This window comes from Daucus carota, chromosome 3, assembly GCF_001625215.2.
Source record: "Daucus carota subsp. sativus chromosome 3, DH1 v3.0, whole genome shotgun sequence".
NCBI lineage: Eukaryota > Viridiplantae > Streptophyta > Magnoliopsida > Apiales > Apiaceae > Daucus > Daucus carota.
Window position 1 is genome coordinate 63,947,513 of NC_030383.2, and position 115,119 is coordinate 64,062,631.

The 115,119-nt window shown below is 33.8% G+C and overlaps 19 protein-coding genes and 2 long non-coding RNA genes across 49 annotated transcripts; 10 read left to right on the forward strand and 11 right to left on the reverse strand.

The window, feature by feature from the left end:
• The first annotated feature begins 2,690 nt into the window (after window positions 1-2,690).
• LOC108215178 (GPI transamidase component GPI16) lies at window positions 2,691-8,290 on the forward strand. Its single transcript, XM_017387560.2, has 5 exons — window positions 2,691-3,034; window positions 4,309-5,559; window positions 7,146-7,295; window positions 7,394-7,574; window positions 7,933-8,290. Exons 1-5 carry the CDS (start codon window positions 2,825-2,827, stop codon window positions 8,112-8,114), a joined length of 1,974 nt encoding a protein of 657 aa, XP_017243049.1. The 5' UTR covers window positions 2,691-2,824; the 3' UTR covers window positions 8,115-8,290.
• Window positions 8,291-8,982: 692 nt separating this feature from the next.
• LOC108211821 (uncharacterized) lies at window positions 8,983-12,942 on the forward strand. Of its 4 annotated transcripts, none has more exons than XM_017383517.2 (8): window positions 8,983-9,134; window positions 9,669-9,788; window positions 11,405-11,469; window positions 11,595-11,842; window positions 12,271-12,342; window positions 12,424-12,486; window positions 12,622-12,683; window positions 12,763-12,942. In XM_017383517.2, exons 2-8 carry the CDS (start codon window positions 9,694-9,696, stop codon window positions 12,797-12,799), a joined length of 642 nt encoding a protein of 213 aa, XP_017239006.1. In that variant the 5' UTR covers window positions 8,983-9,134; window positions 9,669-9,693; the 3' UTR covers window positions 12,800-12,942. The 4 variants fall into 4 exon arrangements, with proteins under 4 accessions (XP_017239006.1, XP_017239005.1, XP_017239007.1 ...); XM_017383516.2 differs by having other exon boundaries at window positions 12,622-12,675; XM_064090287.1 differs by having other exon boundaries at window positions 9,012-9,135; window positions 9,672-9,788; window positions 12,622-12,675.
• A 2,067-nt stretch (window positions 12,943-15,009) lies between these two features.
• Window positions 15,010-18,198, reverse strand: LOC108213327 (chorismate synthase 1, chloroplastic). Its single transcript, XM_017385109.2, has 13 exons — window positions 17,789-18,198; window positions 17,520-17,670; window positions 17,218-17,294; window positions 17,082-17,140; window positions 16,899-16,982; window positions 16,712-16,804; window positions 16,501-16,581; window positions 16,159-16,290; window positions 15,950-16,052; window positions 15,763-15,857; window positions 15,603-15,668; window positions 15,416-15,500; window positions 15,010-15,297 (listed from the first exon to the last, which is right to left on the reverse strand). Exons 1-13 carry the CDS (start codon window positions 17,862-17,864, stop codon window positions 15,155-15,157), a joined length of 1,245 nt encoding a protein of 414 aa, XP_017240598.1. The 5' UTR covers window positions 17,865-18,198; the 3' UTR covers window positions 15,010-15,154.
• A 1,492-nt stretch (window positions 18,199-19,690) lies between these two features.
• LOC108211868 (putative pentatricopeptide repeat-containing protein At3g25060, mitochondrial) lies at window positions 19,691-22,413 on the forward strand. The gene is made up of 2 exons (XM_017383579.2): window positions 19,691-21,980; window positions 22,057-22,413. The coding sequence occupies exon 1, from the start codon at window positions 19,998-20,000 to the stop codon at window positions 21,816-21,818; it is 1,821 nt and encodes a 606-aa protein (XP_017239068.1). The 5' UTR covers window positions 19,691-19,997; the 3' UTR covers window positions 21,819-21,980; window positions 22,057-22,413.
• Window positions 22,414-22,638: 225 nt separating this feature from the next.
• LOC108211275 (uncharacterized) lies at window positions 22,639-25,207 on the reverse strand. Its single transcript, XM_017382830.2, has 2 exons — window positions 24,304-25,207; window positions 22,639-23,324 (listed from the first exon to the last, which is right to left on the reverse strand). The coding sequence occupies exons 1-2, from the start codon at window positions 24,581-24,583 to the stop codon at window positions 22,960-22,962; spliced, it is 645 nt and encodes a 214-aa protein (XP_017238319.1). The 5' UTR covers window positions 24,584-25,207; the 3' UTR covers window positions 22,639-22,959.
• Window positions 25,208-26,154: 947 nt separating this feature from the next.
• Window positions 26,155-28,010, forward strand: LOC108213422 (RPM1-interacting protein 4). The gene is made up of 4 exons (XM_017385212.2): window positions 26,155-26,331; window positions 26,685-27,248; window positions 27,401-27,592; window positions 27,689-28,010. Exons 1-4 carry the CDS (start codon window positions 26,326-26,328, stop codon window positions 27,722-27,724), a joined length of 798 nt encoding a protein of 265 aa, XP_017240701.1. The 5' UTR covers window positions 26,155-26,325; the 3' UTR covers window positions 27,725-28,010.
• A 113-nt stretch (window positions 28,011-28,123) lies between these two features.
• On the reverse strand, window positions 28,124-31,415 carry LOC108212983 (uncharacterized). Its single transcript, XM_064090288.1, has 5 exons — window positions 31,052-31,415; window positions 30,165-30,644; window positions 29,650-29,793; window positions 28,966-29,396; window positions 28,124-28,851 (listed from the first exon to the last, which is right to left on the reverse strand). Exons 1-5 carry the CDS (start codon window positions 31,221-31,223, stop codon window positions 28,240-28,242), a joined length of 1,839 nt encoding a protein of 612 aa, XP_063946358.1. The 5' UTR covers window positions 31,224-31,415; the 3' UTR covers window positions 28,124-28,239.
• Window positions 31,416-33,501: 2,086 nt separating this feature from the next.
• On the reverse strand, window positions 33,502-36,916 carry LOC108212984 (ankyrin repeat-containing protein ITN1). The gene is given in 6 exon segments (XM_064090206.1): window positions 33,502-34,071; window positions 34,184-34,280; window positions 34,366-34,906; window positions 35,002-35,164; window positions 35,611-35,837; window positions 35,840-36,916. Coding segments are annotated over 6 exon segments (1,743 nt in total). The 5' UTR covers window positions 36,084-36,916; the 3' UTR covers window positions 33,502-33,600.
• A 2,959-nt stretch (window positions 36,917-39,875) lies between these two features.
• LOC108211185 (citrate synthase 3, peroxisomal) lies at window positions 39,876-47,901 on the forward strand. Of its 20 annotated transcripts, none has more exons than XM_064090298.1 (14): window positions 39,877-40,301; window positions 40,449-40,524; window positions 40,713-40,832; window positions 41,008-41,438; window positions 41,700-41,771; window positions 41,885-42,012; window positions 42,521-42,614; window positions 42,709-42,812; window positions 43,483-43,600; window positions 43,732-43,798; window positions 44,362-44,533; window positions 45,056-45,130; window positions 45,897-46,038; window positions 47,264-47,895. In XM_064090298.1, exons 6-11 carry the CDS (start codon window positions 41,902-41,904, stop codon window positions 44,450-44,452), a joined length of 585 nt encoding a protein of 194 aa, XP_063946368.1. In that variant the 5' UTR covers window positions 39,877-40,301; window positions 40,449-40,524; window positions 40,713-40,832; window positions 41,008-41,438; window positions 41,700-41,771; window positions 41,885-41,901; the 3' UTR covers window positions 44,453-44,533; window positions 45,056-45,130; window positions 45,897-46,038; window positions 47,264-47,895. The 20 variants fall into 20 exon arrangements, with proteins under 20 accessions (XP_063946362.1, XP_063946363.1, XP_063946376.1 ...); XM_064090303.1 differs by having other exon boundaries at window positions 40,761-40,832; XM_064090292.1 differs by lacking the exon at window positions 41,008-41,438 and having other exon boundaries at window positions 39,876-40,301; window positions 44,362-44,455; window positions 47,264-47,894.
• A 1,714-nt stretch (window positions 47,902-49,615) lies between these two features.
• Window positions 49,616-52,948, reverse strand: LOC108211859 (ankyrin repeat-containing protein NPR4-like). Of its 2 annotated transcripts, none has more exons than XM_017383569.2 (5): window positions 52,308-52,948; window positions 51,364-51,842; window positions 51,145-51,288; window positions 50,568-51,001; window positions 49,616-50,363 (listed from the first exon to the last, which is right to left on the reverse strand). In XM_017383569.2, exons 2-5 carry the CDS (start codon window positions 51,644-51,646, stop codon window positions 49,752-49,754), a joined length of 1,473 nt encoding a protein of 490 aa, XP_017239058.1. In that variant the 5' UTR covers window positions 51,647-51,842; window positions 52,308-52,948; the 3' UTR covers window positions 49,616-49,751. The 2 variants fall into 2 exon arrangements, with proteins under 2 accessions (XP_017239058.1, XP_017239057.1); XM_017383568.2 differs by having other exon boundaries at window positions 50,568-51,010.
• Window positions 52,949-57,880: 4,932 nt separating this feature from the next.
• Window positions 57,881-62,907, forward strand: LOC108211183 (uncharacterized RING finger protein C548.05c). Of its 3 annotated transcripts, none has more exons than XM_017382711.2 (7): window positions 57,881-57,940; window positions 58,056-58,088; window positions 59,423-59,699; window positions 59,794-59,857; window positions 60,411-60,487; window positions 61,258-61,507; window positions 62,564-62,907. In XM_017382711.2, the coding sequence occupies exons 3-6, from the start codon at window positions 59,448-59,450 to the stop codon at window positions 61,498-61,500; spliced, it is 636 nt and encodes a 211-aa protein (XP_017238200.1). In that variant the 5' UTR covers window positions 57,881-57,940; window positions 58,056-58,088; window positions 59,423-59,447; the 3' UTR covers window positions 61,501-61,507; window positions 62,564-62,907. The 3 variants fall into 3 exon arrangements, with proteins under 3 accessions (XP_017238200.1, XP_017238201.1, XP_017238199.1); XM_017382712.2 differs by having other exon boundaries at window positions 57,919-57,948; XM_017382710.2 differs by lacking the exon at window positions 57,881-57,940 and having other exon boundaries at window positions 57,948-58,088.
• A 375-nt stretch (window positions 62,908-63,282) lies between these two features.
• On the reverse strand, window positions 63,283-66,767 carry LOC108211816 (oleoyl-acyl carrier protein thioesterase, chloroplastic). Its single transcript, XM_017383510.2, has 7 exons — window positions 66,371-66,767; window positions 64,544-64,677; window positions 64,346-64,459; window positions 64,158-64,253; window positions 63,938-64,025; window positions 63,799-63,867; window positions 63,283-63,694 (listed from the first exon to the last, which is right to left on the reverse strand). Exons 1-7 carry the CDS (start codon window positions 66,689-66,691, stop codon window positions 63,389-63,391), a joined length of 1,128 nt encoding a protein of 375 aa, XP_017238999.1. The 5' UTR covers window positions 66,692-66,767; the 3' UTR covers window positions 63,283-63,388.
• A 1,680-nt stretch (window positions 66,768-68,447) lies between these two features.
• On the forward strand, window positions 68,448-69,619 carry LOC108213537 (uncharacterized). Its single transcript, XR_001805306.2, has 4 exons — window positions 68,448-68,677; window positions 68,931-69,052; window positions 69,264-69,331; window positions 69,415-69,619. It is a non-coding gene; the product is annotated as an uncharacterized LOC108213537 (long non-coding RNA).
• Window positions 69,620-70,608: 989 nt separating this feature from the next.
• Window positions 70,609-72,128, forward strand: LOC135151138 (uncharacterized). Its single transcript, XR_010289679.1, has 3 exons — window positions 70,609-71,034; window positions 71,482-71,610; window positions 71,795-72,128. It is a non-coding gene; the product is annotated as an uncharacterized LOC135151138 (long non-coding RNA).
• A 1,664-nt stretch (window positions 72,129-73,792) lies between these two features.
• Window positions 73,793-77,058, reverse strand: LOC108211139 (uncharacterized). Its single transcript, XM_017382658.2, has 2 exons — window positions 76,490-77,058; window positions 73,793-75,366 (listed from the first exon to the last, which is right to left on the reverse strand). Exons 1-2 carry the CDS (start codon window positions 76,741-76,743, stop codon window positions 73,971-73,973), a joined length of 1,650 nt encoding a protein of 549 aa, XP_017238147.1. The 5' UTR covers window positions 76,744-77,058; the 3' UTR covers window positions 73,793-73,970.
• Window positions 77,059-78,279: 1,221 nt separating this feature from the next.
• On the reverse strand, window positions 78,280-81,179 carry LOC108211612 (uncharacterized). Its single transcript, XM_017383254.2, has 4 exons — window positions 81,022-81,179; window positions 80,813-80,926; window positions 79,267-79,371; window positions 78,280-78,773 (listed from the first exon to the last, which is right to left on the reverse strand). The coding sequence occupies exons 1-4, from the start codon at window positions 81,110-81,112 to the stop codon at window positions 78,529-78,531; spliced, it is 555 nt and encodes a 184-aa protein (XP_017238743.1). The 5' UTR covers window positions 81,113-81,179; the 3' UTR covers window positions 78,280-78,528.
• A 322-nt stretch (window positions 81,180-81,501) lies between these two features.
• LOC108211141 (ethylene-responsive transcription factor-like protein At4g13040) lies at window positions 81,502-86,022 on the reverse strand. The gene is made up of 7 exons (XM_017382663.2): window positions 85,751-86,022; window positions 84,923-84,982; window positions 84,581-84,711; window positions 83,555-83,639; window positions 82,275-82,455; window positions 81,927-82,048; window positions 81,502-81,837 (listed from the first exon to the last, which is right to left on the reverse strand). Exons 2-7 carry the CDS (start codon window positions 84,963-84,965, stop codon window positions 81,731-81,733), a joined length of 669 nt encoding a protein of 222 aa, XP_017238152.1. The 5' UTR covers window positions 84,966-84,982; window positions 85,751-86,022; the 3' UTR covers window positions 81,502-81,730.
• A 4,464-nt stretch (window positions 86,023-90,486) lies between these two features.
• Window positions 90,487-91,893, forward strand: LOC108211660 (wound-induced basic protein-like). The gene is made up of 2 exons (XM_017383316.2): window positions 90,487-90,633; window positions 91,624-91,893. Exons 1-2 carry the CDS (start codon window positions 90,560-90,562, stop codon window positions 91,694-91,696), a joined length of 147 nt encoding a protein of 48 aa, XP_017238805.1. The 5' UTR covers window positions 90,487-90,559; the 3' UTR covers window positions 91,697-91,893.
• Window positions 91,894-92,973: 1,080 nt separating this feature from the next.
• Window positions 92,974-94,430, forward strand: LOC108213095 (uncharacterized). The gene has a single exon (XM_017384837.2). The coding sequence runs from the start codon at window positions 93,111-93,113 to the stop codon at window positions 94,314-94,316; it is 1,206 nt and encodes a 401-aa protein (XP_017240326.1). The 5' UTR covers window positions 92,974-93,110; the 3' UTR covers window positions 94,317-94,430.
• A 418-nt stretch (window positions 94,431-94,848) lies between these two features.
• LOC108214654 (nuclear transport factor 2) lies at window positions 94,849-100,481 on the reverse strand. Of its 4 annotated transcripts, none has more exons than XM_017386781.2 (10): window positions 100,293-100,481; window positions 100,121-100,191; window positions 98,846-98,983; window positions 98,231-98,531; window positions 97,912-98,153; window positions 97,553-97,721; window positions 97,335-97,453; window positions 97,191-97,253; window positions 96,052-96,118; window positions 94,849-95,577 (listed from the first exon to the last, which is right to left on the reverse strand). In XM_017386781.2, exons 2-10 carry the CDS (start codon window positions 100,178-100,180, stop codon window positions 95,264-95,266), a joined length of 1,473 nt encoding a protein of 490 aa, XP_017242270.1. In that variant the 5' UTR covers window positions 100,181-100,191; window positions 100,293-100,481; the 3' UTR covers window positions 94,849-95,263. The 4 variants fall into 4 exon arrangements, with proteins under 4 accessions (XP_017242270.1, XP_063946381.1, XP_063946383.1 ...); XM_064090311.1 differs by having other exon boundaries at window positions 100,302-100,450; XM_064090313.1 differs by having other exon boundaries at window positions 100,121-100,182; window positions 100,293-100,450.
• Window positions 100,482-102,105: 1,624 nt separating this feature from the next.
• LOC108213801 (uncharacterized) lies at window positions 102,106-103,991 on the reverse strand. The gene is made up of 5 exons (XM_017385590.2): window positions 103,298-103,991; window positions 102,839-102,979; window positions 102,664-102,744; window positions 102,441-102,568; window positions 102,106-102,352 (listed from the first exon to the last, which is right to left on the reverse strand). The coding sequence occupies exons 1-5, from the start codon at window positions 103,724-103,726 to the stop codon at window positions 102,304-102,306; spliced, it is 828 nt and encodes a 275-aa protein (XP_017241079.1). The 5' UTR covers window positions 103,727-103,991; the 3' UTR covers window positions 102,106-102,303.
• Between the last annotated feature and the right edge of the window lie 11,128 nt (window positions 103,992-115,119).

Genomic DNA, 115,119 nt, shown 5'->3' on the forward strand with positions numbered 1-115,119 from the left:
ATGTATGTATGTATAATTTGCACCTACATGCACGTCAAAGCAAATTTTTTAGCAAAAAATTGAAGTTGCTTTTGATTGCATTGGATGTTGGTTTTGGTTGTACGTGGTTGCATTTGATTGCAAACTGTAAATTGACAACAAAAAATCGAAACATAAATATGATTTTTGCAAATTATCCTTAAAAATACATGTTTTTTTGCAAGAACTTAAAAATATTTTTGTTACAACTCTTTTAATTATAATTTACAAAGAAAGTGGGTTTTTTCGAAAAGTGCCCAAGGTACAAAAGAATTTCAAAAATACTACTTGAAAAATATATTTTCAAAAATTACAGCTTTTAAAAAGTATTTTCAAAAATACGGTTTGCAACACATCAATCAAAATTTAACTATAAATGTAATTTTAAAAATTAAATACTTGAAATATATTTGGTTACATGTATTGCAAAACAAGTTGCGATACGCGCTCTTAAATACCAAAACAACAAAAGCATGTCAAAATAATGTAATCATAAGGATGATCTGTTTGTTTAATTACATAGAAGTTCGTATGAATATTTGGGAGATTGAAGCCATTATTCACCATCGATGTACGACAAGTCCATGTAATTGACTGCTTCAAATTGCTTCATTTGCTTTCCATATATACGACACCCGTGTTACTGAATTCGCTCATGGTCATACTCCCAAACATAAAAGAAAAGAAAAGAGAGTAGGAGCCAAAGAAAACATTGCTTCATTTGCTTTCCATATATACGACACTCTGTTACTGAATTTGCTCATTGTCATACTCCCAAACATAAAAGAAAGGAAAAGAGAGTAGGAGCCAAAGAAGAGATGGCGTCGTTGTTGAGATGTTTCGCCTGATCACAATGAAAATCCGCTCACTAAGGTACTGTTGTAGACGGCAACCACAACTTTTTGCTGAAAAGCAGGTGAAAAATTGTTTGGTAAATTTAAAAGCAGCTTTTCTAAACAGCTGCTTTTAGAAAAAGCAGGTTCTCCCATACTTTTGGAGAAAGCTGTTTTGAGTTTTTGCAGGAAGATGTTACAAATTTCACTATCAAACCTCACCCGAAAATTATTTTTTTATATTATAACTCAAAATAAGCAAATATAAAAAAATTGCCAAACAGTTATCTAATTTCTACAACAGCACTTTTTTTATCAGCACTTTTTCTGACAACACAGTGATTTTTAACAACACTCTCAAACAAACCCTAAATGGTATAAGAAAGCTTTTGATCAAAGCCTCCTCAGATACGGCCTCTCTCAATAGATTAGACTTAATTTAATTCACTTTTGCAAACTTGAGATTTGTACTAGTTGATGCTAATGTATCAATTGTTCAACGTATGTATACGCATTGAAACAAAGGTTTGTTTGATTGGTAATTTAATTCACTTTTGCAAACCTGAGATTTGTACTTGTTGATGCTAATGTATCGATTGTTCAACGTATGTATACGCATTGAAACAAAGGTTTTTTTTGATTGGTAGAGGGTTTATATCTTTTGTTTTTGAAGTGAAATCGACCTATAAATCTTTTTTCCAAAATTAAATTAAAGTTATAAATATAATTGCAAAAGTAGCAAACCATATTTTTGAAAATAAAATTTAAAAAATAGTATGAAAATAAATTTGACAAAATTTTTGATAATATTTTTAAGAATATAATATTTTAGGTAATTTCCATATATCAATAACATTTGGGAAAATAGATTTTTTTGTCACCGAACTTATTATGTTTTTAGAAACTTGTCACTCAACTAATTTTTTTTTCCTTTTAGTCACTGATGTTAGGTTTGGATTTGTTTTTAGTCACTAACTTAGGTTCGGATATGATTATTAGCATTGTGATAATTTTTTGTAGCATCATTAATACATAATGATAGTATATAATTTTTTGATAATATGATGTATGTTTATATCTTTGTATATAGCAATAATAACATAAAATGAGGTGATATAATATTAAAATCAGGAAAAATCGTAATTAGAATTTTAGAAATTCATTAAATCATCAGTATGGAATCAATGACTTCAAATAATTTATGCTCTCCATGATAAAATAAAGTCTAATTGAGTGATATGATGCATCATCTTTCACTATTAAAGTTTCAATCACCTAGTTCAGTCTAAGATCTTTCTTAAATTTATCCTCATAATTTTTAATAACTTTATCTTATTATAATTTTCAATATAAAGATAAATAAATAGAGAGGAAAACTTAATCTTCGATGATTTATGAGATTTTCTTTTTGCGTATAAAAATTCAAACACTAAATTTTTATTCGGAAGAAAAAATAAAATAATTTATGAGAGTACACTTTTAGAAACCGTAAAATGGGTGTTTAACTTTTATCACTAAAGATAAACGATCTTGGGTACATAAAAGTACTATGTATAAAGATAGACATATATCAAATCATCAAAATATTACATTACAGGTGATCACTATATTTTAATAATACTACAAAGAATTAATATAATGGTAATAATCAAATCCGAACCTAATTTTAGTGGCAAAAAAAATTCCGAACCTAACATCAGTGACTAAAAGAAAAAAAAATTAATTGAGTGGTAAGTTTCTAAAAACATAATAAGTTCGATGACAAAAAAATCTATTTTCCCATAACATTTTTGAAATTGATAACCCATCTTTCATTCTTCGTCCCTGTTCTTCGAGGAAGTTAAATATAACACACGTCCAAACGCGGTCTTATTCTTATATCTCACCGAGTCAAAACCCTCGATCCAAACTCAACTCAGCCGAGTCCAATTTTTCCAATTATATGGCTTTTAACACTTAAAACACCTTAATCAATGGCTTTAATTCTGCGATTTGTGCTAGTATTGATAGCACTCTGTTTGGCTACAAGTGAAGAAGTGAATAACAAAGAAGAGTTCACTGAAGAGCTGCTGCTGAAGCCGCTCTCTGATCGGAAAGTGCTCTCGCAGTTTCACTTCCGCCACATGCTTCCCGATGAACTCGGCTCTCATCATAGCCTCTTCCCCAAAGCCATCTTTCAGTTGGTATATTCGTCTTTTCGGTTTCGGTTCGGTTTTTCGGTTTCGGTTTTTATTTCCGGAAACCGCATTTTATAATAATGATTATTATCGATTAATAATAATAATTGTATGATTATTAATAGTTATTAATAGGAGTTTAAATATTTATATCGTTTAGTATTTAGAAAATTATGGAAGTGTTTATATATGTTGACTTATGTGATAAATGTCTGATTCGCGATTGATTTTGGTGAATGTAGTTCGAGTAGCTCCTAGATTTAGAGAATTATGGCAATGTGTGTTGGTAGTGGTTAAGTTAACGAGGAATTGTTTTGTTTGAAGTTGCTACGAGAAGATGTGGAAGTAATGTGGTTTACGGTTTTGATTGAGTGGAGGTATGTGTGTATTGAAGAAGGTGTGAGCAGCTCTAGTGAAGGATTTTGTCCTTTTAGTTTATATTGCTTCAGCTTTATGATGTGGACCTTTATTTTTCAGATCCAATTTGATGACCTTGTGTTGTGGTCTGTGGCATATTAGTATCTATGTTTGAGAGTAGTAGCTCTGTCATGCTGCACACAATGAAAATCTTCTTTAAGGATATATTGACATGTAGTCTCGTTGTACTCATATTATCGAATGAGTTGAGTTTTAATTAATAGAAGAAATATGTCCGTGCAGCATTATCAAGTGAATATGTTATGAGTATTTTGGAACTTCTGTTATGCTGTATCTTCTTGATTGAATTCCTTGATTTGTGTACTATATAAAGACTGAAAATGTATCAGTTGTATCTTACATAATATTTGGAAAATTGGATGATTATTGGCATTTTTACACATTTTATTCCATGAAAATGAGAAAGCTGGGTAGCACTAAGGCTGAAACTTGCTTCTGAGTTTTGGTTTATTGGTGATCTTTCAGTTTCTCCTTCTTTATTGATGACTGTTGACCCCTTCTATCGGTCTTGTAGAATGGACGACACAAGTCCTATGTAGCATCATCGATCTTTTATAACGAATGACAGCCATCCTATGTAGCACATTACTGGCATTTTTGTGTTTTGTATGAGTTCTACTACTAATATTATTTCTATCATTTTTGTGTTTTGTTGTTTGTATATTGTTTTTTAAACTCAAATTTATATGTTTTAAATTTCTTATTGTTTATATTTTACCATCCATGACTTCAACCAAACAATGACTTAAATGCTTGTTTAACATGTGTTATATATATATGGAATTTCTTTTTATTCCAGAATGTTCAATTGTTCACTCAACATAGTGTTGTGCCTCGGCCAGGTTCAAAAATTCAGATTGCGGGAATTGGAATTGTCTTTCACACAAGGTCGCTGGAATTACGAACGATGGGGTGGATATGACCCATTATCTAGCAGCAATGCAAAGCCTCCGGGAGTTGAGTTATGGGCTGTATTTGATGTCCCACAACACGAGGTTGATGCTTCCTGGAAAAATCTAACTCACACTCTTTCGGGTCTCTTTTGTGCTTCAATCAACTTCCTCGAGTCTTCTACAGCATATTCTGCTCCTGAATGGGGCTCACAGCAATCATCAGGGAAATTGCGTTATGGTGCTCTGCCTCGTGAAGCTGTTTGTACTGAAAATCTCACACCCTGGTTAAAATTGCTTCCTTGTCGAGACAAAGCCGGGCTTGCTGCATTAATGGATCGACCATCAATTTACAGAGGATATTACCATTCTCAACGTTTGCATTTGACCTCAAGTAAATTTGGTGCCTTAGGATCAACTAGAGGAATAGTTCTTGACCAAACCCTTTCACTTGTTCTTCAACCAAATAAAGAAACTGGGACCACATTTTCTAGTAGTTCAGTATACCAACCCGATTGGTCTATGAGCACATTATATGGGAGGGAAGTAGGTGGTAAATGTGTTCTTGCAGAGTCGAGTACTGTGTATGTTTTACTAGAAGGAGGCTTAGTATCTACACTGAAAGGTTCATGGAGGAAGGAGGTAGATGAGGTTGACAATCTTGTGATAGAAAATTCTTGGAGTAACCCAAACTTTGAACTATCAATCCCCCCTAACAAGGTCATTGAAGAAGAAACTACTCTGCACAAAAACCCATCCATCTTATATGTATATTCAGTTGAGGATAGTGAAGCCTTTAGGCCGTTTGATCTGGAGTTTAGGTGGAAAATTCCTGTTGTTTGGTCATCACCAAAGGCACCATTAACTTCTAGCAGGTTTCTAACAGGAAGTGGGAATGAGAGGGGAGCTATAGCTATATCCTTGCAATCTAGTAAACGAAAAGGTTTTGTTCCAACTGTTGATGTAAATGAAGAAAGATGTGGGTTGCGGGTTGATATATTTCAAGTTGTCCCCTGGTATGTGAAGGTCTATTATCATACTACACAACTATATGTAGATGAACAACCCCAGTCTCTTGGAGATTTTGTCGAAAAGATGCGTGTTTCACCTTCTGAAGACAAGGTGTCTCCTGGTGTCATGGAGATGATCCTAAGGTTACCTTGTGCTGTAAAGTCGGCTGCATTAACCATAGATTTTGACAAGGTATCTATGCAATTTCTCAGTAGTTCTCCGAGTTCATATAAAAGAATTGGTAAATTTTTGTGTGAAAGATGATTTAAAAAAGAAAAACCACTTCAGTATCTAGTTAAAATGAATGCACATATGTAGTTCTAAACCCGCTTTAATTTTGTTTTATCATCTCTTTCACTACTTAGTTTAGATCCATATGGATTCTATAGACGAAAGTAAGAGTTAATCGAGTTTGTTGAATATTGCTAATGTGTAGGCTTTAAGCTTATACAAGTTTATGTTATAGAATCAGCTCAGCAACAGGAAACTAAGAGAAATACTGAAAGTTCTTCTGAATAGATATATAGATCAAGTTGTATCGAAGATGCACAAAGAACCTCCCTGACATAACACTTTTTGGAAATATCCTCCTCCATTCGTATCATCCCGACTAACTTCATGGTTTTCTGGTTAGTTAAATGTAGGAAAATGTCAGGGGTGATGGTTTCTTGTTGCTCTGCTCCGTTGATTCCATATGCTTCTGGATCTAATTCGGTGTCCTCTTATCCTTGTTTAAGTAGTAGACTCAATTTGCGTCGTCAGGAATGAACCCAGCTGTCCACTTCTCATCGAACACAAATTCTTCTCTCTTTTCCTGCAGTTCTCTCATGGTCAATCTCTGGAACTCTCCCAAGTGTTGTTTGTATTAGTGACATTGCTTCGCGTGTTGTAACCTGTATATGGGCTGGTTGCAAGTTTCTGGCCCCTTTGCGACCCCTTTTTCCCTTTCAACCCACCAAGTCAACTTCTCCACTATCATATTTTACTTTAGGTGGTGGTGAGTTTTGCACTGATGCTGGTTGACAAAGCGACCACATACTCCTGTAATGATTAAAAAATATTCTCTGAGGCCTTCCTCATCCCCTCCATTTGTTCCATCAGGTTTGTGTATAACATATCCATTATCTAAGAAATCTCTTTAGTTAATTCACCTCACAAGTCTGCTATATGTTGCTCTATTGATGCAACTCTTTGAGTTACTTTGCTACTTGCTAGGTGCCTGCAGGAAATTAACAGAAAATACAAAAGTTCTTATAAATTGATAGATCAACTTGTATGGAACAAAATTACCTCCATGACATACCACTAGACCTTTAGAGTGGGTGGACCCGAAAAGGTAAATAAAAGAAAAGATAACAATTATACTCACCTTTCGTGACCCCCAGTCCCACTATTTAACAATCTATATGATAACTAACTTTTCTCCCACAAGTTTTGTAATTCACTACTCTTTTAGACTCATTATTTAGTTTGTCTTTGCCGCCTTGTTTTACTGCATTTCCACGCCTAGCATAGGTGATCCTAAAAGGGATGACAGTTTAGTGCAAAAATATAAGAAAGATTAGTTGAGATTCTTTCACAGTGTGCTTGTTTACAATTATTTGGGGGTGGATTGGGGGTTGGACTGAAGAGATTGTAGGATGATGAGGCAGGGAACGGATCTCTTTTACTATATGCAGCCTTACTTTCATCCTCTACTTCTATTTTCAAATTATTTTGGATACCCCATTCAAGATTTTGTTAATGTATTTACCTTAAACTGTGTTATGCCTCTGCAGGGATTTTTGCACATTGATGAATATCCTCCTGATGCTAATCAGGGATTTGACATCCCATCAGCTATAGTGAGCTTCCCTGATTTCCAAACAAGACTAGACTTTCTAGTAGGTAACTCTTCAAAGAAGTCACCGATGCTTTCTAAGTTGCAGGTAACAAAGAACGATAATGTCTACAATTTTTTCTTTGCTATAGTGAAGCGTTAATTGTCATAAATTAAAACTGTTTCATTGTGTGGACTTGTATATAGGAGTCACGGCACATACAGTCATACACAGAAGTACTACTTGTGCCTTTGACGACCCCAGATTTTAGCATGCCTTACAATGTCATCACAATTACATGCACGGTGTTTGCTTTGTATTTTGGATCACTACTTAATGCATTGCGACGACGTGTAGCAGAGGAAGAAAGACGCCAAAGAGAGATAGGTACACACAAATTAAAATCTATTACTCAAACAATGAGTATCGTTCCTCTACCCTTTCTTTTAGTACTCGGGGCCTTCCTGATCTATTGTTTTATACTATATTATGGTATACTCTTATTCTAAAGAAGATCTCTTGCAACAAGGACAAAGGTTCCATCTAATTCACAAGTATACACCTTTGGTGTTCGTTGTATCTGTTTAAGTTAGAGCAACTTGATCGAAGTCAGAAATACCTAAAATCTATACACAAAATTTTTATTTGACAGTTCAGTATTCTCCCTATATGGCTGTGTTCGTAGTTGTAGAAAGATACAGTTTGATAGTTACCATTTTCTGAACCTCTATTCATGTACTTGCAGCTGCCAAGAAGACGGGCAGTTTTCCACTGTTGTCAAAGTTTAAGGCCAAGTTACGAGGACAGTCATGGGAACCCCCACCAACAGAATCCTCCACTTCATCATCGATTATGAACAAAAAGCTAATTATGAAAGTTATTCTAGTGGCCGCCATTGCTGCTGGTTGGCAATATTACTACGGGTGACACTTGAACCGAAGCTGGAAACGCAAACACAAACACAAACATAGGTGCCCCGACATATCTAAACCAGAGCTGGAATTTTAGTCAATAGGCAAGCTATACCACTCACTGTTGTATCATTTGGGATTTGCATCCCAATTTTGTATCCTTAGAGTTAAAAAATATATTTTTTTAATGAATTTCATTGTTAGTTTAGACGTTACAAGTGGTGTCCACAGGGTTGTTCATTGTTTAAGCTGGAATTATGGAATTAGCTTATGGCAATTGATTAGGCTTCACTTCTGAAAATAAAATATATGTGATCGTGCAAATTTTCAAGCTACAAAAGGTAGAAAACTATCAAAATAAATATTTTCTTCGAATCATATATTATATTATTTTTAAAGAATAATTTAAGACCATTAGAGATGCTTCAAGAGTCTCCAACAATCTCTTAAACCATATATTAAATATAATATAAAAAATTGCCTCTTAGCAATTTAATGTACGTTCATTTTTTTTATATTTATTTTTTAATAATATTTTAATATTAAATTATTTTTATTAAATAAGAGTATGATACCAAGTGGATAGAGAAAGTAAGTGTTTTTATTATTTTATAATAAAATATAACTGAAGAGCAAGTGATAGGCTCTTGAAAGAAAGGAAAGAAAAGAAGATTCTTAAAATTTTAAAATTTTAATTTTGTTAATATTGTTCTCTTTCAACTTAAAGAACTCTTTCAGAAGTTTGTTGGAAATGACCTTGTAGATTATAAATGTTAGAGCATTTTCGATAACGTTGATTATAATTATTTGTTAAATTAGATTGATAAGATATTGTGTAAAAAACATTATAACTAAAATTATTGATTAGAGTGTGATATTTTATAAAAATTGAATATACTTTTTAAGGGTCTTCGCTTGTTCTTGCTACAATAATATAGTTCTTCTAAACCAATTAGGGGTTAGGGTTTGCGATTGTTGTTTTCATTTCTTCGATTCAACTTGTTCAAATCTATACATACAACTGCCGGTACATATACATACATAGGGGCTTATTCCACTACAAACCACACTCTCATACAAACCTAAAAACCACTATTTCCACTCCCATTTTTGCTATGAGCACTCCAATCTTTTTATTTTTTATTTTTTTTATTTTTCCGGTGGGGTCCACTGCTGACATCATATGCCACGTCAGCACCTGCTGACGTGGCACTGCCACTTCAGCTGCCACGTCAGCACTGGGTCAGCCCACTGCTGACGTGGCAGATGACGTGGCAGTGCCACGTCAGCAGGTGCTGACGTGGCAGATGACGTGGCAGTGCCACGTCAGCAGTGGGTGTGACCCAGTGCTGACGTGGCACGTCAGTGCCACGTCAGCAGTGGGGGACCCCCTGCGCTGACGTGGCGTGGTGACGTGGCGGGGTGGAAAGTGTAAGTTTGGGGAAGTTGATGGCAAAGCTAGGGGGGTGATATTGTTAGTTTTTAAGAGTTTGGGGGGATATTTGTTTAGTTTTGAAATTGGTTTTTAGGTTTTTATGATAAAGTTGGTTTGTATTTGAACAAACCCCTGCATATATATATACGTTGTAGCGACGATGTACGCCGATCGTGAGTCCAGCGCCGGTAAGCTCTCCGTCAAAGACCGTCTCCAGCTCGCTGGTTCAGGTAGCCGTCGTCAAAATCACAAGCGGTTAGCTCCTCTCTGTCCCTCTCTCTCTCTATCTCTCTCTCTCCCTCTCTCCCTCTCTTCGCTCTCTGTATAAGTGTTATGTGTAGTAAAATCTGCTTATTCGAGTTGATATTATGTGTAATTATGTTTTATTTGATTGTGTGGTTTAGAAGCTTTGTTGATAGTTGAATATGTTAGGTGTTGTGGAGCTGATTCGGCTATGAATTTTGTGATGATAAGCGAATATAGTGGTGTTAAGAGCTAATTTAAGAATTAAATTATTTCGTTAGTTGGACTTGAAATGAAATGTAAGGAGCTTAGTAGTTTACTGCTTGTATTTTATAAGTTCGTGTTTTAGATGTTTGATAAATATGGTATAAAATGAAACTCCGGGAGTGGTATGAAGTTAGGATAGAGTCAGTTGCACACAATTTGCCTAAACTATTCTCCTGGATCTGTTTTGGGATGTGGGCAGAAAGTGCTTTTGTTCGTATGGTATCTATTAGTATTCTTTTTGTTTTGTTTTGCTTTTGTGGGTTACTTGTGAATAAACAAAGGGATTTTGATATAGTTAGAGCATCTCCAACGGTACTCCTAAATCATTTCTTAAAAAATAATATAAAATGTGGCTCTTAGTAAGTTAATACATTGGAAAACGTGAGAACTCCAATGCTACTCTTTATAGTTAGCTCCTAACTCACATTTTATATTTATTTTATATAAATGGGAGAAAAAAGTTAACTAAAAGAGAGAGAAGATTGGAATGAAAATAATATTATATTGACTTAAGAGCTACTAGATGCTCTTTAAAAGAAAAGAGAGAGAGTAGGCTCCTAAATTTTAAAGAGTATCTAGGAGCCCATTGGAGCACTATATTTTGATTTGCTCCTAAAATTTGGACTTAGGAGTTTGTTTAGAGAGTCCATTGGAGTTGCTCTTACAGGAGAGCTAGTATCTTGTAACTCAGGTCATATCTAATTTATTTTTTTAAGTGCAATTTAATTTTTTCGAGTTTATATACATGTTACAAAAGTAAAACACATTTTTTTGTATGATAGTTAAGATAGATTGTGCTTTTGTACATTTTTGCAAAGTTACTTCAGAGTCTGTGTAGGCAATGTGGGCGGAGAGTTCATTGTGTATCTGGTCGACCAATGTTGTATCTGAGTGGTATTTTTGTGGTATTTTTTTGTTTAGTTGGTTTCTATATATTTTTTATCTTTGGGCACGGGCTTGCATTTCTACCTCAATGTTGTTTCTGAGTGGTTTTTAGGATAATTGAAATTGTACTTATTCTTGGGTAGTTGTTTTGGGCTTTAGTTCAGAGACTAATGTATTATGTCAATTTGAGTTGGTTGTTCATCATGTATTATGCATGTTCTGTTTTAGACTTGACTTGAGACCTCGCCTTGATTGTATGATTTCTGGAAGAGGTAGTGTGTTCTATAAAGAGAGAGATTAATGTAACAGGTTTAAGTTTTGCACATTTGTTCGATGCATGAAGTTGTATGTTTTTAAGTGAGATGTGTTAATGTCAAGCTGCAATTTGATGAAAAATAAACAGATTTCATTGATGCTTGCATTTTTATGTACCTAATTTTTTTTTATTGTAAAAATGGAACCAAATTTTTCTGCAGGCAGAGGCAAGAGGATGACAAATGGGTGCATAATCTCTATGATAACAAAGGGACTCAAGTTTTAAGTATGGTTTGTCTGTGATACGTTTTTTTGCAAGTTATTATGCATCTGATCAACGGATTTCAAACGTAAACAAGTCACCTGTTATGTGTTATATCTGTTTAATTGTAAGTTGATGTCACGAAAAAGATCGCAGAGATCTTCGTCTAAAGCTCCAGAACAAGAGTACTCAAAGTCAACTCGAGATTGAAGGTATAAGAGATCTGCGTGAAAAGCTGTCTGGTTCAAATAATTCACTAAAGGTGACCACTGCTGCGCCAAAGCGAAGAAAAGTTGCTGTGGACAGTAGACTTGCTAGGAAAGTCATAGTTCAAGTCCCTGTACAAGAGGCCAAAAAAGTCATGAGGACCATGTCCAAGAAAAAGACTGTACATGAGGTTTTATATCTAAATATGCCTTTCATCTTTAGTGATATTGTCTATCAATTCAGATTCATGTCTGTGTCTAGGAGATTACTCTTTCTTACATCCTCTAGTTGCCATATTATTATTTGAAGTTTGGACTGACTACAAAGTATACAAGCTATGAAGCTAATATCAGTATCTTTTGTTATAATGACAAGTTTATCTCTTTCTTTGTGTGTGTCTGTGTGTTTGTTTGTGCTCTTATGATAATGAGTTTAAAGATTTTAGTCTTTTATCCCTTGCAACATTTGCACATCACTATTAAGGGTAGGTCTACTTTGTGTAGATGGGAAAGAAGAAAGAATCATGATTATATTATAATAATGAAAACTTATGGTCATCTATACCATTATTGCTTACACTTAATAGGTCCCACTTACAATTACATATCCTTGTTGCAGGCTGAAACTGTGGATAGCTTCCTACAATCCCTGGGTCTAGAAAAATATTCATTAACATTTCAAGTTGAGGAAGTAAGAATGATCCTTACATGTTGTCTATATCTTTGTTCTCCCTCTGGGTCTAACCACCTTATATGTGCTTTTGCTCTGTAGATTGATATGGCTGCCTTTTTACATATGAATGATGCAGACCTGAAAGATTTGGGCATACCCATGGTAAACTGTCTATTCACTTCCTGTTTACTGCTATATTCTATGTTGGGGTCAAGGATCAGTAGAATTTAAAACATTGGAAAGTAACTGTTTTTTTTTGTTATATTTTATGTTAAAATTTTATAATTGGTTTGGCAGAGGTGGAGACTTGGTTTGGTACTTCCAGTTCCGGAGCTATATCTACTTCTGAATGTAGGATTGTGAGTTTGCAATAGTTAATTCATCTATGTCCTCTGGGTCAATAATTATAAGATGTTTGGCTCACTTGTGATGTTTCAGGGTCCAAGAAAGAAGATACTACTGGCATTGGATTTGATACTCTGACACTGGGTAGTGCATACTCTTTTGTAAAGCCAATGGGCTAGCATGTAATGTCTTGTACAACTAACTAATAGGCAGCCATTTGCTTTTTAACCGCTACTCCTCCGGTAAATAAATACCATTGTTCAAGTTATTGTCTCTTGCAATTCCTTTCGAGTATGCAATTCTGTGCAACCTTCATATATTACCAGTTCTATTCTTGATTCTCATTTCCATCATCTCTTGCATAAAATGTTGTATAGAGCATGTAAAATTAAATCGTGTAACAATTTCGTTGAGTTGCGAATATGCTTGAGTTCTGCAAACATTTTGATGAACTCTATTAAATACAAATGAATTCTGTCTGGTTCAATCTATGAACGATACATCAAAGCATCATGCTTGAATGCTGTCTGGTTCATTTGATTCTGTGAATGCTAATCAAAGCATCATGCTTGGGTTGGATCTCAATCCCCTGAATTGAGTAGCCACCCTTGTCATTTCCACTCGCCACTTCCATATTCTCCTTCTGAAATTTCTCCCCCACTTCTTTCAGTATTTCTCTCTGCATATGCATCCGCTTGGTAAGAGTTGCAGTGGAAGTTAACACTCCTTTAACAATTGATTGTATTTAAGTTCTGCACTCCTTGAAGCAGTTCTTAGTTGCATCGCTTGGGTAGGAGCTCCATCCTATGGAAATGTACGACACATTTCTGATTTTCCACTTTTTACTTCCTTGGCAGTCATCTCCGGAACCCTGTTCTCTATTGATGCTTTGTTTCTCAGTGATATGAACAGAAGTCCTCTGATAAACGAAAGACAATCAAGGTGTGTAGGTTGTCTTAGCTGACCTTAGAAGTGCTTGTCTTCCTCATAATTTCAAGCTACGCCCGAAAGAATTTAAACAAGCAGATGACTAACCAGTGGCTTACTATTTTATAAGAAACAAGCTTAGAGAACCTTTGGCAGATAATGAAAATGCGAAGTTCATCGTCACGGGCCCCAGCTTTGGAGGGGCACTAGCCATTCTTTTTACGGCCATTTTAGCCTTTCATGAGGAGGAGTTGTTGCTTGAGAGATTACAAGGAGTCTATACATTTGGTCAGCCGCGTGTTGGAGATGCAAGATTTGGGGAGTACATGGAAGAGCAATTGAAGAATAAAAACATCTGGTATTTACGATATGTTTACTGTAACGATATGGTTCCTAGGCTTCCTTGTGATGACAACAATTTTATGTTCAAGCACTTCGGAAAATGCGTCTACTTCAATTGTTCCTACGAAGGACAGGGAAACTGCTTATTATTTCCTCTCTTACTTTTAACTGAAGCGGAATTAGGGATTGCTAACTCAGGCTGCAACCGGGTGTTAGGTGCCACAAATTTGATGAAAATGACCCCAAATATTAGTATCGGACAAGATGGCCCCGACCTATCACTTTGTAATCCAAAACGCGGTGTTTATCCTCTTTTCCTTCTTAACGCTACACGATTTAATATTTTGAAACCCTAAATGTTATATCATGTAGTGTCTTATTGTCAAAATGTGAGATCGTTTTGTAGGGTTTTTCAGACCACAACTGCAAAACATAACATGATCTAGCGTTTTCTTCCAAAAATCAAAACGCTAGATTATCCGGCATTAATAAATGGTATTTTGTGACATCTGGGACCTTTTCTCGCCGGGATCCTGGCTGAGGCGTGATTTTCTTAAAATTTGAGTCATGTTTTGTCTTTAAAAATCTGTAGATTTTCTGATTTGAGCTCTGTCATCAAATAATCAGTAAAAAAATTATTATTTTAAATTTCAACCCCGGGTTGTCACAATTAATGCTGGTACTGCCACTGCATACCTTCGTAGTTGTATACTATTCAACAGAGTTTAATCACGTTTATGCTTTTTATGAAGATTGTTGTAGAGGAACCGAACAAGAACTACTTTTCGCCTTTGCATGCGATTCCAAAGATGGCGAATGCAGTCTGGGAGCTTGCAAGAAGCTTTGTCATTCCATACACAAGGGGGGCTGATTACGTGGAAGAGTGGAAGAGGGGACGTTATTACTGCAATTAACATCATATTTATTACTATGTTGCTTGCATTACTGTATTACTAGAGTTTTTTTCCTTCAATTTCCAAACTACAACTGTGAATCTCGAATGCTCTGTATGCAGAAGAAAAAATTGTCTGCAGAATCTGCAGACTGCAGTATTTGCATGCATGGCCCATATAATAAATCTTGTCGATATGTTATTGAATCCTCTGCACCACAGTGCAGGTCCAAATTTCAATCATAGAACAATAGGAAAAGAAGATACTAGAACTGAAGCCTTGCTAATGCTACGGACAAAATTTCGAAATCAAAGTGCACCCTTTCAGAGAAGTAGGCTAGCTAGCTCGTGATTTGCAGTTGATTCTTGAAGATCTGTATTGATAGGGAATAACTCATTCTGGGAAAACTGTGACATCAATTGATCGACAAGCACGAGAGCCACCATAGATTCGACAACAGGAACAGCTATGCAAACAAAGCCATGCAGTTATTGTTAGGGATAAGAATACGAGATTCAACTTCTGATGCAAAGCAGACTCACAAAAATATATGATGCGGAAAAGTTGTATTGTTTCATACGAACCTCTTATGACAACACAAGGCTCCTGGCGACCACGGAAAGTGAGCTCTGTCTCTTGCTTATCTCTGGTAACTGTGTTTTGCTTCCTCTGTGCCACCATGATCATGACAATGGTGTAAATTTACATCTCGCGGATATATACTTCTGATTAAGCAATCAAAATCATAGAGCAAATAAGGATGACACTTACTCCAATTGTAGGTGTTGGCTTAAAGGCTATTCTCATACTGATAACTTCTCCATTGCTTATGCCACCCTGCAGATCATCATAATATATACTCCAATTACCAATAAATTCGAAGGACTATAGTACTCCAAATACGAAAAAATTTAAGACCTTGAGCTAGTACCTGTATCCCGCCAGACCGGTTTGTTCTTGTCCTGATTCGGCCATGTTCATCTCTGAAGAATTCATCATTGTGCTCACTGCCAGTCAAAAATGTACCTAGGATAAAAATGTCTCTGGTTCAGAAGATTTGAAAAATTATACTCCGAATAATCTTATGTCTTGATACATGAAGTTCGGATATTACTGACCTGAGAAACCACTGCCAATCTCAAACCCCTTAGAAGCTGGCAAAGACATAGCAGCTTTAGCTAGCTCAGCTTCAAGTTTATCAAATACAGGCGTGCCAAGACCCTAAACTCGAGCATATTTCAGAAAATGTTTATAAAATATTTGTTGCAAGCCTTTCTTGACACACACACAGATGAGGGGACGGAGCTTAGAGAAGATTGCCACTTACACGTGGAACATTTCTCACGATGCACGTGACAACACCACCAACAGAATCATTTTGTGCTCGAGCTGCATCAATGGCAGCAATTATCTGCTCGGCATACTCAGGATTCGGACACCTTGCAATGTTACTCTCAATCTAATGCAGAAGATTGGTGATACCATATAATTATATCAACAAGAAGAGCGTGTCTTTTTAGGTAAGGGAAGGAACTAGCAGAATCGATACATTAATAGATTATATGAATTAGTACACTATCATGGCTATGGAGAATTGAGTTACCATACTGGTTTTCAACATTATTACTAAAAATAAGTCGATGATTTAAATTACAAAGGGCTAAACTACCTGATCCAGTGTCAGAGCCTCGTGATCAACCAAATCCTCTGGCAGTACGATCTTATGGGCTTGAGAGACATAAGCAAGAATCTAATAAGATTTTTGAAATGAAGTCAATAATGTGAAATATTGAAGAACACTTGAACAGTACATTGCCTTTCGGTGATTTCAGCAGGCTTAAGAGTAGAATTCTTAGGACTATACTGGAAGTCAGGCCTACCTCGGTTCCTGAAAACAGCTTAAGAATTTTCTTAGCAACAGCTCCAGCTGCAACTCTCGCTACTGTTTCTCTACCTGATGATCTTCCACCACCCTAAATTGGATTAAAACACGAAAGTAAAATGGATCTATTATGTGTAGCCAGATTCCAGGTAAATCACGATTACAAGACTCTGCAAAGAAGCTACCTGTACTGATCTCATCCCATATTTGAAATCGTACGTTGCATCAGCATGAGACGGCCTATAAGCTACTGACAATTCATTATAAACCTTAAAGACCAACAACAACACAGACATGATCAGTATTCCTCAAAGAAAGCTTTAAACATAATTAAAATCTTAATAACCTAAGCGCCTTATTGTACTCACATCTCCTTGCTGATTTGTATTCGGAATTTTAACCATAATAGGAGTGCCAGTAGTCAATCCTGCAAAAATGCACTGTCAATCAGACCATCTCGACAGAAGTATCAAGTAAAAATTTAAAGCAGAACAACGGTATAACCTTCAGAAACACCGGAATATATAGTGCATGTATCAGTCTCTTTTCTAAGCGTAGTAATTCGGCTCTGACCTGGTCTCCTGGATTCAAGAACTTAAACGTAACCATCAAATTATTTATACGAGATCATGAATGTTAAAAAATAGCATAAGATCCATCTGGGCATTTCTTAAAGACCTTAAGGTTATGGACTAGTTCTCAACATGGTATCAGAGCTCAGATTTCACGGAAGTCTCAGACCTTAACCATATCTAACACTTTAAGATTTTAGATGGACTGGTTCTCAATAATGAAAGACGATATACCTTCTGTCGAGCTCTATCTGCATATCAGCTTCGGAGAGAGGCAAGCGAGGTGGACAACCATCAATCACACAACCAACACCTCCACCATGGGATTCTCCAAATGTGGTCACCCTAAAATTTGTTCCATATGTGCTCCCAGCTGCTCTTATCTCTTTCAACATGCACCATTAAAGTCAAAACAAATGATAAATATTTTAAGTCCATTAGCTAGATGCATGCATCAACTGCTACAGAAATGGAAGCAGAAATTTATGATCTGAAGAACTAACCGAGATTTTTCCTGACCATTTTGCGCGTAGAAGAAGAAGGTATCGGAGATCCAACGAGGGAGGAAACGAACGACATTATTGAATTGAATCCTCTGAACAAGGAGTCGGAAAGTATAATGTGTTTGGTTGGGGAGAATGGAATGGAATGGAATTGAATGAGTAAAATTACTTGGAACTAATAGAGATAGGTGGGAAGTTTTGGAATAAATGTAAGTGAGGGCAAATTGCTATGATAAGATTTGAGAAGAAATGGGGGTAGGAGAGAATGGAGTATTCCATCTCAAATTGAAAGTATGATCTCTAGCACATAATGTAAGGAATGGAATGGAGGAAGGAATGAAATTTGTTAACAATTGTCCATAATATAGTTCATTTTTCATTCCATTCCTTCCGGAATCATTCATCCCAACCAAACACAACATAACAGCACTAAGGATGGAATGGAACAGAACCCTTAAAATGAAATGGATAATTACAAAGAAGTTTAGCGTAGAAATAAAAAATTTTGAGAAAATATTGAATAAATGAAAGTAATTATAAATTTTTTCTTCTTCACGAATAAATAAGAAATTATGAGACAATATTGACTAAATATAAATAAGTATAAATTTTTTACTAAATTTTTTGTGATGAAAATATATAAAAAAACACGATGTATAAAGTTGAATGAGCATTTTTTTCGAAACATGTGAATTAAATTTTTAATTTAAATAATTTGAAAAGGAATGAATCAACTATTTATGAAATTTTTAGTCATTTCATATAATCATCTCAAATTTACAAAGTTTATTTCATTCTCCACTATAATGCATTACAATGGCAGCAAAACTACAAGGGACCTCAACTTTGGTACCATGTACTTCAGTCATTTTAAACTAAAAGTTTTGTACTTGAGGTAGCTAGATAATAATGTTTGTGATTTTTCATCCATATCTGACAAATAATTTAAACGAGGTCAGGGTAGGAGTTGGGACCATGTACTTCGGAGTTCGGTCCTCTCAAATTTAAGATTTGTCCATTGCAATAATTATTTTTTTATATAAACACGCACACGAACCCTCGATATCCCGCAATAAAAAAGAAAGAAATACTATTAAATCAATAGTTTGTTGGTATGATAGAACGGTTAGTGGTGAAAACAAATTTATGATTTATACTTTTGTTTAGAAATTTATATAAAAAATAATAATCATATATATACTTTTTATGTGCGTATAAAAATTAAAAAATTATGTAAATGAGACGGATTGTTATCATATTTGACAAGTTGCGTATTCTCAATATCTATTTATCTCCATAAATTTTGAATCATGGACATCCCATAAAAAAAAAAAAAATGAGAAGAAGAAGCCATTAATAATTTGCAGCCTACACTGATAAATACAAAGTGATGAGCTCTTTTCATGGGGTCCAATTGTGTCTTTGGTTTTAAGCATGGATACGGGCCACGTGTTATTTCCATAAAAGGGACCAGGACCACATGTTCTTTCTTGTTCCGACCGAAATACATTGTATCCCGATATGTTCATGAAAAATGTTTTACTATATTTTGGTTTTAAAATTTATAAAAATTCATAAAATTTTTATACTGAGAAAGTAAGTGAATGCAAGTGAACAAATATGCTTTCACTTTCATCCAATTTTTGGAGCGAAACTCTTGGAGTGAAAATATGCTATATTTGTATCCACTTTTACTTACTTTCCTCTTTTTAAAAAACTCGAAACACAAATAGAAGTGAAAATTATAAAATTTTATTTCTTTTTCACTTATTTTCCTCTCTAATTATAACTCGGGAGTAGAGTGTAAGTGAGAATGAGAATAAAACATACGCACCTGAAATTATGTGAACAAATATAATCAAATGTGAAAATAATATTTGTCTGCAAGAAAGGCGTGCGAAGTCATGTGAACAAATATAATCAAATGTGAAAAGAATGATTTATGTGCAAGTTCATAAAACAAAATTTTTAATTCAAATTTCAGTACATGAACACGAAGTTAATTTCTGTTAACTAGATTCGTTAATCATGAACCGGATTCATTAACAAATTTCATCTCAATTTTTAATTTGTGGTTACCTTCGTGCATTCATAAGATGTACTATCTTGGAAAATGATTTTGTTTGGTCAAATCTTCTTAGTGTATTTTCGAACTTTTGACAGATTCATTGGACAAAAAAGCCGTTAGACAAATAAAATTTATGTTGATATGTTGTTTGCATGCTTTAATGACCTAAAGTCTGCTTTTTCATTGTGTAAAGACAGCAAATCTGTTGCAAAGATCCATGCTTTATTAGTACTATCTGGGTTTTTTGGTCATGGAACTTGTGGTAGTCAACTCATTGCGGCATATTCAAGAATTGATGACATAAAATCTGCTGTTAAGGTGTTTGATGAATTGCCTCATAGAGGCATTGATAGCTGGAATGCGATAATTGTTGCGTTTTCGAGGAGGGGTTGTCCTGATGAGGTGATGAATTTGTATGGCAAGATGGGTTTGGAAGGGGTTAGGGGTGATAGTTCTACGTTTACAGTGGCGCTTAAGGCGTGCGCGAGTTTATTGGATTTTGAAATGGGGGAAAATGTACGTAGACGGGCTGTTGAATGTGGGTATGAATGTGATGTTTTTGTGGGGTCTTCTGTTTTGAATTTGTATGCTAAGTGTGGGAAGATGGATGATGCGATGGTGGTGTTTGAGGGGATGCGGAGGAGGGATGTTGTTTGTTGGACTACTATGATCACGGGGTTTGCACAATGTGGACGGATGGGGGAGGCTATTGGTGTGTATAGGCGAATGAGGGACGACAGGTTGGAGGGAGATAAGGTTGTGATGTTGGGGTTGATTCAGGCGTGTGCAAATATTGGAGACACGAGGTTAGGGTTTTCTGTTCATGGGTATATCATTAGGAGATGTTTTTTTATGGATGTTGTTGTGGAAACAAGCCTGGTGGACATGTATGCTAAAAAGGGAAGATTGGAGCTTGCTTCTCGTATGTTTAGGAGAATGCGGTCTAGAAATGCTGTTACGTGGAGTGCTATGGTCTCTGGGTATGCTCAAAACGGTTTTTCTGTAAATGCCCTTGAAATGTTGACAGGAATGCAGAGTTTTGGATTCAGGCCGGATGTTGTTTCGATTGTGAGTGCACTTTTAGCATGTTCACAAGTTGGTTTTCTAAGATTGGGTAAATCTATACATGGTTATATATTGAGAATACTTGACATTGATCAAGTTTTGAGTACTGCGTTGATTGATATGTACTCAAAATGTGGATTGCTTTCTCGTGCTCGTACTTTATTTGATGTCATTAATTTAAGGGACTTAATATTGTGGAATACTATGATTGCTAATTATGGGATGCATGGACGTGGACATGAAGCTCTCTCACTCTTTCTAGAGATGATAGAGACCGGATTAAAACCTGATGATACAACTTTTGCTTCTCTCCTTTCAGCTTTAAGTCACTCGGGCTTAGTAGATGAAGGACAATACTGGTTCAATATCATGGCTAGTAAATATAACATTCAACCTAGTGCAAAACATTACGCTGTTATGGTTGATCTTTTAGCTCGTGCAGGACATGTAAAAGAAGCATATGATCTGATCAATTCCATGCCAGATGAATCCGGGATTGCTATATGGGTGTCTCTGTTGTCTGGTTGCCTTAATTATAGGAAGATGTCAATAGGAGAATTGGCAGCAAAAAAGATTCTTGAATTATATCCAGATAACCCTGGAAGCTATGCTCTTGTTTCAAACTTCTTTGCTGCTTCAAGGAGGTGGAACGACGTTGCTGGGGTGAGGGCAGTTATGAAACAGACCGGAACAAGAAAAGTACCAGGTTGCAGTGTTGTGGAAATGGATGGGATACTTCACACTTTTGTTATGGAAGATAAAAGCCACCCCCAACTTAAACAGATTATTGAGATTCTAGGTAAACTAGAGCTTGAGATGCTAGCTACAGAAAGTATCCCAGAGTCTGAAATCTGTTTATATTATTTCGAGGAAGAAAATGCCAGTGTTTTGACTTAGTAAACTATTAATCTCGAACGAGACTTTGAAGACTGTGACTAGACTAAGATCACAGAGAAACTCAGGGCTGGGACGGTCCAGGCCTATTGAGATTATCCATGTCATATATATCAAATACAAAGGAATAGGCGATTCCTGCCAAAGCATCGTCAGCCATGCACGGTTGGTTTTTGTTTTAAGTTTTTTTTTCTCCAACTGGTGTGTTCTTGATCTAATGGTTCTCTCCTGATGATCACAGTAATAACAAAAAAGGATTCTGCTGAACGCCTGAAAAAGCCACCATTATGATCACAGTTAAGAGAGTTCTGCTTGAAGTTTCGGGGGCTGTAGTCCTGAACAGCTCAATGCTCAAGCCTCAAGTATTGACTGTGGAAACGCGAGGAGTAGAGGCCAAAAGCATTACATGATCCTTCCATTAATGGTAATGCTGATTATTCAACCTCGTTATTGGCGGGGATAAAAGATGCATAGACAGATTGCAAGGCCCTTGACAACAAGAATGTAGAAAAAGAAGGCTAGATCTGAGGAACATTCTTTGTATATTCAATTTGAAAACAAAGATATATAGGGTCCAGTAGTAGTTTATACTGTTTAATCATGGGTCTCCCAGCTTTTAGCATTAAATTATCCTGCTGCTTGCTCTTAAATGTTGGAACAGACTATAAAAGCCATGAAACATTGGAATCAAGGAACATGACCCCTAATCTTGACAATGATGTTTATACTATTTCAAATGGTTAAACTGGAAACAAACTACAAGTCAGGATCACAACATGCATGTCAATCTAACAAGTAAACGTTGTTCCACAAACTAAGGAAAGAACCCAAAATCCGTAAATTCTGTTATAAATTTAAATCACCCTTTAAGTAAGAAAAATAAATGAGACAAAGGTGGAAAGCAGGCTGAGATACTAAAATGAAATATAGATACTCCCAACATTTGAACAACAAATAATAACAAAATTTCAACAACACTAGCTGATGAGTCAACCCTTTTTCCATCTCAACTCTGGCTGAAGACCTTACCTCTTTCTCGTCCTATTTTATAAAAATGGTTGAGCAACACCTAAAGGAGTCTATAGCACATTTGACCAGTACATGATCCAAAACTTGAATTGTTGTACTGCCAAAGAGTCTGCTTCTATTTCCCGGCAGCATGGGCTTGAAGATTTTGGTTATCTTCTAACAGTCTGTCATATTCAAGGAGTAGATCGGCCATTTGTTTCTGGAGAGCAGCTACATGACCTTCTGCTGTCTCGACCCGAGTGTCCTTCTCTTTTGATTCCAACTTAACCTTATCTAGCTTCCTCATTGCTTCGGAAACCTCTTTTTGCATTAGCTTTGTTGCTTCTTTTGCTTTCTGTTCATTTTCTTCAAGTTGCAGCTGCTCTTTCTCTAGTTTTTCAACGTTCTGTCTAGAATCTTGAACCGTAGTGCGCAAATCAATGAATTTCCGGAGATGATAGTGCATACGCTCAATTAAGAAGCCAAGAAACAATACGAACCCTGCAGGATCATTTTTAGCCATTCAAAAGAAAATACTGATGGAGCAATCTGAAGCAGTGTCCAATATAATAATATAGAAGTCTCAATCATCATACACTTGTTTTAATCTTCAGTTGAATATATTTTATATTAATATTTCTACTTCTAATTTAAATTAAATGAATTCTTCTAATTTTATAAGGATTGCTGAGGGATTTAATTTGCGACATATAACCATACTCTCTGGATTAACATAGAGCAGTCTCACCTAAATATGAAGTTCAGAACTCTAATCAGTGTAACCAGTGAGATATAAAAGAACGAAAGAGGTGCCCTGAGTAGTGTACCTGGTGCATATAACTGCACATTAACCATGTCAAAAATTTGCTGTAAAAGATAGCATTACCCGGTACCTTACAACCACAAAATCACTAGACAGAAATTACGATCTTTTCTTCAAAAACTTGCCTTTATTATAGATATCTTATCACATACACAAAAGAGGTAAGTTATATCATGCTTTAAGCTGATATGTCCTATAAGATTTTCTTGTGATTGCTAAATATCATACTCGTCAAAACCTTAACTTACACTTGTCCACATCCAAGAAACGACTATAGATGCTAGTTAACAATAATATCTAAGAAAGAATGATGGTCTGTTCCCTACCAGAAGTCCAGAATGTCGAAAGAGTATATGCTTACATCATACTAGAACTCTAGAAGTCGATATAACATATTATTTATGAAACACATATTTCATCAAATGCAGCTTATATAACCATAAGTAATAATAGTTAGTGTTATAGCCGCAAAAGGATATAATGAAATCAAAAAGGGAATACTCTGCTAATGACACAAAATCAAAATTCCTACAAACATTACAGTCACATTGAATTCAATTATATCTTACCAAAAATTTGGCACCGCTTTAGACATTTTTCATCACACTTAAATATCTTAAAATGAACACAAATGTGAAAAAGCAAGAGGCGCCATACCCAAAAGAGAAGCCTCTAGCAAGTGAGTTCTCCAAAGTACCTGATCCATTGGTGTCATCGTACCAACCTTGGCACCTTTATTCTGAATCTTGACAATGCTGATAGAATTCGAGAATAAAATCACAAGCATTGTACCAGCAATAGTCAAGACAGTTCCCCTTCTCATCTTTACTTGATCCAATCCATTCATAACTAGCTCCCTCAAGGGACTAATCTCAACCATTAAAAGCAATGCCACAAACCCCTCAGCAAAAAGGATCAAATATAACAACTGAATCATCTTTACCAAAATCAACCAACCACTTGATAAACTAATGCAATTTACAACAAAAAATCACAACTGGGCACTCAAATCTTTCCCTAAATAGCACAAGCCCAAGCAAAATATCCCAAGATAGAATCAAGAAACATAGATTTACTGAAAAAGATACAAACTCTTTCAAAAAAATCACAACTGGGTACTCAAATCTTCCCCAAAATAGCACAATCACAACCAATATATCCCAAGATACAAACTTTTTCAAGAAACTAATGTTATCTAATTATAAATTCAAATTTGGAAAACCCACTTGACAAAATGTGAGAATCAACTTTCTTGAAAGATAGCTGCAGCAACCCAAGTGTTGAATTCAGTGGATTTGAAGCTGCAGCTACACAAGAGTTGTTTTGTTGAGAAAAGTGTCAAATTAGGTCTACTGCTAACAGTAAACAGTGAAAGCTAAATTGCAAAGTTGGTAATTTTTTGCAAGAATAAAGGGTTTAATAACTATTTAATATAGTGCTGTGGATCTGTGAAAATTGGGTTAAAAGTGAATGATTGATAAAACCCAGATGCCTTTTCTTTTTCTTTATGCTTTCTTCATGCTAAAATTAGCTAGAAATACAGTAAGTGGGTTTGGGGTTTTGATTTTTGCAGCTGAGTTTTCAGTTGAACAAGTAAAAAGCGGAAGAATTGATTAATTAATTTACAGCAGATAATACAAGTGCAAAATCTCAATTTAAAAATGAATAAAAATAAACTAATTTACCTCATGATATTTATAGTTTATAATTATTCATAATTAAATATAAATACTGAATCTAAGAATATGAAATCCGCTAACCGAACTCATTAACAATTAACAATTAAATAAACGTCTCGAAAGTAAGTAAATACAATCGTGATAAATGTACATGTTAAAGTAACTGTAAGGTAGAATAATTTTGTGTCACAAATCTCAAGTTATTAAAGATATAAGAATAAAAATAAATTGATAAATCATTAATTCAAATGATAAAAATGATTTTTATTAAAACTTAAAAATAAAAAAATATTTTAAACCAGTCAAACAGGCTGACAACATACAACTTACTTGTCTAAAAGCCCAAAAACATGCAAGTGACAACATATACTATGTTTGAGGTGTTAGAAAACCCAAGTCAAAGCCTTTTAAAAGCCCAACTGACTACTTGAGTAGCATTGTTTATTCATCAAGAGTGAAGACCATTTCTTGTTACTAGATTCAATGGACCAGGTTTGACTTTTCCAGTAATCAAATTTTCTTACCAATTCGTTTTGACTATTTCATGCAATATACAATCACACCTCTGCTAAATGTAACCGAGATTTCCTCTTTATATTTTAACTCATATTTAATTTTTTAATACAATACTAAAACTAGTAAATATTTAATATGATCTTTCATTTTTATCTGCTTCTTCCAATAACTCGTTTCTTTTACGGTGTCAAATTTGAATCGGTAAAAATAGCTAGTAAAGTTGTTGTTGACATTCAAGAATCAACAAGTTGTGAGACACGCAAGCTGAGAAAAGTCAAGCTAGAAGGCACATATAAAAACACATGCATTGCTGCTAGAGCCAAATCACCATACTTCACCTGTTTCTCATAGCTTTTCTCCTTGTGTGTCTCTCTGTTCTCTCTGTTCGTGAATAAACTCGAGCTTTTGGTGATTTGACCACATAATTTACAGGTTTTTGAAGAAATCTTGTTTTCGAGGCTCGGATTCTGTTCATTGTCAGGAAATGGCAGTAAGTTTATTCTGAACTTGAAGTTTTATTGCAATTACAGTATGTATCAGAAGAATGTAATGTTTTGCATCTGTTTTAGATGAAAATTACTGAAATTTAGATTCATCGCTACTCATTTGGTCCAAATATATCAAATTAGTTACAGTTGAGAAAAGTGCCTCTATTTCGTCACTTATTTGAAATTTTGTACGAAGGAAACCATCTGTCAATGACTGAATTGACTCGTCTGAACTATAATTCCTCTGACAGAGCGTACTTTTCATTTAATTTTTAGTTTTTTTTTTTCATTTTTGTATGTCTCTCAGATTTTGAGTATCGAGTAATCAGGACAATTTATCTTCTTGTTGTTGCAGCAACGGCCAGTGGTACCACAGTTCGGCAACTGGGATACAGAGAATAATACTCCTTACACGATTTACTTTGCTGAGGCTCGCAATGCTAAAAATGGAGGGAAGATGATAAATCCAAATGACCCGATGGAGTATCCGGGCATGTTTCCTAATTTAGCTCAAGAGTCGCCTTCTAGAGCTAGAAATGTGCCCGAGGAACCAAAAGGTAGGACAGCAGTTAGACCAACAATAAATGTGCCCGCGGAACCAAAAGGTAGGACAACAGTTAGACCAACAATAATTCGCAATCAATCAAGGGAAAATGGTAATAACAATGTTGGTCGTCAGAGAGGTACGGGGTCTGGTCAGAACCGCGGAGGCAGTGGATTAGGCTCTGGTCAGCCTGGAAGGCAAAATGGTGAATCGGTGCATAGCATTGATCGGTCACCACTCCATCCACAGTACCAGGCAAAATGGAATGAGAAGAGTAGCGGTTCTCCTGCTTGGGAAAATAAGTATTCGAATGAAAGTAGCACTGCCACACCTGGAAGATCCAGAATGAGGCCAGTTTCTCCGCGAGTTCAATATGTGAGTTTATGCCTTTTAAAGAAGCTAATCATTGATTCTGCCTTCAAAATAATTGCTGTAGAATGTAGAGTAGACAATTACCTTAGTATAAAACTAACTTAAATTTTTTATGAAATTTATGATTAATTCTTTTTCCTCATTTGTGGTTTCAGCCTGATAAAGTTGCTGCAGTGCCGATATTTGGTGGCTGGGATGAGAATGATCCTGCAGCAGGCGAAAATTATACCTTCGCATTCAATAATGTACGCCATGAAAAGAACTCAGGCTCACCGATGGTATCAAACATGACTGCAGAACAAGCTTATGCGAATAAGCAAAAGCAAAATGATCGCAACAAAAATAAGGTCTATCCTACATCTTCTCTAAAAGAAAAATCTCTTTCCTCTATAATTCTGCATTGACTAACTCATTCTTCTTTCTTTTAAAACATCAATTTGCAGTCCATGAGCAGGTGGTTTCCATGCTTCGGGAAGTAAGCACCAGCAACTTCCATATATGCTACTACAAGTACAAGTTGTTTGTTACCTGTTCCTAGCGGTGAAGCCTTTCTAGAGGAAAGCAGAGCTTATATGAAGAATATTAGCGCGTTCTCTGATATCTAGTCGTGTTCTTCTACAGGCGATGAATGAGTTTTCATTTTGTGTACCGATATCAAAGATCTTCTTTTCTTTGGACCTTCACCTTGTATACTTGCAGGTCTTTTTTTATGGTTTGTGTATAATGATGTAATAGTTCAATTAAATCTTTCTATGATTGCTTCTCTGCACTGGTTTGTTACAGAAATTTCTGCCTGTGTAAATATTTTAAGATTTTTCGATACTTAATTATACTGGAAAGTGAAAAGAAACACAACTTAAGTACATTCTTGAGGAACATAAACTGATACAGGAAATCATAACTCTTGCCTTTGCTTCTAGATCACACATTTGCTTGTAAATCACAAGTTTCTTTAGATCATACACTGATAACAAATCATTCATACGATTTGCCTTTAGATCATACGTTTGTTGGACCTGAACAGATGCCTAGACATGAGTGCTGATTTAATCACGTCAAGAAGTAGACGATACTGCAGCATCGCAAATGATATAACAGGCGCAGCAGCGAAGGTAGCTACTAATATAGGAATCCATTTCAAACTTTCTGCATAAAGGATGAAGAAGCTCGCGCTGAAAGCAACCATCATAGTAGCAATTGAGATAAAAAGTGTTGAGAATCCAGCCATCAATTTCCAAGGTAAAGACACCAAGAAATCGTTTTCTGTATAACGTGCAGTGAGAATGGCTAAGAACATAAGTATAGAAGCTGAAGAGGCACATAAAGATGTGGCATCTGCTACCACAAATATGATAAATATAGTCTTTTTTCTGAATATTGGATGCCCATTGTCGCCGTTGTTACCACCAGGTAAAGTAAAGGCTGCTGCAAACATGATTGTGGCTATTAGCGTCGCGACAACCATGCACTGAGCTGCTGTATGCTTCATCCAAATCTCTCCTTTCTCTACCATATCCGCGTGCTGCTCAGTGAACAATACCTGGGGTGTTTTCCCTTCCTTGTTCAACTGTCGACGATCAATCACGTGCACCCTGGTACTTACTTCCTATTAAAATAAAAATCGCGACAATATGAGAATGTGCAATTGCCTACCAGAATTTGTTACAGAGCACTTTTAACCCGATCCTCATGTTTATTATGAGAATGAAGGAAAATGTACCTTAAACCACAGTAGTTCTCTTTGCATCTGAAGAGCAGCTCCTGACACATTGTTTAGTCGACTCTGCGGGGGCTTGATTGCAGCTAAATGCAGGATATTATTTCCATCTTTGTCTAGTGTCCGCATCTTCTTTGCACCAAGCTCATACAATAACTTGTACACGTTCTCTTGACGATTTATAACAGCAACATGAAATATTGTGTAGTTGTTGTCACCGGCTGTGTGCCATGCAATTTCAGGAAACAATCTAAGGAGCTCAATTATGAATTTATAGTTGCCCAATCTAGCAGCTATAAACAAAAAACCTTCAGCTTTTTTCTTCTTTGAACCACCAGCAGTTATAATTTTCAGTATGTCGTCGTGCTTCTGTTTGACAATCTCCCCCCATATATACCTGACTATCTCAACTCCTGTAGAGTTATCAAAGGTTCCTAGTCTTGGTCCAGGGAGTACGAAGAGTTTCTTTGATGTTTATTTCAAGCAAATACTAATAAGGGTTAAATATCAAGTAGGTTACTGACGGGGTCCAAAAAATTCAAGTAGGTCACTCATTGCAAATCTGGCTATTCAGACTTGCAATGAGTGACCTACTTGAATTTTTTTGGACCCAATCAGTCACCTACTTGATATTTAACCCATACTTAATAATGCTATAGAGAACAAAAGAACCAGCCGAAAACTCACTTGTATTGACAAGTTTTCTGATAAAGGGTGGTATATTTTGATCCAGTGCAGCAGGTTTACAAGCCAAATACCTCAGTACCTCTGCACCTATTACCATCAGTGTCCCATCTTTCTTGCATATGTTTATAATATTGAAAGCAATATCTACACATTAGAGATGTTATAGTTTGTCAGTTAGTTGTTGTTCAAAGTCACCTAAGACACTTTTGATATTATTACATCGCATCTGGTATAGCTTGACGTTAATCACAGTAACAAGTAAAACATAAAGAAAGATAAGTAATTAATGTGAAATCTCCATAGGAAGGGTAAAACCACAAATCTAATCCTCCCCTCATTATATATCATTCTTAACTTATTTTGATATTCGAGTGCAGATCCCGTCAAAACTCAAAAGGATTCATAAAAATGATAACAACTTCTACAGCAGTGTGCTCCTAGCAAAAGAGAGATCAATAGATGGTAACAACTTCTGGATCAGTGTGCTACTAGAAAAACAGAGTTTCAAATCTTACCAAACAGTCCGACCGCAATGCAATAATCCAGCATTCTTTCTTTATCCCTCAACCCCCAGTTTTCACCTGCAATATCAGTCTTCGAGTACACATATTCCACAACGTCCTTGTTTCCAGACCAAACAGCGCGCATGAGTGGCAAGCTACCACCTCTACGTATCTTTAGAAGCTCTTTATTCCTTTTTAGCAAAACATCAACCATTTTATCGGTTGAAGATACTGCTATCAGAAGTGCTGTTAACCCTTCTTTGTTCAGAAGCTTCAAGTCCTCAACTTGCATCTTGTTCACCAGTTTTTTCGCGAAGTGCGTGTGCTTTGTTGATGATACAATGTGCAGGATGGTATCTTCCCTATGTGTAATGCTCATATTCACCACCTCTGGATATTTTCTTAAAATTCTTTCAGCAGCATGCCAGTCCCCTCTAAGTGCAGCAATTTGCAGAGGAACACAAATCTTCATGTAGTCTTCTTTTCGCTCATCTGCAGTTATATATACAAAGAGAACCTTATCACAAATCTGTAGGAAAACAAATTTTTGACATTAGCCAAATCAAATATTAATAAGCTAGCTAAATTGTTTACGAATCACGTCTCTTCCTTTTTTCTTTTATGGCCAGTTTGGGAACTTAAATTTCATATGAAATTCTGGATTCAATCAAATGACATATCATACACATGCAAAAAATGGATTTGTATAATGCTTGAAATCCAGCACATTCAAATGTCAATATAGAGCTGTGAATTTGAAATATACCTCAAACCATGTCATTTGAAATCCAAAATTTGAAATGAAATACATGGTCAGACGCAATCTTACATTAAGACAAATAAGAAAAGTTAATCATGCGCGGTGCATATAAAAATTGGCTCCATAGAGTTCAACCAACCCGAGAGGTAGAACGAAGAAGGCCTATTCAAAGCAGCTCGCTGGTTCTTAGCGTGTGCCCTTGGCGGATGAGTTGGTTGGGTGATTTGAATCGAATGATGCAGCGGAGGAGGTGCATTCTTAGTTGCAGGAGATTTCTTTGCAGGCTTCGATCTGCGTAGTGTAGCAGTCATTGTAGTAGTGGTATTGAAGCCTGTTGATTTCTTTGCAGCCTGTCAACAGCTCGACCTGCGCAGCAGCTCTTTTGTCAGGAATGCTGATTCAGGATTCATCTGCTGACAGAATTTTATCGAGAATCACTTCTGCCATAAACTCTTTTACTATGAGAAGTCGGAACTGAATTATTAGTATGAGATTAGCTGACAAATTTGTTCTCCCTCCTTTTTCTTTGTCCTATTGAAAAATTTAAGCTTCTCATAATTGCAATGATTTTGTATTCTAAAAGTCGTTGATTAACCGCGATTGATCATCGATCAATTTTGTTACGTAATTCGTCGAACTGATTAATACGTGCTTATTTAATTAACCATCCATCTTATAATCTCCCGTCAATCTAACTAATATTCAATTAGTCTTTGTTCCGTGTCTTGCCGATTATATCCAAATCCAATTGCCGTTTTTTACAACACTGGTGGTGACAAACAATAATTTTTAAAAAAATATTCAAATTTTTTTTAAAAGCAAAAAAAATCAATCATGCATTTTGAGATAATTTTTTTTTTGAAAGACATTATTAAGAACTATCCCTGCCGTATAAAATCCTTACATCAAAAATAATTAGAACATACATTAGACTTCAGACATATATGTTGTCGATAATTTTAGTCAAATTTCTGATATTAAATATCTTTGTTGAACCTACCAAAACATAAGATTCAACTTCGTCTATATATTTTATCTATAACAATTTAAAATAATAATGACATACTATTTCAAACCAACTTTATAGATTTAATATAAAAGTTTGTTATTTTAGTTTTATAATTTTAACCCGCCAACGATGCTACGAAGAATCCATAAGTTTGTTATTAAAACTTTATAGATTTAATATGAAATGCGGGATGTCTTCGTTTACAGAACATGTTCCTACCAGCTTTTCATATGAGTTCCAGCTAAATTAATTAATTAATCTCAGACTAAATATAAGTAATATTTTCCGAGCAGTTCTAAAGTAATAATTTCTGAGCAGTTCCAAGGTCGATCTCAATCAGCACGACTGTGGAATACTGGAATCACAAAGTCGTACCTCGCACTATTGAATTTGTCCGAGCTTATGAAGAACCTACTTACCTTATTATTACTAGTAAACTTCGTTGTAAAAAATAGAATTCCGATTTTATGGATGAAATTATGGAACAAGAATTAATCAGAGAGATACTTCAAAAAAAAGAATGAATCGGAGATTAATTAGATTGATAGAGAATTAATTGGATAAGGATTAATCAGATGATTAACTGAATAATCAGATATTTAATCAGATCGACGAACGACAGAATAAGGATTAATCGGTAATTAATTATGATCAATCATTACTACATGTTATTCATTATTCAAAAACATTTATGTTGGTGGCAATATTTTTTTTTTACAGAATGTTGGTGGCAATATTTTAAGGAAAATGCTAGAGACCCCAAATATTTATCCCAAAATTTTTTCCCAAATGATGTGGCGAAATTTCATTGGTTGCATTCATTCCCATAATAATGAGGCCCCCCTGCAGATTCATCAATCACCCAATCAAATTTCGCCACTTGTTATCCACGTCATTTGGTAACAAATTTTGGGGAAAAAATTTGGGGTCTCTAGCATTGCTCATATTTTAATTTGAAGGAATCATTGACAATTTTTTTAAGGAATCATTTCTGTTTTATATATTCATGTGATTTATCTTTGTTGAGTATTTAAACTGCGTACCTTCTCTCCACCTACTCTTTGTTCTCTCTCGGCTCGGACAACCTACTTATTTAATCCATATATGAATTAATAAGAAACAAAAAGTAACTATATAATTTTACGTTCTATATTCGATGGTGACCGATAAAAATAAAGACATTTTATCTATTCATTCCCCTTGAAACATTAATTTCGAGAGCTGGTAGTTTTCATGTTTTGAAAAATAATTTACAAGTCCAAAAATATAAGTAACATTTCAGTCCGACTCACATTGAATATCGGACTCACATTGAATATAGTTGAGACCCCGGTTCAGCTTATAAGTAAAAATAAAATTATTGAGTGCATCAACAAATTTCAATCATTTGTTGAGATATGCGATGGACTTGTATCCTACCAAGTTGTTGAATTTGTACTAGTGTACTTGTTCTGTAATTTAACTCAAGTTTGTAAAAAGATTAGGAATTTGATCCGGGATGTCACACACGTTGTTTGGAGATTCTAAAAGAAAACATCGACGCATATGATAGCAAGAATATGAGAAAATGTAATATGAACATCGCCAGCAAGTTCTCAGATAAAGTGATCAGGTGTAGTACATTACAACATTTTCAGAAAATTATTTCTGTTACTGACGAATCAACAGCGAATTCGTTTCTAAATCATACGGTTCTGGGGCCTGAACAGATGCCTGGAATTGAATGTTGAATTAATCACATCAAAAAGTAAACGAAATTGCAGCAGAGCAAATAAAACAACAGGCACACCAGCTAATGCAGCAATTGATGCAGGAATCCATTTCATACTTTCTGCATAAAGGAGAAAGAAGCTCGCGCTGAAAGCAATCATCATTGTGACGATTGAGAAGAATACTGTTATGAGTCCAACCATCAATTTCACTGGTAAAGACACCAAGAAATCCTTTTCTGCATACCGCGAAGTGAGAATGGCCAAAAACATTAGTATGGAAGCTGAGGAGGTGCACAATGATACCGCGTCTGCTACCACAAACACGATAAAGGCACTCTTCTTCAGGAATATTGGATGCCCGGTGTCACCATTGTTACCACCAGGCAAAGTAAAAGCTGCTGCAAACATAATTGTTGGATCCCTGTCCCTTAATGTATACTATCCAGGGGGAAGGAGGGAGTATTATTATTGTTGGATGAGCTTCATATAATCTTTTATTTAATTATAATAATAATAATCATTATACTTTTAATGAAGCTAATCTAAGTACATCCTGAGCAGGTCTGGATAAAAGAGAAGCAGAAAAATACAGATTGAACACAACAACTCTAAGTACATCCTGAAGAGAAGACCTTTTGGAGTACACTCTGAATGGAAAATAAACTGGTACAGTAAATCATTCCATCAGACATTTGCCTCTAGATCATACGTTTCTTGAGCCGAAACAGATGCCTGGAATTGAATGTTGAATTTACGACGTCAAAAAGTAGACTGTATTGTAGCAGAGCAAATATGATAACAGGCAGACCAGCTAACGTACAGACTAAAACAGGAATCCATCTCATTTTTTCCGCATAAACCAGAAAGAAACTCGCGCTTTTTAGTCGACTTTTCGCTGGCTTCATAGCAGCTAAATGTAGAATATTATTTTTATCCTTGTCTAGTGTCCCCAACTTTTTTGAACCAAGCTCATACAACAAATTGTACACATTCTCCTGACGATGTATAACTGCAACATGAAATATTGTGTATTTGTTGTCATCTCTGCTCCATGCTATTTCTGGATACAATCTAAGGAGCTCAATTATGAATTTATAGTTGCCCAATCTAGCAGCTACAAATAGAAGACCTTCAACTTCTTTCTTCTTATAATCACCAACAACTGTTTTCAATATGTCCTCATGCTTCTGTTTAACAATCTCTTCCCATATATTCCTGACTATTTCAACTCCTACAGAATTATCAACGCTTCCTAGTCCTGGCCCGGGGAGTACTGAAACAGAAAAATTTCAACTTTTTCAAGATAATTATGTGTGAGAAGTAGAACGCCGCACTTTTTCAGAACACATTTACCAGTTTATAACTCACCTTTATTGACAAGTCTTCTAAGAAAAGGTCGTATTTTTCCATCGAAGGCAGCAGGTTTAGAAGCCAAATACCTCAGTACCTCTGTACCTATTATCATGAGTGTCCCTTCTTTCTTGCAGTCATTCATAATTTTTAAGGCGATATCTACAAATTTAAAAATGCTCTGCTATATCAGTTGATATATGTGCTCAATCACTCAAGATGCTAATCATCAAGAATAATAAAGTAAGAAACACACAGAAACTTTAAATGGTTAGACCTGGCAGTCTTAGGGGGTGTTTGGCCGGGGCTTAAAAGTCCGGCTTATGGGTTTATAAGTTAGAAGCATTTATTCATACTGTTTGTGTAAAAGGTCAAGAAATACTTATAAAAAACTAAGAATACTAGCTTTTGTTTCATGACTATACTTTTTTCTCAAACACTTTAATCACTTATAAGTCTTAATTTGCTTCTAACTTCTACTTCATTTTTTTACTTTAAGCAAAAAGCACTTATTACAGATTAAAAAAAAAACTTGGAATTGAGAAATATATTTAAAGCATAGAAGATTTATAAGAACCATAACTTCTTAATCAGAGAGTTTCAAAACTTACCAAATAGTCCTTCCACAATGCATGAATTCAGCAAACTTTTTTTATCCGATACTTTCCATTTTTCATCTACAATATCGGTCATGGAGTACATATATTCCACAATGTCCTTGTGTCCAGACCAAATCGCACACATGAGTGGTAACCTACCCCTCGTACGTATCTTTAAGAGACCTTTGTTCCTTTTCAGCAATATATCAACCATTTTCTCGGTTGAAGCTACAGCTAACCAAAGAGCTGTACCCCCTCTTTGTTTTGAAGTTTCAAGTCCTGAATTTACATCTTGGTCACCAGTTTTTCCGCAAAGTAAGTGTGCTTTGTTGAAGCTGCAATGTGTAGAACAGTATCTTCTCTATGTGTGATGCTCATGTTTATCACCTTTGGATATTTTCTCAGAATTATGTCTGCAGCATGCCAGTCACCTCTTAGCGCAGCACTGTGCAGAGGAACACATATCTTCATGTAATCTGTTTGTTGTTCCTCTGCATACATACACAAAGAGGAACACTAAATACATAACATCATCCAAACCAAGTGAAGCATCCACTTCCAAAGGATTATATGGCCCAAGCTTTTTATATGATGCTCATTTTGGCCCAGCAGAAACCAAGCTGTCCTTGAAGTATTGTTGTCCGCGTGCCAGCATATAGTCTCATATTTTTACTCATCATCATAAGTGTCTCCATGATCTTACGATTGAAGTGTTAGATGCTCGTAAGTCATCCTCCTAACATCATGTGGTTCTACAAGAATTGGTCAATCTGATATAATATCAGTTTTAGGAGAATTTCTTAATACAGTTACTCTTGTGGAAAATTTCATGTTAAGCTCTTTAAAAATTTAAGAGTTTGGTTATTTTTCTTATGATTATCTAGGTGCTCTGAATTTATTACTTTTATGACTTCCTTATAGTTATATTCAATTCAAATACAAACAAAAATAATTAAATAGAGAGCAAGAATAAAAAATTTGTTGAATTTTCACGTTATTAAATTTATTACCTTACTAGGTTCATATATATTATTTTTAAAGAATAATTTGAAAGTAGTCTTATGTTATTATTGTTAGAAAATGGAGTTTTAAGTTCATAATTTTATTATGTTCTTGTTGTTAATTCCATAATCTAATGATTGGAAGTTGTTTCTAGATATCGGGACTTAAACTTTCATGTATGGGTTTAAGAATTTTCTTAATGAAATCCATAAGAGAAATGAAGTTGAAGTTAGTAGCTTGAAAGAGCTTGTTTTGAGAATGTATTGTTTGTCCCACATAGAAAGAAATAAAGGGGGTGTTGGCTTTATATAGTATAACACACATGGGTAGTGCATAACTATTAAGGTGTGCTATGGTGCGTGGTGTTCTCACGAGCCCACGCGCGCCGCCGCCGCCGCCCCGCCACGCCTCGGCACGACTCGGGTCGGGTCGAAGGGCGAATGTCTCGGCGTCTCGCGTACGCGAGGCGACCTGGGCGGAGGATTTTATTTCGGTTTTGATTTAATTTAATTAAATTATTTAATCAGTTGGGCTGGGTTAGTACCTCTGTTGGGCTCTCTTGGACTGGGTTCAATTCTTATGAGCCAAGTCAGATACACTGAATCTGGACATGTAACTGATATAAATTAATTATATATATATCAAAACGGCTGTTTTAATGTATAAAAACCGTTATTATTTTATTTAAATACAAATCATACGTTTTGATTTATTTATTTAAATTGGACGGTTTTTATTCTATATTAATGGAGGTGTATCAGTTACACTTAGCCTCTCCTATAAATAGAGGCCTAAGTTGCTGATTGTAAACACACAACACTACACACCTTACATTCTCTCTTCTTCACTGCCTCTCTGCTCTCTCCCTCTCTCATACACTAGTCAGTTCGTGGTTTCCCGGCGAGTGAGGAGCAAGTCGCTGTTGAGCTTTGGAGGTGCTGCTTAACCAAAGTTCTGTGCTGTTTTATCCTGGAGGAGGTGTTGCGAGCATCCCCAGTGCAGCAGGTGGGGGCAATATTCTCTTCAAGAGCAGTCAGGTCTTCGTATAAGGCCTGACGACTCAGCTGTTCTTGTGTTTTCTTGTTGTACATGTTGTTGGCTCAAGCTATGGCTACTGGTACAACTTCTTTCCTTTCTCTGTTCTTACAGTCACTGATATGCATGTGTTTTACCTTCACGTTTTGTTTCAACTTGCTTGGCCTTGGCTTGTATAATATGATATATAACTGCCTCTATGTTGCTATAATAATCAGTATTTCCAACAATTATGTTATGTTCACGTGATTGGAATGGAATGGAATGTTTTGTTTGGTTGTCGTGAATAGAATGAAATGATTTGAAAAAAAAGAGTGTAGATGCAAATTTGGTATGATGAGTTTTGGTTAGAAAATAGATATGACAAATAATGGAGCATTGCTTCACAAAGTGGAGGATTTAAACTCTAATTAAAATTGATAGGAATGGAATGGTGTAAGTAGTGAAATTATTAAACAATAAACGTGTAAGTAGTGAAATTATTAAACAATAAACTAAATTATAATTCAAAATTCCGTTTCATTCCTTTCATTTTCATTTACCCCAGCTAATCACAACATTATATGTATAATTCTTGATTTTGGCCCAGATAAGTATTTATACTTTTTTATGTGAGTTTTACAATCTTAATTTTATAATCACTAGCATTTAAACTAAAAAAGCCTATCAATTCAAGAATAAGATTTTTCCAAAGAATGTAAAAAATATTTATCTGGGATGTATTTTAGTGAACTTCCAAAAAAGTATACACATTTCTATATTTTCTAAAAATAGATAATTTTTATCCGAAAAATCAAGTAAGACAATATGACCATAAAAATATATAAATAGAACAACGTTAACGGCGATTTTAAAGAAAACGAGTGGGGTCATAAAATGGGAGGAATATTTACGAAGCTACACAATCATAGGGCCTGTTTGGATGGTGGAAACAGAAGCTGCTTTCGGCTTCTACTTTTCTTGACCTGTTTGTGTAAATAAGTAGAAGCATTTTTAAGAAACTGAGAATGCTAGCTTTTTTCTCTCAGAGCTTCTACTTCTTTTCCAAACACTTTATTCATTTATTTACTTTTCACTTCTATTCCACTTCTTTAACTTAAACAAGAAATCACTTCTTTTAAGTTAATCCAAACCGTCCCATACACACATCGTACAAGTCCCCGGTAATAATCAGAAATCCTGATTATTGAGTTGCAAATTCAGAACACATTTGAGCTAAAAACATTAGTAAACCATTAATGAAGTTAGAATATTATTAATGAGTTTTGAGTTCAGGTCGCTGAACCCAGCTACGATATCACGTTGAGAATCAACCCGAAAGCCCAAAATAAATTTTATACTATATTTCAACAAGAAACTGCAGCTAACCTGAAAGGTAAAACGAAGAAGGCCTATTCGAAGCAGCCCGCTGGTTGTAAGCGTAAGCTTCTGGCAGCTGAGCTGGTTCAATTATCTGAATCGAACGATGTGGTGGTTCACTTATAACCGTAATATTATCGTTTCCCAGAGGAGTTGCATTTGATCCTGATTCCTTAGCAGCCTCTTGACTCGACCTGTGCAGCTGAGTAGTATTGCTCATAATTGCACTAGTTCCTGAATTTGTTTCACTCATACCTTGTTTGATGGTTTATGGAATTCATTTCCACATCTGAAACTCGACATTTACAGAGAATTGAATGCATGAATCCAAAGATATTGTACAGAATGTGCGCCGTAATGGCTGAAACTTCGGCCAAAGCGCGCATTGACCATTCAAATTAATCTCTCTTGCCTCATCTATTATCTATACTATACTATAATAAGCCAACATAGGTATAATTTGTAGTCGTACAAAATTTTGGTTTGGTCATCTCTTTTGTAACTACAAGTCTGTCACATGTAAACTTCTCTTACTCTTACAATATTAAAGAGTTTTATACCATTTAAATTACAAACACTTGAGATATAGTACAAGATAAAAACTCCACCATTATTCTTTTAAATATAATTTATATACTATATCATAATAAATCGATATTGGTATAATTTGTAGTTGTCCAAAAAATATAAACAGTTGGTAAATATATTCAGGTTAAAATCCTCTTCATCAATTCTAAAATACTAATATGATGACGTTAAAATTTAAATTACAATTAATAAATTACGAATTCTATACCCGCCCGTGCTTCGCACAAGTTAAAGGCTAGAAAAATTTAAATTACAATTAATAAATTACGAATTCTATACCCGCCCACTTTGGTGAGCCAATAAAATCAGTGTGAAAGTACAATCTTACCCCTCATATAATGAATTAGATCACTTCTTAACCCCTTTAACCCCCCTGTAAGCTGAGCAACTATTCAGTTTTTGCTGAGAAAGTATTCAGTTTTTTAACTCTTGACGTCGCTCTACGGCTTCAGTGCTGATAACTTATATCAAAAATCATTTTCCCGTGAGAAGAATGAAACAGATGATGATTAGCAGCTTTTTACGATACCACTAACATGGATCATGCTATACCATAGGCACAGTGGCACCTATCAAACGGTTCCACCCTACATGTTTGATGAATTGTGCAAGTGAATTGGATCTGCTTTACATGGATTCAATTTAGAATGTTTGTGCGAATCCTCCTCCCTTAAATTAAAGGGTGATTTTATGCCGAAGCACTTGACCATAGTCACTCATTAGTCATCAGGTCAGGTAAATATGTGATCTATTATAAAATATTCAGTCTCAAGATCTTGTTTAGAATTCCAAACATTCTTGTCACTTCTTAGTATGACTTAATAAAAAAGGCCAAGTTCATGCACTCTAAAACCAATCTCTTCTCTCTAACACCTTTTACAGGTGAGTGAGAAAGATATGCACTAGAAATAATCTCATTTATCTTGCCATGGAGTATGAGAGAATTCACAAACTTCAGGTACGCTCCCACGATTGTTCGATTTTTTTTTTGTTTTGTTTTGTTACTCAATTGTTTCATGGTATCATCTTTATTTAGAAAAAGAAAGGGGTTTTTTGGGGACTACGTCGGATTTGTGGCAATAATCTTATCGAGAATATTTAGATTTTAATGTATTAAGATTAGCATATTTAATACAAGCACTGTAGGTCTACAGTGACACAGCTGAAGTCACATTCTGTCTACGATGTTACCAGCCAACTGATGAAAGGCTTGACAGTTTTTTGTCGTTTCTCAAGGACAAAGGACTGAAACTCGATGAAGTTGAAGTAAGTATGCACCTTTGTTTTTCAAATCTGATATGAATTGCTTTTAAGTTATGGAAACAACAATTTCATGTTGTCGTATAAGGAATTTTAGTAATATTGACCTGGGACTACTCTGGTCTTAATTCAATCTATTGTCTTACTCGAGGGCTTGTGTATTGCAATATATTGTCATCAGATACGCAAAGCAAATGAAGATGCTGAAAATAAGGGTGACGGGAAATCAAGTGGAGATGACAGCGTTGAAGATACAACCTCAGAGTCCCTCCAACCCGATAATATCCCCAATATGGAGAATACAATTTTAGTACATGAAGAAACTGAAGTGTCTGAGGCAAACAATAATAACATAAAACTATCTTAGGTGGTCTTCAGAGTCCAAGAACTGACATGCCAAAGAAATCAATACTGTACTAGAAAGAATTAGTTCCAAGAAGGCTGTAAAGGCATATCAATTAGGACAGCAAACCATACTCTAATGGTCGATAGGTTCTGGCCTAAGAATTGGCTATATTGCTAGCTGTCCTGCAAAACTAAGGTTACACGCCTAGGATTTCTTTAGCCTATCTCTGAAGTCCACACTCAGACCACAAGTCTGTAGGCATAAAGGTTCCCTTACTTCACCATTGGCCTCTATAATAGATTGTAATTCATGCTTCTGTGTTGTTTGTATAGTATTTTTAATGAGTTTAGTTTTGACATCTGCCTCTATGTGCTTCTATTCTAGCTTTCGTGTGTAACACTTGTGTACAGGGCTTTTTTTCCTGGCTTACTTTTTGTGTATTTTAAACCACATTATTTGTCCACATTATTTTAAACCACATTATTTTTGTATATTGGCTCTTTATATATTTGTTTTGGCTAATGCAGATTGTGCTAAAACTGCAATGAATTTGGAACTTTAGACAAAATTCCAGAGTTCATTGAGGGTGTGAAAAACAGGTAAAGTAACATAAGTTCGTTCCTTTGTGATCGTTAAATGGTCTTCTGTGCATGCATTGGAAGATCATCTGGTCATCTTCTTAAAATGTTCCACTTCAACCTTGTTTCTACAGGAAACAAAAAATGTAAAATGTCTGGTTTTAGTCACCGTATGTACAAAAAATATGATCCAGGAGCAAAACTGATAAAAAAGTTGGCGGAGGAAGTTTTTTCAATTGTTGGCCGGGTTCCTCTCATTGAGGTAGGTTGTTAATGTGGAGATGATTTAATACAAAGATTATAACGTTTTGTTTGGTTTAAATGAGTAGGGAGGGGATGGGGGGATATAATCTGTACTATCAGACAAACATTTTTATGATTTTCATTCTTCCTCCGTTCTATTAATAATACATTGAACTACAACTTAAACCCCCATTGAAAGAGAATGCTCCATTATACTACACATTTGTTTTACAAATCTCATCATAGAAAATTTGCACCTTCACAGCCCTCGTATGTTCATTTGTCCCTCCTACCTCATTTCTCACACAGTAAAAGGTTGTAAAGTGATAGCATCTTATGATTTTAATATTTGTTTATACTGCTTAGTATATTAAAATTTTGAGATCTTATTGATTTCCTGCTTGTTTTAATGTAATTTATTGCGGATTACACAGAATTACTTCTAAGCTCATTCATTTTGAGTTAACTTTGCCGATACAGCTAACTTGTCCAACACAACAAATAATGTGAAATGCTACTGTTACCAGGTGGCTCTAGCTTTGGAGAAAGCGGCACTATCAGATGAGTATTTTGTCAAGTGGAAATTGTATCCAAATGTTGATCTCTACTCGGGCTGTATAGGTATGCACCGGCCTGTTTAAATTTCTTCTATACTCCATAATTGTTAATATAATGCCTAACATTAATTTAATCAGGGCAATGGCTTTCCCAACAGAGTTCTTTCCTGTTTTGTTTGCAATTCCTCGAATGGCTGGTTACTTATCACATTGGAAAGAATCCTTAAATGATCCTTGCACAACGATAATGAGACATGCTCAGGTTTGTTATATACTATCCTCTCCTGTTTTTTGTCAACAACTTTAGAGCTGATCTATGTAACATCATCCTCTCCGTGCCAAAAATTTCAAATCATTGTACATTAGATATAATTATATAATTGAAGACTCTTCTGGTTGATGGCTCAATCAGCCATCTTACAGGATCTTAACATCAATTTCTGTTTAGAAATAAAAATTAAGGGTTCAACCAAAATGGAAGTGTGGCTTTCTTACTTGGTGGAAAGTCATTTCATCAACCCAATCAGCTTTATGACATCTGATTTTCTTCATTCAATTCTTAAAGATGTCTTCTGTATTGATTAAGAACATTGTTTATCATATTTGTAGTTACTGTTGATTAGTATGACAATCCAGGGGTGTCTGGGTGACCTGTTCTGCTTGTAATTTACTTAGCTGGGAATTCAGTATAACGACCTCACAGGGTATTCTTTCCGTGGTGTATTGTCAACATTACAATTATGCTAGGCACAAGGCCGAACCAAACTGCGTTTGTGTTGTGATGGGGTAGAATTTTTTATTTTTTTCCTTAGGGGGTTGTGTTATGCCTGTTTAGTGAACAGTTTGTTCAAGATGATTACTTTGCATCCAGGTGGTGATTAATTTATTTATAATCTCCAGCCCACAATCTTCATAAATATCTGACTATTCAGGTTTACACTGGTGTGTGGCTTCGTCCATACATTCCACAGCGTGAAAGAATGGTAGCAACTGAGACGGATAAACTTAGTCAGATTTCTGTATCGAATGCAACCAGGCGACGCCTAGCGGGTAATGGGGCTTTGACATTTTATTTGTTTCCCATAACACAATTTATACGGGCAACAATAATCAGACCTTTCTTAATGGTCATCTTTCTTTATGTATGCAGCTAATTCTTTATGCCGTTTTTGGTTATTCAGCACCAGAGATGTATCTACCTACTATCCTATCTATGAAGATGGTTTTTAGGTGTTCTATGTATTTCAGGTATTTAAATTCATCTCAGTTCTGCACTACAATTGGTATAACTAAAGATTTTATATGCACGCGGTCTACTATGAGGTAGATTTAGTTAGGCCATTCATACTTAATGCATAAGTCAACTTAAACTTATAGAGGAGTCGATAAGACATTACTCGTTTCTATATCTTGGTGCATCTTTTCTTGTATATGTTTGTAGTATGTTTTCACTCCTCCAATTATAAGAAGAAAATTGTGAGGATGTCGACCTAACTACTCTTATTATACAAGTGAATATAAATGAATGTGCAGAATTATGCCTTGAGGACCTACAAAGAGTTTGCACGCGTAACATTAGTTATTGTATTAAAATTTGTGGTGAATATGGTTAAATAAAAACAAATAAATAATAATAAATAATTAAATAATTGATATAACTAAATTTTGGCATTGCGGTGCGTTTGTATGATGTTACACTGAAAAAGGCTAAGTATAAATAATTTACTTATCTACATTTGAGTAGTGATTGAGCCTGATTTGGGTCTGCTCTTTCTATATGTAATAGTTTATTGAAGCTTAATTTTTTGCAGAAGTGTGTGCCACTTATGTTGTATCATTTTTCGGCGGTGGTTTGAGCGCAAGGGATATAATCACTTAATCAAGTCATGGAGGCAATTGTAATCTGTATGATTTGTTGAGCTTGTCATATATTCGGCACTTTCATTCAACCAACCACTATAATAACATTTGTCATCTTAGCAGGTTCAATCCGTCATATTCATTACAATCAAGTTTTGTGTTGTATTTTAGAAAATGATCAAACTGTTATAAAATTGTAAGAAATATTAGGTACATGTGTAATTTATATATCTACATCGCATTCCTCATAAATCCTAGAAATTCTTTTTTGAAGTACATGTTTATTTTTTATTTATTATTTTAGATCTATTCTAGCCAGTGACATAGATACTTTCAGAATGCCACTGAATGACCTCTTCTGCTTCATAGTAGAAGACCTTTCCAAAAATTACATTAATCATGGATGTGTATCCTTAGATATTACAAAATTTCTAATCTTAGCACTCCAACATGGTTAATATATTTTCTCACCCGATATACAAATTTATAATATGTCAATTTAGAACTTGCCCGTGCCTCGCACGGGCTATAAACTTGTGTACAACAAGAACTATTTAACTATTATATTACTGGCCACTGATTTTTTAAAAAAAATTATAATGTGCATCAGCACTTTAGTTGAACATGATTTGAACATTTTTGCAGGGTGAGCTATCTTGCTATTATACTAATCAAAAGTCCCTCTATCATTCTAAAGCCGGCGACAACAACTCAAAAAATGTAAGACTCATTTATACTTTTCACTAACCATTTGGGCTAGGTTGCTATTTGAGGTTTTATCTGAAACAAAATACTTAATTAAGGCGATTAAACACCTTTTTCTTCTTGTAATTAGAACAATTACTAATGTGAACTGCTTTGGGTAGTAACTACATTATATCTTGTATCTAAAGATGTCATGACAAGTAAAAAGGTTATGATTTTCCTAAATTTGTAATGTAATTTATCTTTTCTGATTCTTCTAGAATATTATTATTGTTTGGCCTAGAAAATCAGGTATTTACTTTATAACTCTAAGAAACAAGTTTTCCAAATCAGTTTATTTTGTGATCAAGTCTTTTTTAATGCAAAGATCATTTGCAAATTTTGACATTAAATTAAGGCCTTTATTTGAGGAAGTTCTAAGTTTATAACTAACCTACCTCGTAAAATCTTGCTAATAAGATATGGCATGTTTCAGCTCTCGGGAAGCTAAGTTGCATGTTGGTCTAAGCTAGGAAGGAATCCTAGATAATTGTGACTGTCGATATCCGTGTTCCAATTTCTATTACATTAGGCATACTGGGTGTGTCAAACTTAGTATGGCATGTTTCTATTACTATCCATATATTTTAGTAATTTAGATCGCAGAGAAAACTAAGATTGTTTTTGTGAGTAGGGGAATATGCTGACATTGGCCAAATTGAGTTTATTTTTTTTTTACTTTCGAGTTATGACTCGTCTGCATATATGTCATCAGCCTTAGTTTTATTTCTTGATAAAACAGCAGTTAACCGCTCGCCTGCAGAGGCCTAGACCTAAGCCTTGACGGTCGCTGGATCCTATGCCTGATCACATTTAGAGGATGATGAAGTTTGTTATTTGAACAGGTTGCCTTTGGATAAAAACAGTGCTCGCTATTGGACCTGGTATGTTTTTCATGGTACTCTACTCCTCTTAGCATATATTGTTCCTCTTTTTTTTTTTTTGCGTTGCTTGATGAATTACTTTTACCTTCTAATTCCTGATCTTTATTTTGGCTAAGTCCACGAGTATTGATTAAAAATTGGTTTTGGGAACTTATTGATGTCACTGGAAATAAAATCACGCATATTAAGTAACTCACTAGACCAAGAGTGTACTTTTTTCCCCCTTCTTTATATTGTATCTCATTTGCTGGAAATGGAGTCTATATTTTTAAATTATATTACAGATGAGTGGTCACATGCACTTGCAAGAATTCTGGATATTGTTAATAAATTTTTTGAATCTTTTTGTGCATTAGTGTTAGGAGGGATGAGGTATTTCGCAGTCGTGAGAAATACACGACATGTGAGCTAAGCACTGTGACAACAAAACCTGTGGTGAATAAAAAGTATGTGAAGAACAAGAGAGTAATAATGTGAGGAAAATAAGATCAGTGTTTCAAGTCAAAAAACGTTAGGCAAAAACAAAATTCTTAAAATCATGTCGACGGCCACAGTTATTTCTTTCCGGGTAAACATAATAATGTCACTCTTAAGAAGCAGAACTCATATAATTGAAAAGTGTTTAGGATATATATATATATATATATATATATATATATATATATATATATATATATATATATATATATATATATATTGGATGACTGCGATCTGTAGAAGAATTAGGCAAAGATAATCTCTGGAAGACGTGATGAATGATGGATAAGTTTTATAAAAAAAATGTAAAATATTAACTAGAGAATACAGTGGTTATTGAGTACAGAATATGAACATAGCTATGTCGATGCTTTGTGTGTGTGTGTGTATGCGTATAGAAAGACAGTGAAGACATTGTTCACCTAAAACTTTGTTTCTTTGAAATATATACGATGTGTGAGTTTCTGATAAACACCAAAATTAGGCATGTCCTATGTGTTGTATGCTTCTGCTTTCTATAGTAGTGATATGAGAATGAAACCAAGTGATATATATCCCAAAAAGGAACCTGATGGTATCATTTATTAAATTCACAAATTTACAGAAGATATTATATAACTGTTCTTGTAATTTCACCCCTGCAAGTCTACAACAAGCTGTCAAGAAATTTTACAGTGTAGATTTAAAATACCATAATTTTTTGTCGTAGCCTTTTGTTTTAGTTGCATGACACTTGTGAGTTTTTCAGAATATAGCATGGGGAGTGCGGTAACTACTGAAGGAGATGTATATAGCTTCGAAATTCTCTTGTTAGAAATGTTGACAAGTAAATGACCGACTGATGAACTATTTAGAGATGGAATGAATCTGCACAGTTTTCTGAATAAGGCATTGGGAGATCAAGTTATGGAGATCGTGGATGAATCAGCCTGGTATAGAGAGGAAAGTGTTTCCAAGGAAAAGGATGATATTGGCAGTAAATGGACACATGAACAGACCGAAAGCTTGACTTCAATCTTTTGAATTGGGATTACATGTTCAGAGGAAGCCCCTGCACAGAGAATGAATATGAAACAAGTTGCAGTACATCTGAAATCCTTAAAAAGTGTTATAAACTTCAGTTTTGAATGTACTGAAGTTCATATGCTAAAGGTTGTAATTTCTTCCTGGGTAGATGGTATAGCCACATTGATTGCCACTTGGTGATCAATTTGGCTACCGCAACGTGTGACTTACCATACCGTCCAAACTATGCTGCATCTTTAAATAGATAGAATCAGGTTATATAATTTTTTACAATTCAAAGAATGACAAGTATGATTTTTTATTATTTACCACCATATTATATAAAAACAATGTCTAGATAAAAATATAATAGAAACATAGAGTTTTATTTTATTATTTATATACATATTAATATATTATATAAAAATGATATCAAGAGAAATAACACAACTAAATCATAGCTAAAACATGCCCGTGCCTCGCACGGGCTATAAAGCTAGTATTAAGAATTGAGAATCAACGTGTTTCATGTGTTTCAATCGATATTCAATTTTGATTTCTCATGATCGATAGATGTAACTAAATTTTGCATGTATATTACATAATTTCAAAAATTAAAAAAAAGTATTAAAATATATGCTTTCAAATGTAAATTTTCGTGTAATAGCATATTAATATAGTTGAAACAGGAATTTTAGTAAATTTTTTGAGTAGGATGGGTTAAATTTCAGAAGGGGTTTATATATAGAAGATTTTAAATTGTACTTAAAAAAGAAATTATAAGAGTCGGAGTACTGGCCTTGAACACCTCTTCCAGATCCGCCGCTGCCTCCCTCGTCTTCTGTACAGCTGTATAGCTTTGCCATACCGCGGAAGCTGTTGGGAAATTCGTTTGTATCCCAAACTAATTCATTTATGTCAACGTTCTAGACTTGCGTTTTTTTTCATTTGCTCTGTTTACAATAATGTAATAGTGCAATGGTTTGTCACATGACAAGGACTATCTGTGCTCTGATGGAAATTTCTCATGCTGTTAATTTCTCATTCTGCAGTTTTCTACTTGTTATAATTAGCAACATATATTTTATGGGTTAATTATCAAACTCATCACTGAAGTCGACAAATGGTATCAACTTCATCACTGATCTCCACGGGGTCTCAAGTGGCTCATTAAACTCGCTTAATGGTATCAAACTCATCACCATCGTTAAAAAAAGTAACGGAAGTATAAACGGAATGACATATTGGCTGTTGACGTGGCACATTAATAAAAAAGACCGAAGAAAAATAAATGAAAGAAAATAAATAAAGAAAGAAAAAGTAGAAAATAGAAAGAAAGAAAGTAACCACAAGAGTAAAAATATACGTTAACAGTAGCTACATACAAAGACACACACTGCTCCTTCATACTAGAGAAGAGACGAAACGTCAAGAACATTCGGAGCGAATAGCATATAAACCCTAATCTATCTCTAGATTTTTCTTAAAATTTAAAAAAAGTTGGTGATATTAAAAAAAATTGACTTTTTTTTTCTAACTAAACATAGTGTAATTTTTATCTCAAGTGGACCACTGTAATATTTTACTAGTTCGAAGTGATTGGGATTGTAAAAATTTAAAAATATTTTTTCCAACAATAATATTCACATAAATAAAATTTATTAAAAGAGAAAACATTTTAATATTATTCAAAATAATTATAATCTAATAAAAAAACATAAAAGTTAATCTTGGATGTTTAGTTAATTATATCTTAAAATTTAGTTCCATACATTTATTTAGATAATTATATTCTAAAATTAATTTAATAAAAAGATTGCATACTTTATTTCTTTAAAACCCTACGGCAATCTGTCATTCCGTCTGTACTTTCGTTACTTTTTTAATGGTAGTGATGAGTTTGATACCATTAAGCGAGTTTAGTGAGTCATTTGAGACCTGGTGAAGATCAGTGATGAAGTTGATACCATTTGTCGACTTGAGTGATGCGGTTGATAATTAACCCTATATTTTATCCTTGTCAATGTCTTATAATTTCCAATATTAATTTTAAGGTGAAAAGAAAATATCGGTGTATATAATAGCTAAGAACATAAAGAAAAGTAATATGAACATCGCTAGTAAGTTCTCAGATAAAGTGATCAGGTGTAGTACATCACAACATTTGCAGTGAACATAAACTAATACAGCAGATTATTTCTGATACTGACAAAGAAACAGCTAATTTGATTTTAAATCATACGGTTCTTGGGCCTAAACAGATGCCTGGAATTAAATGTTGAATTAATCACATCAAAAAGTAGACGAGATTGCAGCAGAGCAAATAAAACAACAGGCACACCAGCTAATGCAGCAATGGATACAGGAATCCATTTCATACTCTCTGCATAAAGGAGAAAGAAGCTCGCGCTGAAAGCAATCATCATTGTGACGATTGACAAGAATAGTGTCACGAGTCCAACCATCAATTTCACAGGCAAAGACACCAAGAAATCCTTTTCTGCATACCGCGAAGTTAGAATGGCCAAAAACATGAGAATGGAAGCTGAGGAGGTGCACAATGATACCGCGTCTGCTACCACAAAAACGACAAAGGCACTCTTCTTCAAGAGTATTGGATGCCCGGTGTCGCCATTGTTACCACCAGGCAAAGTAAAGGCTGCTGCAAACATAATTGTGGCTATAAGCGCAGCAACAACCATGCAGTGATTTGCTGTGTTCTTCATCCATTTTTCGCCTTTCTCCATCAAATCAGCATGCTGCTCAGAGAATAATGCTTGCGGACTTTTCTTTTCTTCGTTCCATTTTCTTCTATCAGTCGAATTCACCCTTGTTTTCACTTCCTATTACATATTATCAAATCATACTAAGGAGGTATTTAATATTCATTATTTAGCCAAAAAATAAGGGCTTATTTCAGAAAAAAGTATAGTTCTATGTACTTCTTCGCAAAAATAAGCCCTTATATCTGAACAATAAGGTAGCCAAACAGCCACATAATATGGTAATTTAAAAAAAATTATATTTGAATGCACTCAAATATGTACCTCGAACCACAGTAGCTCTCTTTGCATCTGAAGTGCTGCTCCTGACACAACATTTAGTCGACTTTGTGCAGGCTTCTTGGCAGCTAAATGTAGAATATTATCTTTATTTTTGTCTAGTGTTCCCAGCTTCCTTAATCCAAGCTCGTATAATAGATTATACACATTCTCATGACGATGTATAACTGCAACGTGAAATATTGTGTAGTTGTTGTGATCTCTTTCCCATGCAATTTCAGGATACAATTTTAGGAGCTCGGCTATGAATTTATAGTTTCCCAATCTAGCAGCTGTAAAAAGAAGCCCTTCTTTCTCCTCTGAATCACCAGCAATTGTCTTCAATATGTCTTCGTGCTTCTGTAAGTTCTGTTTAACTGTCTCACTCCATATACATCTGACTATCTTAACTCCTGTTGAATTCTCAAAGTTTCCTGGTCCTGGGAGTACTAAAACAGGACAGTGTCAATTATTTGATAGATTATTTCTCCCGGAGCCTATATGATGATACATTCTCGTGTAATTTTTTCAAATAAACATAAATAACATTATGGAAAAACACATTTACCAGTTGAAAACTTACTTCTAAGAACAAGTCGTCTGAAAAAAGATCGTACTTTTTCATCAAATGCAGCAGGTTTATAAGCCAGATACCTCAGTACCTCTGTGCCTATTGTCATCAGTGTCCCTTTTGTTTTGCAGTGATTAATAATTTCCAATGCAATGTCTACAAAATTTAATCCATTAGTTAATTGCTGTTCACAGTCACTCAAATTACTATAATCAAGAATAATTTTTTTACCAAAGAGTCCAGCTGCAATGCAAGAATTCAGAATACTTTTTTTATCCGAATCTTTCCATTCTTCGTCTGCAATATTAGTCATGGAGTAAATACATTCCACGACGTCATTGTGTCCAGACCAAAGCGCACACAAGAATGGTAAGCTACCCTTTGTTCGTATCTTCAAAAGGTCTTTATTCCTTTTGAGCAGAACATCAACCATTTTATCAGTTGAAGCTATTGCTAGCCAAAGAGCTGTTTCCCCCTCATTGTTTTGAAGTTTCAAGTCCTCAACTTTCATCATGTTCACTAATTTTTTCGCGAAGTGGACGTGCTTTGTTGCTGAGACAATGTGAAGAAGAGTATCTTCTTTATGTGTAATGCTCGCGTTTAGCACCTTCAGATGTTTTTTCAGAATCCCTTCAGCAGCATGCCAGTCACCCTAAGTGCCGCGCTCTGTAGAGGAACACAAATCTCCATGTAGTCCTTATTTTGTTCCTCTGCATACAAAGAGAAACTCATCACACCACACCAAACAAGGGGCAAAACCGAGGGGGTTCAACCTAGGCGGCTCAACCTCGACAATCAGTCACAAATTTTTCTACAAGTCATGATTTTTAGTTAAAAGATAGTAAATATTTGATTTCGGTGCCACAAGACCTCCAAAATTTAGCCATCTTCTATTTTAGTCCCGACTATTCTGAAATCCGGCTCAACCTCGACAATCAATCACAAATTTTTCTACAAGTCATGATTTTTAGTTAAAAAATAGTAAATATTTGGTTTCGGTGTCAAAAGACCTCCAAAATTTAGCCATCTTGTATTTTAGTCCCGACTATTTTGAAATCTTGATTCCACCATTATCCCTCATAGCAAGGTAAATAACAGTTTGCTATAACTTCCTTTTAAAATAATCATCATATATTTATTGAAAAATTTTGGTCCGAAACAGAGAAAACGCTAACCCGAAAGGTAGAATGAAGAAGGCTTATTTAAAGGAACTCGCGGATTCTTCTTGTGCGGCTGAGGCAGTGGAGCTGGTTCATTAATTTGAACCGAATGATGCATTGGTTCCATTTCAACATCAAGACTCGTCGAATTTGGACCAGCCTGCGGATCCTTCTTGCTCCCCTCTGGCTGATCAAGCTGAGTTCCTTGCGTGGAATCACTACTGACATCTGAAGGAGTTGCGTTTGAGCCTGGTTTCTTTGCGGCCAGTCGACTCGACCTCCGCGGCTGAGTAGTTCGTTGCGTGGAATCACTACTGACATCTGAAGGAGTTGCATTTGAGCCTGGTTTCTTTGCGGCCAGTCGACTCGACCTCCGCACCTGAGTAGTATTAGTAGTAGTAGTAGCAGTAGTCGTCGTTAAGTGGAGCGGGGAAGATTCAGGATTCATTTCGACATCTGAAGTAGCTGCATCGAAATTTATTTCCGCCATTCTTTGGCCATAAAAACCCAAATAAACTGAGAACTTATCAGCTTCTGCTTAATTCCGTCACTGCATAGAGTTAAAATCTTGGCAGTGGGATTACGAAGTCGTCGGCTAAAGTCTTACCTAACGCTAGTAAATTTGTCTGTGCTTGATAGTATTGACATATTTACGTACCACTGCATGTTCATTTCAGTTAGAAATTTAAGAGCATTTATGTCAGTGTCAGTATCTTCACGAATCATTTCAGAATTCAATTTCATAGCAGGAATCCTTCCGTCCCTTTTTAATTGTCAGACATGATTGAAATTTATTAATATTTTATCTAAGTGAAAAAATAAAAAAAATATGTTACTGGAAATAATTTTTAATATATTTTAAGATGTAATTTTCAGTTTTTCAAAATAATAAAAAAATAACTTATAATTTTTGGTCAAAAATTAGTCAATTTAACCAACAAAAATAAAAATGCGACAACTAAAAAGGACGACTCATCAGATTCATCTTCGTCGGGTTTTTTTTCAAATTTCATTAAAATAACGAGTGATGCAGAAGAGTCATCAAAATGTTTATCAAATTTATTTTTTTAATGTAAATTACCGTCACGCTCCCTACATTTCATATTATTAGTTCAATCTGAATTTTATTGGACAGATTAATCAAATTCATATGAAAAATATTTTAATGTCCCATTTGTGTTTATATACGTGATTATCAGCGGTTACAGATACGGTTGCAAATGCAACATCTGTGATTTTGTAAAAGAGATTCAGAAAGTGATATTTTCACAATTTTATATAAATAATTATATTCTTGTAAAAAAAATTTAAAACTACGTATTTTCGTAAAAAACTTTTTACACTTGGATATTTGTTAAAAACTCTAAAAATATAACCATTCTCCAATATTAGTTCAACCTAATAGTTTAGAGATATCAAACAAATATAGGAAAGTTGAAAATTCTGATTATTTATATGATTCTGAAAAATAACATATTTCTTAGAGGAAAAATACTCCTTTAAAAAATGATACTATGATTTTAAGGAAAAGACTTCCCCTTTCAGAAAAGATTTTTTTTCCAATTAATTAATTCTCCACCACTAATTAATAGAACATATAATTAAGTAGTGAAAATTAATTTTCAGAAAATATTTTCTTATAATTTGCTTTCTGAAAATATAATTAATTTTTTTTTTATCAAAAACAAGTTACTTCTCGGAAAGAAAAGGATTATATCCACAGGACCACAGTCCACTGATTTTTAGGGCCTTGAAGTTCATCAAACAGTTTATAACTTTTGAACGTGATTATTGGAAGCGCCAAAATCCAACACTATATCAGCCCTAGATAAGGTCAAACATAGATCAGGCCCAAATCTACAACTACTACAGTCTATTGGGCCACGATTCTGTCAAAGTTGGGCTAGGAAACCATACAACTAAAAGGCCCAAAATAAAGTACGTATGCGGTAGTTTTTTATATTTTTAAAGAGCATTCATGTCTGACAAGTTTAAATTTATATAATTTACTTTTACAATTTATTTTTAAAATTAATATTATATACATATATAAATTTTAAAAAGAAATAATCAATAAACATGAAGCTCTGGAGCTCTGGAGTTTGGATCAGCTAAGTGAATCGCTAGAAAATTAGGATTTCAACTCCTCAGACTTATAAATCAGAAATCTACTTATCTACTTATATATATAATAGCCCAACACGTTCGTGTCAAGCCTCCTTCCTGAGCAAATAAATTACCTAGCTCCGAACCCGAGGCTAACTCCGAACCTACCTCCTCATTTATATAAAAAAAATGTTTTTGATAAGAATTGAACCCGTGACCTCTCTAATTCATGTGCACCACTTACACCACTTGAGCTACACAAGCGGTCAATAAATTACTCAAAATCATTAACCACATACATTAAAACTATTGTATTTATATTTTTTCAATATCTTATTTATTAAAGATAAGTTATTATTTCAGCTAAGTCTCATATATTGAAAAAGAATCTGAATAATAGGTTCCACTTTCTAAAAATGGATATAATTCATATCCGAATAAAAATGAACAAATTCAAATCTAACTTAATAGTTTAAACGAGTATCAATAAGATATTATAGAATTTTAAGAAATGAATGTGAGAAATAAGCTAAACGCTAAGATTTCAGTAAGCATATCTGAAACAAAACGTTGATGGGCTTTCAACATGGACTATGTCATATTAAAATTTTTTGTATTCTAATCTAACTTAATAGTTTAAATGAGTACAATACAATATTATAGAAATTATAGAAATTCTAAGTCATAGATGTGATAAGTAACAAAAACTGAGGTTTCAGTGAGCATCTTTGAAAGGAAAATTTGATGGACTTTCAACATTGATTATGTCATATTGATTTATTTTAATTATAAAAGGTGATTTATAAAGAGATTACATGGAGAACATGAAATAAGATGACTGAAAGAATATTCTTATTTAGATTACTTTTAATATTAAAGTTAAGAATTCGGAATTCAACGTGTAACTAAATTTTTTTAAAAGAGAATTATAGATATAAGAATAGTGGAAAAGACATCAAATTTGATGTTAGAAAATATATCTAAATGATGTAATTTTGATGATACATGAATTTGAAATATTATAACCTGTGATTTGAAGGTGAACTTAGGGAAATTCTATAATGTCAATCAAAAGTCAACCTTATAATAATACAACATGTTTACGAGACCTACTAAAAAGAATAGAGTGATAATTATTACTTGGTTAAAATAAAATAGCAGAGAGAAGTAAGTTATATATATTAAAGTCTTAAAACTATAATTTTAATATGTCATCCAACAATATATAACATACCAGTTAAATAAAATGATTCAAATCACAATTAGATTAATTAATTAATTACATATTAAACTAATAAAGTATAATTAATTCTGAACCGGATAATCCGACGCGATACGGTGAAAACTTATATCTGATTAAACGGGACTAGAACAAGAATGTTTTTCCATAATCCAGAATATCGAAGACATGATTTGATTTTTAACAATTGAACATGATATGCTACATTGGTCACCCCTAAGAAATACGAGTATCAAGATATTTAAAAATGTGAGTTTGCACGGAGCTAAAAAGGTAACTACACGACTAATTAAACTAAATATTTCATGTTTTTATATACTTCACGGGGACTCTCTTTTTGCTATTTGAAATTCCAGATGATCATTTTGAGATTTGGTTTATAACAATTACATGACAAATCATTAAAAGTCTTAATCAACAAGCTCAGAAAACTAATGATAAAACGGTTTTTCTATGATGTGCCCATGGGCAAACACTAAACACCAAAATTTATGAATTTAGATGGTTTCTATTGGCTTACCTTCTTTAATAATGGTGGAGCCTCCTGCAATTACAACAACCACACCAATCAAAACCCTCCAATTTTATAAAAGTTTGTGCTTAGCATGTGCCCATGGGCACCCACTAGACAAACCTATGTTAAAAAATTAAAATTTTATAACGAGACAATATTATAAGATATTGTATTAAAGTAATAATCATCTAATATTTTAAATTAACAATAGAAATCTAATACATTGAAGTACTATATAATTGATATGAAAATTAAAAAGGTGAGTCACATCAAATGTGTCGGAATTTTTTGGGTACAATTATAAGGTTGGTAGTTCAATTGATGCTTTTTTTAATAAAATAAGGTATGAGTCTTTTTATATACAACAAATGTTTCAATTTCTATTTATACAAAGTGTGTGCAACATATGCTAAAAAAGAATGTGTTCATGATCTGCCCATCATGTATCACTTAAATATAACAAAATGTACGTTCAAAAAAGAAGAAATAAATAGAAAACAATGCGGACTACATATGACATCTTCATCTAATCATGATTTAGGATATTCTAATTCACATATCAAGAACAAGTTTTCATCAAAATTATGGTTACATTAGATGAAATATTTTAATAATTTTCAACAATAAATTACGCATACTTTTCAATGAGGCATATTATATTTAAAATCTAAAAGTTTCTGTATTAATTTCGAATATAATTTTGAACATGTAGATAATATAGTAGTGCCTCTATATCCTAACAAATTTGAATATAGAAAAATCAGGCCAAATGTCGTTATTGATCCATAAATATTACATTTCATATTTATATATTTTGGGAAAGAAAAAAACATAATAATTAGGCTCGAAATAATATGATAACACATGAATATTATTTAAAAAAACAGCATAAACTAGAGGCCCGTGCCTCGCACGGGTTTTTATGCTAGTTAATTTATAAATTTTTAACACAAACAATACAAATAAATTTTGTTTTTAAATTATAAGCCGAGAAACCGTGAATAAAAGCTTGCCAAACAGGTCCCAAGTATTTTTAAACTGGGTCCTACTTCTGTTAGTACATTCTGGCTGGTTTCCGGACAAATCAGAATTCATTTAGGGGTCGTTTGGTTCACGAGACGGTATGGGTTTGGAATCAGGAATCGGGTTAAGCTGGTATGGGGTTGAGGAATCATTCTTCATATCTTGTGTTTGGTTTAGTACTGGAATGAAAATAAATAATTTATGTACTTGAATGAAAATAAATAATTAATAATTACTAATATTACTAATTAATAGTAAATAAAAATAAGTATATTCAAATTAAAAAATATCATATTTAATTTATGTGTTTGGAGATGGTATTTAACTATAAATAAAAATTATTAATAAAATTTTCATTTGATACCTCATACCCGTCTCTCATACCCACCTCCCCCTAGGGTATCAAATCTGATTCCAGGTGGGTTTGAGGTATGGGTATCAGATTATAAAAATAGACAACCAAACACCAGGTATGGGTTTGAAATGAACAAAACCCATACCTGATACCAGAATCAGCTGAACCAAACGACCCAATGTAGGGCCTCATCCTTGTACTACTTTTCTTCTGTCCAGAACCACGTCAGAAACTCTAATTTTGAGGTAATTATTATACTTTTTTAATCTCAAAATAAAATTTTAAAATTTAATAAAAACCTTTTTTTTTTGAAACTAAAATTTAATAAAAACTAAAAGATAAAAATTAGAATTCAATGTTTAAATTTATTTTTTTTACCTCGTGCTAGCCAGAAACCAGTGTATCTCTCGGTAAGTATGTATGTATTGTGTCTACTCAATTTCATCAACTTTCTTGACCAATTTTAATGACCCATCTTGTTTTTTTCCTTGTTTGTTAAGCTTTTCTCCTTTTTCTTCTTGCCAGGACCTTGTTGAGAAGCTGCCCTGCAATTTTCAGGTACTTTTTTGAGTTGTTACTTTGTAAAAAAGGGGTTTTGATTTAAAGTTTTAATCTTGATTCAATTGGTGTTTTTTGATTTGCTTAAGATGATAGTAGAACGAACCATTTATTTATTGATGTGTTAATTCTTGATGGTTTGATTAGAAAGTAGTTAATTTGTTATAGTAGGCTTTGTATGGGATGTATCTGTATAAAAAAGTTTTGATTTTTATTTGTGTGATAGGCTGAAACTGGGGAATGTGTTCATTGTGTATCTGTTATCTGTAGTCCAGTTCATGATCACTGATTGTTTTGCGATTTGGTTTATAAAGTTTATTACTTTAGGGATATGATCATGGACTTGATTTGTTTCGGAAAATGGAGAGAGATGCTGCTTTAGTTGTCTTCTTTTATTTTGAATTGATTGATTGTTTAATTGTAGTTAAGCTGTTGTAATAGGCTTTAAGCTAAATGTTAGTGCGGTTAATTTCTGTTTGAGATAGGTAAGATGATTAAGAATTTAATTGGCTGTAGTTGTTTGTATCTGTTAATTCTTGATTGATTGATTAAAAAGTAGTTGATTTGCTATAGTAGGCTTTGAGTTGGATGTATCTGTATGAAAAAGTGATGATTTTTAAGTATGTGATCGGGCGAAATTGTAGAATGTGTTTGTTCTATATCTGTTATTTGCAGTCTAGTTCATGATCGATGATTGTTTGTACGATTTGGTTATTTAGTATATTAATTTGGATATATGATGATTTTCTTGATTTGTTTTGGGAAATTGAGAAAAATGCTACTTTAGTTGTTTACTTTCATTTTGAACTGATTGGTCGTTGATTGTAGTTTAGCTGTTGTAGTAGGCTTTGATTTAGATTTTAGTGTGTATATTTCTGTATATAAAGGTATGATAAAATTTGCGGAATGTGTTTGTTCTATATATCTGTTAGTTGCAGTCCAGTTCATGATCGGTCTTTGTTTGTGTGATTTGGTTATAACGTTTATTGATTTGGGGATTTGATCATGTACTTGATTTGTTTTGTAAAATGGGGGAAGATGCTACTTTAGCTGTCTTCTTTGATTTTAAATTGATTGATTGTTTAAATGTAGCTAAGCTGTTGTAGTAGGCTTTGAGTTAGATTTTAGTGAGGTTAATTTCTGTATGAGAAAGGTCTGATACTATGATTTTTAAGAATTTGATTGGCTGAAGTTGTAGATTGTGTTCATTCCTATTTTATTTACTGTTCAGTTCGTTATTGACAATTTCTCTGTGTCAGGATTGATATTGTTGTTTTACTTCTCATTTTTAACTGATATGCTGTATTCTTATACTCTTCTCTACACAATCGCAGTACTTGATTATCGAGTAACTTTAGCATGAGTACTCAGGAAATAAGGAATCCAATTACATATGTAAGGCAATCGAGGCGAAGGAAGATGATAGAAGTGGATTCAAATGTTCCACACTCTCATGCAAGCAGGGTGCAAGGGCAACGTACTGAAATTTTAACTCATACTGCATCTCAAATTGGTACAAATGTTCAACAGGAGGGCTCTATGCCACAAGTAATTGATGTTGAGGCATATGATGACGATGTTACTTTGTCATCTCCAAGGGAATTTGCTGAAGTATGTTTTCCCGCTTTATATATTTAAATGCAGCCGTGTTTCTGATTTGATCATGTAATCAACCCTACTAACTGTACTAATAAATTCATATCAGGCGAAGGCAAAGAACAACTCTAGAAGAAGCCGTAGAAGAACTGTTTTAATTGATTTAGAGTCAGGTAATCAAAAGTACATCTAGCAATGTTGCTGACCTGTGCTTAGCCTGTAATATGTCGAATGAAGCTTCTAGTGTTCATACATTGACGAGAATTGCTTGTATATAAGTTCGTTCTCCTTTGACTGATTTGTCCTGGTCTCATGCTCACATTATATAAAATTCTTTTCTTCTTCTTCACTACAAGGAGGGAAGGATTTTATCTATTTATATAAATAAACTCACAGCTAACAAGTCTTCCTTGGACCCATTTGAAAAAGACTTTCTTTTTGCAATTAAAGAACACTTTTGTCCTTCCGTTTTGATGTACATAACATTACTGTTGAACAATAAATAGATAGTTACTGAGTACTCTGGGAGTAAATATATTCTTGACCAACTCTTGACATAACGTTTGATAGCTTTTGATATTTGGGTTCATCAATTGTGGATATTTGCATCTTCTCCACCTTTTGACCAAGCATTTGCAATATAATAAATGTATGATATGTATAAGTTTTTATGTGTGCTTCATCCTTGATATGTTTGATGGGCTGATCTAGTTATGTTATTATCAGAAGGACAATCGACTAGGACTTCTACTCACAATCTCCTCAACCTTGCTTTGGTAGCGGAAGAAAGTAGCAGACCTGTGGTAATAGAAGCATATCCTTGTTTACCAGTCTACAGTGTGTTTGCGTGTGTTTTCTATACTTAAGATCGATGATAATATTTTATGTCGTAATTTACTCCAAGTGCATTTAGTGCCTCAGATATTCAAGTATGTAATATATTTTGATGTTCCTTCTTTACATTTATATTTCTTCTTAGCTTCCTCATTTATCTCTTCTATCCTTCATTTAATAAATTAATGTCAGCTGATGTTTTAGAAATAGTGTCTGTAAGAAAGTCTAAACTTATCTGACATATAAATGAAGCTATTTTGCTATCTAACATGGGGCAACTCTAGTAGGCTCCCCATATCTCATTGAGAGTGCTGTGCTAGTCATTAATCTGCAAGTCATCTGCAATATTTGTTTACTTTTAAATTTATACGAATATTGATTGAAAAATCCTGAGTCATGTGCAGCAAATATGCTGAAGATTATTGTGGACCAGAAGTCACTTGCTCAAAGCTTTACATCTTACAATCCAATCAACACAAAGGGTTAACATATAGATGTATATATAGGATATGGTTGCATTCTCACTTGCAAAAGGCTGATTCGACTGGTTTCTTTGCTTCTATCGTAGAATTAATATAAGTTATTATGTTAATAGGCCTCAATTCTCACTTGTTTTCCCAGCACTTGTACATCAATGCACATTTTGTTTTAGAGTGCATATATTCATAAAAAAAGTGTGTGACCTGACTTGGTAGATTAAACTGATAACTGACATTTTAATGCTTTCATTTTTTGCCAGAATAAGAATTCATGGAGTATGAAAATGGCTCCACCTTTGCCTCAGCCACCACCAGTGGAGCCCACTTTCACCTGTCCTGTTTGCATGGGCCCGTATGTTGAGGAGATGTCAACAAAATGCGGCCACATATTTTGTAAGAAATGTATCAGAGCATCAATAGCTGTTCGGGGTAAATGCCCTACTTGCAGGGGAAAGATCAGCATGAAAAACACCATTAGGGTTTATCTCCCTGCCACCAAATGAATGAAAGGTCTGAGATCCCCCCTTTTGCTTATGTTATTTAAATATAGGATTGTGCATTTTACAAATACTAATCTAAATGAAGACAAAGAATTAATGTTTATTGGAAGTCTAGTTATATTTTTAGTCTTTCTCCTTGGTGGAAATGTGGTGTAATTTGATCAATATGGTTCAATGCCTCATAGATACTCCATGATGCCTCCCAGAATGTCACCTTCACAATGTAGCCAAGATACTTCCTTATGGCCCAGAATCAAGGCCACGGACAGGACGAGCTACATAATTCCCTTTAACATCCAACCTCTGTAGCCGTAGCCACATCAAGACCAGCCTGACATGCGTTATGCCCACGTGACCCTAGTCATTCCTTGCTTTTTGGAAATTCTTTTACCTTTCCTTACAGTATAACCTCCCATTCACCCTGCTTATAATCTTTAGCCCACAGAAAGGTGGCAAGCATCCCCCAAAATCAGGGATGACCCACCCCTCCTATACCTAAAACCTTTGAAAAGGACAAAAGGCCAGGGGGAATGAGAATTTTCTTTTAAAAAACAAAACAAAAAGGAGTCAGCTGATAATGGCCTTCATGTCTTGAAATATGTTTTAAAACATATTGTTCACTTAACTGGAAGTACAAGGGTAAAGCTGAGCCCAGAAGATTTGACCAACTCTTATATATCAGGTGGACGAAAATCTCAGTAACTGGTAGTGGGTTTTGGTTCAGATCGGCTTACTCTAGTAATTGAACATGTTACTTCAGATATATTATTAGGTCTATTCTCGCTTCCAGTACAATTGACAATATAAACCTGTTTGTGTACATATCATGGACCCTTGGTGACATGTGGGGGATCTTCGTTGGTTAACTTGAGGAAAGTTGTTTTCCTTTTCATGATTAAACTGTACACATCCATGCTACTTATATATAATATGAAGCCTATCGCCAAAGGCTGCTCCCACATCCCCTTCCTGTCCCTTAACAAGGTCATAGGTTAAATCTCAACCCCTCACTATATAAACTGTCAAAAAATACGACTCTCTAACATTTGGGTTTTGCTTTGTGCAGATATTACACATCCTGACTTGTGCTCGGTTCAAGTTTTCATCTTCGGAGTTGGATGTGTCGTTGTACAAGATATGGTTGCTCTCTCAGGACAGTCCACAAGTGTTAGCTGACCATATTTTATAGATACTTATACAATCAGATGTTGACACCGGGTGTCGACATTGATGGTATATCTTCTGGGTTTTTTTATAAGAGCTGGTTGTCACCCAGAGACACATAAACAGGGTGATTACTTGTGATGATATATACAAATCTGTGCACCAGAAGCAGTTGTATTTTCTTTGTAAAAGTTATTTATTTAAACTTTTAGATAAAGAAATAATGAAGATTAGATTTCGAACTTAGACCTCATGCTATATCAGATTATTTTGAAGTTACATTGCATGCATGTATCTTTTTCTAGTCTTTTTATTAAATTGGTTCTTCCTTGATGGCAGCAAATGATGATGGATTATTTGAACAGTTTGCTGTTTAAACTATTTCCATGGCCACATGAACTTTCCCTGGTTGGTAAGTTGTATAGTTAGAACGTCTGATCGATCATTTTTTTCCCGGAATTTTTTTTTATTTTTATTTGACGGGGAACCTTCAAAAGTAAAACCACAAATTTTCCAACAATCTCCGCAACCACGAGGACCACAAATTTTCTAACAATCCCGTAACTACTAGGCCACCTTTAGGTGTTCCTATTTTTCCAGAATTTATCAACTGCTGAAATATTTTGTGCAAGTGCAATCAAATTCCGAGGTTAGACAGTTCATTATGCTTGGGGAAATTGAGCATTTTAGAACATTCTCCCTTCTAATGAATAGCTTTGAAGGAGATCTAGTTTAAACAGTACACCGTCTTGTTTCTTAATTTCGTTTTCTTTCTCCAACGAGTTCGTGCCCTGTTTATTTCAAGTTTGTTGTCTGATAATCTCAACATGTGCAAGAACGGAAGCAACTCATCGTCGTCTGTTGTTGCTGCAGCAGCATGTCCATTAGATCCTCTTAGCTTTGTTCCTGCAACATCTTCCTCTGACTCGGGACTTGTTAGGGAATCAACGACATCATCATGCTGGCATTCGCGTCTATAATCTAATGTTATCGTTTGTAGTTCATGGGTGTTGATCACGTCCTGGGGAATGCTCTGTCAGGATGATAGATGATCTCGATTAGCAAGATAAAGCAGACCCTATCCAACATTACATAAGAAACTAAGACATAGCTAGCGGTAGAGACATTTCAACAAACCTCCAGTATCCATCCAATGTAAGCCACATTGTTTACATGTTGGTTCATGTCCAGATCAACTCTTCTTGGCTGCAATGTCGAAAAACTCAGTGTTGGCATGGAGTATTCTGATAGAATCTATAAGGTCGAAAAATCTTACTGCAAGGCCGAGGCTGGAAAAGGTAGCAGGATCTTCTAGCGTTGATATCTTCTTTAAGCTGTAATTGTCTTCTTCAGGAAATGCAAATCTGAGACAAACACAACAGAATGCCCAGATAGTAATCAAACAATGTATCATCAAAAACCAAAGAGGGCAGACAGAAGTTATGATCTCCAGAAATTAATCCGGGAACAAGATATCAATCTCTGGCTTTACTTGCCTCGGGGTTTTTGGGCAGAAAACTAAATATTCATTGCGGACTTCATCACTGACTTTCTGAAATCGTCTACTATCTTGATGCATCATCACCCACTTGCTGCAATGAAAACCTTCCTAAAATGTCAATCTGGAAGAACCACCAAGTCTCATCATTTTCGTATCCAGGATACATGAGAAATATAAAGGCACCTTGTTGCTCTGCCAATGACTTCGCCATTGGAGTAATCTCTGATAATCCAATCGCGTCTGGTCCCAATTCTTCCTTCGCTTTGGCCCCATGTCTCAATCTCAACCACATCACTCCTGTTCGACAAAATTTCAACAAATAATAAAACATGGCAGTTGAACAATGCTCTTGATTCATTATATTACAGATTCATATCTTACCAAGCAGGGTATTTGTAGACTTCAATGTGCATTCGGGCTGTCACCCATATCAGATTCAATCTTCTCATGGTAGTTGTAGTCGAAAATCCATCAGTTGAGAAGCCAACAATCTGAGCATGGTTGCAGGCCACTTCCTACATAACACAATCAAAATATATGTTATATTCGCTAAATGAAAAGGCTCTGCTCATAGCTTTAGGCTTCGCTTGACTTTGTATCACTCTGCACATGAGTAAAATTAACCACACAAACATAAACAGAATAATCACATTAGGGGCGAGCAGAAAAAACCGAAACCGCAAAAAAACCTAAAAAAAACCGAAAAACCACACCGAAAAAAACCAAACCGCAAATAAAACCGAAAATAACCGAGATAAAAAACCGAAATTAGTGGTGCGGTTTTATTTTCGGTTTTATGCTAAAACCGCACCGAAATTAACCGAACCGAAATATATATACAAAAATATATTTATATATATATTAATAATAGTAATAAAGCACCTTAGTCATTTTTAAACTTCACATCTAATTTTATATAGAGGTTCTTCTTCCACAGACCCGTACTTGCATACTTGCTAAGTCACTTAAATAACCAGGCACTCAAATATTTGGTGGAGCGCTTGATTGAAACTTAGGGCTATTGTGATTTGCCACAAAGCAGAAATATTTCTGTTGTTAATCTGCTGATCAAATTTTATTATGAAACCTATTCTACTTTTTTATTTATGTACTTTTTGAAAACTTTTTATTTGAATTTCATAATTAGTTGATTTTGGGTAATTTTATTGACTTGACATCATCTAATTTCTTATCAAAATATGTATGTTTTAGTTTTTATTGTGTATTAAGATTTTTTAGATGAAAGTATGTAATGTTTCCTATATCCTCATATAGAAACAATAGTAAATAGTAACCGAACATATTGTACATGTTCATGAAAATTTTATATTTTTTTTAAAAAAATCATTATGCACAAGAGTAGTAAATAATAGTGGAAAAACCGGAAAAAAACCGCAACCGACTAATGGTTAACCGCAACCGAAAAACCGTTTTAATTGGTGCGGTTACGGTTAATGATGATTAACCGAACCGAACCGCATTCATCGGTTTGGTAACGGTTAATGTCTGGAACCGCACCAAACCGCACCATGCACACCCCTAAATCACATGGCGATTAAGTCATTGAGATACGGCCTTCAGATAAGAACAGAAAGATTACAACATAATACAATGTACTAGTCACAAGTATCTAGAGTAATACTTACTTTACATGGTTAAATTAAACTAGCAAGGGCCCGAAATTGAGAAGTTTGAAAGAAAACAGAAGTACTTAAAGCCACAACAGATGCTTATTACAACCTGGAAATTATGAAGATAAGAGTGTTTCAGCAGATTCCATGAACACTAGTTGGCCTATGATTAAACAAGATTAAAATAAACATGATACTTCATTCAAAATCTTTATCCTAACTAAATTCGTGAATGTTTCTTCAGGAAAAATTGAATTTCCCCCAAAAAATTTCCTACATTTTTGGTGATCTCTTTAAATCCCGAGCCAGAGCAACTTAAGGGCCAAACAATCCAATCAACATGAATACATCCCAATCTCAATCAAGCACCCCAACAGAAACAAATTAGTACAAAGTCTTTCATTTTCAAAATTTTTAATCAAGAAATGCAAAACCAATAAACTCCTACTAAACTAAGATAAAGGTAAGAACCCGGGACACCCGGTTTCGACTATGGCTCATCCGAGAAGTATTAGAACAGATACTCATTTCTAAGACATTTAAGCCTAAATTGTCAAAAATAGAAAAAGGTAAGAACCTGTAGATAATTAGCCATGGTTTCAATAGTAGCAGTCTTGTTAATTCCAACTTCATAACACCTCACAATAAATCTCTCTTTATAAGATAACCCGTCTTCCTCCAAGCTCCCAAACCGCAGCTCCTCCGCTAAGCTCTTTTTCTCCGGTTCACCGGCATTGGCTGCCTGAACCGGAGCATTACTACTTCTGCAAGTAACAGAAACCGGAACACATGCAGTAGAGTTCATCCGGAGAACCGAACCGGCCAGATTTATAGCTAGATTTTTGTAAGAGAAAGCAGCATTGCATGTAGTTGTCCATGTCCCTGTTGTCAATAACATAATTTGTGATGATAATAAAATATAGACACAACACAACACTCTCTGTCTCTATCCCTTAATACATTGAATTCTATCTCTGAACAAGAAGTTAAAATTGCTGCAACTTAAGCAGTACCACTCAAAATATTTGTTTCTTTTTATTTCAAGAAATTAACATTCTGTACCCTTTATCTTTGGTTATTTTTTAATTTTGACGGAATGATTGTTTTAACTTCGAATTTCACTAATCATCCTTTTAACCGGTTTTTATTTAAACGGGTTTGTATATATGAGGTAATACAGGAAATGCTCGAATTAGATGGGTTTTTAATTTCATGTTCAATAGTGTTAGATGGGTTCTTGAATTAAAAAGATATTCAACTGCGATTTAGGAACCATATTCTCCCTGTCTTACACATATATAACAAATAATAAAATATTTAATATCACTAATACATATATATATATATATATTATATAGAAAATAATCATAAAAAATTTATGTGCATCAAAATGTAAACTAGTTATAGACGTGTATCTAAAATCCTAATTTTTTTTGTAATAAATAAATATAAAACACTTCTACGGAAAATAGAATCGTACCGTCCAAAAGTATCACTATAGCATATATGGGCAAATAAGATACTTTTTTATTGTAACGCATATTTTCTAGTTACAATAAACATAATTTTTGACCATATTGTAACACCCATGTTACATTACATGTGCACGCACTGTTACCGTTTGTGTTGCACTAGCATGCTAGTCTTCAATAGAGACTTCAAGCTCTAATACTTCACATTATTATTTTATAATTTTTTTATTCAATAATTTTTTTGGTAAGTCCTACAACTGCCACGACAACAACAGCGGGCACTACAACCGCCCCGTCAACAAAAGTGGCCCACATGAGACCCACGAGAACTAACTCTAGAAAAATGGACCCCAAGGATAGTTGGGCCCCACACAGCCACGTGGCCTCACTGGTGGGCCCCAAGAGCGGTCCACATAAGCAAAGTGTTGCATTTGCTTTTGTATTACAAAGCCACCTGGTCGGGACCCACCTGTCTAGATCCACCTCCAGCCCAGTCACGAATCAGGGACTCCAAATGTATTATTGATTAATTAATCAATTAAAATAAATAAATATAGAATTAATTAAAAAATTAAAATATATAAATAGATAATTATATGTGGGCCCCACATTAACTAATTAATTATTTCTTTATCCATAAGAAAATATAACACTAAAGTAATGTTATTTTTGTTTAATTTAATGTTTCTATATGGCCTAACGTGATAATTTATCTTACGTTACATTCGAGATTATACATGTTACATCAGATAGCAATGGCAGCACTGTAAATGAAATGATACTGATGTGTTACATCAGACCTATTGTTACAAAAAATAGGTCTAAGATAAGAGTATTTGAGTGTCTTATTTGCCCATATATGACATAGTGTATAAAATTACTTATAAACATAATTACTGGGTCTGTTCAAATATGATATACATGATTATAATGGAACTTATAATTTATTTAGTTTTTAATATTATTTTCTAAAATAGTCATTATAATTTTTTATATTATCTTCTAAATTTTTTATTATATATGGCATAACTAATTCACAATCTAATTTATTTTTTTCTGAGATTTGAAATATTTTACGAGGAATACATTTGTTTGTCATATTGGGCCTATGAATTAACAAGATGGCCCATATTTATATCATTGCTAAGTAGATTTTGTTATAAATAGTTTCATATGCAGCGACTTTTACACTATCTTCGTAGTCGCCGCTCCTCACCATTTTTCTTCATACTCTTCTCTCTATCTATCAAATTCTCCACTTTCCTCTATATTAATAGAATAAATTTTCTTTCGGTGACTTACAAGATTATGATTACTACGAAGTATAATACGATCTAAGTGATATTTTGTATTTCTTGTGATTATTATTCATCTTTTATATTATGCGTGAGAAATGCTTCAGATGTAACTCAGTAAGTTATTGTTTATTAATATGTGATACACTGCATAAGAGTGATTATATGAATTCTTGGTTGCTTGTTTGTTTCTTTTCAAATTTGTAGAACCAATAATTATATGAATTCTTGGTTGCTTGTTTGTTTCTTTTTAAATCTTGAAATGTTAGTGATATTTTCTGATTATGATTTTATTTCACAAGAAATTTCACTACAAAAATTTATTTATCATTTTAATTTATTATTAAATTTTTTATAAAATAATTTGCAGTAAACAATGAAGAAAATGCTCCACACATCATATATTCATCAAAGGCATCTACTGACGGTACAAGGGCTACCTCAATCTTGGCTATAAGGAGCACTGATCTTGTGGAGGTCTTGATGAATACGGTAATATTCAATTTAATAAGCATCTATTGTTGTAAATATATATTATACTTGATTAATCATGTAACTGTTTATATTTTATAAAATTGGTTTTATTGTACTTATTATTTAAAAATATATTTCGAATATATATCACTTATTTATTATAAATGTATTAGAATTTATTTATTACAAAAATTATCAAATGGATCTAATCAACCAAAATTTTGTACAGCCTAATCCTATCTGGGGTATGGAAGATGTCATTCACCAATCTCCCCGAATTCCTCTAAACCAGAGAAGGTGGAAAATTATGCCTATAAATTGAATAGAATATATGTGTGCATCGTTTAATTTTTTGTTCATTTGTGTCAATGATACCACAGGAACAAGCACAAGGAGAAACCTAAAGGAGAGAAACGAGATCTTCCATTTTTAGAAGACTCGCAGAAAAATCTCATGAATCTCAAAAGATGAAAATAAGTCGTGTCCTTGTTATTTATTATTTCACAAAGTGTATTTTAAATAGTTTCAAAACAATGTTAATATTAATCTAGCATTCAAAATATAATGGAGATAGATCGATTCACACATCGCAATCATTGCAATTGTATGTTATGCAGCTCACCACAACTAAAATTAGTTACTCGTGATTGAATTGGCGAAAAGATAATTTTTATAAAATAAAAATTTCTTCAACTAATTTTCAAAAAACTACTTAGAGGAGTTTGTTGGATTGGAGGTTTCGTATGTTTCTCTTTAAAATACATAAAACTAATCAAACAACTATTTTATCAAACAGTATAACAAGAACAACTAATTTAATATGTTAGTCAAAATATGTAAAATCAAAACATTTAATTCAGTATGGTAACAGCTAACCACTAATTATCAATGAATTTAAATTTAATGCACATAATTTTTAATTTTTGTATTGTAGGGAGAGATGTTCAAATAATCCAAAGTTCGAAATCCGATCTGAACAAAACCTGGAAAGCACGGCCCAAAAAAACTCAGCCCATCACACAGGCCTTAAACAAGCCTCCCTTTTTATATCAAAATAGGGCCCGGTCCGAAGTCCGAAAAGCCTAATTTTTTAAAATCCTGAATAGTTTCATATAAGGATAAAGCCCGGTTTGGGCCTGAATTAAAACCATTTTAAAAAGCCCATCTGCATAAGTTTCGCCCAATAATATTATTTTATCAGTCTATTCTATTATATAGAAAAGAAATCTATAGAGAAAATATCCACCCATCCATTTCCCAAAAGACCCGGTCTCTCTTTGTCACTCTCCACGATTTCATGCCTTTTTAGCAATCTTCTAATACATGAATAACATGATAACTCTTTTTGTCCAACAAAATATTAATTCAATATCTATATTTATTTAAAATCCTGAAACATGTGTAATAAGAATATTAAAAATATTTTAAAAATCATACTACTTAATTAAATTATATTTCTCCAAAAATATAAACTTACTTATAAATATAATAATTAGACACAATTAAAGATAATCTAAAATAAATATGTCAAGACTTATAACTACATTACCTTTTTATGTTGTCTACTGAAATATCTATTATAATCTTATAATTGTTTCACACTTTTTTTTCCTTCTTAAATATATTTTAAAGAAAAATTTTATTCTACATATTGGGCCTACAAATTGTTAAGATGGCCCAAATATTTGTTATATATATCTTCCTATACAACGCTCTTACCCTATTCTCATCGCCGCCGCATCAACCACATCTTTTCTCTACATTCCCCCTGATCTATACAACGCTTTAACCCTATCTTCATCTCCACCACATCAACTGCATCATTCCTCCACATTCCCTCCTCTATCTGTAAATTTATACTCAGAAAATAACCCAAACTTATTATATTACCTACAAGAGAATACAAATTTTATATGCAAGTGTTGTAATGTTTCTGATATTACTCGATTTCGCATCCATCTTTTCTATTATGCGTGATAAATGCTTTGAATCACAAATCGGTAAGTCTATGTCGATGGCACATTACATAAAAGTGATTATACGATTTGATGTTTACAAGTTCTTTTTGAGTTTTTATATGCATACAAAATTTATGGCTTGATATCATATGTTGAAACGAAAGATTTTGATTAAATTTAAATTTTCGATTCTTATAAATTGCTAGATCCATATATTATATGTGAGCCTCATTGTGATATAGAAGTATGGTATGATTTAGTACAAAATATGATTTTGATTCAAAAATATTTATTAATTTATGTTAAAATTAGTTGGATCTATATATTATCTTCAAGTCTTATTATGATTAAGAAAATATCACATGCTTTAAAATGAGTTTTCTTGTGGAATACACATATTGTATAGTTATAAGAATTGTTGTCTAATTCATAGACACTAATTATAATAATCATTTATCATATGTAATTTATTCAGAATTGTTTATGCAGTAAACGATGAAGAAAGTGCTCCAAAATATGGAACAGCTCCAACGTTCAAAGATCCAGAACAGGAGATTGAGGAGCAAACCCCGGAAATCTCATGGATCTTAAAACAGATGGAAACCAGGATTCTGGCCGGTATTATAATTTTTCAAAATTTATTTCAAATGTTTCCGATGATGGTTAACATATACAGATCTAGCATTAAAAATGCATGTCACGGTTTCCCCTACCAGTATCCCGGCTTGTAAAGTTTCATAACTTAAGTTTTAAGTGATCAAATTCGAACTACTAAATTACTAATTCGGTGTTCGGTGTTCAGTGTTCAGTAGACGAGCCCTTGCACTGCGAAGAGTCTGTACAAGTTGAAGGCTGGTCGAATTGGTTGGACTGGGGTTCTGAGGATTGAGGAACTTATCAAGGATTTGTTCAACATTTGGATGTCCAAATGAGAATACTTTTTTCCCAGGAGAGAAGACCATGATTGCAATTTCTACACCACATAAGGTGCTAAGCTTTCCTCTACCAGTATTCCGTGCATGAGCAGATGAGGACTCATTATTTCGTGAGTCATCAACAGGCCCAAGCTTGCCAGGTGAAGAGAAATGTTGAGGAGGATGTTTTGGTAATAAGCCTAGATCGGTGGACCCTATCGCGACGTGAATGCTTGTTTTCTCAAGCATATAAATTAGTTTTTAAAATTTTTATTTTATTTATATATTTGTACAATATATATGTATATATATATATATATATATATATATATATATGATTATTGAGAGAATTTATTATATTATATATTGAAAGTGCAGATTGTTAAAGTACTTATAATCAAGTTAGTAACAAATAAATTTTAAAAAGACAACGATTTCTTAAGACGAAAATCACTTATACATTACATATATGTGAAAATATTGTTGCAAAAGCCAAAAGTGTACAATGAGTTGTCAAAATAAACACAATTTACATTTATATTATACATGAAGAAAATTAACTCATCATCCGACTAATCTTACTTTTCAGAATTAAATATTTATTATTAAAAAATATGTAAAATGTATAATTTTTTTTGCTAAAAAGTATTATATGTGTCCTTCTCATTTTTTTTACTTTTTTTTCATGACATACATCTTAAGGTGTATATAAAATATAATTACATAATTTATTTTTAATTTTTTTTATATAAAAATTAAAATATTACACTTTTATTCTAGAAAATTTTTTAAAAAAATTATAAAATTATACTTTATAACAGCCTTAAAATGTGTGCCCGCCCTTTGTACACAATATAAACCAGACGAATATCAACTTTTACAAAATAAGCACTGTATCAATCTAGATATATAACCAATGCAGGATTTTTTATGTTACTCGCATCGCACCATAATTAAAATCGATTACTTATAATTGAATTGGTGAAAAGATGATTTTTGGAAAATGATGATTTCTTCATAAGAAAATCACTTATGCAGCGTAGATGTGAAAATATAATTCCATAATATTTTTAGTGTGCGATGAGTTGTTAATACCAAAGTTTAGATGCAATATGCATTTAAATGCATACTAAAGAAAACCTTTGCAAATTAAGTTAAGTACAAATTAATTTTTTTGTCAGAAATATTATGTGCAATAACTTCTTAAACTCTAAGCATTGAATAGTATGATAACACACAAAAAATCTAATACAAAACTATAGCTAACAAGGCGTTTGGCGTTTGGTTCATGATTAATAAGTCTAACGAAAATCGGAATTTCAAACTCATGTGTTCGTGTTCAAATTAGTGATTTTATGACATGAGATGGACCTCAATCTCATTTAGAGGGTATATCATTCTTTACACTCCCCCCCTTGAGATACACATTTTTCATACCCCTCATTATGAGAGACGGAAGCACAGAGGGGCTTCTCTGGGCTTAAGCCCAGGGTAATTTTTTAAATAAAAGTTAAATAGTTATATATATTATGTAATTTATGTGTTAGGTAAGCCCAAGTCTATTATCAATTAAGTCCAGCATCAATATAATCTATCAATTAAGTCCAGCATCGATATAATTAAGTAGATTTATAAAATAGAACAGAGTATGCTGATTAACTGGGTGTAGTTCTCATTTTTTTCAATTCCTAGCATGAATGAAAATAGATATTTCTTCATTATTCACTTGTCAAACCCACCCCAACCAAAATTCCTAGTTCCGTCCCTGCTCATTCCCATATATTTTGTTCTCATTTTCGAGTCTTATTTCAGCTCACGATTCAAACGCCCAATAAATTATAATACCACGCTAAGCATTGATATAATCAGCTTAAAAATAAACTCTATAATATCAGAACCCTCTTATATTTACTAAATATTCTTAGTATACTTTCAGTTACTCTGCACATATATTCACTTGAGTTACTTACAATTGCAGTATAGGCACATGAAATTTTAAAGTGAATGGAACTACTTAGAATGGAGGCTAAAAGTATAATGGATTGATGATGGACTTGAGACTAATTAGAATGTCCATTTAGCAGATGAATGAACTGCAAATTGTTTGGGCCTGCTTGGTTGCTCCAAATTGTTCCTTTTCTTCATTATAGATGACACAGTTGGACTGTAGTAGTCATTACTCCTTTGAGAAGTTGCCCCCTGTGAGTACATTTTTCTACCCTGTACAAAACTTCTGCTTTTGTCTCCCATGGTTCTCTGAGCTATGGGATTCCTCTGAACAGTCCCCCAGCGATTGTAATTTACGCAGCTTTGGCTCCTGCCTACTTGCTTGAAGTTTCCTTGTTTGGGACTAGGATAATTGTGGCTTTCAGCAGTCTCAGCCGAGTACATTGTAGTTTCTCCTTCGCTGCTATTATAACCATTTTGCGCCTCCGGAGCTTCCACGGGAAATGAACTAGATTGCACTTCACTAGTGGAGCCTATCGAAGCCATATCGGCATCTGCAATAGAACTCTGTACTCTTTCAACCAAATGGTTTTCTTGCATTGCATGCTGCAAGGGAACCTGCTTTACAAAATTCTCGTCTGAGAATGGGAGCAGCTTTCGGACATTATGATACGAAACTGGTGGTCTAGTTATCCTAGGTGGAAAATTAATACTTAAAAGCTGGTTTTGGGTGCTGGCCTTCTTTGAAAAAGGAATTGAATTTAATCTTGGCGACTCATAGATTTCTGGAGTTGGAATTCCCTGTAAATGTGACGAATTTGGATTACTGACTCGAGCTTCAACCTTACCTATATTTGCAATGGGAGAAAGGCTTGTTCCTGGCATGCAATTGGGTTTTGACATTATGTTTGATGATGATGGAGTTCCATCTTCTTCAGCTTCTGCTGACTTGATTTCTGCTGACTTGAATACCTGCCTCATTGTGAAGGATGCCGAAGAAAATTCACTTTTTTGACCAGCAGACTTTAAACGAATGAGTGGTAACTTGGGTTTAGTGAGTTCATCAAGGCTTCCCTCCCAATGCTGGTTCAACCAATCACAAATCACGGGAATTGGAATACCAAATTGCATACGGAAATCCTTCTTCCAGGATGAAGACGCTGAGGATGTTGTATTGGATTTTGTGTTTGGAGGTGTGGCTAGCTTCATAGGATCACAAACCATAAATGCAAGATTTCCATGACCATCAAAACCGACAGACCCAGGGTTCCATATTACTTCATCTGTAGACAGTTTTATAAGATTGTCCGTGGCTATCACCACCTTGCACTCACCCACTTTCAATTCCTTGTTTTCTGCATAACCTAATAGGTAAACAACACTCCCAAGATCCAGATCTACTTTAGTGCATGTCTTCATGTACAGAGGATGTTGACCCTGTGCATTTGAGTCACCATCCATAATATCAAGACCAACTATTGTCAGGTCAAGGATGGAGCTGGTAATGAAGAACCTAAAAATGAAAGAAAAAAAATCGAGAAAACAATCATAAAAATCTATATTGCAAAGGGAAAAGCATGCTGATAAGAGAATCCAAGATGTTTTTATCAGGAAGTTCTGCCTAGGATATTTCTCAGATAAAAAACAATACATAGAAATTATCATGGGATTACTCGAGCATTCATACCAAAAATATGAAGTTAGAAAACAGAGGTTTACGTCTGGGAGAACAGCAACATGCTTGTTTCAGATAGAGGTTATACTTTCGAGAGATAAGATCAGCCTAATTGGACCCATCCCTATATATTTTGGACGCACTCATCACTCTTTTAAACAATAAAAACTTGACTACTATACGAAAGAGACTCCCCGAGATAAAAGGATTAAACACTCTAGGTTCATTCATTGCAAACTCTCAGAAAACTATCTATACTTGATTAGGCATGAGATTTTCTTAGACGGAAAGTTTGTCCACAACCTCCCCTGTTTCTCTTTTGCAAATCAGACTCAATCTGTAACCTGAAAATATCTTAACATGACAACATAATTTGCATATGTAACATCTAGCCGCGAGCAAGCATAATCAGGGAGGAAAATAACCAAAGACCTGCCTTTTGCTAAGAACCGGAAGGGGGGTGTAGATTAATACTACAAATCCACTAAAGGCCGGTAGCGATGAACGAGTGGAATCTTCTGCCACTGCCCACTAGACAAATTCTAAATTGATATCAACATTAAGGGTAATATTCTATAGATGCTTGAATTTTAATCAAGTAGCTGATATCTAAATCTTGGGCAGAACTAGGCAGGGTCTCATAATTTTGACCGACAATAGCTCATAGTACTTGCGAAAGTCTTTCTAAAATGCAAGTTGGGTAGTTCAACAGAGTCCCTAGTCCCTACCCCTTACAAGAATTAGAACTCAGGACCCAAACAGGTGGTTAAAACTATTAACTTTTGCCACTATGCTATCCCCGAAATCATGAATTTCGAGCAATAACATATCAAACTACACCATAATCATGAAGCAACTAAATCAGTTCAACTTGTGCTAATTTAATGCAATTCACACAAATTAAGTTGAGAGCAATCAAGAAACACAATGCACATTATCGATACGGAAGCAAGAACCAAACCTATGAGGAAAAAGGCAAGCTTGGACACCATTCTGTAACCAGATCTCAGCAGACTCAGCAGAAGCAACAGAAGGGAGATTAACATGAGTTGTAAGCAACAAATTCCTGTGAATAAGAAAGCCAGTGCCAAACAGTGACCCTCCAATCCCAATTCTTGCCAAGGCTTGACCTTTGCTAGAAAATATTGAAGCTTTCATCCTCTCAGACTTGCCCCCACCATTACAAAAACACCAAGATTTCTCCAAAACCTTCATTTTCACAATTTTCAAGAAAATTGTGACCCTTATTTTGCAAAGAGATTATAAGGGCAACTTAAAAATCCAAATTTTTGTGTGTATATGTGTAGAGAGATGGGAGAGATGAGAGAGATAAGGGAGAGAGAGGGGGGATGTTGAGGAAATGAGTAAAAAGATTGGATTTTTTGGGGTTTTATATTGGAAAAATGTGGGATTGTCAAAGTGTTCCAGTCTGTGAGTGAGAAAGAGAGAAAAGGAAAGAGGGCTGAGTGAAGTATGAATTAAGATTACCTGGATTCTGAAAGGAGGTGAAACTGTGTGTGTTTTGTGTGTGTGTCAGTTGTAATATTCAGACAATGTTGTGCAGAAAGTGTACTAAAATAGTATAGTGAACCATGTGTACTAGAATGCTCCAATCGCCCAAATCAAGCATTAACTCTTAGCAATTTTTGATTTTTAACACAGAATGAAGTGATTTATAAAAGGCGAACGGAAGGAATCAAAGTTATGAAAATTAATGATAAACAAGAATATTTTGAATAATATGTATATATCAGATTTATATTATAATAATTAAAGTCAAAATATAATCAAATAAATCAAAGATTAATCGATTATTTTAAGCAATAAATATTAATCTATAACAACCTTTCTTAGATATTTTATAAAGTTAAAAGAAAATCATTGATTATCTAGAATTTGTTTTTTCACTTGTAATTATTGTCCGTAAAGTACACGATAGCTGGTTAGATTTTTAACCATAACCCTTTTTACCAATTTTGGTGATGAACATATAACTTTTAGCAATTCACAAGTAAAAAAAAAATACTTATATTACTCACATAAGTTGATTAGAATTATTTTAAATACCCACAAAATCTATCTTACAATAGCATATCACCTAAAAAAGGCAAACAATCCATGTGTTATGTGCACTACAATAACATCATTCACTTGCAATACTAATGTCAACTTACAAACTAGTGTCCATAAGCAAGGTGCTACTTAGATGTGGCATTTTCTATTAAGACAATCATATAAGAAATGTTGAACATGCAACATGGGACAGAGTTAGGAGTATTTGACATATAAGCCTAATATTTGACAGTTGTGCCTTGGCTTGGCATGCTAAAACACTTTCTTTACTCTAGTACAAAGATAAGAATACAAATATGTGATGTATATGTATGTCCCCAAACATAACAAATTCAGTATGACTCTTAACCACATTGAAAGGGATAGATACTTGCTTGGCTAAACCAGTTTCCTCTTTCTGTATAGCAATTCTGTTAGAGTGAGACTGGAAAAAAATGTTCTCAGAGAAATCGTTGTTCGTGTTCTTGTGATGTGCATCTACACAATACAGCATGTAATCTCGCCATAGATCTTGCAAAGATAAAATTACTGGCCTTCGTAAATAGGCAACAAGACAATCTGTGGTAAAGATGTCTACTCGATATCTTAGTTGGAGCATTTCTTAAAGCCTGTTCCGCATGCCCAAGGCTAAGTTCTAACCTACAGTCAACAATTTAAACATAAAAATGGAGGCAAGTGTGGAGGATTCTAAGTAAAGCCGGATCCATTATGCCATTATATAGCCATAGAAAATTTCTTTTATTACTCATAAAAAGGATTTGACAACCGACAAAAACATTTCAACAAGTCGCTCTCTTGTGCCACAAGGTTGCCATCGGAAAGAGACCAAATAAAATGACCACCCTCTTTTAGCATTTCTGAGAAGCAGTGCCATATGTATATAGAGAGTTGGACTAAGATGAGTTTGTTACATAAAAGTTTTATTCTTTAGGCTTCTTCTTTGTTTAAATCAAGGGTGTTCCGACGTGCTAGCATTTGTTGTTCTCGTTCTCGTTTGGCAGCAAGGGCTTCCTCATCAAGTACTTGGATAGGTGACCATTCAGGCAATTTCAACCAACTATCATCATTCTGTAAGCTTTGCAGATAAGACTGTATTTTAGGAGCTGCAAAGTCCAAAGCTGTTCCCGCAGCAGCAAACATGAATGAGTAACGAACAGCACCCGCCACACCACCTGCATATTCATTAAAAATAACTATCAAAAAAAGATATTTGGAATTGGGAGCAACTTCACTGGATGTCATCTATTGCACGCAGGGTTTCCAGACTCATTAAATCACTGGATACAGGACCCTGCTACTAAATGTTGCATTACCAATTAATGCAAGGTACACTACTCAAAAATGTTAAAGAAATAATGGAACGAAGATTTTCTTATTAAAACATAACTAAGTGACAAACCACCCCCAAAAAAAAGATAATACTAAAATCATTCTGAGGTTAACAGATACCCAAATGGGTCAATTATTACTAGTTATATTTATCTGGATAAGCCAAAGACATACTACACCGAGACTGATTCAGGGGATAGGTAAACATTTTAGAGACGTCAGCAGCCAAAGACAATTACACCGAGACTGATTTAGGGGAAAGTTACACATTTAAGGACATCACGAACAGCATGTTTTGTTTATTGTGTAATGCGTATGAAAGAGATGGTATTCGACCTTGCAGGCGGCCAAGGATAGCTCCACAACCAAAACCACCAATTGCAGAGTTCAAAAGATCATCAGATGTTGACTTCCTGCTAACTCTTACAAACTCGCGTGCTCCTGTAACAGCAAACACATTATGACGGTATTAAAAAAAAAAAGATAAAAACTTCAGTTTGGTCCTCGACTAAAATATTAGCTTAGCATTACTTTTTACTATCAGCCAGCAAAAGACAACTTTGCTGTTTTAGCAGCTGACATTTACCTTGATCAGCTTACTGCCTGCGGCCTGCTTAGTAATTAAATTTCATTAATCATTTATCTCTACTGAGGTAAGCATGTTCCATTTTCTTATAAGAGTCCGGGTCCCTGACAATCGAATGTCAGGACATACTATCAGCGGAAAAAACCCACTGGATGGCTTAACTCTAGGTGTTTGATGTATATGCAGGGCCTACAGTGTCATCCAGCAGAAAACTGACTCATTTTAGGGTTTTCCCCGTCTACCGGTTTTTTTTTGCTGGACATAGGTTACTAAAAATTGATTGCTATAAAAAATTGAAAAATTCACTAAATTATATCTTCAACTTTGAATACCTAAATCTATATTACAAAGCTAAATAGAACACGTAGTTGACTAATAATGAAAATGGAACACCTTGTTAAACGATTCTTCCACTATAATATGATATATATATATATATAGAGAGAGAGAGAGAGAGAGGGAGGGAGGGAGGGAGGGAGAATGTTGCAAAGATGATGGTACATATAGAAAATGTATGTGAAATATGCAGTCATTAACAGTCTGTATATTTCTGAAGAACCTAACTCCCCAGGAAAGCTCAGCAAGATTTAGAGGTGCTTTAATTTCACTAGCATACATATAACAAGTCAATATTATATCTTTATCAATTACCATCATATCCAGCCATCTTTCCACAAAATAGAAAAAAATCATAAACATGTTATACAAGAATCATAAAATTACGACGAGCATGAGATTAGTCAGCCAAACTATAAGAGACTATTCAAAGTATGCCGATGCAGAGAAACCCAAATTTTTTTCAAGAAACAACCCCCCCCCCCCCCCCCCCATTTTTGCTTATAAAAAGCAAATCAAGATTACAACTTTATCAATCCCCATCTTCCCCCACATCAACAGTCTGCATATATTTCAAGAACCTAACCCCGTAAAATCACATCAGAATCCGGATGAGCTTCAATTTCACTTGTGCGCAGATTAACAAGTCAAGACTCAAGACTGTAATTTTATCAATCACCATCATATGATTAATATCCAGCACTTTTATAAAGAGATTACTTTGAGAATACGGGTCCGTAATTTCCCCATTTTTTTCAATACAACACCACCACCACTCCCCCCCCCCCAAAAAAAAAAAAAAAAAAACACCACCACCACCAACAAATTTAACTTTTGTTCATATGATCAAGTCAAGATTACAACTCTATCAAACCCATCATTCCCAACATCTTTAAACGCTAAAAAATACAAACTTGAACACAAAACAACTCAAAAAATTAATATTATCAATAAAATTACCACAATAGCAGCCAGTAACAATTGCAAAGTTGGTAGCATAAGTAGCAGAAATGTTGGAAAGCCCATGAATCTTTCTATGCTTTGACACCAATCCAACCCCGCCTCCAACAATACCTGCACAAATCCCAATTAACTCAAAACCCACAAGAGAGAGAGAGAGAGAGAGACTTGAACACATATAACTGCAATTAGGTATTAAATTTAAAGACCTGCAAGAATGGTGGGGATTATAATCCTCTGTTTCCAATTGTCAGATGAAGAGGGAGCTTCTTGTTCTTGGGTTTTGTTGGGGGAAGACATTCTTGATCAGTTGCTAGATTTGTTTGAGAAGAGGTTTATGTCTTGGAGGCCGAAGAATAAACCGGGTTCTTTTTGGGTGATTGAACCGGGTTGGAGTTGAACCCGGGCTTTTTTCTTTTCTTTTTTTTTTTCTCAAACCATTTTTTTCAGGAGTGAAGATTATTTATTGTAACATTTGATGTGTCTGTGTATTTGAAATAATAATGGTTTTCAGAAAACAAAAAGAGTTAAAAGGCGATTTTTATTTTTTATGATAGTTTTTTTTTCTGATAAATTTTTACAATGTAGATTATTTTCGAGTTGATATTTTCATGATGGACCAGTTCCGAGAAAATAGCTTTATTAGGATAATTATTTACGGAAGAGAGTTTGATAAACACGTAATTAGCTAAAGAACTGACCATAATATAATAAACATAGAAATCTGCTAATTAACAGCAGTAAAATTCCACTGATGTTTTGCCCAAATAGGGGTCAAAAAGCATAGCAAGCAGATTTGCATAATCTAAGAAGGTGACTGGCTACTATAGTTTTACTAGAAGCCTAAGAATGGTAGAACTAGACTTCTCCGCCTGCGTTCCAGGGAAAATTGCTTTGACAGACTGACTTGATTTAAGTTCATTCTTCTGAGCCCGAGAAGCCTCCTTGACCAGCTTCCCAATAGTTATTGTTATCTGCAGGCTCGAGCTTTCTCCTAGAACTGAACTCGGTTCTTCGCTGCTGTTCTGTGAATTTCATGGGAGGGGATGTTAACGACAATGCTGTAATGTGGTAACCTTGAGGAGATTGGAAGAAGTTAAAAGTCATTTCTTACTTTTGCTAGCTATTGCAGAACGAGTAAGAGACAGAAACTCTTCCCAATTCAATTTTCTTAGTTCTTTCTTATCCTCCTCCGAGAGCTCAAAGTTGGGCTCCCTTCCGCACATAAAAGCAGCTCTGCACATGAGAAATTTAAATACTTAATCATGCACATGAGGTAATATAGGTTCAATACAGTAATGTTGGAAGATAGAGTCTGCTTGGTACGAATTAATATAGGGAGAAAAAAACAAGAAATAGAGATCAGTAATTTGTATAAAGTTAATACTAATAGCTTTTATCATTACTCATTAGTGCACCACGAAGATGAGATAATATTAGCTAATACAGGCGACAATAGCACCTGTCATACAATCGAGCAGCCTCTTCTTGCGAGCCAACAGTCCCCAGGTGGATTTGTTTCTTCTCAACTTTTATTGCTGCTTGCCATTTCATATTCTTGAAATAGACACCTCGCATTATGCATGGTTCTTGATTTTCAAAATGTTTTCTCCGGTGTCGCTTTCTACGCTTTACTTCTGGAACTGCACAAGTGCATGGTCATATAAGTATAATCACACACAAGGAAACATAAAATATCTTCTTCATTCTCTGCGGATGTCGGTCAATACAATTCTAATCGCTCTGCAAAAATTACTAGGTCAGATGTTTGACATTCAGCCAAACGAACTACATCTCATTCAACCTTCTTTAGCTGAGATATAAGTGGGATAAATCTCTTCACATGTTACACAAACTAGTTGTTAGTAAAGACAGATCATAACTTTTGTACAAAGCAAAGTTTTTCCAAGCATAATTGTCCCTAGCATATGTGGAAAGGGGAGGATTCGGGAGGTGAAGCCGAGCAGGAAATGTCAATCTATGCCACCCGATCCTATAGAAGGTTCCAGAAACAGCTAACTGTTACAACTTTGGGAGCACTTAAGAATATTAATTTACTTTGTACTTCTATTACTGTAGTCATTCTTCATACTACCGTGAAAGATCTTTTGGGGTTGCGAGAGTCTATACTTTTAACAGTGATCATCTCCTATATTAATGTAGCCTTCTTTCACTTTCTTTCTTAATGGTGTTGCTGTCATATTATAAGCAGGCCAGCTGAAGTGCCTTATCAAGTGTTGACAATCCTCTTCTCTGTTCACTGGCTTCTTATGTTATTAACTCCTCATTTCAATTTACAGAGACAGGCTTATATTCAGCAGCATTGGAACACATCCCCAAGGAAATTTGAAAATTAAGTAACACGTTAAAATGCGATATCTTTATACATTACATAATATGCCAGCTTGTTTGAGACCTATTACAGGTTAATAGATTCTTCACTTTTCCCCTTTGCTCAGTTAAGGAAGAAAGGGGGCTTTTACCTCCTGAAATTCCCTTTAACAAAAATAAAAAATAGAATTTACTCTCAGGGCTGCATATTATCTCCCAAGCACACTCATAAAATCACCAAGAATTATCTCTGTGTCATCAATTAATACTATATTTATAATTCTGAATATATTATTATGATCTTAAAATAATCAAAACTGTTTTTATTTTTCTTGCAGTTTGGTTAAGCAAGGTTCCAAAATCTAAGTAAATATTGAAAAGTGCATATTTCACATATATAAACTGACAGACCTGAAAACTGTTGCGGCTGCTGCTCTTTTGATGAGCTAGAGGTGGACATGTTTGATGATCTAGGATGTACTTTAGATATACCATTCTGAGAAACATCATTATAAGCACCATGTGTTAGCTCATGAGCGGGTTGACGACATGTATCAAATTATATTAGACAGCTGATAAAACATAATTATAGGACAAAAACATAATGCAGTGCGTATGTACAGTATCAAACGAATAGTATGCTAGAGTCTATGCCTCGTTTTATGAAACAAAACAGATACCTACAAAAGTATCTAGTATGAGACAGTTGTTTTAAATTTGGTGCATGCAAATGAAAGAGATTTAAGAAAGTTGGAGTCGCTAATATATATATTCACCCTGGATAGGAAATTATTACTGGTCCGTCACTTCAACAATTACAATAAAGCTAGCTACTAATAATGAAGGCATGACTATTTACTCTGATTCAAGAAACCTGTATGCTTTGTTAGCTTTATGTTAGGTCCACGAAGACATTATGATAGTAAGCAAAGTACAATTCAAATCTATTAGAATTAATTTATTAACAGTTTCTAAGCTGCAATAGATGAAATCCAAACTAAATGACATTGCAACAAGTGCCTCGGCTGCACACAGGTTTATGCACTGAAGGTTGGATGCGTAGAATATCCCAACACAAGGATACAGACAAATTTTTACTAAGATGTCACCTGATAATGCACTAAATGCAATTGTAATGCAAAGAGAACATACATGATAAACCCTCAAACCAATCGGGTTAAATACTAATGACATAGAAACAAAAACCTTTACCGTTTTCTCTTTTATTGCACAAGAAGTGTATACGAATTTCTAAATGAAAAGGAAATAAGACATGCACTCATGCAGTCATAACTCATATGTAGCCAATTATGATGTAAGTAGCTTTTATATATCTCATGGAGGATAATGAATAGGCTTATCTGAAAACTTTAAAAGAGAAACTTGTGATACTTGTTCTGCACATGCCAACAGCCTAGATAGGATGTCCACATTTACCTCCTTTACTTGGTCAAGATCAATCGAGGGTACAGGAGTCGTACAAAATGGCGTCGGGTTTTGCGTGCCGTTTTCAGGGGTCTGTCCACCATCAAATGTTTTAGGAACTGGAGCTAAAAACGAACTTTTTCCTACAAGACATATCAGACATGATGAATACTATTAATACATATACTAGATAAGGATCATTGAAGGTTTTTCATTTACAGACCAATTCAATCAGTCAAAAGGTTGGCCAAATAGAAAATCCAACAAACAGAAAATGTATACCAATTAAGGACCTAAAGTAATACACATGATACTGATGATGCTAACTTGAGCTAAACAAGCAATCAAGCATACCAGTGCAAAGTCCTAGGAGTCTGCGTCTTCTAATGCTCACCATGGATGCCTGCAATGTTCCTGCCAAAATTCAACAAGGTAAGACAAGCATACCAAAGATTTCTAGATGTAGTGAATTAACAATGATCATCCTTGACCGCCTTTTCATATAAAACAGTAATGCTCAACAGTGACACACGCAATTCACAAATTTCCCTGAATAAGTTCCTATCCAAGAAACAATCAGCTTATGATCACTTGGACTTGATGACAATGTTCAACACAAAAAGGATTCCGAAACTGATTCATAATTCGAAAGCATATCTTCATATCAAGAATCGACTTCACATACATGTCAACTCATCAGTCAACCAGCAAAAATCGAAACTTTCAATTACTAATTTAGTCACATAACCAAGGTGACTGAACCATATCCATCCACACACACACACACACAAACAGAAAGGTGCTATCTTTACAATCACAGCAAAACCCTCAATAATTAATTCACTACCCATAATTAGAAACCAAAAAACAGAGAAAAAGATACACATATCCATATCCAAAACCCCAAATTGTGTGGAAATAGAAGTCAACCCACACCAACCTACCACCTTTTTTTGAGGCCAAACACAAAAACACAACAAAACTCAAAACAAAACAAACCCAATACAATATCATCCAAACAACACAAATTAAACACAATCTAACAAAAGCCCACTTCTCAAAACAACGAGATGATGAAGTCAATACACACATGAAAAAAAATCAAGAAAACCCAAGAAAACATAAGGCCCATACATTACAACATCAATAAATAAACACACATGTGTCCATATAATATTATACCTAAAGGTGGTTACAATGGGTTGGCGTAGAAATCGAGGATAGGTGAAAATTGAAGTGGGTATTCAAGAATTGAGGAATTGGGGTTTAGTGATGAGTGAGAGATGGAGAGATTACAAGGGGGGGATTAAGGTGGCGAGGGCTTTGTGTTTGTGAGAGTGAGAGAGAAAAGTCAGAGAGAGAGAGATGAGGAGAGAGATGGGAGAGATTGTAGTTTGTAGTTGCTCATGCATCTACCACCTTTTCTTTTATTGTCTTTGGCTATCTTTTTTTTTTTAATTGTGTTGTGAAGTGAAGTTGAGTTTGTGTTTGGAGAAGAGGTGTTTGAGGGCTTTGGGGTGTGGGGTGGTTAGCTGAGTTTCCAAGGGACGGTTTTGCCCTCGTGGATTTTTCTATAGCTAGACTATTGACCCATGTTTTGGTGAGATGATTGTTTTTATTTTTTATGGCTTGTCCAAGTAAAAATCAAACTGGACTTCAATTTAGCAAAATAATAATAATTATTATTATTATTATAATTGGAATTCAATAATTCAATTCAATCTCGGTTTTTCCAATAATTTTTTTGAATGGTAGAAATTCGGATATTTCTTTTAAAATTTGAAATGTTTTTTAAAATTTGAAATATTTATAAAAGTCTTTTTTTCCTCTAGAAATTTTATGTTTGTAGATATAAATATATGATTGGCATTCCATATATTTATCAATAACAAGTCTGATGAATCATTTCTTCGATATAACATAAAAACTTATTCAAAATTGAAATTGTATTTATTAATATTCAGTCCTATTTTTTTTTATTCATAAACATATCATACTATGTAATTAGAATTTATATTATATTATAAAAGTGATGGTGCGTAAATATTGGTGGTTTTTTTTACTTTATTAAATGGTGAATTCTGATGAAGTTGTTAGTTTTTTTTATATTTTTAGAGATCTCTCCGAATATGTGAGAGTTTAAAGGATTAATGCTTAAATTTGACAAATTCTTTTTTTTTATCATAAAACGGTTGTAGACAAACTCTTTTCTAATTATAAGAGATTTTACAACAGTTTTATCAAACTATATGTTTTACTCAAAATTTTACTCAAATGCATGTTTAGGTAGGTCTTTCTTCATATTATGTACATTTTGTTGTTTGATGTAAATAGAATGTATAGATGTTTAAATCAGTTAAAAAAAGTAACACATTAATTAGAAGATAAGTTATAAATATTATTAGATTCAGGTTTGGCAACGGATTGAAATGGATTAGACTCTTTTTATACTCTAGTTTACATCTGAATTGTTGACAAAATTGGGATCTATCCGGACCCAAAAAAATAAATCCGATACTTATTTTCTTAAATTGTGAGTCGGGTCGTATTTTACATGAAATCTAAAAAATTGAATAAGTTATTGAAGATTGAACAATTTGAATGATGTGTTGAAATACAAGATTTCGACAAAGAAGATGGTAAATGAAATTCAGAAACCATGATGAGAAAACTATATTTACAATTTTATTTGATTAAATTTATAAATATCGATATTAATTTATCACTAATATTTGTGCATTTTATATTTTGTATTTATTGACACTACTTAGTTCACATAATAATTTTAACAAATTTTATTTTGTTTATCAAACAACCGTAGGATATGTGTTGGTCATCATACAACAATATGCGCATGATAGAGTAAAAAAAGACTGCGCTTTCGAGATCTTCACGATTTTAATTTAACTCTTCTGGGTAAAAATATTTGAAATTTTATTAATAATCCAAACTCATTGTTCCAAGGGTGTTTAAAGTAAGATATTTTTTTTTGTTCTCATCTTCTCAAAGTTTTTGGAGGAGGATGGATATATATGTTGTTGTTGAGAGGTCTATATCTTTCACAATTAGGATGACCTTAGAGATCATAGATATCATTTTGTTGAGAGTAAAAACTTGAGAATTGTTTGAGATTGTGATTGTATTTGAAGCTGAAGCTCGAGGAGTTCTTGAAATGTTCTTTGGGTCAAGACAATGTATAATAAAAATGTGATTGTCAACGGTGACTCATTTTCGTAGTTACCATCATTTGCAAAGTGTGATGTATTAACTTGAAGTTGGCCACATTCAAGATGAGTGTTGAGTAGTCTAGAAGAACATTTCTCTTCATTTTATTAGACACTAAACAAACAAGGCGGCTCATTTGATGGCTCGTGTGTCTTGTTCACTACATTGTTATAATATTTTTTTCGACTTTTTCTAGTTCTTGATTGGAGGCTATTGAGTTCGATTCAGTTATGCATAAATAAAATTCTCTTTCATTTAAAAAAACAAATGATTAATATTAAAAACACTTCGTCAATTGTTTAAATATATTATGTTTCTGTAACAATACTAAATATTTTGGAATCATAATATATTAAATTTTATCTATTTTTCGGAACCACCATATAAGAGCTTGTCTTTAGAAAAAAAAATAACATCTTTATACGGTAAATGATAAATTATGATCATCTTATCATAATTCATAACCAGTTTTTTCATTTTATTAGCAACTTATATGAACCTCGATCTTCAAAATAATATCCGGAAGAGTCGTTTGATTTTATGGGTACACCGTACAAATGAAATCAGATTTCGGCTTAACATGACATATTCTCAAATATCTAAAGTTCAAAATGAAATTTGTCTGAGGAGAGCAAGACAGTTGACATGGATAATATTTTTATCCCACCGCCTAAATAAGTATTTCAATAAACTATTTGAAAACAAGTTCGGTACTCTTTTAATATAAAAATTAAAATATATACTCCTATGATTTCTTTTTGTATTTATATATTTTGAAATTTTGTTTTTCATTTTATATATGTCAAGGAAATTGTGCTCCTAAAAATTTATATTTACTATATGCCTTTCCGTTAGTATTAGCGGTTTGGGTTCGGAGCGCAGGTCAGGCTAGGTAATTATGTGTTTGGTTTTATAATGAAATGAATTCTATGTTTGATTTCAAATATTTTTGACCCATTAATTTTAATTTATTAAAATATTAATATAATTTCTAAATTTAACTTAAATTAATTTAATTTTATATAAATAAGTTACATGTGGATTTTTTATTCAAAATATAGGTTACATGTGATTAAATAAAAAATTTCTTACCAAATTAGTATTATATTATTTCAGCAGAAATATGATAACGTGATTAGCTTACCAAGCAAATGAAAAATACATATAGGCAGATCAACTTATATTAAATGGAGGCGGACCGGGCCGCTGAAATTACTTGGGTGGTTAGCAGGGCACATTATCACCGACAAAAACGCTCTCATCATCTTCATTGGCTATGTAAACAATAGGGGTGGCAGTTTCGGGGAACGCTCTCATCATCTTCATTGGCTCTCGTCACCAGTTATGCATTTTGCATCTCACAATTTCCATTTTAATAAATATACAGTAGAATTTTAAAAAATGTAAAATTCATCAGTATAGTTATTAAGCATTCCATCCATTAATTTGCTACTAGAATTTGTTTTTATAAAATGATGATCCATTGCTCAGCACTATTCAATCTAAATCTATCTACATTAGAAGTGCCACATCATCAATGTTACATATTTCAATATGATATAATTTAAAAAAAATTTAATATGATAAAATGCTATCATTCAAAAATTGAATATTTTTAATGAAATTTCTTTAACTGAGTATGGAGTTGAATCGAGATCGAATAAGTTGATTCTCAGAATCTTTAGAATTTTGATAATTTTACGTGTAATATATGTGTGTAGTATCATGAACATGATTCCCCACCAGTCTTCTCCTGCCACACTGCAATCCCAAACTTATTGATGGTGATGATCAATCAGTTTATTTTGTTGTTGTCCTCTTCCACAAGTGTACTAATCACACAAGGATAAGACACATTTTCCACAAAATATTTTATATTTTAGCAAAATGAAAAATAAATAATCCTCATGTGAAAAGTTAAATAATTTAGGCTAAATATAATGATACACGTGGAAAATCTTTCATGAGATTTTAGGACAAGTATTTGTTCGATGAGGATAATGACAGCATATAATTGCAAACGGTGATACTCGTCCGTAATTTATTATGTGCATGTATTTTGAGATTCTTATAAAATATTGTTTCATAATATTTTAATTTATTTTTAATAAAAATTTAAGCATTGAATTTTTATTCAGTAAAAAAAATTAAAAAAATATTATAGCACATATTTTATAAGAGTCTCAGAATACGTGTTAACAACTAACGTTAAGAACCAGCTGGGACAAAGGAAGTACTCCCGTCTCTTTTTACATGTCCGTTTTGAGTTTCGAGTAGTCAAATTGACCAATTTTCGGCTAAACATTACATATTATCTATTTATTATTTTTAAAATCTCAAAGTTGCATATTAAAATAGACTAAATATACTTTTTTTATGATATAATTTTTATTATTCTTTCTTTTTAATTATATAATACATGTAAATTCCACTCAAAATATAATCAATTTGACCGGTCAAAAGTCAAAATGGACATGTAAAAGAGACGAGAGTTATTTATTGGATGATGTTTATTTATGTAATTAATGTTAAATTCAACACATGAAAACCACAATATATTTATAACTTTCAAATTTTTATAGCACCAGAAAGGTCAAACTGGGCTGAGACTATAGACCCAGTCCAAGATTAAAGTGAAAAAGGTAATGGGCCAGGTACATTTTAGATTTAAGGCCCAATAATGTATATAAATGATGCAGTGACAGATTGAAAGCTAGGGTTTGTAAATTGGGGGAGATTAGCAGCTGCAACTCATAAAGTAACAAGATGATTTACGACGTGAATTCACCTCTTTTCCGATCATTTCTCAGCCAGAAGGGCGGCGCCTCTTCTGATAGGAGGTCTCTCTCTCTCTCTCTCTCTCTCTCTCTCTCTCTCTATATTTGTATACATGTGTGTTTATATCGTGTTTTAAATTATTTACTGGTGGATATGTAATTAAAATATTCGATAGGTTCGATTGCAATTTTTGTTCCATAGACTATAATCACTCTATTGTTACTTGCAATACCTAGTTAAAAATGGAGTTGTCCTGTTTGCGTGGTGCTTTAAACTGTAGTTCAGGTATGTGATTAGGATTTTCAAGAAGCTGAGTGTGTAAAATTGTCCCTGGTTGTGCAACGATATTTATTCCTGTTATGTTAGAATATCAAAATGCATTTAGATTATAGTATTGCGGTTACAGTTTTTTTGGGTACTACACAATATGTATGGGGGGGGGGGGGTATCGTTCTTTAGTACTGTACTATTAAACACAAGTGACTACATAATTTTGGCTAATTATTTATGGTTTGGGGTAATAATAGGCGTAGTTGAGTCGATAATAAATTATTTCTCAGACTGAAAGCTGGTTTTGTGATCAACTATACATGATTTTTAGTTCATGTAATATAAATTTATGGAACCGGAAAGAAATTTGAATCTGTTAGACTATTACATTAATGTGATCAATTGAATTGAACTGTTTTTTTTAAAATATATTTGACTAATTATTCGTTTCTTATGTGACTGCCATTACTGCCACCTTGTTTCTTCTTCTTGATACAATTTCATACAGGTTGAATTAATATATAAAGTTTTATTTGTGTTCTATGATCACTGTAAAAAATTATGGTGCTGTTTTGTGTGTATTGTAAGATAGAAGTGTCTATCGGTGGCTACAGTTGTCGATTGAGATTTGGTTCATGATATTGTAGTAACATTTGGCTCTTGATGTTGCAGCCCCATTGGGCTGGACACCGTAAATTTTTCTTTTGCCATGCATTTTCAAACATTCACATATTTTCTTAATTTGATTCTTACGAATTAGTTTTTTTTCTGTCCGACTCCAGGCAAATGGAGGAGCAAAAGCCAAAGGGACAGAAGCCAAAAGCAAATGAGAATAAGCCTGTGATGTCGGAATGAGCGATCACTGTGTGTAGTTGCTGAAATGTTGCATGTCTTTTAGCGCTTTTAAAAGTGTTTGTAAGATGTCTATGTCAAGTCAAACGGGTTATGTAGAAACTTGAATGTCTATTATGTACCAACTTTAATTTGGCAATGTGATATGTTATTGGAATAGACCTTTCCAAGTAATTAATGGATGTGGTTTTTTAAACTTAGCGTGATGTCTTATTAGTTAAACTGGCATTGTGATTGCTATATATATATGAAGCTTTGATAATGAGCTTGCTGCTGTTTTTGATTTTATGTTCAAGAGTCTTTGGAACTTCAGTGCTTTTTAATTCCTGCTTTAACCAAATCGATTTAAGATCCTCGATGTTACCTGAGAAGTTATAATCGAGTATAGCCTTTAACAATGACAGGAGCTTTTAGATATCCCTGGAATTACAACTGCTTTAGATGGAGATAATACATGATCACATTAGCATCCGTGGGGAGGAGCCTTGGTTTATGATTGCATCCTTGGCCTTTTAACTATGATAGCATCCATGGCAAGGGGGCTAAAGCGGAATCTTGCAAGTAGTTATTGTCTGGTGTAGTTATTACCTTGGTAGCTGTAGAGGACAATACTTTTTGACCAGAGAGAAGAACAAGAGGGAACAATGGTACTCATGCTAGTTATACGATTGTGGATGTGGTCAATCTTCATTATTGAAGAGCAGCAACAGACACAAAGGGTCACAAAGTTGAGGGCAAAGAGATCATGTAGTAAAGAGGGGTGGGGTTCATACATAATATCCACTCGAGTGGCCTCCCATGTTATCACTACCATCTTCAGTCACCTCCAGTATTTTCTCTTCTCTCTGAAAAAAATCAAGGTAAAAGACCACTCTTGAGAGGTAAAAGAAAAAGAAACCACCTATAGTTCTTTCTTGGAGGCTCCCTTTCCACACTCTTACCCAAATATCCTCTTCAACTGTTGCTTACAAAGTTTTTCTTTGTTAGTTTCTAATTTTTCGTTTAATTGATCAGATAGTATATCTTTCGCTTGGTTTGCCAAGAGTACTCGAATCTTATCAAAATGAGACGGGTGCATGACCGTGTTTAATTATTAAAAAAAATTGTTTCGGGAGAGTAGTGATCTAAACATGTCGAAGTTATACTTTGATAAACTCCAACTTGCTACTAGCATTATTTTGAAGGCCAAAATGAGCCAAAGCTCAACAAAGAACGTGGCACATTTGGCCATTTTAGCCACTATTACATGATCCTCGAGTATTCTCTATAAAAATACAATCATTTCTTGTCCTTTATTCACGGCGGTTTCACCTCAATCAGACATCTTTTACACTCTTCTTTTCCTCTCCACTCCATCACCATCTTCACATTTTCCATACCATCTTCTCTGTTTCACATTTTTTAAGCACATAACCAAATGGCTGAGCTGTGCATGTCTTCTTCGACCACCTTTAAGCCTCAAGCCAGTCTTGTTTACGCTTACTTTACTCGCATTAGTAGCTTCATTCTCTCCCACCCTCTCTACTTCTCATACTTGATCTTCTTCTCGCCTTACGCGCTTAAAACTCTGTCATTCCTCTGGCCTCTCTTCATCACCACCTCTTTTATACTTCTAGTTCTTGTTCTCGGGCAAAGTAACTCTGCATTTCATGTAATTCGAGAAAATTTGAGTGAGAAATTTGGTTTTGACAGCCAGGAAGCCTGTCCTGACTTGGAGGAATGTGAAGCATATAAGATCGTGTTTGCGTTTGACACTCAGGTATCTGATATGGTTGAGCATTTGACTGGAGAAGAGTATTTGCTGCAATCTTTTGATGATAAAGAAGTAGTTTATGATTTAGTTGAACCAGCTAAGAGTAGTGATTCACAATTTGTGGAGGAGAAGAGATTACAGGACTTTTTCGATGTAGTGGATGACTTTGATGATAATGTGGTTGAGAAAAATGTTGATCTGATTTGCACAAAGTCCATTGAAGTTGTTGCAGAAGATGTAGATGAGTCGAAATTGAGGAAAATAGATGATTCAGTGATTGTGAAGTCTGGTAAAGTTGTTGAAGAAAATGCAGATGAGGCAAAAGATGTCAATGTTATTGGTTGGAACAATGGAGGACACACTAGAAAGGTAAGGTCACTTGGCAAGCCATTTTCCGCGGAAGGTATTATTGACAGTGGAGAGTACAATTCAAGTCTTGGAAGCTACGGATCCATGAGAAGGGAAAAGGAATGGAAGAGGACGTTAGCCTGCAAGCTTTTTGAGGAACGGCATAATGCAGTGGTGGAGGGGGATGAGAGGATTGATGCGCTTTGGGAGAGGCATGAATCCGATGAGTTGAGCAAGTCTATGAGAATGGCCAGTGAAACTAACAAGAAGAGTGTGAAGAAGTCGTCTATAATGAGCTTTTACGGGGATGTTGAAGAAGAAGAAGAAGAAGAAGGTGATGATGATAATGAGGAGTTTGAGATTACAAAGGCGCAGCTATGTTGCTTACAGGCCTTCAAGTTTTCTGCTGGCAAGATGAACTTGGGGATGAGAAGGCCTAATCTTGTCAAGTTTTCGAAGGCCTTGAAGGGGTTTGGCTGGCTTCATTCTGCCAAAAGGCATGGAAGGAAGGAGAAAGCTTAAGTGTGACTAATACTAGTTTGTTTTTTCAGTCAAGCTTCATGTAAAACTTTTCATGTGTTTCGAATATCTATTATATCTGCATATAAACTTCTGCTTTCCTTTGCTTGGTTTGAAGATTTCTCTTTATGATATACATACCGAGTACTCATATTCAAGATCATATTTTGTTTGGATTTAAGTTTTTCTCAGGACTCTGAAGGTCATGGGTTGACGACGTGTTAACTGGCCAACTATTTTTGAACCGTTGGATGAATATCCAACGACCAAAATTATAACAAAATTTTAACACATCTGGCTCTGGACCAGGAACCTAAACTTCTGCTTTCCTTTGCTTGGTTTGAAGATATTCTGTCTATGATATACATACGAGTACTCATGTTCAAGTTCAAGATCATATTTTGTTAAGATTGAAGTTTTCCCCAAGACTTTGAAGGATCATATTTTCCTACTAGATTCTAATGATCAACTTATAAAACAGTTTTATACGATACATGTATCATAATTTCGAACAGGATATAAGCAGAGCCGAATATAAGCAGAATGCCAAGACATCAGATAGTCCTGATATGATCGATTAACTATCGTATTAGCACCAAAAAAGCCAACATGCAAATACATGGGAAAGAAAAAACAACAGAAGAAATTAAAGTAGCTAAACAAAACGTAGTATCAGAAGTTCAGTATGCTCCTACATGAGAATCTTAATCTTTCTATCGACCTATCTGTCTAGTACCAACCTTTATGAAAAGAATGCACCATGAGCAGATTAATACCCTACAGAAAATTCCACAATGCGTTCTTACAAAGAATCGTAAGTTCCTCACCAAATTGACATCCAACCAAACTCATCTATTTTTGTCTTGTTGGCTGGTCCCCAACATTTTCAAACTACAAAACTGAAAAAGGGTAACTAAAATTTCCGTGAACAAAATCTATTCTTGATTTCCTCAGGCAGAAGCAGGTACTCTAGGTGCCAAATTTTTGGCCGCTCCAGAACCAGACAGCCCACCACCACGGGTTACACGACCACCATTGGCTGAATTTTCGGTCCTCTGAAATCCATCTCCACCGCCACGGTTTGATGAACCGCCCCGATTGTTTCCTCGATTATTACTGAACTCACTCCGGCCACTGAATTCTGCTCGGTTGTATCCCCTGCCACCACCATAATTACCGCGTCCTCTCATTCCCTCGTTCCGAAATCCAGCTTCATTCCTAAATCCGACTCCCCTACCAGCTGGGAACCTTCCACGGTTGGTCACTGCAAAAATATGAGTAGCTTAATAAGAATTCAACACAAAATTAGGAAATAATAACTACAATCAACCCAATACCGATGGTGCTATTGCAATTCAAGCCTTTAGCAATTATGCCAACAAAATAGGTGAGGTAGTTTTAACTCAGGCAACCAGCTATTATATTAGCCACTTAAGGTCTAGAAAGAGCAACATCAGATTTTACTTGGCAAATGATTTTTCCAAGTTAAGACGAAATGAAGTACAAACCCTATGGCGTAATTAACTAGAGACTCTAGAAGCAATGTTAACAGGTTTTATTTAACAAAGTATTTCACTAATCAAATTTGCCTAAAAGCAACTCAAATTTTGCGAAACTATGTTGTTATCCTCTAAAACTTGACCCCTTATTCTCTCTTAATTGTAATTCCAGCCTGTGGTACGGACAAAATAACATAATTCCACTTGTTAGTTGGTTACATGACAAAAGAAAAACATACCTCTCGAATTAGTCGACCTCTTCTCTTCAATAACCGCTGGGCGCCCGCCCAGTGTAATTGGTGAAGCCTAAGTATATTAAAATAAATTAAGGACATAAAGATTTAGAAGAAAAAAAAGGATTTCATTCAAGAAAAAGTAGTGCTTTGTCATTCTCTGACTGAAAATATATGCAAGGAACGTAGAAATGTCCCTGGAATCATTTGACGTGCTCCACTGAGGGTAGTACATCTTCTACACATTAAACAAGGACAGTGCAAATATAACTTTTAAAGACTAATCTTCAAAGCTCACATATCCATTGATGATTGTAATTGTGATGATCAGATTTACTACTCGAATAATAAATTTCATGGATAGACTTTCACATGTATACCATATATGGGATTGCATCTGTTACTTGAGTGACATATTATGCTAGATGACCAATGTTTCTTCTATCTTGCTAGTTACAATAAATTCCTAGACATTGCCATTTTCGGTGCACAATGCTATATGGCAGTACCTCTATAACACAGAGATACCACGAAGAGGTAAACACAGTGATATTGCAGTTAGGGCATCTCCAGAGATTAGCTATATGATGCCCTAAACTAAAATTTTGAGGAATATACTTCAAAAATTTACTCCAACAAAGTCCTAGTCATTTCCTTAACATTTAGGATCCACTTCTCATCCCTCATAAATAGATAATGGCTAACCATTTCTCACTTCCCACATTTTTACATTCTTTTGGGTGTTGGTCCACAACAATCGATTATTGGTAACATATGTCCAACGACGACAGAAAAATGGGTCGGTTTTCCGCTGGATGACACTGTAGTGCCCATGTATAGGCATCAAAAACTTAGGTTTAATCCATCCATATGCCCTCACATACAATTGTCAGGACCCAGACCCCTATCTTTTTGCTAATAAATTTTGAATGTAACATTTTAATAATAATAATAATAATAATAGTAAACACAAATAGGGATTATTGTTGGAGTTGTCATTCAATATAGTGTCCTCACTTTTTAGAAATTGAATTGTTTATAATATAATTAGGGAACCTCACGAGGACACTGTTGGAGATGCTCTCAAGTACTTAGAGCATTATGTATTCCCTTTTCGATGTATCAAGAAGGTAAACACTCTTTACCTTAACTGCATTATGTACGGCACTTTCCTCCTCAAATTCCACAAATCCAAAACAGAAACCTTGCTGCCATGATACAACATACATGTTAACAATTATAAGTTCGGTGTATCTTACAATGAGGCAAATGGGTAAGTTGATGCATACCTTGCTCCTAACTTGAATGCCACCATTCTTTATGGCACCAAATTTTTTAAACTCATCCTCAAGAAGCGCAGGTGTTGCATCGTAAGGAAGACCCTTTATGTAGATTGAGTAGCCCTCAGCTGCCAAAAAGTAAAAGAAATATAGATGCAGTCAGAAGCTGAACATTAACAGTTTGAGAAAATAGGCCTACATGCGTACATGAAAATAAATTGTTTTACCTTCACCATCTTGGCTCTTCCCACTTTCAGGAGCAGCACCTGATACTTCAGCCGATGAGACTGTCGGCGGAGCATGGTTGACCTTTTTCTCTTGACTCTTCGATGGAGTTTTACGTGAGGCAGGTGGTGGAGATGAGAAAGGGAGAGAATTAACCTTTAGATCCTTCACCTAAAAATACAACAAATGTTAACATTCTTGTTATATAACCATCTTCAGAAGTAAACAATCAAACATGAGGTAACCAATTAAGCCTTTTTTATGTTATAAACGGAAGAACAATTGAGTTAAACAATCATGTGATACAACGTCATAATCTTTGTTTAAGCAAACCATGCTACGCTAGTTTTTGACAACTTACAATCGAAGCATAAGACTTCTTTGGTGCTTCTTCAGTTTTGACATTAGCTTCAACAACCATCTGTGAATCATCAGGTACAGCATTAACAACCTCAGCCACTGGCTCTTCTTCTTGTTCTTCTGTAGCTTCAACAATTTTCCCATTCTCGAAGGGACTGTGAACTTCCCCATTAGCTTCCTCGGCCACCCCATTGGTCTGCTCAGTAATATGATCATCTTCTACTGGAGCAGCTTCTGTAACCACTAGAGAAAACAACAAAGATTCAGATAGGTGGTGCAATCAGGTCTCGAAACCTCAAAAATCTATGATAATCAGCTACCTTGTTCTTGTTCAGCAGTAACAGGAATCTCAACTTCCACAGAAAAAGCCTGGGTCTTGCTTTCCGCTATGCTGACCTTGTCCACATATTGAAACATGTCATTGAGCACGAAGTAGCCACCTCTATCTTGTGGAGCAAGGAAAAAGGATTGAGTGAAATTCCGCTCTATGTTGTCCTTTCCAGTCATATACCCAGTTACGAGCACATGGACTCCTGAGGAAAGTGACTCTTGGGCATCAACGGACTTAATCTCTGCCTTATAATCATCATAATGAAGAGAAAGAACTTTCTCATTTATGGCCTGTGTATAAGATCAACCAAGGTAGCAGAGTCAAAACATAAAAAATAGAAGGGAACAACATTGCACATATTATTTTAAATTTAAAGCCCACAAAAACAATAGGTACAAGCTTTACACATGTAAAAAATAAGATCCTCATCTTTGAAAAATACTAAAACAATGCCGAAAATTCAAAGTCAGAATCTGGGCTTATAAGTCTCCAACAAAACTACAATGGAATCGGATAAATTAATAAATCATGATCCACGCAACATTTAATATCTTTACACATCAATATTAACTTCAATCACGTTCACGAAAGAGATCATAATTACCGTCATAGTTGTTGTAATACTTGTGCTTCCATCCTCCTCAGGACGACCAAGTTGGCTGATATCTTGGTAAAATCGATGCACAAGCGACGGTGAATGATGCAATATTTTGTAATATTGTGCAACAAACGCATTGCCAACCTACCAATAACAAAAACAAATCAAACCCCGACATTTAAAAAAAAACAAAAGAAAAGAAAAACAGCAGAACTAACATACAAACAAACAAAAAAGACTCAATCAGTCGATCTTTAAACTGGAAGAAGTCAAAAAATACCAATTAAAATAGAAGACTCGATATTGAAACTATAAAAAAGCTAAAAAGTTGTACTAGCATACAACTAAGCAAAAGAGACTCAATCTGGAAACTATAAAAACATAAAGAACTATACCGTCACACCTGTAAAACCATAATAAACTATAGACCGCCGTACAAATTGACAAAAAAGTTTTAATTCAGAAACAGAAAGTATGCCGTCATACAAAGAAGAAATGATGACTCCATATTGGAACTAAAGAAACACAAAAAAGCAATGCTAGCACACAAAATTAAAGAAAGCTTGAAACCAGAAATACATTAAACAGAGCGCCAACACAAATTAACAAAAAGGAGTCGATCTTTAAACAGAATAACATGACAGAAGCATACCAACATACAATTAAGAAAAATACTCAACACGAGCACACACACACACACACACACAAATGCCAGCACACATAGCAATAAAGAATCCCTCTTGAAACTAAGAAAACATTAAAAAAGTAGTATTAGCATACAAATAAAAGAAAAAGAATAAATCTTGAAGCTCAAAAAACACAAACAAGTGAACCATCATACAAGTTACAAAAATACTCAATCTCAAAACTAAAGAAACACAAAGAAGTAAACCATCATACAATTAACAAAAAAACTCAACCTTGAAACAGTAAAAAAAATAAAGAACTATACCATTGTGCAAATTAACACGAAAGACAAAATCTTGAAACAATAAAACCATTAAAAAAAAACTATATCAATATACCATAAAATCATACAAATTAACAAAAAAGATTTAATATTGAAACTATAAATATATAAAAAAACATACCATTATACAAATCAACAAAAAAAGGACTCAAATCTTGAACCTACAGAAAGACATAAAGCAATACCTTTATACAAATTAACAAAAAGACTCAATCTTGAACCTAAAGAAACACACAAAAAGCAATAGCAACAAACGATATAACAAAAAAGATTCAATCTTTACACTAAAACAACAATCAAGAACCACTTACCGTTTGGGCTGGTGGTGGCGCAACCACCTCCGCCGCCCCAGCCTCCGTCGCCGCCGCCATCACTGATTGATCTGTAAGAAACTAATCAAAAACCCCACCATAACACACACGCAGAAACAACACTCAAAATTGTTAAAACACAAGGATCTAATTAAAGAAAGATGGATCATACCTGAGAGAGCTGAGAGAAGTGGGAGAGATTGAAGCTTTCTTGATTTGGGTTACTCTCTCTCTAGAATCTAGGGTTTTGCAGCGAGAGAGAGGGGGCTTGTGGATCTTGAAAACTGGGGGTGTGTGGAAGGTGATTGTGTAAGTATAATTTACTTTTGACTGATGTGTGTTTATATATAGATGCTCTGTCTCTGTGTCTATTGTTTCCTGTACAGAATAGGTATTTGTGTTGAATTCGCATTTTGTTGAAAATACAGATAAAAATATAATTAACGTTATTAAATATTTTTATATTATTATAAATTAATACAGTATAAAAAAGCCATCAAAATGTTACGACATAAAGTGAATCCATGATTCATGACATAAATATTTGATTCTATTTGTTTGTTACTTGTAACTATAAGTGAATCAAATTTCACTAGGAATATGAAAAAGTATTTGGACAACGAATATTATTTTTGTCATGAATGTTATTAGTTTTTGGAATAATGAATGTTATAAGTTGATTACATACTTGTGCAGTATAATAGTTTTTAAATTTCAAATTTTTAATAGGTAAAGTGTCATATTTTGAATAAATTAATATTATTGGTTAACATGAAGGTGAATATTTGAACTTCATCATTTAAAGAAATGTATCATAATAAATTATTGAAGGTGGCAGGTGTTTTTTTATGATCCATTGTGATTAACTATTTATGAAATGGCTTTTCACTTAAGCACATCAAAAAATAAAAATTTATAGAGATGCCAAAAAGAATTTGCTAAATAAAAATATAATTTTTGTATTTAACATTCAAGAACCTCGACTTGAATTAAATGAGCCAACAAAGTATTTTTTATTTTTGTCATTAAACTTTCATGATAATCAATTATATCAAAATACAATATTGAAATGAGATTATTTTTTTCATAGATTAAAATCTTTCGTCTAATAAAAGGCATGAATAGATCTCTCACAAAAGTTTAGATAAAAAAATCTTAATGTCTAAAAATAATGTTCGAAAGAAAAAAAATTTGTGAATTAAGAAATGAAAAGAGGAATTTTATCCAGAAAATCTACCGACTAATCAAAGATAATGCAGAGATGATCCCAAAAATTTAGATAATAAAATATTAATGACTAAAACGAAAACTTAGTTAAAAAACACAAGATCCGCATAAAAAAATAAAATAAAATGGAAACAAAAAAAGGAAGGGCCGAAACAAAATTATTTAAATGACACAATCGCTAATTATTTATAAGATAAAATCGTCATATACGATCAAAATATCATGAACTATGACATTCATTCGAAAAGAACATGATATTTTAAATGATACACAAAGACATTGATACAATTTGAAACATGTCAATTATTCATGAATATATTAGTTAATAATATTTTAAATTTTAGATTATAGAATGCAATTGTTGTAGGATGACGTCCCAAATCATATACCCTAATATCTAAAATTTATATTAGATTGTTCCTAGCTTGCTTGACTGTGGAGGCTCGACTTTTATATATACATATGTGATAATAATATTTAAATAAAATTTTAAATGTAAAAATGTGAAATAAGAATTATAATACAAAATCACTCACAAACACCCACTAACATTATGCCCACTTACATACACAGCTATTTGTCGATGTCCCGAAGCTTAGCTTATTTGTCGATGGAACTAGCAAGTATATGTATACAATCTACTGATTTTTTAAGCGATGTAACAGCCTTTGTCATTGCAAAATTTAAGATAAGCAATTTTCGATAGAGAAGGCTATAATAATAAGTCGATTATGAAGTAGAGTAAAAATAACACAAAATTCAAAATCAAAGTAGCTGACTACTATATGTTAAGTTCCATTAAACCAAATGGATCATACAGCAAGAATACAGAACAAATTGATTAAACAACAAAATGAAAGCATCTAGTTCTTGGCACTTTACAAAATTGTAAAGACAATCAAAAATCTGTAATCTAATTGTTACACATTTAATACTGTTGTAAATAACAAATTATATCAAACACGAGGACGAGGCAGGCTGACTAGAAGATGCCCATTCCAAACACTGCATAGAACAGAAACCAATAATCAGATACTCGCTCCTTTTACGTGATGTCGAGTGTTTAAATATTTGTCGGAGACAGGGTGTGTACCTTTTTACGTAGTAATAACAAAAGTCCGCCAAGATGAAAGTTTGAACAATTTCGGTTAGCAGGACCATCGGAAGCCAAAAATATCCGCTTCCCAGCAAGTACAGATACTTTCCGGCAGTATCATAAACCTGCATTCGATAGCAAATTGACACGGATTTGATAAACATTTGAAGCAATAGTTTGAATGATCAGATTATGATTAAGCAATGCAGATGAATTTTACCGAGATCATCCAATGGGCGGATCCCATAAATTGAGCAATGCCTAGTGCAAACACGTAATGGGTAGTAAATGGTTCAAGCACCTGTATGGCGATATTAGAGTGAGTTGATTTAGTACTGTTTATAGTTCATGGTACGAAACATATGAATGTTGTAGTGCTGCAGATGGGAACGTACCCTTATTTTTTGCATCATCAGAAGCTGTGGCAGCACGGAAATAGACTCGAGGTACACCCAGAAAGCCCACAGAATTCGACTAAATAGGTAATGATTTGTATACGGATGCACAAGTATGCTTAGCACAACACAAGGCAACAACTGCAGACCAAATATATTGAGTAGATTCAGTTGAGACACATATGATCAGTTCGAAACAACATTGCAGACATAGTTTGAATATCAGTAAGATTGTGTTTGAGAACATGTATTTCATTTCAAATGACATGATTTGAGGTCTCGTTTCAGTTTCTCAGTTTTATACTGGTATTTGAATGTCCTGGATTTCAAATGAAATTTAAATCCAACTTTTATTTATATCCAAACATGTCATTTGATCAAATCCAGGATTTCAAACAGGGTATAAGGTAAAACAAGAATGCAGAGTTTCCGGAAAAAGAGCAAAGGAAGGATCTTTACCACATAGGCATGGGGGAAGTTGTCTAGCTCAGCCATGTAAGTAGACTGCAGCTTAAACCTCATCATGTAAATAACCCACATTGTGAAAACAAGTGTTATCGAATCAAGAAGGGTGTGAATGTCGCCTTCCATGAAAAAACTACAACCCAATCGTACAGCTGTGAAAATCGCGGTAAGCTCCTGAGTCTTCAGTGACAGGCCTGAGCAATTTTTTTTCGTGTTGAGCTTGTAAATCAAAACCAGAATACCAGCAGCATGAATCGTTTCAGAGGCGATAAAGAAGTGATTATGATCCTCGATGAACATATTAAGCACCACCAATGTGGAAATCATAAAAGTTAATCCTATAATTATTTTCACCCTCGTCGGCTGCCTTCTCAGCCATACAAACCATTTATTCAACTCAGATAATTCCCTCTTTCTCCCCATTATGTTATATACCCACACAAAAACACTCGATCACTTAAATGTGCGTGTATAAAAAAATCACCAGACAATCGGATAACCAGTCTGAGACTACGTTAAACGGGCTCAAAGCAACGAATGCTTTGTACCTCTCCTCGCCTCCTCCAATCTGCCTCTCTGGTTAGAGAGATTTAGACAGAGAAAGGGGTCGAAGGAGAGCGAGAACCAAAGGAATATTGCTTCAAGGGAGCGCGTAAGCTTAAGCTTTGTGTTTGATAAAAATTGTGCAAATTATCTTGGAGGATGATGAGAGTTTAAATGCAATTTTTTTTTTCTTTTTTTAGCGAAATTCATTAGAACCATACAGTTACGTGCCTGATTCTGAAATTCACTGCATGTTTTTCTGTCCTTACATTTTTTTTTCTTGCCTCTTCTCCATTCTTTCTTTTCTAACACTATTCTTGGAGGGTCCATGAGAGTATACGTCCAACGTACACATTTTAGGTCCTTTTCGAGCTATTTTTGACCAGACATTGATTCATCAGGCCTAGGTTAATATCAGCTTGTTCAGAATTAATAGACCAGAGCTTAATTTGATTACGGTATTTTGATTTCAGAAGAGATTGGTTCAGGTTCAGCACAATCAATCCAACAAAACTTAAGAGCAAGTCCAATGCTAGATGCTATATATCTATTGCTATTGCTATAATATAGCACCAAAAAACACTTTTTGGTGCTAAAATAAAACTTGCACTCTAATGCTAAGTTCTATAACTAGTTTCAAATTTAACCAATTCATCAACTTTTACCTAACTTTTATATAGAACCAACTCATTAACTTTTACATAACTCATTAACTCATTAACTAGTTTCCAATTTCTAGTTATTGATGATGTGGCAACATGGATGGATCCATCCTTGGTTTCAAATATAGAACCAAGGATGCATCTAAGCATGGATGCATCCAAATATAGCACCCCTTTGGAGTTGAGTTTTTTTACTTTTGATGCTATAATATAGCAATAGAACCAAGTATAGCATTGCATTGGAGTTGCTCTAATATAAAACATGAGACATATTTGAATGACCATTTCTGCAGTTTAGTTAGTAAACACACAGATACAGAACATTCAAGAAATGAATGCAACTACCACAAGCTATACAATCGAGTAGCGAGTTCTGTTGCAGTATACTTATCATATTAGCTTATGGTTGTTAAAATTTAATAATTCTGGTTCTAGGAAGATAAGAAGCCTGAAAACCAAAGAGGGCTTGGCCAAGCCTAGGCCATCATCCCCTTATTCGAGGCAGAGATCTCAAATTCAAAATTTTAGGAACCATAATTGAATAATGTGGTTTGGCTTGCACGAAGCATTGCCAGGGACTAGTGAGGATGCAGTAAGGGAGATTTTCACTTAGTAATGATCTCGTCTCAATATTGAAATATAGCATAAGATCCATTTGGGGCCTTTATCTAATATGTTAACGTTTTTTATGCACAGGTTCTCAATATGATATTAGAGCCAGGTTTGACTGAGGTCGAATTAGAATTCTTTATGAGTGCTTGGCTGTATAAGCATTATCAGGGAATGGCCAAACAAGGTCGCTTGAAAGAGTGACAAAAATTTAAAGAACGAGTTATTAGTGATGGAACCAGAATTCTAGAGTTTTGGACAGAAATTTAAATAACGAGTTACTAATAACGAAAACGGAATTCTAAAAAATAAGTGGCCGAATTATTAAAACTTAAACGTAGGGGTGAGCATAAAAATCCGAAATCCAGATTATCTGATTTTCCGATCACTAAGTCGCTAGAGACTAATTAGTCTGTTGGAGTGCTGGGGTTTATCTATTGCAGGAGTTTTTTGCAGGTTTCTGTATTATTCAGAAAATAACATATAGCCATATACTAATGCTACAGCTAGCATTTCGGAATGTGTGCATTAGAAATATGGACTAATAAGCTGCTAAATGGGAGGGCTAAAAAACTGTTTAGATATTTATCATTGTCAATGTTCCTTACATCTTACGTATTTAGTCTTTAAATTATAATGATGTAGAGAGGCTGATGAACACTGCCAAATTATGCTTAGTAAAATTGTTTTATCTGAAGCAGGTGAACGAAATATGTGATTACATCTTTAAATTCATGTATAGTATGCATACTATCCAGCAGTACATGTATTTCCAGAATTTCCAAAAAATGAATGATCTTTGTATAAAAAATAATGCATATTTTTTTAGATTAAACATGATCCGGATAATCCGTTTTCCAATCCGATTTAAGAGGATATCCGGATATCCGGTTAAACCGGAACCGGAATGAAAATTTAATGATCCGAAAAATCGAATATCCGATTTATAATTCATAACCAGACCGGATATCCGGTTATGCTCACCCCTACTTAAATGGATGGATTCGAAGAGGGCCTAAAACTATTTCAAGGACTATGATCTGTCCCCATGCATAGTGCATGTGCTCCCCTTTGGGTAGCATCAAAGCATGATATTATCCGATTAGAATTAATCTTTGTTATATTCGAATACGCATGGTATTAAATTACTCTTTTCTTGGTTTTGACCATCTACTCATTCGGAAGGTCTCTCTAGGTGCAATGAATTAATGTTTAAGTTTATTAGAGTTGGAAGATTCAGCAAACTCTTATGTGTACTAGTAATTTTTTAAAGCCTCAATATAATAAGTATAAATTATCCTTCCTCTCCTTTTTTTCCTCTCGTTTTCAATAGCCTAGAAGAATAACAGCGTAGAAATTTCATGATGACAGTTAAAAAGAAATCAATCAATCATCAATCAATCAATCATCAATATATATATATAAAGGAGGATGCGGGCGCCTCTAGAATTGCTCGATTCAGTCTTCTGATTTTTCTTAAATTTCGGAGAAAAATATAGTTATAATTCAAAAAAATAAGGTTCAAGAATTCTAAGAGTAATACAAGTGTTTTATTTAAGAATAATACAAGTGATTTATTTATCCTATTCTAAAGATAATACCCTACCATCTAAAAAAAGAATCATAAAGATAATAGAATTCTTATTTTTAACTAATATATAAAGGAGGATGCGGGCGCCTCTAGAATTGTTCGATTCAGTCTTCTAATTTTTCTTGAATTTCGGAGAGAAAATATAATTATAATTCAAAAAATCATGTTCAAGAATTCTAAAGGTAATACAATTCTTTTCTTATTAGATTTCCCTATTTGCAGCAATATATACTCAACGATGCAGCAGTCCATAACTCAGATCAACCAATCTGACTAAACAAATCAGAAACAAAGGATTGCACCAGGCAAATATACATGAACGGTAGCCAATGACCCTGCATCTGAGACATGGCAAAGGAAACGAGACTAACTAATCAGACAGAAGCTTATTTAGCAATCATAAAAGAGTAGGATTCTATTTATTCAAAATAATAATTATAGAACAAATATAATTAAAAAATATAATTCAAATTTTCAAAAGTTATAAAATTTACTTCCTCCGTCCCAATGAATTGTATACGTTACTTTTTGGCATGCTTTTTAAAACTCTTTTAAATAGTTACACAGTATATATTTAAAATTTTCGTTTCTGAATAAAAATTTGATGTTTAAACTTTTATTCATAAAAAGAAAAAAAAAATTATGCAACTATATTTATCGGAGCCTAGAAATGCGTGCAAACAGTGAACCTATACATCCCATTAGGACAGAGGGAGTATAATATTATTTTATTAATTTTTTCAAATTATATATCTAAAAAATAAAAACCAACATCTTCCAGAATCTCAAATTATCTAAACAAGTTCATAGCGCTAAACTCACGTCGTTCCATAATGATCAATAAGATAGCATCTCTATCATGAAAACATCTTTGAGATGTTCGCAACCCCATTCAAATAGTATGCATGAACTTAAAACAAATCTGAATAATAATTCAATTTAGTCTTATAATTTTCTTGAATTTCGAATAGATACAAAATTATAATTCAAAAAATCAAGTTCAAGGATCTTACAATAAGAATAATTAACAAATAAATATGATATATAAAATAAGAATCATATATTGATTTTATGATAATGTAAATGATTCTTGATGTGTTTGACGGGCACGGGAGGCAGCCCAAACTAATTCAAAAAATGAGTTCAAGAATTCTAAAGGTAATACAATTCATTTATTATTGGATTCTAAACATAATACAATTCTTCTTCTTATTTAGAATTCTAAGAGAAATATTATTTATATTTGAGAATTATAAAATAATACAATTTTTATTTTCAATTTAATCTTATAATTTTCTTAAATTTATCCGAAAACTGATCAGAAGAGATTTATCCAGAAACTCATTGGAAGAGTGCAGGACATGCTCAATGGATTACCTAACAGAATTGCAAGATGTTTTTAGGTCCAGGATAATTTTTCTTTTAGTTTTATCTTTGATTGTTTAAGCGCACTCTGTCTTTTCCAAAATTTCTACAAATCCCTGATTTCGACACCGCATGAATTCTACTAAATTGAATCCGCAGATGTCAGGAGCTTAGTGTGTTTGCGTTTATATGTTCTGTGATGTTTATTTATGTAGCCGTTCGAGGCTATAGTAATTAGTACCTATGATTTTTCATAACTCCTCGCCGGCTGGCCAAAAGGTTATCAAAAGTGCCTTTTAGAGTAAAAGAAGTTACACCTTAAATTTGTCCTGATGATCAAACGGCTTGCGGCCACTATTGCCAATAATTAATCTCAAATCATGGGGATGCTGTGATTTCATTGATCATCAAAGTTCAAACCATGTTTTGAGTTCTTTAACATGTTTTCTTTTTACAATTAAAAGAATACGTTCATGTCAGGTTCGGTCTTTTTTGTATTATTATTTTGGTGAATTTATTGTAAAGAATATAAAGGAGGATGCGAAAGGCGCCTCCTTCGTTTAATTTTCATAATTTTTTGAGAGAAAATAAATAAAATACCAAAAAATAGTAGTCGCAAAAGAGATATAACTCTAAGTAGTTAAGAAATAGGAATCCGAATAAAAATATAATAGCTAAAATTTGTGAAATTCTAAGTAGTTAACAAATAGTAATCTTAAAAGAAAAGAGAGATAATTCAAAACAATTAAAAAATAAAACCTATGAAAATAGATATATTTATCCAATTATAATTATAATTTTATCATAATGTAAATGATTCTTAATTAGTATTGTGTTTGAGGGGAGGGCGGCCCAAATTAATTTTAACCTAAATAATAATGAATTTTCTATTAGTATTATGTTTGACGGGAAAGCGGCTAAAATAAATTTTTTATCTAAGTTATAATATATTTTTTTTATTAAAACGGGACCACAACTTATAATAATTTTTACCAATTATAATCTTTAATTTTATCATAATTATAATAATTTTTATCAGTATTGTGTTTGACAAGAGAGAGGCTCCAACTAATTTTGATCTAAATTATAATATTTAATTTTATCATAAAAATAATAATTATGGATTAATATTGTCTTTGACGGGAGGGCGGTTCGAACTAATTTTATTATTAGTATTGTGTTTGACAGGATGACCACTTAAACAAATTTTTATACTAATCATAATATTTTTTTCATTAGTGATATGTTTAATCGAAAGATGAATCAAAATAATTTTTATGCTATTATAATACTAATTCGTATCAAAATTTATAACGCCGCTGCGAAGCGCGGGCGCCTCTAGAATTGTTCGATTCAGTCTTCTGATTTTTCTTAAATTTTGGATAGAAAATATAGTTATAATTCAAAAAATCAGATTCAAGAATCTAAAAGTAATACAACTCTTTTCTTATCGAATTCTAAAGAATATACAATTCTTTTCTTATTTACAAATATTAAAAGCAATAGGATTACCAGCAATTATTGATAAAATACAATTTATATTTAAAATTTGTAATGTAAGTTAATACAATTTTTATTTTCGATTAGCTCATCATCACCATCTTGAACGATCACATAGTGATTATCACCAACTTAATTGTATTGCTTGCAACAAAAAAAATAAGCAAGGATGGCACTGTGTTTTATTTATTCAAAATAACAATTATTGAACAAATATAATTTTAAAATACAATTCTTATTTTCAAAAGTTATAAAATTTATAATCTTATTATATTATTTTTTTCCAAATTATATATCTAAAAAATAAAAACCAACATATTCCAGAATCTCAAATTGTCTAAACAGGTTTGTAGCGCTAAACTCACGTCGTGTTCCATAATGGTCAAGAAAATAGCATCTCTATATGAAAACAACTTTAAGATCTTCACAACCTTATAGTATGACAGTTCTTTTTTTGTCGGTTTCTAAAAAAATAAAATTATTTTCTTATAATTTTCTTAAATTTCGGATTGAAAATATGATTATAATTTAAAAAATCAGGTTCAAGGATTCCAAAAATTAATACAATTGTTTACTTTTTGGATTCTAAAGATAATACAATTCTCTTCTTATTTAGGAATCCTAAAAAGGAATAGATTTATATTTATTTAAACTAACAATCCTAGCTAAATTACAATTTATATTTAAGATTTGTAATGTAATACGCACAATTTTTATTTTCGATTTACTCTTATAATTTTCTTAAATTTAGAGTAGAAAATAAAGGATTGTAAAGATAATAATCATTAAAAATTAATAGCAAAAAAATTAGAACCATAAAAGAATAATAATTTTTAACTAAAAAATAGGAATCATAAAATAATTAATAAATTAAAATAGGATATATAAAATAGAAATCATATATTGATTTTATGATAATGTAAATGATTTTTGATTAGTATTGTGTTTGACGACCACGGGAGGCGGCCTAAACTAATTTTTATCTAAATAATAATAATTTTTCTATTAGTATTATGTTTGACGGGAAAGTGACTAAAATAATTTTTTATCAATGTTATAATATATTTTCTTATTAAAACGGGACCACGGTTCAAAATAATTTATATCCAATTATAATCTTTAATTTTATCATAATTAGAATAAGTTTTATTAGTATTGTGTTTGACAAGAGAGCGACTCAAACTAATTTTGATCTAAATTATACTGTAATATTTAATTTTATCATAAAAAAAAATTATGGATTAATATTGTCTTTGACGGGAGGGCGGTTCGAACTAATTTTATTATTAGTATTGTGTTTGACAGGATGACAACTTAAAAATAATTTTATACTAATAATAATTTTTTTATTAGTGATATGTTTAACCGGAAGATGACTCAAAATAATTTTTTATACTGTTATAATATTAATTCGTATCAAAATTTATAGAGAATTTATAACGCCGCCGCGAAGCGCGGCTTTATTAACTAGTATATATATATAAAGGAAGATGCGGGCGTGTCTAGAATTGTTCGATTCAGTCTTCTGAATTTTCTTAAATTTCGGATAGAAAATATAGTTATAATTCAAAAAATCAGGTTCAAGAATTCTAAAGGTAATACAATTCTTTTCTTATTGAATTTTAAAGATGATACAATTCTTTTCTTTTTTATTTAGTATTTGTTATTGAATTCTAAAAATGATACAATTCTTTTCTTATTTAGTAATCCTAAAAGAAATAGGATTATATTTAAAAAATCAGGTTCAAGGATTCCAAGCGTCCATATAATTTTTTTCTTTTTGGATTCCAAAAGTAATACAATTCTTTTATTATTTTTTTTTTGACGAACAATTAATTTTATTAACTTTCAGAATCAACGTTTAAAGCTACATCCACACCAATAGGAACAGACATCCTATCGAAAACTCGACCTGGAAATGAATATGACACTCTAGCTAACTCATGAGCTGACATATTAGCAGATCGTTTAATAAAACACAGAGATACTGTGAATAACTCCTGGAACATGTTGCGACAGTCCATGACAACACGTCCAAATGGAGACAGCATAGGCACCTTACTTCGGATTGCTTGGATGGACACCAGAGAGTCTGATTCCACTATCACGTTCCTCCAGCCTGTGTCCTTGATCCAGCTAAGTGCTTCTTTAATGGCCATGACTTCTGCCATCGCCGGGGAGACCACTCCCTGCATACAAACAGATTTTGCTTGAATCAAGTCACCCTTGTCATCTCTGGCTACTAACCCCATTCCAGAAGCATTAAACTCCTTAAATATCGCTGCGTCCACTGATACCTTGATTTGTGACTTCTGTGGCTTTGCCCAAACGGAATCTCCATCCCCTTCGCTCAAATAAGGAACGGAAACACTGATTTTGCTGCGCTGGGCCATGCTCCATTGTACAAGGTACTGCTTAGCGTTAGCTATCACGACATAAACACGAGTATACTGCTGATTCCAGACTAGATTATTTCTTGCCTTCCAGATTGACCAACAAACTGTAGCAACCTCTGCCCGTTTCTCATTATCACAAGCCTGCAACACTCGCCCCCACCATTGGTACAGATCCTCCCCGTAGATCCACTGGATGCCCGGAATAACCATTTGCCAGCATTGAGCAGCTAACGGACACTGCACGAGGCTATGACAAATTGTTTCTTCCTCAGATTTGCACACAGGACACACCCTATCGACTGGAACATGTTTCTGATGCAACATTACCATGGTTGGAAGAGAGCCTGTTAATGATCTCCAGACCATATTTAAAACTTTTGGGGGCGCTTTAATCCGCCAAAACTTCCGCCAGAAACTGTTACTATCCTCTTGACGCCACAGTTCCTTCTGGCTTTGAATGAGTCTGTAAGCGCTACGAACTGTGTAAATTCCCGAGTTTTCATTGCTCCAGAACACATTATCCTGACCATCCCCGTCTGCTAACTGAATATTTCTAATGCACTGCTGGTCTCTTTCGTTAAACAAATCCCTTAGAATATCCTCATCCCATCCTCGATGATCGACCGCCATTAGAGAGCAAACTTTATTCTGATCTAGCGTTGGAGAAGAAGAAGTAATAAACGGGTTGTCATCTAAAAGCCAAGGCTGCCCGATTATGTTTATTGATTCCCCAGACCCCACTCTCCATCGCATGCCAGCAAGAATAACACTCTTCGCCTCCCAAATACTCCGCCAAATGTAGCTTGGGTTATTACCTAATTGAGCATCAACAAAAGATTTTCCTGGAAAGTACCTGGCTGCATAAACTTTTGTTACGAGACTATCCGGATTAGTTAAGAACCTCCAGGCCTGCTTACCTAACATGGCTAGGTTGAAGTCTCTGAAATCTCGAAACCCCATGCCTCCCATTGACTTATGCTGACTAAGCCTTGGCCAGCAACTAACAATAATAGATAAATTATAATTTATATTTAAGATTTTTGGATTCTAAACGTAATACAATTTTTTTATTATTTAGGAATACTAAAAGGAGTAGGATTATATTTATTCAAACTAACAATAATAGGTAAAATATAATTTATATTTAATATTTTTAAGATAATATGTACAATTCTTATTTTCTATAAGATATATCGAAGATATATTCGAAATTTATATTATAAAATTTTATTTTTGATAAGATATATAGAAGAATAATCTAATACTCAACTATGTTTAAGAGTCTAAATAGTAGACACAAATAATAAATTAGAGAACATGATATGTTCGAATCATAAAATTTATTAACTCAACGTGTCTAGAATTATTGAATTTAGTCTTATCATTTTCTTAATTAAATTTCAAATTGAAAATAAAATTATAACTTAAAAATCAGGTTGAAAAATACAATTATTATTTTCAAAAGTTATAAAACTTATAGTCTTATTTTATTAAAAAATTTCAAATCATATATCTAACAAATAATAGTCTTAAATTTTGAATGAAAAATAAAATTAAAAATAAGGTTCAAGGGTCGCAAAGTAAATACAATTCTTTTTCTTATTCAAGATTCGTAAAAAGAGTATGATTTCATTTATTCAATATAACAATCATTGAAAAAATACAATAAAAACATAATTCTTATTTTCGAAAGTTATAAAATTATAGTCTTATTTTATTAATTCTATTCAAATTATATATATATATATATATATATATATATATATATATATATATATATATAGTAAGGTTCGAGGGAGAACCTCACTATCAAGAGAACCGAGAGAACTCCCTTAGATGCCGTTCATTCATTAGATAGAATATATTTATTATCATTATTAAATTCAATCAGAATATATCCAAATCTAATATCAACAAGGGCAATTTCGGACAAAATCTATTTTTCAATATTTTCATATCTTCTAAATTTGGTATATTTCACATCTCAAGCTGTAAACGCAAATTATTACAGAATCTGGAATCCAAATCTTGTATTCTTAAAATATCTTCTATTTTTGGTATTTGTGACAACTCAACGAATCCATCAGCAACTTAAATCAATCCACATATTTCTATCACAATTCAGAAATAACCTTGAGATATTTTAAATTATTTTAATTCAAATTCTACCTTATTTAGAAAGAACACATAACAAAATCGTATATTATATGTTAGTGATTAAAGAAACATCTAATAAATTTTGTAGAGAATCTTAATGTATCTATTAAATAAACTTAATCAAATAATTAAGAAAATTATATTAAATTCTATATTGTTAGTAGAACCCTTATTACAATTTTAATAAAATTATTAAAAATTTATATCGCACAATTAATGTTATTAGAGAATCACTAAATAGAATCTTAATATTACTAATGTGAAATATTAATAAAAACTTTTTGTAGAATCTCAATGTATTTATTAAATAAAAATTAAATACATTAACATACCCACATATATAAAGTAGTGAAGTAATTCTACGACAAGATATTCTAGGATTTCTATAAAGCTCGAACAGAATTTTAACATATTTTAAATATGCATAATAGAATCTTGATAAGAATATGCATAGTGTTAAATGCCTTTTACTAATATTAATAATTAATTATTCTATGATAATAATATTTTAATAAAATTCTCTTAAGTCCTCAATTGATTTAAAGTACGTATTTTATTTATGAACTCATTAACATTCTAATAGGTGTTTTACTAACTAGCGAAGCATAAGTTATATAATGATTAAAAAAATATTATTAAAATTTTACAATAATATTTATATTCCGTAAAATTTGCTATGACAATAACATTAAATTCTAGTACGAGTTTCGCTAACATACAATATAATTGTGTTACTTTCGTTTGTGTTCTACAAAAATAAATTTTTTTACCAAGTGCTCTACTAACAACTCTACCAAATTTTTACCAATTCTAAATTTTAAGTTACTAGAATCTAATACACAATAAAAATATATTATAAATCTTGATTATCAATATAGAAACTTTAATACATCAATAAGTAGAATCTTCATTAATGTATCTCTAAATAATTATTTTAAATAAATTTTATTTGAAAAGATCACATAACAAAACTATACAATATATATGACCAAA

What these genes read in the sequence shown, in the direction of transcription:
- LOC108215178 (XM_017387560.2), top strand. Translation starts at nt 2,825, where the DNA reads ATGGCTTTAATTCTGCGATTTGTGCTAGTATTGATAGCACTCTGTTTG. An exon ending in CCAAAGCCATCTTTCAGTTG is followed by an intron (nt 3,035 to 4,308) that starts GTATATTCGTCT and finishes TGCCTCGGCCAG; the next exon opens with GTTCAAAAATTCAGATTGCG. An exon ending in TAACCATAGATTTTGACAAG is followed by an intron (nt 5,560 to 7,145) that starts GTATCTATGCAA and finishes ATGCCTCTGCAG; the next exon opens with GGATTTTTGCACATTGATGA.
- LOC108211821 (XM_017383517.2), top strand. Translation starts at nt 9,694, where the DNA reads ATGTACGCCGATCGTGAGTCCAGCGCCGGTAAGCTCTCCGTCAAAGAC. An exon ending in CGTCGTCAAAATCACAAGCG is followed by an intron (nt 9,789 to 11,404) that starts GTTAGCTCCTCT and finishes ATTTTTCTGCAG; the next exon opens with GCAGAGGCAAGAGGATGACA. An exon ending in AAGATTTGGGCATACCCATG is followed by an intron (nt 12,487 to 12,621) that starts GTAAACTGTCTA and finishes TTGGTTTGGCAG; the next exon opens with AGGTGGAGACTTGGTTTGGT.
- LOC108213327 (XM_017385109.2), bottom strand. Translation starts at nt 17,864, where the DNA reads ATGTCGTTCGTTTCCTCCCTCGTTGGATCTCCGATACCTTCTTCTTCT. An exon ending in CAGATAGAGCTCGACAGAAG is followed by an intron (nt 17,295 to 17,519) that starts GTATATCGTCTT and finishes TCTTGAATCCAG; the next exon opens with GAGACCAGGTCAGAGCCGAA. An exon ending in GATTGGCAGTGGTTTCTCAG is followed by an intron (nt 15,858 to 15,949) that starts GTCAGTAATATC and finishes TTTTTATCCTAG; the next exon opens with GTACATTTTTGACTGGCAGT.
- LOC108211868 (XM_017383579.2), top strand. Translation starts at nt 19,998, where the DNA reads ATGTTGTTTGCATGCTTTAATGACCTAAAGTCTGCTTTTTCATTGTGT.
- LOC108211275 (XM_017382830.2), bottom strand. Translation starts at nt 24,583, where the DNA reads ATGATTCAGTTGTTATATTTGATCCTTTTTGCTGAGGGGTTTGTGGCA. An exon ending in GCTAGAGGCTTCTCTTTTGG is followed by an intron (nt 23,325 to 24,303) that starts GTATGGCGCCTC and finishes ATGATCCTGCAG; the next exon opens with GGTTCGTATTGTTTCTTGGC.
- LOC108213422 (XM_017385212.2), top strand. An exon ending in TTTCTCCGCGAGTTCAATAT is followed by an intron (nt 27,249 to 27,400) that starts GTGAGTTTATGC and finishes TTGTGGTTTCAG; the next exon opens with CCTGATAAAGTTGCTGCAGT. An exon ending in ATGATCGCAACAAAAATAAG is followed by an intron (nt 27,593 to 27,688) that starts GTCTATCCTACA and finishes ATCAATTTGCAG; the next exon opens with TCCATGAGCAGGTGGTTTCC.
- LOC108212983 (XM_064090288.1), bottom strand. Translation starts at nt 31,223, where the DNA reads ATGACTGCTACACTACGCAGATCGAAGCCTGCAAAGAAATCTCCTGCA. An exon ending in TTCTTCGTTCTACCTCTCGG is followed by an intron (nt 30,645 to 31,051) that starts GTTGGTTGAACT and finishes ATATAACTGCAG; the next exon opens with ATGAGCGAAAAGAAGACTAC. An exon ending in CATTGCGGTCGGACTGTTTG is followed by an intron (nt 29,794 to 30,164) that starts GTAAGATTTGAA and finishes TCTAATGTGTAG; the next exon opens with ATATTGCTTTCAATATTATA.
- LOC108211185 (XM_064090292.1), top strand. Translation starts at nt 41,902, where the DNA reads ATGTCTGGTTTTAGTCACCGTATGTACAAAAAATATGATCCAGGAGCA. An exon ending in CGATAATGAGACATGCTCAG is followed by an intron (nt 42,813 to 43,482) that starts GTTTGTTATATA and finishes CTGACTATTCAG; the next exon opens with GTTTACACTGGTGTGTGGCT. An exon ending in AACCAGGCGACGCCTAGCGG is followed by an intron (nt 43,601 to 43,731) that starts GTAATGGGGCTT and finishes TTGGTTATTCAG; the next exon opens with CACCAGAGATGTATCTACCT.
- LOC108211859 (XM_017383568.2), bottom strand. Translation starts at nt 51,646, where the DNA reads ATGATGAAAGTTGAGGACTTGAAACTTCAAAACAATGAGGGGGAAACA. An exon ending in CATTGCAGCTGGACTCTTTG is followed by an intron (nt 51,289 to 51,363) that starts GTAAAAAAATTA and finishes TAAATTTTGTAG; the next exon opens with ACATTGCATTGGAAATTATT. An exon ending in CAGACGACTTGTTCTTAGAA is followed by an intron (nt 51,011 to 51,144) that starts GTAAGTTTTCAA and finishes GTCCTGTTTTAG; the next exon opens with TACTCCCAGGACCAGGAAAC.
- LOC108211183 (XM_017382711.2), top strand. Translation starts at nt 59,448, where the DNA reads ATGAGTACTCAGGAAATAAGGAATCCAATTACATATGTAAGGCAATCG. An exon ending in TTTAATTGATTTAGAGTCAG is followed by an intron (nt 59,858 to 60,410) that starts GTAATCAAAAGT and finishes TGTTATTATCAG; the next exon opens with AAGGACAATCGACTAGGACT. An exon ending in AAGAAAGTAGCAGACCTGTG is followed by an intron (nt 60,488 to 61,257) that starts GTAATAGAAGCA and finishes ATTTTTTGCCAG; the next exon opens with AATAAGAATTCATGGAGTAT.
- LOC108211816 (XM_017383510.2), bottom strand. Translation starts at nt 66,691, where the DNA reads ATGTTATTGACAACAGGGACATGGACAACTACATGCAATGCTGCTTTC. An exon ending in GTCTACAAATACCCTGCTTG is followed by an intron (nt 64,460 to 64,543) that starts GTAAGATATGAA and finishes TTTGTCGAACAG; the next exon opens with GAGTGATGTGGTTGAGATTG. An exon ending in ACATTGGATGGATACTGGAG is followed by an intron (nt 63,695 to 63,798) that starts GTTTGTTGAAAT and finishes TCATCCTGACAG; the next exon opens with AGCATTCCCCAGGACGTGAT.
- LOC108211139 (XM_017382658.2), bottom strand. Translation starts at nt 76,743, where the DNA reads ATGAAGGTTTTGGAGAAATCTTGGTGTTTTTGTAATGGTGGGGGCAAG. An exon ending in GCTTGCCTTTTTCCTCATAG is followed by an intron (nt 75,367 to 76,489) that starts GTTTGGTTCTTG and finishes TTTCATTTTTAG; the next exon opens with GTTCTTCATTACCAGCTCCA.
- LOC108211612 (XM_017383254.2), bottom strand. Translation starts at nt 81,112, where the DNA reads ATGTCTTCCCCCAACAAAACCCAAGAACAAGAAGCTCCCTCTTCATCT. An exon ending in AATCCCCACCATTCTTGCAG is followed by an intron (nt 80,927 to 81,021) that starts GTCTTTAAATTT and finishes GGATTTGTGCAG; the next exon opens with GTATTGTTGGAGGCGGGGTT. An exon ending in TATCCTTGGCCGCCTGCAAG is followed by an intron (nt 78,774 to 79,266) that starts GTCGAATACCAT and finishes ATGAATATGCAG; the next exon opens with GTGGTGTGGCGGGTGCTGTT.
- LOC108211141 (XM_017382663.2), bottom strand. Translation starts at nt 84,965, where the DNA reads ATGGTGAGCATTAGAAGACGCAGACTCCTAGGACTTTGCACTG. An exon ending in GCTGCTCGATTGTATGACAG is followed by an intron (nt 82,049 to 82,274) that starts GTGCTATTGTCG and finishes TCTCATGTGCAG; the next exon opens with AGCTGCTTTTATGTGCGGAA. An exon ending in TTCTGCAATAGCTAGCAAAA is followed by an intron (nt 81,838 to 81,926) that starts GTAAGAAATGAC and finishes TGAAATTCACAG; the next exon opens with AACAGCAGCGAAGAACCGAG.
- LOC108211660 (XM_017383316.2), top strand. Translation starts at nt 90,560, where the DNA reads ATGATTTACGACGTGAATTCACCTCTTTTCCGATCATTTCTCAGCCAG. An exon ending in GGCGCCTCTTCTGATAGGAG is followed by an intron (nt 90,634 to 91,623) that starts GTCTCTCTCTCT and finishes GTCCGACTCCAG; the next exon opens with GCAAATGGAGGAGCAAAAGC.
- LOC108213095 (XM_017384837.2), top strand. Translation starts at nt 93,111, where the DNA reads ATGGCTGAGCTGTGCATGTCTTCTTCGACCACCTTTAAGCCTCAAGCC.
- LOC108214654 (XM_017386781.2), bottom strand. Translation starts at nt 100,180, where the DNA reads ATGGCGGCGGCGACGGAGGCTGGGGCGGCGGAGGTGGTTGCGCCACCA. An exon ending in CGCCACCACCAGCCCAAACG is followed by an intron (nt 98,984 to 100,120) that starts GTAAGTGGTTCT and finishes TGTTATTGGTAG; the next exon opens with GTTGGCAATGCGTTTGTTGC. An exon ending in GTATTACAACAACTATGACG is followed by an intron (nt 98,532 to 98,845) that starts GTAATTATGATC and finishes TCTTATACACAG; the next exon opens with GCCATAAATGAGAAAGTTCT.
- LOC108213801 (XM_017385590.2), bottom strand. Translation starts at nt 103,726, where the DNA reads ATGGGGAGAAAGAGGGAATTATCTGAGTTGAATAAATGGTTTGTATGG. An exon ending in CCGCCCATTGGATGATCTCG is followed by an intron (nt 102,569 to 102,663) that starts GTAAAATTCATC and finishes TATCGAATGCAG; the next exon opens with GTTTATGATACTGCCGGAAA. An exon ending in TGTTATTACTACGTAAAAAG is followed by an intron (nt 102,353 to 102,440) that starts GTACACACCCTG and finishes TGTTCTATGCAG; the next exon opens with TGTTTGGAATGGGCATCTTC.